The sequence below is a fragment of the Peromyscus maniculatus genome, chromosome 2, assembly GCF_049852395.1.
Source record: "Peromyscus maniculatus bairdii isolate BWxNUB_F1_BW_parent chromosome 2, HU_Pman_BW_mat_3.1, whole genome shotgun sequence".
Classification (NCBI taxonomy): domain Eukaryota; kingdom Metazoa; phylum Chordata; class Mammalia; order Rodentia; family Cricetidae; genus Peromyscus; species Peromyscus maniculatus.
Window position 1 is genome coordinate 100,185,236 of NC_134853.1, and position 144,179 is coordinate 100,329,414.

Here is a 144,179-nt window from a genome sequence, read left to right on the forward strand (position 1 = left end):
CGGAATCCCAGTCCATTGAATACTATCACCCACATTAGAATGTATTATCTATGTCAGTTAATGAAGAAAATACATTACAGACATACTCAGAGATTTGTTCTCATTATTACTTTAAATTGTAACTATGTTGACAATCAAAAGTAATCATCAACAACTTTATACTCTATCACATTACTTTTAAATGTTAATATGTTTCTTCATTTCATTTTTCTGTACACTCATTGTTACTGTATAATGCAAAATGCATTCATTCTAAAGTCAAACAATTCCATATTCCTTAACAAATTTAATCATATTTAGAAGTTCAAAGTCCACTTCTCCTCTGTAACTCTCACCTGAGATCTTCTTTAATATTAAAAAGGATTTACATGCATCTAATGTACAATGGAATAAAATAAACATGTACATTCTAAGAGAGAAGAAGAGGGCACTTCAAGGAACTTTCCAACCAATGCAAGACCCAAACCTGGCAACACAAACAACAAATCCTGCATCTCCATACCTAGCATGATAGAATTGTTTGTACTACAGATGCCTTAGCTACCCAATTCCTCCGGTTATACAATACACATTGTCTCCCATTTGAGTTGGCTCCACTCCTTGTCTGTAGTTTCCTTATCAATCATTCCATGGTCCTTGCATCTCCATCTCCAAAGTTATGAAGACTCCATTAAACCCTAGACTTCACCTGCAGAGACTCAGAGGGCAACCTCATGGTGCCTCCTTATAGGAATTCTGACACTAATATGTGTCTGTGTTGAATGGAGTTTAGGGACTGTGCTTGGCTCTTGTTTTTTGTTTTTTTTTTTTCTTTTACGCTTTCTTCTTTAGGGGCCCAACTCTTATCTCCTAAATAAATACATGGAGACTTATTCTTTTTTTTTTTTTATAAATACCCAGAATTAGCTTAGCTTATTTCTAGCCAGCTTTTCTTAAATTATCCCATCTGCCTTTTACCTCTGGGCTTTTACTTTTCTATATACCTTTTCTATACTTCTTATTCCATGGCTTGCTGTGTAGCTGTGTATCTGGTTCCTGGAGTTCTCTCTCCTTTTCTTGCTCCCTGAATTTCTCCTCCCATTTATTATCTCTGCCTGCCAGCCCCATCTATCCTTTCTCCTGCCTAGCTATTGTCCATTCAGCTCTTTATTAGACCAATCATGTTTTTTAGACAGGCAAAGTAACATAGATCCGCAGAATTAAACAAATGCAACGTAAAAGAATACAACACATCTTTGCATCATTAACCAAATGTTCCATAGCACAAATACATGTAACACATCTTCAAATAATACTCCACAACAGTGTTAGATAATTTTTTGTTAACTTGACACAACTTGAATTCATCTGAAAGGAGGAAATCTCATTTGAGGGCAAGATTCCATAAAATTGTACTGTAAGCAAGACAGTAAGTAGCAACCTTCCATGGCCTCTTTATCAGCTCTGCCTCCAGGTCCCTGCCCTGCTTGAGTTCCTGTCCTGATTTCATGTGATGATAACCTGCGGTGGGGAAGCCTAAGTCCAATAAACTCATTTCTCTCCAACTTGATTTGTGGTTATGGTGTTTGTTTCATCAAAGCTACAGAAATCCTAACTAAGACGAGTCAGAACCAAGATTGTGAATATTGCTGTGACAGACCTGACCATGTTATTTTGGGGAGCATTGTGGAAGGACTTTGAAGCTTAGTGCAAGAAAAGCTACTAAGTGTTCCATGCTTGGTGAGCTGTTCTGTAGGAGCTTGGGAGATAAGTATGTTAAGGGCAGTGCAGAGGATGCAGGTCTAGCTTATCAAGTTACAGAGGTAAGTGTAAACACTATGGGAGCAATGTGTTATTTTTAGTTAAGATTCTGTGATTCTAGTTAGCTGGAGCTGAAGAATCAGCTATGATTTACAAGATATCAAAACTATTAAAGTAAAACATTTGCTTTGCTAAGATATTTGATATTGGTTGGCTGGAGCTGAAATTAGCTATGTCTAAGAGGAGGCAAACATCATTGAGGTGTGTAGATATAACCAATCATCTTATTAAAATAAGAAACACAGAGCCAATGTAAAAGAGAAAGCCGAGAGGTCAGAGCTCAGAGCTAAAATCTTACCTCCTGCAGTGCTCCTAGCTTCCCCCAGAGAGAGCTTCTTCCTGTGTGTCTATCTTTAAATAGTCTTTCTGTTCTGCCTTCTCATTGGTTACAAACCCAACCACATGACTGCCTCATCACTGCCTGTAAGTACTGCCCTCCAGGTCTTAAAGGCATATGTCTCCAATACTGGCTGTATCCCTGAACACACAGAAATCTACCTAGCTCTTCTAACCACCACGCTCTTGCTATGGCTCTAATAGCTCTGACCCCAGGGAAACTTTATTTATTAACATACAATGAAAATCATATTTCAGTACAAATAAAATATCACCATATTTCCCCTTTTCTATTTTAATAAAAAGAAAAAAGGCAAAAGGTTATAACTAACAAAAGAAAAACTATATACAAAAATACAATAACTATATACAATATATACAAGTAACAAATACCTAAACAAGGTCTAGTCCATTTGTATTTGACAAATCAGAGAAAATAATTCCCTTATCTATCCTATTTTAGTAAGTCCAAAATGTATCTAATTCACTTTTTATCCTAATTAATCTTCAACTATAACTAACTAATCTTCAACTCCCTCAGAGACCCAAGAAGGAAATAATATTAGCTAACAAAAATAAAAACAGGAAGTGCACAAAAGCAACTTCCAAAAATTTTGTGAGTTGACAGAAACAGCCAGCTGCCTGGACAGTCACCTGAGGTTTCTCCACAGTGTTGGGACATCATCTTCAGCCTATAGGCTTATCGTATCTGACAGACTCATTTGTGAAGTAGGTTGTACACAAGGTCAACAGTTCAACCTCACATTGGGTGAGAGCAGTCTATGTACCAGAAACACCTGAATTCCACTAGTGTCATGTCATGATTCAGGATTTTAAGTTCTGGAAATTGTTGACGGTTTTTGAATTGAGCTGTCCATTCTTCTTGGCTGTGTATATATGGCTTCATGTCAGCATCCCCTTCTACTCCACATCCCTCTATTAAATGCCAGTCTACTATTGAGAGGCGTGAGCTTTCAGTTGCTGTTCCATTGCACAACAGAAGACATCGGCCCACTGCCTGTTCAGCTGCCTTCAAAGAAAAGGGCACTGTACCTTTTCCAGATTATGAAGGCCACTTCAGGGATGGTGCCATATTGTCCTGGCCTCAGAAGATGCCTTTTGATAAAGCCATAACCACACTTGTTTTGGCAGGAATCAGTAGTCCTTTGTTTCGTGTTCTGTCTGTCCATTTTTTCCTGTTGATACGAGGATACTTTGTTGTCCAGTGGCTAACTTTTGCCACAATGAAAATTAACTCCATATGCAGTTTCTTCAATGTCCATATTTTCTCTGAAGTACATTGGTACTGCCAGGAGCCGACATGTCTCAAAAAAGAAAAATTTCTAAGTTATTAAAACATTTTAAATGCCATATTCAGTAGATCTCTGAAGGGTTTGAAGATGACCTGTCTAAAATATATCTGCTCAATTTTTAAAACATATCTAATATGACTGCAATTTCTATTGTAATGTCTAACTACTAACTTTCACTTCTTTATATCCTAATAGTTGGTAATAATGTAAAGTATTTAAAACTAGTAATTGTCTTTTTCTTTTCTTTTCTTTTTTTTCTTTTTTTTTAAACAAGAAACTTAAATCTAATCTCCTTTGCTTAGCCTTTTTCCTAACCCTTGACAACAACTTGTAACCAACCTCCCTAAATAATGAAAATTATCCCAGACCCAAAACCCATTAAAAAGACCAAAAAAACCCACCTGCCCCACACCACCTCTTTGGGAATGTGGGCGTCATATTCTTAAAATTGCTTCCTGCTGGGTATGGGTGAAGTTATCTTTATCCTGAAAGAAAAATTTTAGGTTAATTGTCAAATTCTAGGAAAGGTAACTATATCCTTCATTATTATCCAGTCTGTGTATAATGCCAAAGTTCAGGGTTTATCTCAAGTCCTTATTCAAGTAGTCTTTGAGACTGGATCATCTCAGCTAGTCATCTCAAAATTGCTCTGAGCACCTTGTAGTTCAAAGCTGATCTTTAGATGATGTTTGTCAGCTTAGTGATATTATTATTGTCCACGTGGAATTGTTGTTGTTGTGTGGCGCCATCTTCTTCCTGGAGACTTCAGTTGATGGTAGGCCTGTCCGTGATTTCCTTCAGAAAACTGATAAGAGACTCGAACACAAAGACATATATATGCAGCTAATTAAAGCCTTTTTTTTTCTAGAATTAGTTAGTACTCTATATGACCAAAAATTTTTCTTTATGTTTTCTCTTGAATTTTCTATTCTCTCTGTTTCATCATCCTGACCAGAATGAATTATTCCAATAGGCATTTGGTTATTTATTCGCTCTGAGCAGGGATTTCCTCTACAGCTGCAGGAAAGGTTTGAACTGGTTTTGCTATGGGGGCCTGCATGAGGCCCCTCCGGGAGTTTCCCAAAAACTGAGGCAAAGGATTACCCTGTCTGTCCTTTGTTGATCTACATTCGTTGGTCCAGTGTTTTCCCTTACCACACCTTCTGCATACTCCAGAAGGAAAGGGTATTCTGTTGCCATTGTTCCTTGAAGAAACATTGCTTCTAGGAATGACCTGTTTACAGTCCCTTTTCAAATGTCCTTGCTTTCCATATCCAAAACATCTAACACTCCTCAAACCTTTTGAAATTACTTCTCCTACCCACGTATCATCATGCTCATCAGGCTCAACATTGTTTCTCTAATCCAATCTTCCAAAGGTACAGATCTTGCCTTTAACAGCCTGATTATTCTTTTGCATGCTGCATTCGCATTCTCAAAGGCCAAAGATTCAATTATTGCCTTACTAGCTTCTGATTCTGAGACCATTCTCTTTACTGCTGAAGCCATTCTTTGTAAAAAATCTGTGAAAGATTCTTTTGGGCCTTGAATAACTTTTGTAAATGACTCGGGATTTTTTCCCGGTTCCTCAACTCTGTCCCGTTCATTCAAGGCTGCCATTCGACATAAAATTAGGGTTTGGACATCATATAAACATTGTGTTTGTACCAAAGCATATTGGCCTTCTCCAATAAGCTGATCCTGACAAACTTGTATTCCTTTATCCCTCCATTGTTTTTCTATGTTTTTAGCTTCATCCTTAAACCACGTTAGAAATTGAAGTCTTTGGCTGGGTTCCAGAACAGCTTGTGCCAGATCCCGCCAGTCCTGTGGTACAATCCTATTATATGTTGACCAAGAGTTTAACATTTGCTTTACATATGGGGAATGCATGCCATAAGATACTATTGCCTCCTTAAACCTTTTAAAATCCAACAGTTCAATTGGAGCCCAGATATTTTGTGTAATCATTTGATCAGGCAACTGCTGTATGGTTACAGGATAAATTAAGGGTGACTGTGTGAAAACAGGCTTTCTTTCTGTAACCTTATGATCCAAACTTGATCCAACTTCACTGTTAATTTCTTCTGTCTGAATTTTTACAGGTTTAACAAGTTTTTCTAAAGCTGTCATCCTGGCACTTAAATCGACTATCTTTTTAAATAGTAAAATGAGGATAAGCATGGTGATAAACTGCATAATTCCAATAATACTAATCTTCTCATATAGTTGTTCCATTGTCAGACTGCCTAAAATTTCAAACAAAACCCAATTTTCTTCCAATGTACACATAAAACCCATTTTTTTAAAATGTGGAAAAAATTTGTCTTTTAAATAGTTTCCTTTATGACTTACCAAATCTGTGTAGAACAGTAGAAATCCAAGCGAATTTCAAAACAGCCACCTAGTGTCCGAGGTGTGAATCCAGAGAGAGAGGGAGAGAGGGAGGGAGGGAGAGAGAGAGAGAGAGAGAGAGAGAGAGAGAGAGAGAGAGAGAGAGAGAAAGCAAAAGCAAAAGCGAAAGTGAAAGCGAAGGGGTAGCCGGCTAAAGCTTAAAGCCAGCCACTTGTTCCCTCTTGAGCCGAGTCAAGGCTTGGCTTTACAGGCAGGGGCCCTGTTTGGCTGGGCAGGCCTCAGTTGTTTGTAGCACTGGCTTTAAGCAAGCAGCTCACAGTTAGTCCGGCCTGAGGCCAAGCAGACCTGGGCCAGGGCTAGGGAGCAGGCTGCTCGGACTAGGGAGCCGGCCCCAAGCAGTTTTTAATGGATTATTGTCACGTTGGGTGCCAGATGTAGATGTAACCAATCATCTTATTAAAATAAAAAACACAGAGCCAATGTAAAAGAGAAAGCCGAGAGGTCAGAGCTCAGAGCTAAAATCTTACCTCCTGCAGTGCTCCTAGCTTTCCCGAGAGAGAGCTTCTTCCTATGTGTCTGTCTTTAAATAGTCTTTTTGTTCTGCCTTCTCATTGGTTGTAAACCCAACCACATGACTGCCTCGTCACTGCCTGTAAGTACCGCCCTCCAGGTCTTAAAGGCATATGTCTCCAATACTGGCTGTATCCCTGAACACACAGAAATCTACCTAGCTCTTCTAACCACCACACTCTTGCTATGGCTCTAATAGCTCTGACCCCAGGGAAACTTTATTTATTAACATACAATTAAAATCATATTTCAGTACAAATAAAATATCACCATAGAGGTGAAATCTTCTGAAGAGTGTTTTCTGTGAGTCAACCCACAGACACTATATTTTAGAGGTGGCAAAGGTTGAACTTCATGCTTATAGTTGAACTTGGTAGTATAAGAACCATGTAGTACTGGTTCTGAAGGCATGAAGGAGTCATAGAGAGCAGCTGAGGTGTGGCACTGTGAGAGGCTAGAGAGGCCACTGGTGATGGTGCAGCCTCAATGGCAGTTGAAGGCCCAGGACTGAAGGGGTCATTCAGGGAAGCTCAAGCTTGGCATGATGGAAAGAGTCTATGAAAGGCTATTGGTGAAAGTTCAGCCCAGGTGCAGCAGATGACCTCAGAATTTTGGAGATGTCAGTATCCTGAGACAACCACCAAGAACAGCTGGAGTCTAGAAAACAAGCTGTGCATACTGCAGAGGGCTAACCCAGGGAAGTGACCCAAGCCCCTTGGAAGAGCCCAAAAGATCATGAGTGAATCCTAGAGAATTGGGCATTGAGTTATTTACAATGTTTGAGTTTGTTTTTGCTTTGTCCGGATTGTGACTATGCCCTTGTTCTTACCAATTGAAATGATAAAGTATTTAATTTAGTTTTGATTTTACAAAAGCCCACAGTTGAGAGACTGAATGTTTAAAGAGATTTTAGGCTTTACAAGAGATTTCATATCTCTATAGACATAGAATTTTAAATTGTTTGAATTTGTAAAGACTGTGGGACTTTTTTAGTGTTTGTAAATGTTAGATATTGTGATGTCAATATTAATGTGTAATCTTGAGGATAAACAAGGAAGGAAAGGTTGTAGCTTTGCAGTGATTTGTTTGTATGTCAAACGGACAAGGGATCAACTGTACTGGATAATTTTATGCCAACTTGGCATAAGCTAAAGTCATCTGAGAGGTAGGAATCTCATTTAAGAAAATATTTCCATAAGATGGGGCTGTAAGTAACCCAGCAAGCAATACCCTCCATGGCCTCTGAACCTCCAGTTTCCTGCCTTGCTTCAGTTCTTGTCCTGACTCTCTTTGATGATAAACTGATGTGGAAGCATAAGTTGAATAAACTTTCTTCAACAACTTGCTTTTTGGTCATTCTTTTTCACTGAAGTAGTAGAAAGTCTAAGACAAGCAGCCTCTTGCAAATCCCCACAACCTCCTCCATCTCCCAATTTTTATTCCTGTAGGAGCAGTACCATATGGAAAATACTGCTAATGTCTGCTCCCAGCCTGATCTATAGCATGGCCCTCTTGGATAAAATTTGCAGCAGTCTCTCTCATGCTGATCCAGAGTAAACACTTCCCTAGACAGTTGATGTTTGAGCATGCATCTCTTTCATGGGTGTTTTCAAGTCAACTTTCCTTTCTTTTGAATATATTTGCAGGTTTACAAGGTAGAACCTTCAAAGTGTGGTCTTACCTTGTAGGAACCTTTCCCACTGTCCTAATGTAGATCCCAAGGTTAGTCTCTAACAGCATTAGTTTTTCTTATCAATTAAAGATGTTTTGTCCTTTGCACTGTCTTTAAGAAAGTTTAAATTTTTTTCAATCAACTCTCCCTGATGTTTTTCACATTTCCTTCTCTTGTGATTCCACATTCTGCTCCCTATCACAGTAGTCCTAAATAAAACAATAAATTGTAACCCAAAGACAGTCCTTTCCTATACTCAAACCTCCTGCACCAATTAAACTAGTATATTATCTCTAAATTCAAGTTCATTTAGGTTCTAAGAAATAAGAACATGGTCAGAATGCAGCCAGACTCTTTGTTCAAACATCATGTGTATTCCATTTCCTCCTCTCAGTCTGAGTTCCATTCTTCAGTGTTGGGTTTCAAAGCCTGAACAAACCAATAAGGTGCCTATTTAACATATCAAAGCAGACCTGATCTCCAGGTTCTCCCAGCATCCCTCAGTCCCTACCTGTTTTGCAATATGGCTGGTATACTCCACCTTATACCATGTACTCTCCAGTCTATGAGCTGGGCTACCATTCTCCTAGAGTCTCTTCCCCATATATCCAGGCATTTTGGTTACCTGCCCCTTTTATACCTTTGGCCTCTTGGTTGCTTCATCACCCTCTCTCTCCACAGTCCACCTCAGTCTGCTCATGTCTATGCTGGACTTCTTCATGTGTTCCTGCCTCTACCTATGGTCTTCCTTTTATTTATAATTCCTCCACCCCTCCACCGTACCTAGGAAGAGTCCTTTCCTTTCCTTTCCTTTCCTTTCCTTTCCTTTCCTTTCCTTTCCTTTCCTTTCCTTTCCTTTCCTTTCCTTTCCTTCCTTCCCTTCCCTTCCCTTCCCTTCCCTTCCCTTCCCTTCCCTTTCCTTTCCTTTCCTTTCCTTTCCTTTCCTTTCCTTTCTTTTCTTTCCTTTTTATTTCTTTCTTTTATTCTCTCTCTCTCTCTCTCTCTCTCTCTCTCTCTCTCTCTCTCTCTCTCTCTCTTCATTCATCTGGTGCTGAAAACCAGGAGTGGCTTAAATGAGTTTCTTAACTCAACTCAGCCACTTTGAACCAAGCTACTGAACTGACTCTCCTAAGGTATGAGTGGATCATTTGTTTCTGCTGGGTTTGCCACCCACCAGATTTGATTCTAGTGACTGCCTCTTCAGCTGCTTCTTCTCTCCAACTTATCTAACCATCCATCTCTCTTCACCTACTCAGTAAGTGCCTAATCTCCACACTACACATTTTTGAGCTAACCACCAAATAGGCATCTCCCTACAATGCCCTTTTGGGCCACCTGCAATGTGGCAATCTCCCCGCTATGCCCTTCATGACCCCCACCATATGAGAAATTCTACTTACTAAGACTTGTCCAGCTGATTTCTTTTCTACCTGCTCTAACCACTTGTCTCTCCTCTTCTACTGGGTAAATGTAACAATAGAGCTCCCTGCTTTGTCTGTTTTTACTACAAAAGCCACACCAGTGTGCCAGGAAGATTCCTCTCAGCCTAACAGACCCCCATCACATGGAAAATGATGCCTCTCCTTCTGCAATTTGGGACATTTCTCTCTGACAAGTTTCTCAGTTTATTTGGCAATTCCCTAGATTGAAATTCTTGTTATCAGAACACTTAACCCATTTGCTCCCTCATGACTCCTCTCAGCTCCTTCCTGGAACTTCTTCACCTCCTCCTAGGACCTGCCTACCAAGTTCCATTGCTTCTCTACATGCTCCTTGGTCTGTGACCCTTTTTTGTTTCCTTTCTCCTTGAGGCTACCTGTGTTACCTTTCCTTGTGCCCTCCTGGATATGTGTGTGGAGAGTTACCTTGCCTCCTCCTAGGAGCTGCCTGCTAAGTCCCATAGCTTCTCTATTCCCTCATAGCTTCTTTAATATTGGAACTCTGCCTTGGGTGGAGTTTCTGCTTGTTCTTCCTTGTCCTTTATGGCTACACTATTCTCTGTCTCTTAGCTGCCTAATCCTCCCTATGACATACTTCTTTTTGAGACTCTTCCTCCCTTTTTCCTTGGACTCAATTCTTGTCTCAGACACAAGACCTTTTTTAATGCCTTGCTATCTTATTGAAAATGGTTTGGCTTCAATATAAATAGATGACCAAAAATGTCACACTGGACTTCCAAATTATCACAGATTGTAACAGCTTCTGTCAATGCACAAGAAAATTATCCCAAAGTCTTTTATATTTAAGGTTCTACAATATTCCTCTCTTAAATCTTTCATCACTATGATTTCTCTTTGCTCTGAGCTCAATAAATCTTTTAAGACTACTGTGTAAATGGTCTTTCATTCTGATTGATTCATGAATTCACTGGCTATGGTTAAAGAATCTGTAAAATCAACAACAAAAATTGGATTTAATACTTATAATGAAAGGCTTATAGTTAAAATCTATAAATGGATCTAGGTGGTGTTGGCATACACCTTTAATCCCAGCTCTTATGAGGCAGAGGCAGGCTTATCTCTGTGAGTTTGAGGCCAGCCTGGTTCACAGAGTGAGTTCTGGGACATCTAGAACACAGAAAAATCCAGTATTGGAAAAAACAAAACAAAACAAATAAACAAGACAAAACAAAAGAAAAAAATTGTACATGGGTATTTATGTGATTCAATTCTTGTCTAGAATATACTGTATATGTAACTTAGATTCAACTCTTGCTTTAAAAATATATCTACTAGGAAAACAAGATATTTTAAATATCAACCATGTGCTTTTCCTCTATCTTGGCTGATAAACTCATCAAGATGTAAGCAGCCTCATAACTGGCAGGCATATTTACTGAGATTAAAGAGGACATGCCATGTGACTTACCACTATCTTAAGACGACCATGTTGCATAGAACAACATTTGTAAAACTTCTTAGTCCTAATGAGCTCTCCATTTATCATTGTATCCCATATTAGACTAAGGAAGCAAAAACAAGTCTCTAAAATACTATGGATTTGTATGGATTTTCCTGTGATGTTAAAAATTTAAGGTTATATTTTCCTCAAAATACCACTCAAATTAACAAAAGCTGATTTAAGATGTATGTCTAATACTTATGTCTTTGTTAGCCGTTCAATGCCAAGCTTCTAGAAGTTCAGATAAGTAAAAACATACATATGATGAATAAGGAATATTTGATAAATAAGTTTTATAAATATGTAACATCTACTCATGTTCACAGTAATCATGTTAAGTACTAATATAATTGATTATAGAAATAAGATGCATTTAGCCTCCTGTATATGTTTTCAGTTAATCCTAAAACATGTAACAAAACAGAGGTGAAATTTATTTAGTTTAGAGACACTTAATAAATAGGTGGTCTTCAAACTACTCAGAGATCTGCTTAATATGACATTTAAGATATTTAATAAAAAAGCTTCCCATTATATAGAGAAGTTCCAACTCCTGGCATTACCCCTAAAATATCCTCTAAAGATGATGGGAGACAGAAGAACACTATGTGGAACTTTTTTTATATATGGCAAAGCCAGCTACTAGGTAAAACGTTGTCCTTCACCTTACCCACTCCCAGGACCCTGTAAAAACTGCTGACAAGCAGAATGCTGGAGAGTTGATTGCCCCACTTTGCCATGACAACATAAGCCAATCCCTCAGTTTCTCATTCCATAGGAAAGTCTACTGGATCCTCTGGACCTGAAGGCTAACATTTCCCCGGGGTGTCTGCAACCAACAAAATCAAGACTACAACAGAGGAACCTATGGTGATTGTCCAGGTAGCCGATAAGTCTGTCATTTTAGTAGATTTGGAAGTCAATACATTTGCTTACTTTTATGGGATTTATCTTCCTCAGATTCCTGATGGTGTTGCTGACTAGGCTAATGATAGCTTTGTCACTTTAACAGGAACAACCAAGGCTTCATCTGCCTTCTCAGTTCTCTTCATATGTAAAAACCATCAGGCTTCAAGCTTCACTTTCCTATGCCTCCAATTGAGAAAGACAAACAGTTTACCTTCTACAAGACTCTAAAAGAGATAAACTCACAAAATGTGTTTTAAAGTACACTTTACACTGATTGCTGTCAGTAAACATTCACCTGTGTCTCATGGTAAATAATTGGACTGTAAAAGGTGATTTAAGGCATATAAAAATTAAAAAAAAATGGTTCACATTAATTTCCATTGCTATGCTATTGCTATATGAAGACTTCAAAAGTTCAGAAATTTTAACAATCAACAAAGTTCTGATAAGCTACTAACACAGCTCTGGTAAAGTCCTGCTACCATGATCATAGTTCCAAGCTCCTTTGATTATCTTCTAAGAATAGAATTAAAAAATGCTTTTCATTGTGTTAAAAAATATCTATCCAATCTATAAACATGCAGTCTTCTGGGTAGAGGAAAGAGTACTGATGATTTTAACCAAAAAGCAGCTTTAGATTTCCAAGCTTATACTATGACTCAATACAGTAGTTTACTGCACTTTCTGCAATGTGAATTTCAGTACAGATTACAAACAGTGGTGATGCTAGCATATCTAAAACTTATCTCTTTTGGTAAACTTAAAAAAAATCTTGTAACCTTCAGTGACTCCACTTACATTCATCTCTCATGGGGCAAATGGACTCCCGATAAGTACTGTCATCCAACAGTCTGTTTCCCCATGTGCCTGTTCCTGGAGAATCGCTTCTCCTTTCTTGATCTTGGGATCCTCTCCCCCAACTCCAAGTCCAGGGGCATAAAACTTTCAAATGTACATGTAAGAAAAAAAATTCCATCTAAACTCCTTAAATTTACCTTCTGTCCCCAAAATAATCTGTTTCAGCAGATTTCCAATCTGCTCCAACTGCTGTCTGTATGACCCTTTCTCCATATGGTCCTGCAGAGCCAGGACAGTTGAATGAAATAGTCTGCTCTTTCTGGACTTAGCCAACTTTCTAGCTTTTGAGTCTCCAACAATGATGACCCAATTTCAGCAGGAAATAATCATAGATGACTACATTACCCTCTGTTATTTATTGTCATCAAAAAGGCTGGGATGTTTAGTCTCAAACCCAGGACAAATGGCTGAGGTGCCTATTTATTATATCAAAATAGATCTTGGCTACAGGTTCTCTCATCATCCCTCTGTTACTACCTGTTACAGGGTATGGCTGGCATATCCCACCTTCTATTCTGTACTCACAAGCCTAGGAACTGGGTGCCTTTTCCCTAGAGGCTCTTCCCCATATAATTCAGACATTTTGGTTACCTGTCCTTTTTGTACAATTGGCCTCTTGGATGTTGCACCTGGTTCCCTTTTGATCCCTTTCCTGTCCCTCTCTCTAAACATGGTCCAGCTCAGTCTGCTCATGTCTACTTTGGACTCTCCTAGATGTCCCTGCCTCTACCTATGTTCTCCCTTTTATATATAATAAAGTTTCTCCTCCATCATACTTAGGGGCAGTGATGTCTTTCTTTTCCTTTTTCCTTTCCTTTCCTTTCCTTTCCTTTCCTTTCCTTTCCTTTCCTTTCCTTTCCTTTCCTTTCCTTTCCTTTCCTTTCCTTTCCTTTCCTTTCCTTTCCTTTCCTTTCCTTTCCTTTCCTTTCCTTTCCTTTCCTTCTTCTTCTTCTTCTTCTTCTTCTTCTTCTTCTTCTTCTTCTTCTTCTTCTTCTTCTTCTTCTTTCTTCTTCCCTCTCTCTCTATATATATGTCTCCCTCTTTCTCTCTCTCTGTCTCTCTTTTCCTTCATCAAATCAGAAGCCATGCTTCCCATTTTTATTCAGTATCTTTACTTTCTTAGCTTCTACAACACTGATATATTTGACCTTGATTACACCATGAAAATTTTTTCTAAACCCAAATTTGAAAACTCTCCCACATTCTTCCCTATAAATCAATTCAATGGGATTAAACACTGCATGTTCAAGTTTGTCACAGCAACAGATCAACTTCTAATTACCAATTTTCTTCATTAGATACTTTTTTGTTGCTGTTATGAAGCACTTGACAAAAACAACTCAAGGAAATAAAGGTTTACTTTTTCTAAAGTTTTGAAAGAATACATTCCACCATGGTGGAAAAATACATAGGGCAGCTGCTCACACTGCATCTGCTGTCAGGAAGCAGAGAATGGTGACTATTGCTTCTTAGTTCCGTTTGGCATTTTTATTCAGTTTAGTTTCCATCCATGGAATGATATGTTCACATTTAGTGTTAGTTTTCCCATCACAGTTAACCTAATGTGAATAAGTTGACATGCCCAGGATTTTGTTTCCTTGATGATATTTAAATCTTATCAAGCTGAAAAATCATGAGTAAGTATTATAAAACTTTTCTTTCCTCAAATTGCTTTTTTTCTGGCATTTTTCCCAAGAGTAATGAGAAAAATAGCTAATATATACATTATCATCAATAAATACTATGAGCTAAAAATGAAGTCAAATTATGAACCAAAGTTTACTGCAGTGATCATTGAATGTATGAAAGCCATGCCTCCAGTCAAAGATATTTGGGAGCCTGAGGGAGAAATATCAGAAGTTCAAGAAGTGTCAGCAACAGACTGAAAGACCGACCTGGATAGTTCACCAAATTCCTGTTTAAAATTTAAAAATAATGAAGTTTTAGATGTGTGGTTCAGTTGGAGGACACTTGACCATCATGCCTGATACCTTAGGATCAATCTTCGTTATTGAAAACAAAACTAAAGAAAGAGCAAATGAAAGAAATTATTAAATATTGACATGTGAATAAACTTGATATTGTATAGTGGTAAGTAATTTGATCAAATGAAAAAATATTAAAAAATCATTTCTCTGTCTCTCTGTGTCTCTTTCTTCTACTCCCTCCTTTCTCCTCATGATTATGGAAACTGGGAAAGGACTATGTGTTAACAGAATCATTTCACATTGGTGGTATATTTGGAAAGCTGACATAACTGAACAGCAATTTTTGCTCACTGATGCATCACCAACCAATGACCTAAATTAGGCAGCCCTTGTTGCAACTAATTAGATACATGACATTAAAGAAAGTCTAAAGAAATTCAAACCCTAAGATACTGAGAAGAAATCAGAAAGTGTTACCTTAATCTTTTTTAAAACTATACTTGCTTTGCTTAAATATGGATTATCATATTTTGGATGTGACACTTTTTGGCATAAGATATACCACTAACAAATTTTTGAAATAGATATATATTTTTATCAATAAACTTTGGAGAATTCCTTTAAAAATTGTAAGAACATAAAAAAGAACACTATTCCTTGAGGTTTTATGAAGCATCCTTAGTATTACTTGTCCCTGTCTCTTTCATCTTCTGTATTGATATCTCACCCTTCTCAATCCCAGTTGATGATTCTCATTCATTACTCCATTTCCTCCTTCATATCACCTGTATCCTTGTATTACTCTTCTAACAAAACCTCCATTACCAAGTGTTTACTCCATGTTGTACACCTGTGTCTCAAGGTTTGGAACAAGGAACCACTGATAAGAGAAAGCAGGCATTGTTTGTCTTGGGACCCTTTCTGATTGTCTAGTACAGAGTGTTCAACCTTGAAATCATAAGCATACCAACAAGCAAAACAGACTCACTGGGCAGTGGTGGCACATGCCTTCAATCCCAGCACTTGGGAGACAGAGGCAGGTGGATTTTTGAGAGTTTGAGGCCAGCCTGGTCTACAGAGCGAGATCCAGGAAAGGTGCAAAGCTACACAGAGAACCCCTGTCTTGAAAAAACAAAAAAGAAAAACAGACTCAGAAGACTCTGTGTATGTGTGTGTATGTATAAATGTATATATGTATATATGTGTATATATATATATATATATATATATATATATATATATATATATACATTTAAATGGGTGGGTAACCATGGGAGATTTTTGAAGAAGAGTATCTGGGAGGGGCTTGATGAAAAAAAGGATGGGTAAAAGTGATGTAATTCTGTTTTAATTAAAAACATATTTTAAAAGAATGATTAAAAAGGCAAGAAAAGAAAAGGAAATAAAAAACAGATCCTCTATATTCTTTTTCTTTTTCTAGAATAGTAGTAATTTTGGAGTAAATAGTGGTATATTACAACATTCATAGCATTTGCCGCTGAGAGCCACAATTGGAACCATTGACAATAGAAATGCATAATTGATCTTCTGATTAAAGTTTATAATTAAGTTGATAATAATATATATTAAATAAAATTAACATATTAGAATGTAACCTATTATGTGGATGTATGACACAAATATATAATCAATATAAAATGAACATCAGTGTGTTTTACATCATCATTTTTATGACTGATAAAAAATGAACTTTATTGTTAATATTGTATCGTGTTTTTACTAATGGATATAAATCAAGTGTATTTTATTTCTATGGTAGCTTACAATTAAATAAAGTACATAATCCTCCATTAAAATACAATGTAATAAATTTTAACTCAGTGCACATTATATCATGGTCTTTAGTCACTTATGTGTGGATATTCGCCATAAAGCAAAGGATAACCATGCTCCAATCCACAGACCCAAAGAAGCTAAGTAACAAAAAGGCTCAAAAAGGGACACAGAAGTCTCACTGTGAAGGGGAAATAAAAGAGAGATCACAGGTGGATGGGGGAGGGGTCTGGATGGAGGGTGAACATGGGAATAGGAAGGATCAGGTGGTGAGAAGCTGGAGGGAAAGAGTCCTGGGAAAGACAACAGGCATCAGTGCCACCTCTAGGATGAGCTAGAAACCTAGTGCAATTGAAACTCCCAGCAATCTCTGAGGGTAATCCCTTGCTAAGACTCCTAGCAATTGGAGATATGGAGCCCGAACTGGCCATCTCCTATAACAGGCAATATTTCCAGTAGAAGGATTAGGACCCCAAACCAGCCACATAACCTTTGACTTACAATTTGTCTTGCCTACCACAAAAAGGTGACATAGACATTCTGGGAGTGGCCAACCAATGACTGGTCTAGTTTGAGACTCATATGATGAGAGGGAGTTCATCCATGACACTGTTTGAAAGGCCAGGATCCAGAGGATGAACACTCCAGAGATCTAGGATAAAACCAAAAGATTAGCAAAAAAAAGTCAATGAAATGATTCCTAATGATATTCTGCTATGCTCAAGATAACTGTCTACCCTGATTCTCATCAGAGAGACTTCACCCAGCAACTATTGGAAACATACAAAGACCCAAGGCCAAATATTAGGAAAACATCAGGGAATCCTGTGGAAGAGGGGGGGGGAGGATTATGGGACCCTGAGGGGCCAAGGACACCACAAGTAAAACCACAGAATCAACTAACCTGGGCTCACAGGGGCTCACAGAGACTGAACCAACAATCAGGGAGCCTGCATGGAACTGACCTTCTTCATACATGTTACAGTTATATAATTTGGTCTTCTTGTAGAACTCCTAACAGTGTGTGCAGGGGCTGTCTCTGACTCTGTTACCTGATTTGGGGACCCTTTCCTCCTACTGGGTTACATATTCCAGGCATAATAGGAGAGGAGGTGCCTAGTCTTACTGCAACTTGATATGCCATACTAGTTGATTTACATAGGAGGCCTGCTCTTTCCAGAAGAGAAAGGAGGAGTGGATTGGGAGGGAAGGGGAGATTGGGAGAGGGACTACAAGGAGAGAAGGGAGAAAAGAGGAATGTGATCCATCTTGTAAAATAAATAAATTGATTAATTAATTAATAAAAAAAAACAAAAAAACCAAGATCATTTGTATCCTTATATTCACTGGGAAATGAAAAAAATGAGTTGAGCTTTAATCAGGGACAGGGAGGGAAATAAATATAGAAGAAAGATGGTAAAAGTAAAGGTAAGGCTGTCTAAAAGAGTCATAAAGAATAACAATATTAAAGATCTACCTTAAAATGTTCTTTAATATATGTCTGTGTATATATACACATGTACTAATATATAGTACATAATATATAATATAATAATGTATATAATATATTTTTTTCTTATCTAGGATTGCAATGCTTCCTTCAGGAGCTGAAAACCATTAAAGAAAATTCCCAAATTCAGGCATAAGAAGCTCTTCTTGGAATTGTTTTTCAGGGTTGTTGAAGAAACTGTCAAAACATGACAACCTATTGCTATTGCCCTTGGTTTTCCTCCAGAGGTGGAATCTAAGGTACTATTGCTGAAGATACCATGAACTTCAGACACAAGGCTCAGAGACCCTTGAGATGGAAGTTACTCAAAACCTACTCTCCAAGAACTACTTTCATGGTTTCAGAAGGCATCATTCAAGTTTCCAAATGAGGGAATTGATCAATAGTCCTTCACAGCTATAACACCTATGAACCACAACAATGAGCAACATGGTATGATAACCCTAGTGGCTTAGCAGTAGCACACATATCTTAGTGGTAACCAACAGCTTTATAATTGTACTTAAAACCCACTCAACAAGAAAAAAAATCCACTCTTGGTCTTGACATCAAAACCAATGAACCAGGCTAGCAAAGGCATGGATCTTGTAGGAGAACCCACAACCGCCACTGTATTAATCCAACACACTCTCTAATTGCATTCTCAATATTTGTCCTAATAATCAAAAATAAATGTAGCCATCACCACTCATCACAGACACTTCTCTTTGTGGAAGACAGAGATCATTGCAGAAAATCAGAACCAATCAAAATGTAGAGATGTGAAGTCAAGTGCCAATGCACACATATACAAAACAACTCCCTCAGTTAAGGCTCAGGATCTGTGTGGAAGAGGAAGAGAAAAGAGTGTAAGAGCTGGAAGATTATGGAGTTTATTTTCAGATTGTGTTTCGGATCCTTTGAAGACAAAATTCACCTTAATGTCATAGAAAGGCAAGCAGAAATAACATACTACTTTTGAGCCACTGTGTTTTTCTCAGTTGGATAACAATTTATGGGAAGATGAGTAGGTTGGATTTGCTATGTCAATCATCAACACTAACACATTGAATGTGAATGCATATACAATGTTGAAAGTTTCACATTGTAAGAAAAAGGGAGGAAAGTTATTTTTATTAGTTATAAGTAGGAAATTAATATTTTTGAAAAGTAGTTAAGCCTAATATAACACTGTTTTAAATATTTTATTTTATTTTTATAATGACAATTTTATATATTTATAAACAATATTTAATCATTTCATCTCCCTGTTTTCTTTTCTCATCTCCTCCATATTTCCCATAGAATTAATTCTTGTCACCAAAAAACAGTTCTATTATCAATGCTTTCTTTTTGTTTGAGCTCAATGTGTTTAATTTTATTATGATTTGATTCAAGATAAGATAAGCATGCCACATGCCATCTTTCTTCCTATCCACCAGTGGTTTCTATAGATTCATTTGCCTTAATTCAATATAGTTTGTAGTCAGCCACAGATTCTGTTATTTTTGATAAACTCTGAATGCTGAAGTCTATTCATGTATAAATGTTTAAATCTATTGTATCTTGATGGTAAATCTATCTCTTTCTCTCTCTCTCTCTCTCATTAAGTCTTTGAGACTATTTTATAATAACCTTGGATCATGTTCACTCATTCACATGAGATCTCCAAGATCCACTCTTCTCTACCCAACCAAGTTGGTGTTCTCTGTCTTCTTTGCTTATTTTTTTCACTCATTGAGTCTAATTTGTGCTACCAATATATTCTTGAATATATGGCCTACCAATGGAACATGGTCTATCTACTGTGACAGATTTCTTTAAAAAAAAGAAAAGAAAAAAGAAAGGAAAAGAAAAAATGACTTCTTTTCTTCTAAAAGCTATCAGTTGCCAGTAACTTCTTGACCAAGATTAAGATTAGATGTCTACTTATCCTTAGCATGCTGGTGGTTTGGTCTTGCTTGAGTTTAGTGGGGCTTGTGAATTTTGTTGCAGGCACTGTAAATTTATATATGCAGCTATTGCTCGAATCTTAAAATGGTCTTATAATAAAAATCCAGGACCTAGATATTGAAGTAAATTCTGAAAGATCAGAGAAATAAAGGAACAAGCCACTGCCAAGTCTCACCTCAACAATTCCAAGAATCCTCTGACTGAAATCCTCCGAGTCCTCACCCAAAAGGCTTCAGCTGAAAGAGCCTCTAGCTGAAAGGGACGCTTCTGCTGAAAAGCCTTTAGTTCCTGTCTCTTCACACCTTATATACCTTTCTCTGCCCAGCCATCATTCCTAGGATTAAGGTGTGCGTGCTTCCCAGTACTGGGATTAAAGTGTGCCTCCACAGCCTGGCTCTGTTTCTCTCGTAGGCTGAATTAATCTCATATAGTCCAGGGTGCCTTTGAACTCAGACATCCAGACTGATTTATGCCTCCCAAGTGCTAGGATTAAAGTTGTGTACCACCACTGCCTGGCATCTATGTTTAATCTAGTAGCTTGTTCTGTTCTCTGATCTTCAGGCAGATTTCATTAGGGTATACAATATATCACCAAATGCAGCAGCCATGAAGCATCAGGAGGATATTGTTTCTTCATGTTCATTCACCACATTAGTCTTTTACACTGTTTCCACTTCTTGTTCCTCAATGATCCCTGTTTCCTGGGAAGAGGAAATGCAATTTAGATGTCCAATTATAGCTGAGCATTCTTCAATCTCTTATTCTATATGCCTTAACAGTTTTGGATTTTGTAGTAATCACTATTAGTTGCAGAAAAAGCTTCTCTAATGAGGATTGAGAGTGACATTAATTTATGGATATAATGATATGCAATTAGGAGTGGGTTTGGTACTATGTCTATTTAGCAGATTGATTAGTAGTAGGTTATCCTCTAGGGCCTTTGACCTATTACAGGTTCTTGGCCTGGAAACTATAATAGATATGTGTCTTATCTTGGGGAGTGGAACTGAACTCTAATTGTTGATTACTCCAATATTTATATCAATATTGCACCAGTATACTAGTCTTGCCAGGTAGTCATTATTTCACTTTTCAAAGATTGATAAACTAATTATTTATTTTCTCCTCCCATAGTTAGCACTGAAATTTCCAGCAGCATGAAAGCTAGCCTATATATTCCAAGTCAATATCACCTTGATATTTTCATATGTTGTGACTCAAGTATATTGTGAATTCAGGAATAGGTTTTTATCAAGTTCTGTAATGTCTAGTAGACTGTGGGATTTATTGGCAACAGCTCCAAAAACAGTTAATAAATTCCTGTCACTAGAATTTTTGTTAGCCTATGGTGTAGATAGGGGCACTCTCATTCTGTTTAGCTTAGGTCCATTCTCTCTCTCTCTCTCTCTCTCTCTCTCTCTCTCTCTCTCTCTCTCTATCTCTCTCTCTCTCTCTCTCTCTCTCTGCATGTGTGTGCATTCACACATATGTATGCATACTAAATTTCAACAGTAGTATGTAGATCTTTAGTGTATTTATATCTTTACCTATTTTGCCTCTGCCTTGCTCTTTTTCACCCTACCTTAATTTAATCCCTCCTGTTTCATTTGTTCCATTTAACTTTTATATAACTGCTCACTATGCCATTTCTTCAGAAATATTAATTGTATTTTAGGTGTATGAGTATTTTACCTGTATGAATTTTTGTGTACCATGTGAAACCTAGGTACCTGAGGAGGTCAGGAGAAGGCATCGGAGTATAAGATACTTCCAAGCTAAGATGTGAGCATAATTAACAATGTCCTTGCCCACTAAGGGGATAATAAATGTCTTAACCACTGAAAATTTTCTTGAACATCAGATATTACTGCTCTCTATCACCAATTGCATGGAAGCACCTCTACCAAAGCCTTTTACTCCTGGGTATTTCATGCAACACAGATATTTGAAGATTCAATCACAAATGAAAGAAAACATTCAGCATTTTTGTGTCTATGCTATCTAGCTCAGAATGACTATTTCAAGCTCCATCCATTAACATATAACTTTCATAATTTTACTTTTCTTAATAGCTGGATAATAGTTTACTCTGTGAATATACCATTTTTTATTATCCATCATTTCATGGATGTAAAGTATTTTTTCATTTTCTAGCTATTTTAAATACAGTAACAAAGATAATCAATGAACAGATAATCTGTCGTGTAAGATATTAAGTCCTTTGTATATATGCCCAAGGGTATTATAGCTGGATAATGGGAAGAATTAGTTTTACATTTTGAGGAATTTTCACATGGGTTTTCTTAGTGGCTGTACCAGTTTGCAACCCAACCAGCAGTAAATAAGTCTCCTTTTTAGCCTATATTCATGTTATCTTCTGTGTTGAATTTTTGCAAACTTAGCCATTCTGACTAGTAGTCTTGGTTTGATTGAGCAGGTCCCCATAGGCTCATATGTTTAAGTACTGTTTTCCCTGTTGGTGAAAGTGTTTGGGGAGGATTAGGAGGGGTGGAAGTTGCTGGAATAGCTGTGTAGATGGATTTTTCTTTGGACTACCAGCTCACAAAAAAATGACATAGTGATTTATTACTAAGTACAAAAGCTTGGCCCATAGTTTAGGCTTGTACCACTAGCTCTTTTAACTTATATTAACCCATTTCTCTTCATCGACATGTTGCCACATGACTGGTGGCTTTTACCTCTCTTCCTGCATAACTGCTTCCTTTGCATCTATCTGTCTGACAACTCCACCTTCTTCTTCCCAGCATTCTTTCTGCCCCCAAATCCCTGCCTAGTTATTGATCATTTAGCTTTCTATTAAACCAATCCCAGTGACATATCTTCACACAGTTTACAGAAAGATTATTCCATAACTGATCTGTCACTAATGGAGGAGGGATTTGAGTTTTCAAAGCCCCCTATGATTTCCAATGTTTTTTTTTTCTCTTTTCATCATGGGTTGTAGATCAAGATGTGCTCTTTTAGCTGTTCCTTAGATCCACCATCATGATCTCTAACATTCTGATCTGTAAACCAAATTAAACTTTTCCTATCATAAGTTGTTCTGGTCAAGATGTTTTTTTTTTCATGGATATAGATATGTAAGTAATGCAGAAGTTGCTACCAGTGAGTAGGCTACTGGAGTGACAGAACTTACAAAGTTGATTTTTACAGGAGCATGTCAGTCTTGGGGACTTTTGACTAGAAAAGTCATTGAATGCTGTAAGTCAGGCTTAATGGGCCATTCTAGTAAGAACTTGCAGAAAAGTAGTGCTCAGAGTAGTGCTATGGAAGTCCAAAATTCAAGATGTTTCACAGGGGAAAAATATTTGGAACAGGGAAGAGTTTATTCTCATCACATTTTGGGAAAGCAGGTGCATCTTTTCCACTCCATGCTAAGAATATCCCTGAGGCTAAATTGGAAAGTAATAGACTAATTTTCTTGGCAGAGCAGATTTTAAGAAAGCTCAATAGTCACTCTGTCATGTGGCAACTAGTAACCACTGCTATACAGGTCTATAATGTGAAAGAGTAAATGGGGCACAAAGAATTACAACATTTAAAGAGAAAAATAGCATCAGTAATTTTAATGTTGGAGCTAAGAATTATACTAAAAGAGACTAGAGAAGAATGAGGAAAATAAGGAGAGAGGTAAACTCAGAGCAAAACCCCACCCAAAATAAAACTCTATCTTGTAAAAATAAAAAGTGTGATAAATTTTATGCTTTGAGAAATCAGCAAGAGAAACAACAACAAAAATCAAGGCTGCTATGAATGTGATTAAAGGATGCCATGATTCACACAAGTTGATAGTCAAGCATAGTAGTACTATTCACACAGTTCTGGTCTTAGTGACATGAAGGTTACCTGAGTATAGAGGCTGTATAGTCTTCTTTCAATGTTAGTAAGATCCAATGTGGCCAGACATGTGGCAGAGGCTCAAAGGCATGGAGGTCCTGAAAATCCATTTTATGAAGATGTGAAAGTGAAGGCCAGATTTTGTAAAAGTCTCCAAGCTCAGAACTTGTCTGACAAGGAGAGCTTCATAAATGAACTGTCCAAAGTATATATATATATATATATATATATATATATATATATATATATATATATATATATATTCAGCAAAGATGGAAACTAAGCAATTTAATCCCCTTGATATAAGTCATAGAGCTATTGGAATACTGTGTTTTGGTCTGTCTTTAGTCCAGCATTTCCTCATTAATCACCCATTCCTACCCTGTGGAATATATTCACTGCATCTTGTTATGTTGGAAGTATGTAATTTGATTTCTAAATGCATAGGTTATGATTAAGATATTGCAGTGAGTCTCAGAAAAAATGGTACTTTTAAATATTGTTAAGACTAAAAGACTATGGGAACTTTTAAAATTGGACTAAAGGCATTTGGCATCATCATATGGGCATAAACTTATGAGGGCAGGGTTGATGACCTCAATATGTTCATTTACTTCAATATTTCTTTCCCAATTGGTGGAATGGTGGAACTGTTCAGGAAGGATTAAAACCTATGGATATTGGAAGAGTCGTGTCACTACAGGTAAGCTCAAAGGTTTCAAAACTCTCCTGCAATTTCCACTGTGCTCTCTCTTCCTTTCCCCTCCCCCTTCTCTTTGCCTCCAGCAAATATCTACCCCCATAAACAGTGCCAACAACAAGAAAGCCAGTGTTCAAATTGTGAGCTTTTGAAGGACATTTCTCATTCAAACCACCACAGATACTATTATGCATCAACATGTTACATGTAAAAATATGTTCCCTACTGGAGTTATGTGACCTAAAATTATCAGTTATTTAGATTTCTGTGTTCATAAATTATTATGAAATTTTTCCAAGTTCAGTCATATAGATTGAATCAATATCTCTGAAATGTTCCTTGATACCCTGTTACTTCTCTCTACTATAAATTTATTTTCCATGATAAGTTATATTATTGTAAATATATTTTATTGATTTATGTATACAAATAAATTTCTCAAAGCAGAAAAGTATGCCTTTACATAGTAATAAACTACAAACAGTAATAAACCATTTGTAAAATTGCAATATCAAAAGTATTGTCACATCACAGAACATTGAATATATTAGAATGTCATTTATTTTATACTTTCATCATTAAACACTAGGTCTTTGTAGTTGGAGTTTTCATATATCTACCTGGCTCCTGCAGCCGCTCAAACCCAAGTAAACACACAGAGACTTATATTACTTATAAACTGTATGGCCAGGGCAGGCTTCTTGCTATCTAGCTCTTATATATTAAATTAACCCATTTCTATAAATCCATACCTTGCCACATGGCTCATGGATTACCAGCATCTTCACATCATACTTCTATTATGGCAGCTGCAGCTGGCAGTGTCTCCTCACTTAGCCTTCTACTTTCCAGAATTCTCCTCTCTCCTTTGCCCACCTATACTATACTTACTGCCTGGCTACTGGCCAATCAGCGTTTTATTTATCAATCAATCAGAGCAACACATTCACAGGATAGAGAAAGATATCCCTAGCACTTCCCCATTTTTTTTCAAAAAGGAAGTTTTTAACTTTAACATAGTAAAATTACATATAACAAAACAATTATTAAGCAAGAATTATAGTTATAATATCTATTCTATTTGTATTTGGCAAAATTAAAGAAGATATCCTATCTATCCTGTATGTATGAGTCTAAGTTTTCATATCTAACTTATCTTTTGTCATAACTAAGGAAATTATAACTATCTAGTCTTCAACTACATCAAAGACCTCAGAAGGATATACTATTACCTAAGAAATGGGAGAAGGATGCAAGCAGCTTTTGGGAGTCTTGTGAGAGTAGACAGAGACAGCTGGCAGTCTGGACAGTCATCCAAAGTTCCTCTATAAAGTTGGAGCATCTGTCTTTACCCCACAGGCCAAGAGTCTCTCAGTCACTTTTCTCTGTGTTCTGTAGAATGTTTTGCAGTTTCCTCTGTGAAGCAGGAACCTGAAGGATCATTTCACCAAGTAAAGTTCAGTGGTCACCTTCCTATGGATCCTACATGTCCAGTCACTCAAGTAGTCCAAGCAAGAACAGTTTCTTGCCCAAATGGCTATTTTTGCCAAGAAGAAGATAAATTCCATATAGATTTGTCTTCGATACCCAGCTTCGTCTCTGAAGTAAATCAGTGCTACCAGGAACAGACATGTCTCACTGTACAGAAAGTCAAATTTTAAAAAAAAATTTAAATGACAAATTCTGTAGGTCTTTGAAGTGTTTGAAGACTACCTATCTGTCTGAAACATATCTATATATATCTATATATATTTATATATAGAAAACTAAATTAACATGACTATAAGTTTGATTATCATAAAAGACTAATCATTAATATGTATTTCTTAATTGTCTATTACAATCTAAATGAGTTACATAAATATAATCCTTCAAACAAGATTAGAAATATATATACAGTATAACAAAATTAAGTTTAAACTTATATCAATAAACTAATACCCTTAGCAATGTAAAACATTTCTAAACAAGTTGTTGCTCTTTAAAAGTAGGTTTATTAATCTACCCTTTCATCCTATTATATTTATACTATTTCCTTTTCTTATTTGGAAAGAGATTGCATTTACAATCAACCTGTTTTAAATAAAAATATTGGTTTTTCTCTGTCCCATACTAGAGGGCTCTTCTGAACTGGGACAAAAGAATCCAGAAGAATATCTCACCTTTTTTTTTTTTTTCAGCAATATGCTTAGATTTAGAGAAGGAGTGAGGCAATTCTACCTCCAAAGCCAGCTTGGTATATTTGGGAATTTGGGCAAAGCTTCTCATACTACTTCCTGCTGGATGAGAGCAATATATTCTCATGGGACACAAAGAAAATTTTAGGATTATGTGGTAGTCCTTGAGGCTGTATTGTCTGAGCCAGTTGCCTTGAAACTCTTCTGGATATTGGGTCATCTGGGCCATGGTGTCATCAGAGACCTTTCAAGGGGTCTTGGCTCGTCAGTCCTGATGTATCTTAATCTGGAACAAATCCATAGCCTCTGGCTTTCTGTGGAAACAAAAGCAGAGCCTCTTTTCCAAAGCAACATATCCTTAGATCCAAATTTTGAAGTCAAGGTACCTTTAAAATATACATATTGGTTTAACTCTCTGCTTTTACAATCAAATGTCTCTCTGCAGTTAAAAATATCAAAGACAACACAATCCAAATTCTCTGTGTGATATCCATCTTTAAGTGGTTTAGTTTTTATATTACTTTTACTTTCTCTGTAAAGACTCTATTTTTTAAAACTATTTCTTTATATAACTGTATATATTTCTTTTTGTCTCTCTTACAAGCCTACATGCACTTTTACACATGTTGTAAACTATTCCATCCGAACCTGTCTTATCATGAACCTCTTGCTCTAAACCCAGCATTTCTAGGACTCAAAAGGCAGATGTGGCTTCTGACTCTGCCCACTTCAGCTTTCTGACATGGCAGAACTATGTTTACTGCCAGCTTTGGACGAATGATTCTCACTGTGGACTCTGGGAGGCAGTGCCTTTATCTATGCCTTTATCAAAGTAGCCCAGAAACTTTTTTTTTAACTAGCAATAACTATATCCACCACATAGCATAGTACACAACTTAGAAACACCTCTGTGTAAGATGCTGTAGGTCATGGCTGCATGCCATGAACCTGCCATAGAGTAGCCCAAGCCCACATATTGCAGTGTCTTGCTGCCTGCATGTGACATAAAGCAGTAAATTAGGTGGAAACTTGAGCCATTGGGTGCCATTTGTAGTTGGAGTTTTCCTGTGTCCACCAGGTTCTGCAGGCACTCGGACCCAAGTAAACACACAGAGACTTATATTACTTATAAACTGTATGGCCAAGGCAGGCTTCTTGCTATTTAGTTCTTATGTCTTAAATTAACCAGTTTCCATAAATCTGTACCTTGCCACATGGCTCATGGATTACCAGTATCTTTACATCATACGTCTCATGGTGGAGGCAGCTGGCAGTATCTCCTCACTCAGCCTTACATTTCCCAGAATTCCTATCTCTCCATATCCTGCCTATACTATACTTCCTGCCTAGCTACTGGCCAATCAGCATTTTATTTATCAGTCAATCAGAGCAAGACATCTCCAGCAGGTTTTCATCTTCAGAGTATTATAAACTGATTAAAAAGTCATTTATTCATGGTATTTGTAAGTAAAAAATATCAGAACATCAGTTAAATATATGCATTTATTGAGTAATCATAAAGGAGGGTAATTATTTCTAACAGTTGGGCATACCATTATAGATTGGCAAATATTGTATTCTTAATTTTTAATTACAGTACAATTATTTCACTTCAATTTTCACTCTTTAAATTATATTGTTGCATTTTTTTATTGTATTGTTCCCACTAGAAGCATCAGTTGAAATGATTTGGAATTATACCATCAGAACAACTGAAATATGACTGCATTCAAATTTCTTTAACAATTACCAAGACCTAAATACAATTGTATTCATTAACATGAATAGGTGGGAAAATCATAAACTAAACAATATATTCCCTGGTGTTCATAATTTCAGATCAAACACTGCACAGCAGGAAGCCAAGAAAAATGATTTGACATCTACTCTCAAAGATAATCCTTTAGAAATTTCTAAGAGAAAAGACTAACATGGAATTAGAAACTAGACTTTAAAAATTCACAATTTAGAAATTTATATACTCAACACAATACCTATCAAAATTTCAATACAATTCTTTAAAGATCTTGAAAAGACAATATGTAGCTTCACATGGAAGAACAAAAATCCCAGGAGAGCCAAAACAATCCTGAACAACAAAAAAGTTTCTGGAGGTATCACCATCTCTCATTTCAAGCTGTACTACAGAGCTACAATAATAAAAAGTGCATGGTATTGTCATAAAAATAGACAGGTTGTCAATAGTTTTAAATGAAAGACATAGACTGGTCTAACTAGATATTTCCATATAGAAGAATGCAAATAGATCCATATTTATCATACTACACAAAACTCAAGTCCAGTTGGATGAAAGTCCTCAGCATTAAACACACTGCAGCTGATAGAAGAAAAAGTAGGGAGTAGTCTTGAACACATTAGCACAGGAGACAACTTACTTAGCAGAACACCAATAGCTCAGGCACTATGATTGGCAATTAATAAATGGGACATCACAAAACTGAACAGCTCCTGTAAGACAAAGGACACTGTCAATAGTACAAAATGGCAGCATATAGAATGGAAAAAGATTTTTAACATCCAGTAGAGGGCTAACATCCATAATATATAAAGCACTCAAGAAATTATATATAAAATGAATTAAAAATGGGATACAGATCTAAAAAGAGAATTCTCTTTTTTTTATTTTATTTTACAATACCATTCAGTTCTACATAACAGCTACAGATCCCCTTGTTTTCCCCCTTCCTGCCCCCGTCCCCTTCCCCCCACCCCACCCCCCATTCCCACCTCCTCAATGGAGGAATCTCAAACAGCTGAAGAATACTTAAGGAAATGTACAAAATCCTTAGCTTTTAAGAAATGCAAATCAAACTACTTTGAGATTCTTACACCGTCAGAATGGCTAAGATCAATAACTCAATTGACAGCTCATGCTGGCAAGTATGTGGAGCAAGGGGAACACTTTTTCATTGTTAGTGGGAGTGTAAATTTGTACAGCCACTAAGGAAACCAATATGGTGTTTCCTCATAAAATTGGGAATTGATCTATCTCAGGATCCATCTATACCATTGTTGGACATATACCTAAAAGAAGCTCTATCCTTCCACAAGGACACTAGCTCAACTGTGTTCATAGTGACTCTATGCATAATAGCCAGAAACTGGAAAAAACTAGATGTCTCTCAAACAAAGAATGGCTAAGGAAAATGTGGTATATTTATACAATGGAATTCTACTCCACTATTAAAAAATTGACATAATGAAATTTATAGGCAAATGGATGTAACTAGAAAAAATTATCCTGAACAAGGTAACCTAGACACAGAAAGACACACGTAATATGTATTCATTTATAAGTGTATATTACCTGTTAAGTAAATGATAACCATGCTATAATCCACTGACCCGGAGAGGCTAAATAACTTGGAGGGCTCTAGGCAAGGATGCATGGATCTCCCATAGAAGGGAAATAGAATAGATTTTGTGGGTGAAATGGGGGCAGATATGAATGGGATCAGGAAAGATCAGGTGGGAAATGGAGGCACAGTGGGAGAATGTATGGAGATGACTGGAATTGGGAGCAATGTGGAAAACTAATGCAGTAGAAACTTCTTGGACTCCATGCGGGTGATGCTAGAGGGGCCTCCTGGTAATGGAGGATAGTGGGGATGAACAGGCTATCTTCTGTAACTGTACAAAGCTTCCAGTGGTAGGACTGGAACACCAACCCAGACAAAAAAACCTTTGATCTACAACCTGTCCTGCCTACAATATGTGCTTGAGCAATGGTGGCACAGAATTTGCAGGAGTGGCCAACCAATGACCAGTCTAATGTGAGGCATAAACCACAAGAAGGAATCCATGTCAGATACTTCCTGGATATCCTGGAATGGGATGCTGAATGGCTCAGTGACCTACCGTAAACCCAAGCATTACTAACAAAATAAGTAGGTGATTAAGTAATAAGTAAATATCAATGAAATGATTCCTAATGGTGTTTTGCTATACTCATAGATCGGTGTCTACCCCAATCATCATAAGAGGATTCTTCCAGCAGTGATAGGAACAGATACAATGTATACATTATATAGGGATTGGGGGACCCACTCAGAGAGGGGGAGGAAGGGTTGTAGGAGTCAGAAGAGTATAGGACATCAGGAGAACATGGATCACAGAGTAAACTAAGCAGGGCTCACAGGGGCTCACAGAGGTTGAAGTGACAATCACAGAGTCCTCATGGGTCTCTGCTAGGTCCTCTGTATATACATTCTGGTTGTTTAGATTGAAGTTTCTGTGGGAATCCTAAAAGTTGAAATGGGGATGTGTTTAATACTCTTGGAAGCTTTTTCCTCCTATTGGTTTGCCTTGTCCATCCTTATATGAGGGTTTGTGTCTATTCTTGTTGCATCTTGTTATGCTGTGATTGTTTGATATCCCTGGGAGGCCTGCTTTTTTCTGAAGGGGAACTGGAAGAGTAGATGTGGAGGAGGAGACAACTGGGTGCAGTGGAGGGAAAGGAGGCTGCTGTTTAGATGCATTGTATGAGAGAAGAACAAATATTAAAAATTACAGTTTAATTTGTATTCTGATATTTTTATATGTTCACATTTATTTTCTTTTTCTTTTCCCTTTTTTTTGAAGGAGGATAGACATCTCTTATAGAAAGAGTTAAAAGGAAATGACTACATAATATAATCTGCTGTAATAATAGAGAACTCTGAGGTGTTACAAGAGAATAGAGCTTTAAGGGGTGACACTGACTAAATCTCATTGTCCCAGGGTCTGAATAACAAGAATGAGAAAACTGAGATGAGAAAAGGGCTAGTGGAAATGTGTGCAATAAAAATGAAATACACAGGATATCAACATGGAAATCAAACTTGTAATAAACAAATATCCCTTGCAATGTAAGCTTTGCCATTCAGATATCAAAAGCTTTTATACCAATGGGAAGTTGTTTGAATGGAATGAAAGCAACTTCCAAATAGAGAGTGTTGTTCAATTGAAAATTTTATATGTTCCTTTGATTCCTCTCACAAAAGTAATGTGGTGCAAAGAAACACCAAATTCCCATTTCACCCCAGGCTATGCCTGGAGAGTAAACTCCTGGTAGGAAAGCAAACAAGTTTCAAATGATATCAGAGAAATATGCAGGGAAAATGTCCACTCTAAATTTCTAGTTGTTCTTGTTTAATTAGATGCTGGTAACAGCAACAACAATAGTATATTGGGCATGGAAAAAGAATGTTAAGGCAATAAAAACAAAACAGATACACTGCTGGATTGCAGATAAAAGACAAGCCACAGAATGTGTGCATTTTAATCAGCTTGATCACAGTTCTGATGAATGTACTGCAGGGATTGCTCTCTTCTCTCTTTTCACAGTGAGTGAAGAGTAACAAGAGGAACAGTTTTGATTCTCATGCTCTCTGACAGATGAGTCTTATGGGATTATTATTGAGATTCATTAGGGCAGAATTATAAGGGTTGTATTTCACTTGACAGCTTAGCTAATGAACTGATTTGGAACTGCATGGGACCTGAATCATGTGTACATGAGAAGAGTATTTTCATTCATCAACATATAGATAACAATGGGTTCACTTTCCTCTAAAAGTAACTCTGACACATGCACACATATATGCACACGCACACACACACACACACACACACACACACACACACACACTAATTTTTCTGGAATTAAAGTAAGATAGAGATTTCAGATGCATTCTTATCATTTAACCAGGCAACATCCCACACTTCAGAATTATAAAGTATATTAAGAAGAAAAGATCCAGGTGGTGGTGGTACACGCTTTTAATCCCAGCACTTGGGAAGTAGAGGAAGTGGATCTCTGTGAGTTCGAGGCCAGCCTGGTCTGCAGAGGGAGTTACAGGTCAGCCAAAGCTACACAGAGGAACTCTGTCTTGAAACCCCGCCCCCGAAAAAAAAGAACAACAAAAAATAGAGAAGGAAAATATCTCATGCAATGCATACTTTCTAATGACCTAACTTGTAGAATTGAGTCTTCAACAAAGTCCTCAGCATTTAGCACAAGAATTCATTCCAGTGTGATATCACACACCAATGCTTATCTAAATACTAGATTTATAGCATATCACATTAACCTCCATTGTGTACACAATGGAAGTGAAAGCTAATTTAAACTAGAATTTTAAAAAGTGTGAAATTGTATATTTATAATGCACATGTAATATTTTAATATGATTAATACATATTCCAACAAGGTGCATTTTAATGGCTATCCTCCCCTTCTTCTGTGATCCACTCAATTTTTGTTTCAGCAGATGAAATTATTAAGGAATTCTCTAAACACCTATAAGTCATAAAGAGTCTCTCTGATAATTTGTCAAGACATTTTCTATATCCCCTTGTTTCAGACAAATTGATCTTAATTTTTAAATATTCCAGCCATTAATATCAAAGTCTTTGCCCTGTTGATCTCTCTGGCAGGATTCCCTTGTCTCCTTCAATAGAGGATCACTTGTCATTCAGGCCCTTGATTAAATATCTCCTCCACATAGACCTGACAACCAAATATAATACTGCTTCTTTTACTATCATCTCTTAAACCACCATAAAGTTTTCTTACAGACTTGACTGCTAGCTGAAATTATTTTATGCATCCATTCATTTTTACCTCAATATAAACTCCCATACTTGAAGAAGAAAATAATAAATTTGTTTTATACTTTTCTGAAGTCCTACACATCTGAAAAGTAGCAGACTTTCAGGTTTCATTTAAAATGTTTAAAACACAAGTCAAAAGCAAAAATAAATAATATGCCCAAAATTCTAGAGAAAACTCAGAACTATATCAGCTTCAAGCAGTCTACTATATATGCTGCTGAATAATATTTATATACCCCCCAAACTCATATATTTACATCCTCTTCTGGTAGTGATAGACTAGGAAATGGGGCCCTTGGACATTTAAGTTATGAGAGTTCTAGTTCAATGATTAGAATTATTCATTTGTGAAAGAGCCTTTTGAGATATTCTCATCACCCATGTGAGATAATAAAGAATAAAAGGTTGTCTGGGGTGGTTTATTTCCAGTCTCTAAACTAGCTGGATACTTGACCTTAGTCCTTCAGGTTTTAAGGGTCATGAGAAGTAATCTTTTGCTTTTCATAAAGCACCCTGAGGTTTTGGGTATTTAGCTTAGATGTAGAGCTGGGTCCAGTCCTCAGCTCCAAAGGAAAAAAAGAAAACAAAAGCACCCTGGGAAGGCTAAAACCATACACAGAGTTAGAATTTTAGAAGGAAAAGTAGAAGACATCAAGGCAGAAAAAGCATTTCAGAAGTGGCAATCATATATTTAACAAAAAGACTATTTGAAAGGCTGAACAAGCTATACAACTGTCTTGCTTATGCAGAGGGCATAGTCCAGTCCCATGGAGACTCCACAGCTGTTGGTCTAAAGTTTATGAATTTCCACTAGTTTGGTTTGGTTGTCTCTGTAGGTTTCCCCATCATGATCTTGATGCCCATTGCTCAAAGTATCCCTCTTTTCTCTCTTCAACTGGACTTCTGGAGTTCAGCCTGGTGCTTTGCTGTGGATCTCTGCATTTGCTTCCATCAGTTACTGGATGAAGGCTCTATGATGATAGTTGGGGCACTCATTGATCTGATTATTGGGGTAAGCCAGTTCAGGTATCCTCTGCTATTGCTATAGTCTAAGTTGGGGCCATCCTTGTAGATTCCTGGAGATCTCTCCATCCAGCCTCTCCACATCACCATGAGGGCTCCCTCCATCATGGTATGTCCCTCACTGCTCCCCCACTCCATTCTCCAACTTAACCATCCTGTTCCCTCATGTTCTCTTTCCCCACCCTCTACCCTCCATTGCCCCACTTCATACCCAAGTAATGATCAATTATACCACAAGGACACATGCTCAACTATTTTCATAGCAACATTATTCATAATAGTCTGCTGTGGATATCATTCTATATAAATAAAACACTGATGGCCAGTGACCAGGCAGGAAGTAGGTGGCCAGACAGGAAGTAGGTGGGACAAGGAGAGAGGAGAATTCTGGGAAGCGAAAGGCTGAGGGAGAGACACTGCAGCCACTGCCAGAACAAGCAGCATGTGAAGACTCCAGGAAGCCACCAGCCACGTGGCAAGGTATAGATTTATAGAAATGGGTTAATTTAAGATATAAGAACAGTTAGCAAGAAGCCTGCCACGGCCATACAGTTTGTAAGTAATATAAGTGTCTGAGTGATTATTTTATACGTGGATTGTGGGACTGTGGGGCTTGGGGAACCTGGAGAGAAGCCCTCCAGCAACAAATGGTGCCCAATGGCTCGAGTTTCCACCTTAAACCTGAGAATATTTAATAACCAATTCTAAACAGAGCCAAAACCAGGTTCCTGCTTCTTGTCTCATACGGGCAGCTAGACGCTGCAAAACGCAGGTTTAAATACTGGCGGGTTCCTAGCGTTTGCGTTTGACCGGCAATATGGCGGGAATGAGGCGTCTGCCAGCGGCATATTACGCTGTGTGGTAGATTTAGTCTTTACTAATATTAAAAAAAAAAAAAAAAAAAAAAAAGAGGTGTCTGGGCTACATGCTGCTTTGATAAAAGCTTAGACCCACTATTTCTGAGACTTGATGACTCCCAGAGCTGGCAGAAAATGTCCCACTGCCATGTTGGGAAGCTGAAGTGGGCAGAGCCAGCAGCCACACCGCCATTTCAGTCTTAGAATGGTGCAGTTTAAATCAATAGGCTCAAGGTAATATAAAAAATAAGCCACGTAAAGATGGCTACCACACAGAGAATCCGGATTATGTTCTCTTTGATATTCGTAACTGAAGAAAAACATTTGATTACAAAAGCTGTTGAGTTATGCCAAAATGTATATTTTAAAGTTACCTTGACTTCAAAATTTGGATTTAAGGATATATTGCTTTGGAAAAGAGGTTCTGCTTTTGTTTCCACAGAAAGTCAGAGGCTGTGGATTTGTTCCTGATTAAGATACATCAGTTTTCACCAGCCAAGACCCCCTGAAAGGTGTCCGATGACACCATGGCCCAGATTATCCAACATCCAGAGCAGTTTCAAGGCAACTGGTTCACACAATACAGCCTCACGGACTACCTTATAGGCCTAAAATTTTCTTTGCGTCCCCATAAGATACAGCGCCCCCCTCCAGCAGGAAGTAGTAAGAGATGCTACGCCCAAATTCCCAAATATACCAAGCTGGCTTTAGAGGTGGAATTGGCTCACTCCCCCTCTAAACCCAGACATATTGCTTTAAAAAAAAATGGTTAAGAGATTCTTGTGTCCCAAATCAGAAGAGCCCTCTGGTATGGGACAGAGAAAAACCAATATTTTTATTTAAAACAGGTTGATTATAAATGTGAACTCTTTCTAAAAAAGAAAAAGGGGATATGATTAGATATATAGGAGGATATGGAGATGATAAGATAAAAGGGTAGATTAATGAACCTACTTTTAAAGAAAAACTTGTTTAAAATGTTTTACATTGGTATAGATTTTAGTTTATGTTTAAAATGTTTTACATTGGTATAAATTTTAGTTTATTGATACAAACTTGAAGTTAATTTTGTTATACTGTATATATATATATATATATATATATATATATTTCTATTCTTGTTTGAGGTATTATGTTTATGTAGCTCATTTAAAATTGTAATGGATAATTAAAAAATAGATTAATAATTAGTTATCTATGATAATCATATTTGTAGCCATGTTAGTTAAGTCTTCTAGGTATACATAGATATATTTCAGATAGACAGGTAATCTTCAAACACTTCATAGACCTAGAGAATATGGCATTTAAATAATTTAAAATTCTGTTGATGTGAGACACAATTGCTCCTGGCTGCACCAATTGATCCCGAGAGAATGTTGGGCTTCTAAGACATTTCCCTTTGGAAGTTTGTCTTTTTGGCACAAAATGGCCTACTGGGCAAAGAACTGCCCTTGCCTTGATGGCTGACAGTACAAATGCAATGCTGTCCTTTCTGGACAAGCAGGACAAAAGGAAAGCGACCACTGTACTCTGACAAGACAGGGTAGGATGGTCTTTCAGAAATCCTGCTTCTGAAAATGGTCTGTCAGATTCTCTAGGCCTGTAGCCAATTTGAATACACCAACAATGCTGAAAAACATTAGGTGACTGTCCAGGCTGCCAGCTGTCTTGGTCTACTTTTGCAAGATTCCCGAAAGTTGCTTGCATCCATCTACCATTTCTCAGGTACCATTATGTTCCTTCTCAGGTCTTTGATGTGGTTAAAAACTAGATAGTTGTAATTTCCTCAGTTATGATAAAAGATAATTTAGATATAAAACCTTAAACTCACAAATATAACATAGATAGGACATCCTCATTAGTATTGTAACTGTAATTCTTGCTTGATAATTGTTTTGTAATATGTAATTTTACCATTTTAAAGTTAAAACCTTCCTTTTTAAAAAAAGAAGAAAAGGGGAAGTGCTGTGGATATTGCTCTATATATCAATAAAACACTGATGGCCAGTGACCAGGCAGGAAGTAGGTTGCCAGGCAGGAAGTAGGTGGGACAAGGAGGCAGGAGAATTCTGGGAAGTGGAAGGCTGAGGAGAGACACTGCAGCCACCGCCATGACAAGCCGTATGTGAAGACGCTGGTAAGCCACCAGCCACGTGGCAAGGTATAGATTTATAGAAATGGGTTAATTTAAGATAAAAGAACAGTTAGCAAGAAGCCTGCCACGGCCATACAGTTTATAAGTGATATAAGCGTCTGAGTGATTATTTTATAAGTGGATTGTGGCACTGTGGGGCTTGGGGAACCTGGAGAGAAGCCCTCCAGCAACATAGTAATATGCCATTATGATTCATTTTATTGCTGTTTCTTTAGCAGAATAATAGTAGTAGGCTTTTCCCTAGATCCATGACCTATTTAGTCTCAGGATCTTGGCCACTTTTGCAGTATCAGGTATGGGTTCGATCTCATTGAATGGTTTTAAATTCAATTAAGAAAATGGTTAATTAGTCCCCAAACATCTGTAGGAGTAATGGCTGAGAAACACTTTTAAATGTTTAATATCCTTAACCATCAGGGAAATGCAAATTAAAGCTAGTTTGAGATTTCATCTGGCCCCAGAATGCCCAAAATCAATAAAACAAATGGAACCTGGGAATAGATATACCTCGTGATCTAACTATATCCCTCTTGGGTATATAACTGATGGTCTCTACATCTTACTACAGAGATACTTGTTCTATGTTCATGTCCACTATTTATAATTAACATAAATTTGTACTTGTCTAGATGTCTGTCAATTGATGAATGGAATTAAAATTGTGTTACAGAATGAAATATTATTTAACTTAAGAAAAATTAAATTATGAAATTTGAAAGTAAAAGTAATGGAGCTAGAAACATTCATCCTGATGGAGGTAACCTAGAACATAAAAGACAAATATTATTTATCTGTCTGTTCTTATATGTGGTTGTTAGTTTTTAAGCTACAATATTAGTGTTTCAATAAAAGAAGAGATAAAGGTTAGATATCTAGTATGGGATGAGGACAAGAGAAAGGGATTTTCCAAAATATGGGGAAAAAATAGAGTGTTTTAGAATAATAAAGTGGAAACTAGGATAAGAGGATTAACTGGAGAGTGGGATAGGACAGCAGGGTAATGAGGAAACACAAAGGGAGAGACAGCTAATGGTAAAGACCTTTTGAAAAGCTATTTGAAAACCTAGTGCTATAGAAGCTTACACACATACACACACACACACACACACACACACAAACATACATACACAAACACACACACACATATATATATACATAACACGTATATATGCACACACACACACACACACACATATATATATGTATACATAACACATATATATGCATACACACACACACACACACACACACACACACACACACACACACCCCAAAGGAATTTAAATGGAATCACCACATAACAAGGGAGACAGGCCCAAACATGACATCTCATACTCCAAGTAAAACATCCAGTGCCAGGGATGCATTACATATCATTGTGTCACTGGCTAAAGGAGTCATAGGAAACCCTGAACCATCTTGGGCTATTGCCAAGTTTTTGGCTACCATCCATAAGCTTACAATAAGCCATTATTCATGAAGATAACAACTTAATAGTGCCATCGGACATGGAGAAATCAAGTTGGTATCCAAGAAGAAACTATTGAGTAGCTAACATTGATGGTACTGCCTGGTATTTAGCATACTACCGGAAAAGAAAAGTAATCATCAATTTCAACCAGCAACAAACACTGTCATCTATAAAATAGACCTGTCCATAAGGAAGGATAGTGTTTTTTTGTTTGTTTGTTTGTTTGGGTTTTTTTTGTTTGTTTTTTGTTTTTTCGAGACAGGGTTTCTTTGTGTAGCTTTGCGCCTTTCCTGGAACTCACTTGGTAGCCCAGGCTGGCCTCGAACTCACAGAGATCTGCCTGGCTCTGCCTCCCGAGTGCTGGGATTAAAGGCGTGCGCCACCACCGCTCGGCTCCAGGAAGGATAGTGATTTTTGATAGAATAGTGCTAGAGAAACCGGAAATCCATGTGAAAAATATAATTTGACCTATACCATACATATTGTGTAAGAATTAAAACATATCAATTATTTACTTTAATATTAGACTTTGAAGTCTAAAAACTCTAAAACAAAAACATGCCATATTTGATTAGAAAAATGTAGCTTATTTTTAAATCTCAAACTCAAACCAATATATAGTATGAAAAATAATTTAAATAAAAATTTAATGAATTTGAAATAGAAAAATAGTTTAATTTCTTCAACTTTTAATCTAGCAACTCCTAGAGTGCTCTAAATCAAGTTAAAAAATGACAAACTGAAGAAACTGAATAATATTCATAATGTACAATTATTTCTCCAAATGCAGCAATACAAGAAGATAACCAATGTATAATGCATGAGAAAAACATATATTTGATCAGACAAATACATGTTTGTAAATAGCTTAGGAAAACATGCTCAAATTGTTACTTCTTTGGTTAATTAAAAAATTACAACCAATTTTATGAGTTTGGGTATACTTAGTTATGGACAAAAGGTGTGTGACTGGAAATCTTATGCATTCTTGACAGATATGTTGAATGCCATAATTGTAAATAATTTTAGCAATTTGTTTTGAAATGTTTAAATATTCCTCATATATCAGCTAGCAATTCTAATTTTAAGTATTTATCCATGAGAAATGAAAAAAATACCAATGTAATAATCTTGTGAATTTATAGTAAAGTAACATTTATAGTAACAACCTATGGCATGTGAGAGATCTCCCATACAGGAATAACTACTATCCATCAATGACAGAATGAATGAACAAAATCTGGACTAAAACATGGCTGTGTTCTCACAGAAAACAGTTGATAGTAATTGGTGGGTATGAAAATAATTGTGTTGGAAAAAATAATCCAAACCAAAAGAATGTATTATATAACATCGATTTGTGTATAATTCACAAATATGCAAATAAATATAGCAAACGGTAGATGGGAGACAGAAGAAAGAGATCGCAAAGGGTACTTCATAGCTGGTTTCATAGACTTATAATCATTATGGTTTCATATCCTGAGCACCTGAGGAAAGTTATGTAATACTGGAACAGGTGCTAAGAATGAACAAATTTAACTATGAGGAAAGTAATTTTCTAACCTGACCAGGACAAATTCTCAGCTAATCCTCTCGAGAAATATATACTATAGGTTGAGAGAAATATATACTATAGGTTGGTTATTGTTCCTATCCATGACTATCATTACCTTCTGTCCATTGCTGAGGTCTAGGGGTTGAACGTATGTAATTGTGTATTTCTGCCTATTATAGGAGCCTAGGTTAATGTGAAGGGACAGTGTAGGCTGTGAGGCACAACGTTGCCATGAAAACTGTTTATATGATAGTTTCACCATCTATGGCCTGGCTGCACCACAGCATATTTACTAATTCCTAAGTACCTAATTCCATATTTAGGGATTAGGATTCCTTGCGATGTCCAAGATCCCAGAGTTGGAAAGGTGAATCTTCAAGAAGAGCAGATTTATTTCACATTTTAGGCCAGAATTCTATGGTCTCACTTTGCTTTCATTCCTGAAAATTTCAGGGAGTCCTTTGAATTGGTTTGTAATTTTCATCTGTTCAGTTTCTAGGTTGTGGCAAGATCTTCTTGAGTGAATTCCTTTGTATAATGTGGATAATAGAAGAAGTATGCTTTCAAACCATTGAAATGCAAGTTAGTAATGCTTATGTCAGTAAGAACAGCTTATGAATCTATCAAACACATAACCAAGAAACAATCACTCCCCATATTGTACATTAGTAAAAAAATAGTGAGTTGATAAGATTAGATTGTGTTTATATCAGAACACATATAGGGTCATATTGCTGATTATTTTAATACCTTAAAGGGGATTCTTTTGGCTGCAAACTGGTTACATCAAAATGAGGGAACTAGGAAAACAAGGAGAAAATATTCATTGTTTCTTTGAAAAGAATAACAAAAGGTCATTATATTTCTGATCATCTACAACACTAAGCCCTTGCAGTTTATTCCACTGACCTATTTAAAAGGATGCATAAATTAACATAGAACCGTTACATTTATTTGAATTGTTATATTTTCTGCTGTGAAGACTTGTCTTCAGGTTCAGAGGTTGGAATATTCACTTTACAGCATAAGACCAAAGTTATCTGGACATTACTATTGTTGCAGAGAAACTTTCTTTCTACATAGATTAGAGGGTGAGATGTTAAACTGAAACAGCCATAAAAAAGAAGAAACATTTAATTATGTCTACAGACATGGCAGTATAGCCAAGTTTGAAAATAATAACGACGTATACATGTGAATTATTATTTTCCATCTAAGCAGTATGTCAATGTAAAGCAGTGTAACATTTATTTTAATTTTCATCTCTGGTTGTATATATATTGTCTGTATAAAATTCATCAAAAAGAAGTAGTAAATGTCATAATTCTGATAATCACCATGAGACACATTAAAATAATACAACATATGATCATTGTGCAGCAAATTCATAGATACATTCACATAAAATTTACACAATTATATTTATTGAATTTTGCATTGAAAATAGATTTTTATACATTATATTCTGATTATCGTCTCCCTCCAAAAACACCTCCCTGATCCTCCCCACCTCCCTACCCACCCAAATCCACACCCTTTCTTTCAGTCTCCTTGTATAATACAAACAGGCATCTAAAATGGTGATTATGATGATAATTGTAAAGATAAGATAAAAACAAACCAGAATAAGACAAAAGGCAAACAACAGAAGAAAAAGAGCCAAAAATAGTGCAAGAAGCCCATGATGCAGAGACACAAGTTGAATGAATTGGACACATACACACACACCCATCTCTAACCCAGAAGCTATCTCCAGTTGACAAGCACTCACAAATGTAAAGTGAGTTTTCTACAGTGGAGTCTCACTAAATATACAAAGCACACTTCTGGGACAGGCCCCATGCCTAGCAGCAGTTGGTTAACACAAAATGAACTCAAAGGCATTTTTGGAGGCTCTTCATCTTACAAAAAGCTTATTTTTTGCAAGTATATTAAAAGGGTAATAGGACAATGAAACTACAATGGTATTTAGGTTTAAAATATCTTATGGTGAAAACATTCACAAGTAATACATACACATAATATTGACTTTCAAAATCATTCAGGAATGTGTGTGAGAAATATTAAGTAATATATAACACAAGTTAGACACATCAGAATCTTCCACACTTACAGAGTTTTGTATTGGGACAGAAATGAGTAGGCATGAAAAGTCAACAGAGATAACATGTAAATCCAAACTGAAGACTTATTAATGATGCTGGCTTAGTGTCTTACCCAAAAGGAAAATTGAAAAACAGAAAAAGGAAAACCAAAAAACTTACATAATAAATAGAGGTTCATTTTTCTGAAGAATAAGAATATATTTTCAAAGGGACATTTATAGCCTGCTCAGTCTGTGCAATGTAACTTGTAAGTGTGTTTTCAGAGCTGACCTTTTTTATTGGATAACCAGTTGATGTGCTCTTCCCTGGGGAAGACCATTTCTCACACTCTTACCATTTATCAATTGCCTCTAAGTCTCTGTGTAAGGTTGAGGCCTTGTGGAATTTCCCCTGTCCACTTTGACATGTCTGTTGTCGTAGTCCTTGTTCAGCTAATATTTAGGCAGTCATGTTGGTGCGAGTTTATGGGTATAGCTTCTAATACTAACACGAGACAAAGTCTGGCAGCAAACCCCCTGAACTTCTGTCTCTTAAAATCTTTTTACTCCCCTCTTCTTCAGTGTTCTTGAAGCTTAAGTACAGGAGTTGTTCTGGAGATATCTCTCCTGGGTCTGTCCTCCACAACACTGCATTTTGATTGGTTTTGGTTTTCTGTAATCTCTCTCTCTCTCTCTCTCTCTCTCTCTCTCTCTCTCTCTCTCTCTCTCTCTCTGTCTGCCTCTGTCTCTCTGTCTCTCTTTTTCTCTCCCCACAAACACATAATGAATACAGAGGACATTTATGGTACCCTGCATAAATATTTCCAAAGTTATGTTCTCTCTCTCTCTCTCTCTCTCTCTCTCTCTCTCTCTCTCTCTCTCTCTCTCTCTCACACACACACACACACACACACACACACACACACTTTCTCACTAATTTCTGAAGCAGATTTCTAAATATTTCTTCTTCATTCACTCAAACAGAAGGTAGTGGAGAGTATTCAAAAGTCCAAACTGGACTGCTGTGAAGTCTTTAAGGATGGTTATTGCAGTCTCTTTGCTTAGGGCTCATAACTTCAATATTTCACTAGATCTTAAAATAGATCAAAGTGAAAATCAGTGAAGCTCATCCAAATGTCAGAATTGGTTGAACTTGTAGTTAACATGAGAAAATGAACAGAGCTACATGATGTTATCACCAGGATATCAATTTAAATACTGCTTATGACTGCATACAAGATCAGATGGATATGAGCAAGGCTAAAATCATCTAATATGAACACCTTTTATAATTATAAATCCACATGCAAAGAACTCACATAGGTATAAAATTTTATAAATCCAATAATTCCTATCCATGAATATTATATGTGTACTCAACAACATAAAACTAAAATCTCACTACACTTTTCATGTAAATTGAAAATATTAACTTGATTTCATATCCACAAGAGTGGCTCTTCCCATGATAAAGCAGCGGGACTGATTATTAATGTGCTGTGAGATGATCTAAATCTATAATAATTCTGTTTGTCTATTAAATCACATGGTCACTTCAAGGAGTCTATGGGGCATGATTTTCCTGCCAGAAAGTGCCTTTTAAATACCAGATTAATGAAATTGGGGAAAAGGGCCAAACAGACATTTCCCCAAATGAGATTATTTAAGGCATATTTACTTAGATAATAAATGCTTGATTTCAGGTTTTCATACCTTTTGGTAATCTGAAATTAGGACAACAAATGCAGAATAAAAATGATCATCAAGTGATTTCTCAACAAATATTTCCCATGGAAAATAATTAAACACTGATTACTGCATTACACTTAAGAAGCTGTGATATTCAAAACATATTAATAGAAAAGAATGTATTTCTGAATATTAATCTCAAAATATAATATTAACATGCTGTTTTATAGTACAATAATAATTTTCCTTTAATATGACAAAAGTTATGAACCAAAAGTGGTAAGTATTATTGAAAAGAATTGGATGGATTAGCATAGTAATCTTAAAGGCAAAATGATACATATAACAACTGTATTAAATTACTGATACTTAAGCTTTACTGAAGACAAAATAAAAAAATCCCACCACATTAATTAATGAAGTTCCAGGACAAAGTGAATATGAGATAAAATCCTACACAGAAATTAGACATATGCAGCCCTACTAGGCAGCTTCCTTAAATAGTGAATTAGAGCATAGTATTCAACCATTTATTTTTTGGGGTGTTTCAACACTTCATTTTCAAATTAATAATTAATAGCATGTGACCTATACTTTGGACAAAAGTAAAAACCAACAAACAAAACAAAAACAAAAAAAAAAGAAAGAAAAAAGAAAGAAAAAGCAACACAGACAAACCAGTGATTTATTATTTGTGTATACAGAGAGAACAACACAAGCCCCACAGAGGTCTGGGCTCAATACAATAAACTCCCTGGGGCTGCTGGCAGTTGATGTAGCTTGGGTTTTCACATGTGAATCTTCCAGTGTCTTAGTGTACATATTAAATACTTTATTGTTTCTGAACATTGGGGCATCTGTCCCTTCTAAGTTTTTCCCATATCAATAACGAATATCTTTATAGATTGTCTTTGTTAACACATGTTAAAAGATCAACACTTTTCAGGAACAGCATTTTGAAACGTATGGCTTCTTTGTATGGCAAACACTTTCCACATATCAGATCATCAACAAAATTATTTTTATGGGGAAAGGAGGTAAAATCATGATCTCATGTTTATAGAATTGTTTACACATTAGAAGTGTGCACAAATAAGGAAATGGTCACTACTATCATTTTAAAAATTATCACTATCATTACTTCACTCATTGAAGACTTGAGATGGTACACAAGTGTAAAGATCTCTCCAATAATGGCAAGTACATGCTTTTGTTCATTTGAAGCTTAATTTGAAGACATAAGAAGCTCAGCAGGGATGCTTGTAACCAGAGCCCTCATTGATGGCAAGTTCCAAAGACACTGCTATTATATTCTAATTGAAGAAGTCGAGTAACCTAGATTTTTGAAAGGCTTAATAGTATACTGAAAAAGCTTTTGTTTTTTATATATCCTTTAAAATTTGTGTGCTTTTTTTATAGAAACATAATTGAGAAGGTTCTTCTTCCTTATAGTGTGTGTTCCTTGACCTTGTTATGGCCGATGGGGCCCAGATTTCTGAGATGTCACTGAGCAGGTTGGCAGCAGTAGACAAACTGCTTTCATTACCACGGGCTGTTTTCTCTTGTGAGTCTTATGCAATTATTTTACTGTCCTTATTGCAGTCACTTTGTTATTTGAACCATTTTCCTTAGAAGTCACATTGTTTCCTTGAGTTTCTTGTTCTGGCCAGAATCTCAAGGCTCACTTTAACCTAGAAGTCATTCTTAGGGGTCTGAGATACAAATTCCTCTCAAAATCAATTTGAAACTGGTAAAAATATCTAGTGTAGGATTTGTAATAAATATTACTTTGAATCAAAAGTAACCACCCCTGAAGCGCAAAAACTAACATTCTCTAAGCAGTCCGCACTTGGTAGTTCTTAAATAAACACTGTCCACTCAGTTTTGAGAGGCATATTGTCCATGCTTCAAAAGAGCAAATCATCTTGTGTCAGGAACATGAAAGAAAAACTTCTGTCCAGAAACATCTTTTCATAAATGTTGGTATATGTACAATGCACCCTGCTAGTTTTGTAATAAAGCATGGTTATTTTCCAAGCATTTTACAATCTGAAATGGTGACCTGGTTTTTCTCTTGTTCAAGAACACTGTCTAAGCTGAGGCAAATATTGACAACATTTTTTGTATGTGTGTATATGATTTTTACCTTAAATCTGAGAGAGTCATAAATTTATTTGTGTATGTTCACTTATTTTTTCCATAGAGGTAATTTTGTTAATATCCTAATATAAAGAAAGCACTATCCACACAGAAAGCAGGGAATCTTTAGACTATTTCTGAGAAAGGAGAGAACTATTGAGTTTCTAAGGTACACAAGTAATAGGAATCCATTAGGATATCATGTACTTGTTTGGGAAGAATTAATTCTGGACAGAATTTCTAATGACCAAAACCACTCAGTCACAAGCTCCTCTGGGAGATAAATTACTCCCAAGCCCATTTGCCCTCTCTTAGCACTTATCTAATTGTGACTTGAAATCATATTCACATTTTTGTTATTTTGTACCTGCATTTCAACAAATTGGTCTCTTCCACATTGACCCCAAATTCAAACACACATTCTTTGATGGAAAGTATTAATAAGTGTGAGTTATAAGTAATTGTGCAGATTTTTAATTCTCTGTCTCTAGATTCACCTTTTTAAAAGTAAAATAATCACTTCATATTTTACCATTACCACCCCCATCTAATGTTGCTTCTAATGCAGGTGGTTCTCTAATTCCCTTATCAGAAATGTCTATTTTCTAAATAATATCAAAAAATGACACTCTCTTTAGCCCAGAAAAATGAAACAGTTGTTTGCTGTAAACTATTTTTCTTTCTTTCATTTTTTGTTTTTGGTTCATTGTCTAGGAAAAAAATTACATGAAGATAATGGTAAAGAAACTATAGCTATGATCCATATTCCTACTACTCCAAACTTCACCTCATTTAAAAAATCTTGCTGTTGGAAAGCAGGCACACATGATGTACTTAGGCTAGGCTCTCTTCATCCTTTTCCAGTTTTCTCTTGCCAATAGAAAATGCTATGAAATGTTCCACAAATTTTTTCAAACCCTCAATTTTTAGACTAGGTGAGTATTCATAAGCAATATGTGAAGTTAATTTATGTTGTCCTAGTTTTTCCTATGAATAATAGTGTTTTATTGGAACTACTCTACATTTTCATAGCATCATTTTACTGTTTTACATAGACCCATATGCCTGAAAATTCTAGTTCATCCAGTAAATCCTTACATGATGTTCTTTTGTTTGCATACTTTAAGTAATGCATATTTTAAATAGCTTTCTGGATTCTAGTATTAAAAAGTTTTTGAAATAACCACAATTTTGTTTGTTTCCTTTAAACACTTGAAAGAGGTTTGGAGCTTTATGGTGAGTGAATTTCCCACACATTTCAGTGCATTAATATTCTATATTTTATGGGTATCTTTATATAATATACAACATACTCTTATCTGCTTCATTTATTTTGAAAGATTAAAAAATATACATTAGATCAGCATTCAATCAATTTACAATACAAAATCAAATCTTTGATTTAGCACTAATTTCTTCTACTGTAGACGGCCAAAAAAGGTATTATCTTAAACAGAATCCATGACATAAAACCTTTTTTAGAACACTTCACAATTTTGTCACGATTTTTCTTTTCCTTCCTTTGTTCCTTCCTCTCTCCCTCCCTCCCTCCCTCCCTCCCTCCCTCCCTCCCTCCCTCCCTCCCTCTCTCCCTCCCTCCCTCCCTCCCTTACTTACTTCCTTTTGTTTGATTATTAGAGAAAGGGTGTTATGGATTCCACATTGGCCTCAAACTCATCATGTTGTCCAGCATGACTGGAAGCTCCAGAGCTGCCCAAAGACATGAATTACAAAGGTGAGCTAACACCTATCTTTGTGACACCAATTTAATGAATTAATTAAACAAATGTTTCTCAGAAATAATTTATAAATAAAATAATTTACAAATTTTTATTTTTATACTGAAGTATATATATACATATACATATATATATATATATATATATATATACATATATATACTCAACTCCCTAAGGCTTTTACATAGTGCCAGAAACAGTATCATCAAAATGAGTTTCACTCCTGTTATCAATGAAAGAAGAAATTCATTGCAAGACCAATCAATTTAAGACCAAAAAAAATGCAGCTACTGTAAATCTAAATCTAATATAATATTTCATTTGAAAAGAAAAAACCTCTATGATTCAAACTCCAAATGCCCTATTCTTAGAGGATGGTCCTGTCTTTTGGATCTTTAAACTCTTAGACACCCACAAAGAAAATTGCTTATTTCCCTACTTTTCATATCTATATCATATTAATTCACTTAACTGGGCAGATTATTTTCAAAACACCTAAACAATTTTTAATATTCCATGCAAATTCTAGATCATTCCTAGAAACATAGTACAAGGTCATTGTGCAATAGCAAGAGGAATGAATGCTGTATGGAGTGTAATACATTCAGAACACTGAGGTGTTGCTTAGAATAGAGGCAAATATACTTTTCAAAGTTTACACATCTAAGTAAAGCTACCCAAGTCTCAAAATAATTGCTAAACTTCAATTGTCTGTATTTCACACACCAGTTTTGATGTTGAAAATGTCATTTATAAAATTACTTATATTGTGATGGCTCAGAGTCTAAAGACTTTTGTAATCCTACCAGACGTGCTGTTTCATTCTAGAGACTTCTTCACTTGTGCTGTGACATATGTATGCTTACACGTACAGCCACATACACACATACACACACACACAAATAAAGAAATGTAATGAAAACATATTTATATCTGTAATTACAGATCTGTGTTTTCAATTTACAAACCAGAATCAAATTTCCAAAATGGCTTTCATTTACGAATTATGAATCTGGTATCAATAATATACTCAAATTATATGTATATGTCCCATGCTGGTGAACACAGGGTAGTTTTGTAGGTGGTTATGTGAAAAGTATTGGCAAATGATAATGATAAGATATATAATGTGCATATAATTATTGCTGGTTAAAAGAGAGAGATCTGTGTGATTATATTAGAAGGAATGGAAGAATGGAAGCCTCGAGTGAAGGTACAAGCAAGTACATAAGTATGCATACATGTCTAGGGCATGTGTGTGAGAGAGAGGGTTTATATGAATGGACAGAAATGAGGAGAGAGGCAGAGAACTGTAAACACAAAAGCGGGTGGCAGCATTTGTTGTTCAGGAATTCCCAGTAACACGTGTACTGGAGAGTGATCATGCATAAAAGATGGAAGAAAACAGTGTGATTTTACTAAATTGGAGGCTGCGGATTAGTTATATGAGACTCTGAGGCAGAAGCTCTACATAATCTAAACCAGTGGTTCAAAATCTTTCAATTCTCACATTGCTACCATAGCTTTCAAATGCATCCTATTTTCAGCCTTGTGTTTGTGTACACTGATGTCTAGAAATTTTTGATATGCTCAAATATTTTGTCTTAAATTTCTGTTTTTCAAATTTTCTTAAGAAAGCGTAATGACTTTATATATGTTAAGAATTGTTTATGACACAAACTAAACTTTCTAGAAATAAATAGAATATGAACAAAATTAGAAATAAGAGGAAAAAAGAGAACTCAACAATATTTCATTATCAGCCCAACCTCATATTCACTGAGATTTATATTTTTATCTATAATTATTATATTTTCATTAAATACATTCTTAAATATGCAATATTCTATCCTTAAGTGTGTTTTACCACTAATATGACAAAAAATTATATCACATGAGGGAGTGTTTAGAAGTTTCGATGAGCCAAATTCTTTTTTTTTTTTTTTTTTTTTTTTTTTGAGACAGGGCTTCTCTGTGTAGCTTTTGAGCCTTTCCTGGATCTCACTCTGTAGACCAGGCTGGCCTTGAAGTCACAAAGATCCACATGCCTCTGCCTCCCAAGTGCTGGGATTAAAGGTATGAGCCATCACCGCCTGGCTTTTTTTTTTTTTTCTATGAGCCAAATTCTAGTATAACACAAATGTTAAACCATCTTATCAATAAGAAAACTCAGGAGCCAAATATGGGGGTCATAGCTGAGAGACAGATCTGGTAAGCCACATCCAACCTTACCTTGCCAGCTTCTCATCCAATCCTGTTTCCACAAACCTTCAGCCTGAAAACTTCTGAGTCCTCACCTAAATGGATCTCAGCTGTACTGCTGCTAAAAGCTTAAAAGTTTAAAAAGCCTGTAGTTCCTGGTCCTCATGCCTTATATACCTTTCTGCTTTCTGCCATCACTTCCTGGGATTAAAGGTGTGTGTCACCACGCCTGGCTGTTTCCAGTGTGGCCTTGAACTCACAGAGATCCTGATGGATCTCTGCCTCCAGAATGCTAGGAATAAATGTGTGTGCTACTACTGCCCAAACTCTTTGTTTATCATAGTGGCTGTTCTGTTCCCTGACCCCCAGATAAGTTTATTGGGGTGCACAATATATCAACCACATTTCAGTTTGAGGAAACAGGATCAGCTGAGAAGTTGGCAAGGTGAGTTTGGATGTGGCTAGTTCTGTCTCTCTGGTCTCTCAGCTATCATCCCAATATTTGGTTCCTGAGGATTTTTGTTTGGTTGGTTTTTGTTTGTTTGTTTGTTTGTTTGTTTTTGTTTTGTTTTTCGAAGACAGGGTTTCTCTGTGTAGCTTTGTGCCTTTCCTGGAACTCACCCTGTAGACCAGGCTGGCCTTGAACTCACAGAGATCCACCTGCCTCTGCCTCCGGAGTGCTGGGATTAAAGGCATGCGCCACCACCTCCCGGCCTGAGTTTTTTTTTTTTTTTTTTTTTTTTTTTATTGATAATACCGGTTAGTCATGCTACATCTGGCGCCCAATGTTCGTGGTAGGAATTCTCAAAAAAAGCTGCTTGCCTGTGGCCTTGTGGGCCCCAGCTCAGGCCCCAGCTGCACCCATTAGGATTTGCTGAAGGATGCAGAAGCTGGAAGATCCAGAGTTTGAGGCCAGCTTGGGAGATTTGCTGATGAGAAGCTGTGCATGTGCCAGGCAACACAAAAATGGTGGCAGTGGGACCATGGAGGTGGTGGCTGCTGCTCTGCATTGCTAGCTACTTCTCTTAATGTTGGTGGCAGCAGCAATGCTGCTGCTAGGGATGAATGGCTCACCACTGCTTATTCAGAGAACAAGTGCCAGGGACAGCTACCAAGTGAGTTCCAGGAAAGACACAAAGCTACACAGAGAAACCCTGTTTTGAAAAACAAAAAAAAAGAAAGAAAGAAAGAAAGAAAGAAAGAAAGAAAGAAAGAAAGAAAGAAAGAAAGAAAGAAAGAAAGAAAGAAAGAAAAAGAAAGCATCAGCAAAGGTCCGTTTGGAGAAGTTTGGCAAGTCAAGTGGCCAGGAGAAGTTGCTGTGAAGATATTCTCTTCTAGAGAAGAACATTCCTAGTTCCCAGAGGCAGTTTTACTAGACTGTGATGTTATGCAGTGAAAATATCCTAGGATTTATAGCAGCAGACAAAAAAGACAATGGCACATGGACTCAGCTGTGGCTGGTGTCGTATTAGCATGAGCATGAATTCCTTTTTGATAACACTCTGTCCATTGCAATCTGTTTTGCCCATCTTCACATGGAGATTGTTGGTACAAAGTAAAGCCAGCTATTGCTCACAGAAATTTAAAATTAAAGAAGAAGAATGGACTCTGTTATATTGCAAACTTGAAACTGCCTGTGAGACACCATTCTGCTGCAGACACACTTATTGCTCCAAACCACAGAGAAAACACACACACACACACACACACACACACACACACACACACACACACAAACATTCTGCAAGGACCTGTGACCACAGCTAACAGTGACTTTGAAATCTCTAAAAACATGACAGCATCCCACAATGATAATTCTGTATGTGTGGTGGTATTCTAATTGTACTGAAATGTGATTTTGATTGTATGTTAATAAATAAAGTTGCCCAGGGGTCAGAGCTATTAGAGCCATAGCAAGAGTGTGGTGGTGGTGGTGGTGGTGGTGGTGGTGGTGGTGGTGGTGGCACATACCTTTAATCCCAGCACTCGGTAGAAGAGCTAGGTAGATCTCTGTGTTTTCAGGGATACAGCCAGCATTGGAGACATATGCCTTTAAGACCTGGGGGGCTGTACATACAGGCAGTGATGAGGCACTCACGTGTTTGGGTTTACAACCAATGAGAAGGCAGAACAAAAAGACTGAAAAAACATACACAGAGGAAGTAGCTCTCTTTCGGAGAGCTAGGACTACCGCAGGAGGAAGAGTGAGATTTTAGCTCTGAGCTCTGACCTCTTGGCTTTCTCTTTTACATTGGTTCTGTGTTTCTTATTTAATAAGACGGTTGGTTACATCTACATGTATGAACTAGGATAAAGCCATTAAGCTGATTAACATCACAGAAAGATCTGCTTCAGACTACAAACTACTCAGGGCAATTGAGATGGCTAGCTAAGATGATCCAGATTCACAGGCCACTTAAGCAAGGATTTGAGAAAATCCCTGCATTTTCCCATTATGCAAGAGACTGGAAAACAAACGAGAGTGTTACCTCTCCAAGGACTTGACAGTTAACCCAAAATTTTATTTTCAAGATCCCCTAAAGATGTCTTCACCCCCAGACAGAAGGAAGTAATTAAAGAAACAATGCCCACCCTCCCAAGAGGTGGGGTGGGTGGTTTTTGGTCATTTCAATGGGTGATGGATAATTGTCATTGTTTAGGATGGTTGGTTATAAATTGTTGTTAATGGTCAGGAAAGAAGCTAACCAAAGGAGATTTAAGGTTCTTGTTTGAAAAAAAAAGAGGATATAGATAAGAGGTAGATTATTAAATCAACTCTAAAAAGAAAAAGGGGAAGATATAAAAATGATAAAAGGTGGAGTATTGAATTTACTATGAAAAGAAAAAAGAATATGGATATGATAAAATAAAAAGGTAGATTATTGAATCTACTTTTAAAAAGGAACTACTTGTTTTAAATACATTACATTGGATTTGATTTTTCTATATTGCATATAAATTTTGTATTGGACTCACCAAAATAGGATAAATAATGAAATTTTTTTGTCTGAATTGCTAAAATGTTAATGGACTGGATATTGTTAATGTACATAATGGAGATTATTGTCTGAATCTGTCAAATTTTAATGGATTAGACATTGTTAATGTAGTTCTTGACTGTATATATTGTATATGCTTATTGTATATACTTTTTCTTATATTATTTATAACTTTTATTTTAAACAAAAAGGGAACTATCATTGATATATTATGCACCCCAATAAACTTATCTGGGGGTCAGAGAACAGAACAGCCACTATGTTAAACATAGAAGTTGGTCAATAGTATCATACATCTTTAATCCTAGCATTCTGGAGGCAGAGATTCATCAGGATCTCTGTGAGTTCAAGGTCACCCTGGAAATAGCCAGGCATGGTAATACACACCTTTAATCCCAAGAAGTGATGGCATGAAGTAGAAAGGTATATAAGGCATGAGGACCAGGAACTAGAGGCTTTTTAAGCTTTTATTCTTTTAAATTTAGCAGCAGTTCAGCTGAGATCCGTTTGGGTGAGGACTCAGAAGCTTTCAGGCTGAAGGTTCATGGAAAGGATAAGATAAGATGGCGAGGTAAGGTTGGATGTGGCTTGTTCTGTATCTCTGATGACCCCCAAATTTGACTTCTGAGTTTTTTTTTTTTTTATTGATAAGACCATTTAAGATTTCTGGGACATACAGGCCCAGTGGCAGCCTGCAGAGGTAGACAGGCATGACAGTGGCGACAAGCAGAGGCAGGTAGGACTGCGGAGGTGGCCGGCAGAGACATACAGGCCCTGCAGCAGCCCTCAGAGTTAGACAGGCCCAGTGGCAGAGACAAGCAGACACAGGTAGGCCCACATTGGCGGCTGGCAGAGAAAGACTGGCCCGGCAGAGGCAGGCAGGACAGGAGCATGGCAGGCAGGCACAGCAGGCAGTGGCCGAAACACAGTCGCAATAAGGACCAGAAACAGAGCTATTACCCGCTGAAGAGCTAGTGAAAACAAACTCTCAATCAAAATCTTGGAACAGGGACACCTCTAACCCCAACACCCGGGGAAGAAGCTATCTCTGTGGGACGGAACCAGAACGAATCTGAACACTCCATCTGAGGCCAACCCAGGGACCAGCTGCTGTTCCTGTGAAACCCAACAACTTGGAGGTGTTGGTGAGACTACCCCGTTCAGCTGAAATCCATCTGAGAGAGGATTCAGATCCCTACAGTTTGAAGTCTGAAGAAACAAGATCAGCTGAGGAGTTGATGAATGAAGAAAAAGTAACCTGGGAACACAGAAAAAGGCGCTGCTCAGCCACCAAACCAGATCACCAGCATCATAAGTATATACTTCACTGAGATCAGCTGCTCCTGAAGAAACAGCCCAATAGCACCAATTTAACCAAGAACTCCTACTGAACCAAGACTAAAAATTAGAACAAGAGAGGCACTCTCAGACACAGACAGCACCTGCACCGAGCAGAGGAACAGATGAGTAGACGCCAGTGCAAAAATACAGGCAACAACATAAAGACCTATATGGCAACATCAGAACCTAGTGACTCTACACCTGCAAGACCTGAACATACCAAGACACAAGAAACAGAAGAAATCAATCCTAAAAATGACTTTAAGAAGATGATAGAGGCCCTTAAAGAAGAAATAAAACATTCCCTTAAAGAGAAAATAAAAACTTCCCTTAAAGAGGAAATGAAAAACTCCCTTAAAGAGGAAATAAAAACTTCCCTTAAAGAGGAAATGAAAAACTCCATTAAAGAGGAAATAAATAACTCCCTTAAAGAAATGGAAGAAAAAACAAACAAAAAATGGGAAGATATCAAAGAAAGCCAGGAAAAAGCAATTAAACAGATGAAAGAAACATTCCAAGATCTGAAAAATGAATTTGAGACAATAAAGAAAACACATGCTTAGGGAATGCTGGAAATAGAAATCCTGACTAAACAAACAGGAACTGCAGAACCAAGCATAACCAACCAATTGCAAGAGATGGAACAGAGAGTCTCTGACACTGAAGACACAATAGAGAAAATAGATTTGTCAGTCAAAGAAAACACTAAAGACAAAAAAGTCATAACACAAAACGTCCAAGAAATTTGGGACACCATGAAAAGACCAAACCTAAGAATAATAGGAATAGAAGAAGGAGAAGAATACCAACTCAAAGGCACAGAAAATATATTAAACAAAATCATAGAAGAAAACTTTCCTAACCTAAAGAAAGAAACACCTATGAAGATACAAGAAGTTTGCAGAACACCGAATAGGCTGGATCAAAAAAAAAAAAAAAAAAAGAAAAAAGAAAAAGTCCCATTGCCACATAATAATCAAAACACTAAACACACAGAACAAAGAAAAAATATTACGAGCCGCAAAGGAAAAAGACCAAGTAACATATAAAGGCAGACCCATCAGAATAACACCAGACTTCTCAATAGATACTATGAAAGCTAGAAGATTATGGACAAATCTTATGAAGACACTAAGAGACCACGGATGCCAACCCAGACTATTATACCCAGCAAAACTCTCAATCACCATAGGCAGAGTACACAAAATATTCCAGGATAAAACCAGATTTAATCAATACCTGTCCACAAACCCAGCCCTACAGAAAGCACTAGAAGGGAAAATCCAACCCAAAGAAGCTAAACACATCCATGAAAAATCAAGCAATAGATAATCCTACACCAACATACACCAAAGAAGGACAACACAACACAACCACAAAAATAACAGGAATTAACAATCACTGGTCATTAATATCCATCAATATCAATGGTCTCAACTCACCTATAAAAAGGCACAGGCTAACAGAATGGGTAAGAAAACATGACCCATGCATCTGCTGCATACAAAAAACACACCTTAACTTCAAAGACAGACACTACCTCCATGTAAAGAGCTGGGAAAAGACTTTCCAAGCAAATGGACCTAAGGAACAAGCTGGTGTACCTATCCTAATATCTAATAAAATAGACTTCAAACTAAAATCAATCAAAAGAGATCAGGATGGACATTACATATTTATCACGGGAAAAATCCACCAAGATGAAGTCTCGATTCTAAACATTTATGCTCCAAATACAAAAGCACCCACATTCATAAAAGAAACACTACTAAAGTTTAAAATGCACATCAAACCCCACATATTAGTAGTGGGAGATTTTAACACACCACTCTCACCAAAAGACAGATCTACCAGACTGAAACTTAACAAAGAAATAAAGGACCTAACAGATGTTTTGACACAAATGGACTTAATAGATATCTACAGAACATTCCATTCTAACACAAAAGAATATACCTTCTTCTCAGCCCCATGGAACCTTCTCAAAATTTGACCACATGCTTGGCCACAAAACAAATCTCAACAGATACAAAAAAATTGGAATGACCTCCTGTATCTTATCAGACCACCATGCCTTAAAGTTAGACATCAACAACAACAAAAAATATAGAAAACTCAGAAACTGAATAATGTCCACCTGAAACATCAATGGGTCAAGGAAGAAATAAAGAAAAAAATTAAAGATTTCATAGAATTCAATGAAAATGAAAGTACAACATACCCAAACTTATGGGACACAATGAAAGCAGTGCTAAGAAGAAAATTCATAGCTCTAAATGCATACATAAAGAAGATGGAGCAATCTCATACCAATGAATTAACAGCATGGCTGAAAGCTCTAGAACAAAAAGAACCAAACTCACCCAGGAGAAATAGATGCCAGGAAATAATCAAATTGAGGGCTGAAATCAACGAAATAGAAAACAGGAGAACAATACAAAAAAATCAATGAAACAAAGAGTTGGTTCTTTGAAAAAATCAACAAGATAGAAAAACCCCTAGCCAAATTAACCAAAAGGCAAAAAGAGAGCACCCAAATTAACAAAATCAGAAATGAAAAGGGAGACATAACAACAGACAATGAGGAAATCCAGAGAATCATGAGATCATACTTCAAAAACCTTTACTCCACAAAATGGAAAGCCAGGAAGAAATAGACAATTTTCTGGATAAATACCACATAACAAAATTAAATCAAGACTAGATAAACCATTTAAATAGACCAATAACCCCTAAAGAAATAGAAATAGTCATCAAAAGACTCCCAACCAAAAAAAAAAAAAACACCCAGGACCAGATGGTTTCAGTGCAGAATTCTACCAGACTTTCAAAAGAAGAACTAATACCAATTCTCTTCAAAGTGTTCCACACAATAGAAACAGAAGGAACACTACCAAACTCTTTGTATGAGGCTACAATTACCCTGATACCCAAACCACACAAAGATGCAACAAAGAAAGAGATCTACAGACCAATCTCCCTCATGAACATTGATGCAAAAATACTCAACAAAATATTGGCAAACCAAATCCAAGAATACATCAAAACAATTATCCATCACGACCAAGTAGGATTCATCCCAGGGATGCAAGGATGGTTCAACATATGAAAATCAGTCAATGTAATACACCATGTAAACAAACTGAAAAAAAAAATCCACATGATCATCTCCTTAAATGCTGAAAAAGCCTTTGACAAAATGCAACACCCCTTCATGATAAAGGTCTTAGAAAGATCAGGAATACAAGGAACATTTATAAACATAATAAAAACAATTTATAGCAAGCCAACAGCAAACATCTAATTAAGCATAATTATAATTTTTATAGTCATACCTTGGATATTGATGAGAAAGATAGAATTCTTAAATGTGTGTGTGTATGTATGTATGTATGTATGTGTAAACTTTTTGATTATAGATGGTGAAAAATGGGAGAATCAAAGAATGTCCTCAAACAAATTCTGTCTGATAGACAATGGGACAGTGGTAGTGATGGGGAACATGTGATACTGGTGACTACAATGTTGAGGGACGACATTAAATTTTAAATTGCTACTGGACACAGCAGTCAGTCCTTGTTGTACTTTTCTTGGGCATAATCCAGTTCACTGCACAAAAAAATTATTTTCATCTCTCCTTTCTGTTAAGTTTGAAGGCAAGTGAAAGTTTGAAATTCTTGCCCATTAATATTTGAACTTTTTCTTTCTTCTTTCAAACTGTTAAAACTGCCCTTTTACTTGCTCATAGCATAGTAGGAATCCAGTTGAAAATTTTGATTCCAGATAGATGTGACTTTTGCTTTCTACATATATGCATTAACAGGTAAATCGAGACTCACATCAAAACAGTGCTACAGCTTTTATCTCTGGGAAGTGTTTCCAGATTCATTCTCAGCTAAAGGTGTTCCAGTGGCTCACCAGGCCAAAACCTTCAATTTTCCAGATCTGAAATTCTGACATGTGGCATCTCACAGATTTTGATCATTTATTTACTGTGGATGAAAGGTAAGTGAGTAAAATATGAAATCTTTTGGGAGAGAGTTGACTATACTCTGTCACTTTGAAATTTGAGCTTTCTAAAATTTAAGTTGTTAGTTATAGAGTTTTAAATGTAACTTTCAGGAAAATTGCTATCCTCTCTATATGGGGATTAGACACATGGTGAATGATTACTTGTGAATGACTACAATTAAATAAATGAAAGAATGTTATAATGTTACAGAATTTCTTAACCAGACAGAATTAAAAATCAAAAGTAAAATAATTAATACTTTTTACACAAGAATAAATTTAATAATGTCTAAGTTTGTCCTATTTGTAATTTATTTGTTTCTGTAGTACATAAAAGTTCATTAATCTATTTCAAAAGCTATTTATTACTTTAGCACAATAAATGTTTAATGAATTTAACATTATCATAGCTCTCTCTCTCTCTATATATATATATATACATATATACATATATATATAATGGATGCACATATACATATATAATATATGTGGTAGTATATAGAGTATAGTATATATAGTTGTATATATATTATATATGTATGATGTTTTAAGTGGACTTTTCTGTCCCACAAGCCAGCTTGCAAATAATCATGGAGACTTCTTATTAAGTATAAAAGATTGGCTGATTACTTAAGCTTGCTTCTAACTAGGTCTTATAACTTAAATTAACCCATTTCTATTAATTTACTTACTGCCTTGTGACTTTCTTACCTCTATCCTATTCTGTGTGTCCTACTTGTTCCATGTCTGGATGGATTCTCCCTACTCTCCTGGAAACTCTGTCCTTCTCCATGCCTGTGTATCTCTCTTCCAGTCCTTAAATCTCACCTAATTTTTTCCTGCCTATCTATGGCCATTTACTTCTTTATTAAACCAATGAAAGCAACACATATTCATAGTATATAAAAATATTATTCTACATTTTCCCCTTTTGTCTAAAAAGGAAGATTTTAATGTTAACATAGGAAAACAATACACAACAATAAAAGTTATCAAGTAAGAATTACAGTTACAATATCCAGTCCATTTGTATTTGGCAAATTAAGAGAATACACTCTGTTACCTATCTTACTTTTGTCAGTCTAAAGTTTCATATCTAATTTACCTGTTATCATAATTAAGGAACACTGTAAGTCTGATTATTTAGTCTTTAATTCCATCAAAGTCTCCAGAAAGATGTATCTTACCTAATGGCAAAGATATTGGCTGCCTAGACAGTAAACCAAAGTTTCATTGCAATGTTGGTGCATACATCTTTGGTCTATATGCCTAGTATATCTAACAGACATTTCTGAGAAGCACGGAACTTTGAAGAACTGACCTAGCTTGTTTTGACAAAGTTTGTCAGTCCCCTTTTTTGTGTGTGTTCTGTTGTCTAATTTGAACACTATGCTGTCAGCCTTTGAAGCAAGGACAGTTTATTGACTAAACGGCTAGCTTTTGCTCCAAAGAAATTAAAATCTATAGGGAGGTTATTTAATGATCATCTTCTTCTCTGAAAAAGATTGGTGCTTTCAGGAGCAGACATATCTCAGTGTCATGAAAAGCCTCAGATTATTAAACATCGTAAATGCCATATTCTGTAGGTCTTTGAATTGTTTGAAGACCATCTATCTATCTAAATATATATGTTTAACCTTGAAATATACCTAATATGACAAGTTTCATTATTATAGATGACTATTAACATACATTTCTTTATTATAGGTTACAGTTTTAAATGCGCTGCATATGAACAATACCCTAAACAAAACAGAAACATACACAAAGTATAACAAAAATAACTTTAAGTTTGTATCAATAAACCAAAATCCATACCAATGTAAAATATTTTGTGATTAATAGTTGTTTTATGGATTAAAATAGATTCAATAATTTACATTTTTCATTTCTATATCCTCCCATTTTCTTAAAAATCCTTTAATCTAATTCTTTTGTTCAGTATTTTTTAACCATGACCAAAAACAACTTGTAACTAACCCTCACTACCCCGTAAATGATGACAAACATCTATAATGCATCTTTTCAGAATGGGGGCATTGTTCTCTTTATATTGCTTCTTCTAGCTTGGTGGCACTGGCATCTTTGGGGAAACTTTCAGAATATCAGGATAATGTTTAAGTTTTGGCTGGAATAGTCTTTGAGGCTCAATTATCTTGACCAGCAGCCTTGAATCTGTTCTGGATGCATAACGCTGAGGAAATTGCAACAAAGGTGCTTTGAAAAGTTAGATCCCCTAGGCCACCCATTTTTATTGGTGTCTGGCCCTCTTGCTCTGAAAACACATAAACTTTTAAAGGTAACATACATATCTGCTTTAATACAAGTACAGACTGTGTATTGTACACAATTACCAAAGACAATTTTTTGCTTTTATGTTTGAGTTTGTAAAATATACATTATATGTCTTGTAGTTCTTCTTTTTTATTTCTTTATGTCTGTAGCCAGACTTTTAATTGTACTAGATAAAAACTGATCATCTTTAACCTTGAATTAGCCCACAACCTTTCATCCCCAAAGCAACACATTATTTTGATTGCCATTTTGAAGTCAAGACATTTTTAAAATATGTAAATAGGTTTATTCCAGCAGCCTTTATAATCAAATATCTTATAGCAGCTAGCATTTATTTATCAATGAACAAAAAATTCAAAGACAACACAATAACATACAGGATCCAGACTCCCCATGTATTTTCCATCTTTAAGTGACTTTTTTCTTTTATATTACTTGACTCCTTTTTAAAAGACTTTACTATTTTTAAACTATGTTTCTATTACTCTTTATACCTTTTCTCCTTTCCTTCTCAAGCCTATGTACATTTTTAAACACAATGTAACCTGTTTAAAGGTTTCTTTCATCTAGATCTGTCTTTATTGAGCATCTGTTGAGTATTTTGATCTCATGAGATGCATCTTAAACTACTATGTCAAGCATCAGCATGACTTAGCTTATTGCATGGCACTAGTCATGGCAGCTGGCAGCTTACTCCATTCTGTAGGTAGCTCCCAGGAGAAGTGTCTCTGTACTGAGTCTGGCATGGCATTGTGAGACTAGGAAGTCACATTTGGGTTTATTTTTGTGTGTTTGGAACCTTTTCTCAAGCTTTCTCAGGTTTTAGATGGATATTTGTGGCTGGACTTTGAGTGCCATTTGTAGGTAGATTTTTTTTTTGTTGGTACTGCCAACTCTACCATAAATGCACAGAGATTTCTTATTAATTATAAATAATTGGCTGATAGCTTAGGCTTGCTGCTAGTTAACTCTTACAACTTAAATTAAGTTATATTTCTTATATGTACTGTACCAAGTGGTGGTACCTTTTTCCAGCAGAGCATGTTCACCTCCTGTTTCTTCTGCATCTGATTGGTGACTCTGCTCTCCTTTTCCCCAGCATTTTCTCAGTTTGGCTCTGCCACACAACCTCTTCCTAACAAGCTATTAACCAAACAGCTCTTTATTAACAATGAGAGCAACACATCTTCACAGTGTATAAAAGGATTATTCCATAGCATTTACCCCTTTTTGTCTAATTTAAAAGGAAGGTTTTAACTTTAACATAGTAAAATTATATATAACAAAAACAGTTACCAAGTAGAAATTACAGCTACAATATCCAGTGCCTTTGTTTTTGGCAAATTTGGAGAAAATTTTCTAAATGTGTTATTTATTTTCTTGATGTTTAGTTTCTTGAATTCTTCATATATTCTAGATACAAACCATCTGTCAGATGAATATTTGGTAAAGTTTTTTCTCATTCTTTAGGCTGCTTCTTTACTTGAATGGTGGTTTCTTTCATTTTACAGAAACCTTTAATTTTATGTGGTCCAATGTGCCAATTGTCTTAATATCTATGCTACTAGAAAGCAGTTTCCTATCTATTTAAGTTCACAAACTTAAAATACAAATGGCTGAGAAACATCTAATAAAATGTATAGCATCTTTAAGCCTTCAAGGAAACAAAAATCAAAACGAATTTGGGAGTTCATCTTACCATATTCAAAACGGCCATGATAACAAGAACAACAACAAAGAAAAGAATGACAATTGTTGCTGGCAAGGATGTGGGAAAAGAGGAACACACATTTACTGCTGGTGACAGTATAAATTGCATTGGTTCTAAATTTAAAAAATGACTAAAGTTGAATATTTTCTTCTGTGGAATTCATATTTTCTTTGGAATTAGAATTAGAATTACAAAGAAACTTTCCCAACAAAGGTTTCCAGTACCAATTTTGATTTTTGTTTGTTTGTTTATGGAATACTGATAGACTTACAGATCTTGAAAAAAAGTCTTTTGATAAAGAATTCCTTCTGGAAAATATTCCAATAAAGGAGAATCAAATGAATTAGTTTTAAGCTTAAGTTTCTAAAATTAAAAAAAGAATCAAACATTTTGCTAATTTCATGAGAAATGATTAGATAATCAGAGTTCATGTTATAAATAGACTAAATCTCTTCTTTTTCTTTCCTTTTATTTTTTCTTTCTGTTTTGAGGCATAGTCTCAATATGCAGCACTGATTGACCCAGAATTCTCTATGTCAACTATGCAGGCTGTCTCCAAACTCACAGAGCTCCACCTGCACTGACTGTAGTGTTGGACCAAAGGTTTGTGAAACCATGCCCTGAAGATGTAGATATCATAATGCAGACATATTACCCCTCATTTGTGATTTCACTGCACACTATCTGTCTGCACATGGTGATTTACTTCCAAAGTAATAGTGTGAAAGAGAGAAGTAATAATCATCACTAGAAAACAAGAGAACAAAACTTTACCAAGGTAATCAGTCAGCATCCACAGTGTAAATACTATTGAAAAAGGATTTCCTTAACAGGATATATTGATAATGGCTATGCATTAATATGATTGTCAGCTCAAAAGCCCGCTACTCTTGTTTACAGATGAAAGTAATCAGATATATTCAAGTAGAAGAGCATATTAATACTCACAAATTATTTGCAATATATATGATGAAAAGCAGGATATTAGTAGAAAGAATAGTCTTTGGTATGTGGAAATGTCATAATAACTGCTCTAGATTTTTTGTAAATACAAAATATCTCTGAAACAAACTCAATTAAATAGTGGGAAAGCTGCTACATTTAAACTACATGTGAATGAATACGAAGTTAAAATCAAATTCAATTTATTAAACATAGAGCAATATAACCCAGTTACATTAATGTTATAGAAGTTTAATTATCCAAAATTGTTTTTAAAAGATCATTCATTCTAATAACAATCTTGTTGCAAAGACCAATGTGATAACTGTTGAATTAGAAATGGAAGATATTTATCCAAAGGACTCTGAAGGAGATTCTGACAAAACTGAAGGGATACCTGTTAGGTTAGAAGTGGTAAATATTTATCAAAAAGACATTGACGGGATTGGTGGAAAGAAAGAGAGACCTGTATCGAAAATGGAAAGTGTTTACCAAAAGGATGCTGAGGATGTCCTTAGAAATGCTGACACAGGCCCATTTCTGTTAGACATGAAAGAAACACACCACAAGACAGTACAAATAAAATATCACCACACAGTCTTACTTAGGGATTTCTAAAATCAGTTAAAATTTAAATTAAGAAAATGTCTAGACATAAAATACAAGAGTTCTGGCAGATAAAAAATAATAGGGCAAACAAAATAATTTCAAGTAAAATATTTTAATAATTTAACAATGGAACAAACAGCCACAAAGAATTGACAGTAAAGACTTTTGAACTGATAGATCATATGAGTAAAATAATACTTTATGGGTTTTTATGACCACATATCTATAGTACAGATAAATGTACTATCAATTCCTTTACTAGTCACAAAAAATTTTCCATTTATACACATTCTGTTTTCAGAGTTATCTATATAACATAATAATACAAAGTTAAAATTTGTAACAGAATAATAAAATGCTTTTAAAGATAGTGTAAATAGAATAGAATTTGCTTGTACACACGTACAACACACACACACACACACACACACACACACACACATATTCTTTTTTGAAATTGCATGGTATAGTTTTTTTGTACACTTGGCAAGAGAGAACATCAGTTGAGAAAATGCTCCCGGCTGATTGACCTGCGTGACTTTTTCTTGATTGATATGTGTAAGCACATCTTACCATAGGAGGACAGTGCTACCCCTTGGTATGTGGTCACAAGTTGTGTAAGAAAATAGCCAGAGCAAGCCAGTAAGTAGTGTTCCTCCATGCTCTCTGCTTCAGTAGTCCCCTCCAAGGAGTTCTTGCCCTGACTTTCCTCAGTGTTAAGAGTGTGACCTGAGAGTTTTAAACTGAAATAAACCCCTTTCTCCCCACATTGTATGGTATTTTATCATAGTAATAGAAACACTATGACATAAATCCATACCTGTAATTATTCTGTACTATGTAGACATAGTTGAAAAGTCCAGGGGCTTTCCAACATTGAATGTTTTTTAATTTATAACAAAATTTGTTAAACACACATTTCAAAAGTTCTTTCCATGGTGTAAAGCAAAACAGATTATGATGCCATTTATCTGTGGGTGAACCTGATGAATAAAATGTATGACAGGCTCTCTGATACCTATAAAAATGAATTCAATTTCTCGATATGTTTATAGAATCCTAGTTCTTCAGGGAATACCAAAACCTATTAAATAATCACGGATGGCAAAGGACCTTGAAATGGTAAGCAAATTACATGAAAAAATGATGTAACTTATGCTGCTTCCTACTCAAAAACATTAAACTTATAGATTTTTTATTTAATATAAATGACATTTATAGTATGAAGCTGGGAAGATAATTAGATGTTTCATTGAAACAGCATTTACAAGTTTATCTAGTTAAATTAAATCAATATTCTTCATGAAGTAAAATGAAGACCTGCATGCATGTCCCCGACTGTCTGAGAACATCAAAATTTGCTTGGAGTTCTTCTTAATTGTTCAGCTAGATATATTTCTCAAAAAAAGAAGGAACATACCAGTTTATCACTTTGAAGATAATGAGCTCAGTATTGCATCCTGGCTGCAGGGCCAATGCTGTGGTCCTCACACTATACCTTTTCCTGTTTTAGTGAGTTCCTAGGACATTTCTTAGACAGTGTTTAGTTCAGGAAATATTTTTAGAATTTATTATGTTATTTTAATTACTTTACCTCTTTTTAATCTTTTAGAATTTCATACAACGTATATTGACTATATTCTTCTCTTCGGTTCCTCCCGATCCATTCCCTCTTCCATATGTATAGAACTTCTGTCCTACTTTTTTTTTTTTTTTTAAAGAACATCAAGTGGTTTGTGCTGCTATATATTCTTAGATGTGTGGACTTCATTGGAGGGTGGTCAGCCTACTGAAAGCCACACTTTAAGAAAACTGGCTTTCCTTCAACAGATAGCTTTCAACTGCCAATTGTTCTTTAGTCAGGGAGTGGGACTTCAAGCCCATCTCTTCTCCTCAGGATGGAATTTTATGAGGCTTAAGCCTGTGGAAGTCTTGTGCATGCTGCCTCAGTTACTATGAATTCATATATGCAGGTGCACTGCTATGTCCCAGAAACATTGATTCTTAGTAGTCATCAGCAGTCTGTGGCTCTGACACACTTTCCTCCTCCTCCTCGTCTGCAATGATCCGTAAGCCAGGAGGAAGACAGGGGAATACAGCACTATCAATGAAGGGGGTGTGACACCTGACCACAGTGTATATTTAATAGCTTCATCAAAATCCATTCCAGTAATAATGGAAGGGAAATACTTGGTTTTGATAGTTATGTTGACAGGGTGTCCTTGTTTCAACAAGGAGTTTAATGTGGCTGAAAAACTTCCGGAGGCTAAACTGAAGGTTGGTTTTTCTCCTGTATCAGCCTACAAGTCAGGCTTTCTTGATTTCAGTTAACCTAATTAGTGGTTTAATCAGGAACTAACACTTATTCTGTTTATGTTGCTCTTTTCACTGTCTTTGTTTTTTCACGTGCTTAATCTCTAATGTAGACATGATTGCTGCCATGAAACAAAGTATTCAGTATTCATTCAAAGTAGATAAGGAATGAAAATATGCCACCTAGACTTTTTTCTGGCTTTAGGCCAGAAGTAGATGGTTTGCTCATCTCCAGCTTCCAGATAGGCAGATAAAGAATGCTTTCTCTTTTACCCTATGTGCAGAATACAGACGTGGGATAAATAAATAAATCATAGTGATTTTGTTGTATTAAACAAATGTGTAAGCCAAAGTATCCAATGTAGATTATTGAATTAATACCTTTTGAGACCTATTTAGGTATTAATATAAAGCTGTTCTTTCTAAGGTAGACAAATAAGCTAATGAATTATAAATATCAGCTGGGTGGAAAATGAAAGGGCCATCTGTCACTCTGAAAGGAAGTTCCCCTTCAAGTGGTTATGTCCTATAAATATGACTCCAATTGCAAGACAAAAATGTACATTGTAGTTATTGTATTATGAAATATATTAAGATTTTTCTCTTATTCCCTAACTTGCACCATTTGAAAGGAGATATAGACCCCCTTTATGACTCTAAATGTTTATTCATTTTGTGTCTGAATCTCTCTGCCTTGTATATCAGTTCTTCACTTGTTTTAGAAAGTTAGCATTTGCCCAACTAGTCCAAGATTAAAATCTTAAATATGAAACAGATTTTAGGTATATATTAAGTGCTTTTTAAGTGTCCAGCACTTGGTATTTAAAAGAATGGTTTTTGATGTTTAGTATAAAAAGGAGATAAAATTAAAGGTCATTTTAGTATAATTGTACAAAAGTAAACTTAATTTTCTATTATCTAACATTTTGTATTGCAGTATTTTTAAATGTATTCTTCAGGAATCAAATTAAGAAGGATTTCACAGATCAGAAGTGATGTGCCTAGTAGCAATAAGCTATTTTTTCCATAAAAATATATTAAGAAAATTACAAAATAAGTGGAAAGAAATGTTATTAATATTTAGTATTAGTATTAATATCTAATGTGAAAAGAATTTATTTACTTGAATAACAGCAATATAATTATACCAATTGGAAACAGCTGTGATATTAAATTCATAAGTATACCATTATTTGTTTATTTTGTCAAAAGAAAGCAAAATACCATATTTACAAATTAACTTATTGGTAGTTTTCACTGTCCATGAAGAAAGTAAGGTACAGAACAAAGTGTGCACATCTTTCTCCCTCACCTCAATTTAGGGCAGAAAATTTAAAATTAAATTTACCACAATTTTGTCAAGAAATTCTAAAAGAAATGAAACACTAAATAGAATTTGTTAACCAGGCAAGAAATAAAAAAAAAATTGAAGCTTTTATATTAATATGATACCCTGAAAAAAATAATAAAAAAATTAAAAGATTCATCTTAATTTTCAATCTAGAATATTCTGTCTGATGTGATCAGTAATATATGCAATCAACTCCTGCTGCCTGATTGGCCTCTTCTGCTGTGAGGCACAACATGAAAAGGTCCTCTGAAATTTTCATCCAGCTGATATAAACCCAAATACTCATCCAAAGTAACTTTGATCAAGTGCACAAGAGAAAGAAGCTATTTCTTTCCCAGCCAATGGATAATGAGGTGAGTGCACCCTTTTTATGATGTTCTAGGTCTTTTTGCCAAGCCTGTTGTATCTCCTCTTGACTGCTAAAACCTGAAGCACACCTGAAACTCAAACACAAGGCAGAGTGAGATATGCATTTTTCCATGTAAAATGGAAGGATTTGGTGAAAACACACACACACACACACACACACACACACACACACACACACACACCAATGAAAAGTTGATGTGATTCATGAGCTAGTGGCAAGATGCTCAATCTGTTTAAACCGAGGAATTTTTCATAGCTAAAACACTGGCTTTCAGGATTTCAATGAATTAGTTTTACTTATACCTAACCAAATAATTTTGAATAAGAAATTAAAATTCAATTTAAAAGCATTTATTATTTTAAATTTAATAAATAATTCATTAAGATTAATATTTTATATAACATTTGGTTATATTTTTGAAAGAAAAATATAGTGAGAATTGAAGTAGAGCCTAACATTTTTTGTCTATTTATTCAGAGGTTCAATTTTTATATTTTCTTTTCCATTCAATCCATCCTCTCATGTTGCTGTGATTTAATATGCAACATATGTACATATACATATATATTAGAGAACAATCTAAAGCATTATTTGGCTTCTCTCCTGTTCTAAAATAATTGTGTCTTTTTTACACAGTAAAACAAAACTAAAAATTTTATGCAAAGCTTTTTACAGAAGTGACTAACAAGACAAAAGCAACAGAAAACTGAGTTCTTTTGATGGTTAGTGACAGAAAGTGAGAAGCAGAAAAGAAAAAAAGATAATATTTACATGTAATATTACAAAGGAAAATAGCCATGTAACAGAAAGGTGCATTTAACATAATAACATCTATACATGACTATATTAGAACCATATTAGACATTATCTTTTATGTGACAATAGTGTATAATAAAAGTACAAACAGGGAAGATTATTCTAATGGAACTTGATGAGTAGGGTATCTGAGACCCAGAATGACAAGCACAGTGTTGTTCTCTATGTGTGAATACTAGCCTTAAATATTTAGATACATGTGTAAGTTACAGTTCTTTGCTTGTTAATTTTGGTCAACTTGACATAAACTCCAGTCAGGGAGGAGACAACCTTGTTTGCATTGTCAAATTGTGCTGTAGGCATGTCTGTGAGAAATGTTTCTTGGTTAATGATTGATGTGGGAACGCCCAGACCACTTTGGGCAGTGCCACCCCTAATCAGGCAGACTTTATCTGAATTAACAAAGGCAGCTGAGCAAACTATGGAATACCAGGAAGTAAGCAGCTTTCCTCCATGGCTGCTGCTCAGATTCCTGCCTTCAGTTAATACCTTGGCTTCCCTCAATGGTAGACTCTATCCTCCTAGAGGTATAGATCTTTCTTTTCCCAAGTTGCTTTTGGGCATGGCATTTCACCACAGCAGAGAAAACTAAGTAAAACAAGAATTCAGAAGACCTAAAAGGAACCATGAGATGGGGGTTTGGTTGGGTAATAAAATTCAGGTGGTATTCAGGGAAGGGAAAAGAATATAATAGGAAGAATTAAGTGGGGTGGTGAAGACTGTCCCCCATCTAAGAGCTAAAGTTGTTTGAAAATGCTATATGGAAGCATACTAATATAAATATACATATGGAGTTACTCCATTGTGGGAGAATAATTCTACTTCCAGACAAAAGAGGCTATCAAGCACAAAGCCCTGTGCTTGGTATAAGTTAACTCTTTTCAAGTTGTTGGTTTGTGGATTCTCATAACTCACCCAAACATTATAGGCTATTGGCATTTCTCTTGGTTCCTTTCCAGAACTCAATCATAAGCCATTATTCCTGAAGATGTCACATCCTTGAATCTGAGGGCATGAAGTTAAACTGATACTGACCTAAGAATTTAATCCTTACTGGCTACTTTTCATAATGCTTTGTTTACTACCATGAGACAAAAGTAATCAAAAGTCTTACAAGGCTATGAACACTGCAGGCTTCACTAACAACTGGCTTCTTAAGATATACTGGCTTGTGCAATAGGAGCACCAATATTAGGGGAGTAAACAACTACTTTCCTGTTGAATTTAAAGACCAACCCACTGATAGTACTCACCTGGGTCAGAAGCTCCTGACTAGCAAGGTCATAGGCTCTAAGAGAAAACCAGCTACTAATCATTTTGCTGAATGGATAGAGTAATATTCTGCCCCCAAGTTCTCGTTGTTATACACCCTGATTAGTGAATCTCTCAATTCACTCCAGATACATTTGTTTCTGTACCAGTGACTGGTACAGTGACCAAAGATACAAGATTATAGAGCTGTCAGTTCTAAATGTGACATCTCCATCATATTTCTGCCTTCCAAGTTTCGGGAATGATTTTGGAAGAGTTGGTAGGAATATTATAAGAGTCAGAAAGGGTACTCTTACTTTTGCATTCTAGAGCTGGACAGATGTTCCCATCCTCCTGAGATTTCCTAGATTACACCCAATAGAATAACTATTAGGGTTCTGCCACAGTTGTTTGAAATGTGAAAAGCAACAAAGCACTGATGACACAAACAGGGAGCCTTCCTCCATGTTTTCTGCTTTCTTTTATTAAATTTGTTATTTGGACAAATTCATACTGGTATATCGTACATTCTGTTTAATATCATCCTCATTCTCTTTTATCCCCTTCCCTGAGCTTGACCTTAAGTCATTTTCGTAATTTCTTCTATTTCTGTTTTGTTTTGTAACCAATGAGTTTAATCATGGCTTTTTATGTTACTAATATGCATCTGAGCATAGTTTGCTGCTATTTGTTGGCAAACAGCAAGCTCATTAGTGAGTACACTACTGCAAACAATGCCTGACCTTCCAATAGAATCCCCCAATAGCTCATAGTTCAGCAGGAAAGGGTAAGGAGGCTACATGGATCTCTCCCCAGTCTATGATTGACTCTCAAGAGACCCGGTCTTTTGAGACCTATTTCTGGCAGTCACTAATGTTAATCATGGGTGCATTGGCAGTGTCATGCCTATATAGTAACGTTTCATTGCTCTTCTGACAATTTTCCATATCTGATACTCTTCCCACCCTTTCTTCTATATTGTTGCCTCAATCTTAATTGGGAGTGCATAAATGGATGTCTTGTTTAGGACTCAGCACTGAAATTGAATTTCCATCTTCTTGAGAAACATATGTCTCTGTGTTCATCACCTTTCATTGCATAGGACAGCATTTTTGATTAAGAATGAGAACATCACTTCTTTGAGTATAAATATAAGTCTTTAGAAGGCAGCTTGGTATACTATCAATTTAGCATTTTCTCTCCAGGGGCCTGGAGAGATTTTTAACTAGGTTTACAGTAGTATACACAGATTCTATTTTCTGATATAGACTTCAAAACCAACCATGCAATTTTGGTTCCTTTCTAAGATCTCTGGCGACTTTATGCCCAACAATTCATAAGGACATATCCCATGCCTTGCAGTGAGCTCTGAGTTTAATAATCCACTTTTATTAGGTGAAGTATTATTCAATCATTCAGATTATCAGCCTTCTAACTATCATACTTCATATTGGCTTCAGAAGTAGTAGATTCCCATATGGTCTTTTCTACCCCACCTCTTTGTAGTTAATCCTTCCACCCTACCCCCAACCTTCTCCATTCTATAACTAATTAATGATCCTATCTCTAATTAAGTTCAACCCCCAAATATTCACACTCTTTGTTTCCTATCACCTATGTTATGTCCTTTGAGGCAATCTCTCTTCTCTAGTTCCCTGGATTCTATAGGTACTCTGAACTAAACACACAGAGCTAATGATTTAGAACTAAAATCAACTTGTGAGGGAGAACATGCAGCATTTGTCTTTGTGGGCCCGAGTTACCTTAATTAGTGTAATGTTTGCCAATTACAGCCATTTACCTACAAACTTCATAATTTTATTTTTCTTTCTACTTGAAGAACCCTGTTTTTATATGCATTACATTTTCTTTAACCATTCAAGTGTTGAAAGATATTGTGATGGTTTGAAAGAAAATAGCCCCCAAAGGGAGTGGTACCATTAGGAGGTGTGGCCTTGTTGGAGTAGGTGTGGTCTTGCTGGAGGAATTGTGTCATTATTGAGACAGGCTTTGAGGTCTCCCTATGTTTAAGCCATGCCAGTGTCTCAGACAACTTTCTATTGCCTGTGTGTTATTGTGTATGAACTCTTAGCTCTTTCTCTAACACCATGTCTGTTTGATTGCTATCTTGCTTCCTGCCATGATGATAATGGATTAAATCCCGAACTGTAAGCCAGCCACTGGAATAAATGTTTTCCTTTATAAGAGTTGCTGTGGCTATGGTGTCTCACATTATCTTCACAGCAATAGAAACCTTAACTAAGACAGATGTCTATGCAAATCCCCTTCTGTAGCTATTACAAACACCCCCGAAGTGTTAATCACTATGATAGATACCGACACAGGTGTACACCACTGACACTTCTCGAGATTGCTTGCATAGTAGCAGTGAATGACAGGTAATGGTCTCCAAAATCTGATCCACCTGCAAACATCAGTTCACAGATGTCACACCTCAGGGTAATTCTCTGTTTGCAGTCACAGAGAGAGGAAAGCAGGCTCCTTCCCCTTGTGTACTTCCCTACCTGAGCCAACTTCTTGCTGCCTGGATCATGAGCACCTGGTTCTCTGCCTTCAAATCTCCCTTCCTTGGCCTACCCTCACTCAGAACTTTGGGCAGACTGAACTGAGGGTATCCAACCTGTGGATAAGTTTGGATCCCAGTCTCGAAAGTAGCTTAGTTTTCCACAATAGATTCTTAAGTTGGTGACTGGCTACTCATGCCTAAGTCATGCAGTGTGACAAAATGGGATTTTTCTCTGCTGCTGACCTGTGGCTGTCGCATTAACACCAGCAACTGGATTTGCATATCGTAAGAGTCATTGGTGTGCTCTCAGGGTAGGACTGATCATCTTTCTTCTAGTTTATTAACTTGGAAGCAGCTTTGAGCCCTACCTCCTACCACACATATTCCCTAGGTTGCTGTACATTGAAGCTGACGTGTTTCACTTGGTTCACTATATGGTAGCACATATTTTTGATGTTAAAATTCCCTTTAAACTCCTTCACAGATATTCAAAGCTTTACCTCTTTCTCTACTTGGGAGCAGGTTTTTCATCCCTTTACTGGGACTCATAGTACCAGCCTCGAGCCTCTACTACACCTCCTTACAAAAAGTTACAGAACCTATTTTTTTAAATGAGCCTTACTGATAACTACCAACTTTACATTACAGAATATAAGTCATAGAGACTGAAGAAGAGTAAATATCACTAACACCCTTGTATATTCAAGAGGGAATGGCATACACTCTTAAAAAAACAAATGATTGAGTTATAAAGGTAGCAGAGAGTTGAAGGTTGTTAATTAGATTTATCCTGAAGCTGGAGCTAAAAATGAGAATATCATATGAATTCTGATAATATGCAAATATTTCAAGGAATATGCATTTAAAAAGTTAATATGAAAATGCTTTAAAATTGATTTTAAAGTTGATTGTTTTGGAAAAGGAGGTTATCCATAAGCTCTTCAACTTTTTTAAAGATTCATTCAACTAAATGCAATTGACTCATTAATTAAATAATATTCCATAGAAACAATTCCAAGTCTAGGAATAATTCAATTGCTAAGAAATATAATTCTTTCTCTGAACTTAATATTTGAAGAAGAAAACTAAGAATTTGGTAGGAGCATATGCTCATGACTGATGCTTGTTTGGCAGACAAGGTTCTATCTACAATTGCCAGCACTACATAAAAAATATCAAAAATCATTTTGGTAAAAATTATCATATCATATTGAGAAAATCCAAATCATACCTGTTTACTGGATGTTCTGAATCAGAGACTGGACTCCTAAATATCATCCATAAAATATACTTGTGTCATGTTTTAAAGCAATCAAACATGTTCATATGTCTTTATTCTGTAAGAGTAATCATAATTCTAAATTTGTTGAGATTTAAGATGAATAAATAATCTACTTTGCAGTGTTTCATTCTGTGTAGTGTTCTGTGAAATCCAATTCACAGTATGCCACCAACAAATGAAGATCCCTTTTACCTGGCAACAGCAATTTTTTTAAATGGTTGTTCATTGAGTGAATTCAGGAACACAACTTGTGGGATACATTCAGAAGGAATTAAAATGTCAGTTTTGGATGAGTAAGTGATTAAGGGAAATTAATTACTCCTAGTGATAGCCAATACCATGGTTATACATAATCAGTTCCCCCATTTAAAATGCATACTCAAAAAATAAATTACCTAAAGAGGAATTTTATTTCATATTGTGTCACTGTATTTTAGATGATTCTCCTGTAATTCCTATTGTCCTGTAATAAAGACAAAAGCTCTCTCTATGTTCTCTGAGAAGCAATGATATGAGGATTAATCATGCTTTTAAATGAATGTATAATTGCCTATTCAGAATGCTGCCAATTTCACAAGGGAATTCAGGAAAAACAAAGTTAGAAATAATTAACAAATTTACACTATTGATTTCTCTATTAGAATACTTATCAAAACACTTAAAAATAAAAAAAAAAGTTTTACCAATTTAATTTTTAGAGACATTAAATTACTTTACTGTTTTATCCAGGAATCTTCATCCTGTACTAAGTAGACAAAGTTCATTAACACATGTGGTTTGCTAACTTTTGTCTGAGTTGGTCAGTTGAGTGAATTCCTATTTCTATCATCTATCTATTTGGTTTTGTTTCTTGTGTATTGGTTTGATCACATTCCTGTTTGCTCCCTTAGGTAGTGAAACACTTGCAAAGCTCCTGTCTGGAGAGGAAACACTTTCCCAGGTCTTGCTAAAGAGGCAATAGTTTGACATGAGAGGAGTTTTGTTCTCTGCCTATTGAACCTTGGCCTTTCCAATACTAGAGATTTGACAAGACTCTTAAACCTGTGGTAACCCCTGATTGATTCTATTATGGGTATTTGTGTCCCTTAAGCATTGGGCTGAAACTGCTATTTCATTTCCCATAGACCCTGGATACAAACCAGACAGTCATTCCATTAGAGAAAATGGAGCAAATTTTAATTTTATAACTACATTTAAACTATTCTGTAGTGTGTGCCCTCATGATATTTGACTATGCTGACCTAAATTTTTAATGACTTCCTTTTCATGAGCTCTCCTTATGTAGGTTCTAGTTTAGAAAGAACTATACTACTAATGGAAGAGAATTCTTCATTTGCTTGATGTCACTCTAATACTCTCCATCAATACTTTATTGAGATTCAGATACTATGTATTTACCATCTCATGTAATACTGAAACTAACTTATTGATGAAATTACTGTCATAATACTATAGAGGACAATACCAAACTTTGAAAAAAATCTTTTGAATTTTAATGTAAGTGAGAACTACAATGTACTCAAAACAGTGAATTATAGAGATCTTATTAATTCTACTGATATTGCAATTTCCTTAATCTGAAAGGATTTCCTATAATTCACATTTTATTATGTATTTACTAATGTGGTAATATACATAGGTGAGACCTTTAAAAATTGATATAGTCCTGTGGGTCCTATCTTCATATTATAATAAAATATGATCAAAGGAATTATCCTAGAGGCCACTTTTGAATTTCAGTCCCTCCATCATATGAAGGCATAGTGCCCATGGCCTTGAGAGGAAGGAGTATTAAAGGTTCTTTCTGTAAATCAAAAGATAGGCCTATAGACTGAACTATTCAGACTTTGACTTTGAACATTCAGAGCCTAAGAGCTTTTCATTTCTACTTTTTCTTCCTGAGCTTGATAAGACTTTTAAACCATTTGTTTATTTATTATATATGCATACAGTGTTTTGGGGTCAAATCCACTCCACTCCCTCATCTGTGATTTTTCTCCTAGTCTCTTACCACTTTCAGTCCCAATTTGTGTACTATATCTGCTTAATTTTTTAAATACCTACTAAGTCTGTTTAGTGTTGTCTGTATGCATATGGTTGTGTAACCTACCGGACCATGGTGGCCTCTCACGGCCCACATCCTCAAAGATACTTGTGGTGATATCGTGTCCCCAATATATCATGCACCTTAATAAACTTATCTGGCATCAGAAAACAAAACAGCCGCTAAATAGACATAGAAGCCAAAAAATGGTGGCACACACACACCTTTAATCCTATCACTTGGGAGGTAGAGATCCATCCAGATCTCTGTGAGTTCAAAGCCACACTGGAAACAGCCAGGCATGGTGACATATGCCTTTAATCCCAGGAAGTGATAGCAGGAAGCAGAAAGGTATGTAAGGGATGAAAACCAGGAACTACAGTCTGTTAAGCTTTTAGGATTTCAGCAGCATTTCAACTGAGATCCACTGAGATGAAGACACAGAGGCTTCCAGTTTGAGGAAATGAGATCAACTGAGAAATTGTCAAGGTGAGGTTAGCTGTGACTGGTTCTGTTTCTCTGATCTTTCAGCATTCACCCCAATACCTGGCTCCAGGTTTGTTTTTTATTAATAAGACCTTCTAACAATTCATGATACAGATACTGTATCTGCTTTCCCAGTAGCCATCAATTGCCAGTGGGTTCTCAGATGGGGTGGCTTTTAATTATGTTCTCATTCTACCCTGGGTAATTTCTGCTATTTCCCCACATCCTTGATTTCTAGTCAGCTCTCCTGAACTGCATTTGTTCTCCACGAACTTTCAGTGCAGCTCTGATATAGGTTTGACAACCTAGGATCAGTGCTGGGATCTGAGACAGAATGGATCACCATGCTTTCGTCTGGCACAATTTAATTACAAGACCTTGAAACATTGTTTTATCTTTCAGCAAGCATAATTTTCTTATTAAGTAAAAGTGGAGCCTATAGCCATATGTCAATTTTTTACAAGGATTAAATAAAAGACTATATACACAGTGGATTCCATGTGTCACACAAGACCTGTAGTAAACCCTAATTCTTTTTTTTTAATTATATAACAAAGTTGTCATTTCTGTTTTAATCAGTTACAAGAAAGGTTTGACCAGCTTTCTGTAGGTAAGTCTGAAAGCCATCACCTACCCGAGACTGCAGATCAATCTTGTATGGTTTTTAAAATAGTTTTAGTAATTTCATGTTATATCATATTTCCTCCTATATCAATCCCACATCTCTACTCATCTCTCCAACTTCATGTCCTCTTTTTCATACATGAGTAGCATATTCTTTCTCTCTCTGTCTCTCTCTGTCTTTGTCTCTCTCTGTGTCTCTGTATCTGTCTCTGTCTCTCTCATAGATGAATTTCATCTTACACTCCGTGTGTGTGTGTGTGTGTGTGTGTGTGTATGTGTGTGTGTGTGTGTGTGTGTGTGTGTGTGTGTTCATCTGTGTGCCTAAAGGGGTGAAAAGAGAGTATCCAATATTCTGAAGCTAGTGTTCCTGACTCCTGTGAACTATCTAAAGTGGGTGTCAGAAGTTAAACTTGGATCCTCTGTTAACACAATATGCTCTAACTGTGGAACCACCACACTGTAATTGGAAGGTTTCCTGTGTCCTGCCTGGCACCCACAGTTGTGTGGCCTGCTTATGAAATAATCACACAGTGGCTTAATATTAATTATAACTGCTTGGCCATTTGCTCAGGCTTATTACCGACTAACTCTTACGCTTAAATTAATCCATAATTCTTATCTATGTTCAGTCACGTGGCTTGGTACCTTTTTTCAGTTCTGCCTTCACATCTTGCTTCCTCTATGTCTGGCTGGTGACTCTTGATTCTGCTTTTCCTCTTCCCAGTATTCCTCTAGTCTGCTCACCCTGCCTATACTTCCTGCCTGGCTACTGGCCAATCAGTGTTTTACTAAACCAGTGTACAAAAGCATTATCCCAGAGCATTTCCCCTTTTCTGTCTAAACAAAGGAAGGTTTTAACTTTAACATAGGAAAATTACATATAATAGAACAGTTATCAAGCAAGAATTACAGTGACAATATTAATCTATTTGTATTTGACAAAATTAAGGAAAATATCTAGCCTATATTTGTGAATCTAAAGTTCCATATCTACCTTTTATCATAACCAAGAAAAACCATAATTATAACTATCTAGTCTTCAACTACATTAAAGACCCCAGAAGGATATAATATTATCTAAGTAAACACGAAGAGCATTGTAAACAACTTCCAAAAAATCTAGAATGACAGAGACAGCTGCCTGCATAGACAGTCATTCAAAGTTCCTCTGTAACACTGAGGCATTCATCTTCAGCCCAAAGACCTAGTCTCTCAGTCATTTTTTTTCCCTCTGTGTCCTGTAAAATGTCCGGCAGTTTCTTCTGTGAAGCAGGAACGTGAAGGACCATTTCTCCTTGCAAATTTCAGTGGTCATCTTACTACAGGTCCTGCATGTATGCAAGAACAGTTTCTTGCCAAAATGGCTACTTTTGCAAAGAAGAAGATAAACTCCATATGGAGTATCTTTGATGCCCATCTTTCTCTCTGAAGTAAATCAGTGCTGCCAGGAGCAGACATGTCTCATTGTCCAGGAAAGTCTAAGTTTTTAAAACATTTTAAATGCCATATTCTGTAAGTCTTTGAAATGTTTGAAGATTACCTACCTAAGTGAATTATATCTATGTATATCTAGAAAACTTAACATGACTATAAGTTTGACTATCATAGAAGACTAACTATTAGTCTGTATTTCTTAATTATCCATTACAATTTAAATGAGCTGTACAAACATAATATCTTAAACAAGAGTAAATATATATATATATATATATATATATATATATATATATATATGTGTGTGTGTGTGTGTGTGTGTGTGTGTGTGTGTACTGTATAACAAAATTTACTTTAAATTTATATCAATAAACTAAAATCTATACCAATGTAAAACATTTTAAACAATTTGTTCTTTAAAAGTAGGTTCAACAATCCAATAATATTCTAAAATATATCCTATATTTCCATATCATATCCCACTTTCTTCTTTCAGAAAGACATTGACTATGACCAATAACAATTTGTAACCAACAACCTAAACAAAGACAAACATGCATAATCCATTTTTTGGGGAATGTGGGTGTCGTTTTCTAGGCTACTTCCTGCTGATAAAAGGTACTGTATTCTTATGGAGACACACACACACACACACACAAATTTAGGATTATGGTCAAGTCCTGACTGGAGTAGTCTGTGAGGCTGCATTGTCTGAGCCAGTTGCCTGGAAACCATTCTCGATGTTGGATGATCTGGGCCATGGTGGCACTGGAGACCTTTCAGGGTTCTTGGCTGGTCAAACCATATTAGCCTAGAAATAATCTGTGGGATGACTCATCCCTAACAGGCTTGAGAGCCAGAAGGCCCAAACAAGTAAAAAAGATACTGAGAGCCAACCTGGGTCTGCCTCATGGTCTTAGCAACAGCAACTGAAACATGATCTGGAGATGACCTGGACCAATGAGAGACAGCTATGTCACACCAGCAGATGCATATTCATCAGACCTCCCCAAAGGGTGGGCTGGAGGGTATATAAAACTTGCCTCTTCCTGAATAAACTGAGCTTGTTATTTGGACATTCTCCCAGAGTCTGTGTGGTTTGACTCTGCGCCTACTTGGCCCCCACCCCCAAAAGGAACAACAGCAAGGACCCTGCTACATCTGGCGCTGAAAGGCGGGAAATTTGGTACTTGAACAGGGTCTGTTTGTCTCCCTTTACTCATGTGTGGCGCTGGTTGAGAAGCCCCCTTGAGCGGTACATTTCGGTGAATAGGCCCCTCTACGCTGGTTTTGTAAATTCGGTCCTTTCAGCAGGTAAATGCTGGGACCACCACTTTCTTCTTTCTGTTTTTCTTGTTTGGGAATCTGTCTGTACAGTAGAATGACACATAGTTTTGTTCAGGCTCGCCTGGTATTTCCATATAAGGACTGGTCCCTCAGGAAACAACAGCCACCATTGAGTATTTTTACTTGTGTATGTGTATGTATGTGTGTGTTTATAAATGCATGTGTGTGCTTGTGGGTTGTGATGCCTGGAGAGATGGATCAGTAGTTAATAGTACTTGAACCATAGATGTTTTCAGAGAACATGTGGGAACATGATCTTTGGATGAGAGCTCTGTTCCTTGCTAGAAAAAGTATAGTGGCCCCAGGAGTAACTCTCCAATTGTTTGTTATGCCCATTTTGTTGACTAAAATTGCTGGCCTAAAGTAATCCTCTACTGAGGCCCACAATAAGCACTACTAGAAACAATGTAACACCAGCTTTTGTATTGCCTTCATTCCATCCATGACTGTTATTTCCTCTGCCTCTGCTGGCAAGGAGAGGCACGAGAATAGATGTAAAGTGAAGGAAAGGGATGGAAAGAGAGAAGAAATGATTGCAGCAGCATCTAAGCCTATACCGGCAGCCTTTCTCTTTGTTCCACCCATGCCTCGAGTGGCTACCACCTTACTGCAGTATCCACAGAGTGATTTGACTGGATGTCTGCCTGCCGAGCCAGCTGCTCCACGTACCTCCCAGCCAATTCCACCTATGGTGCCACACATGCCCACCATGGCATTTCCAGTTAATGTAGGCCCCAATGGGGCCAACCAGCCATGGATGCCTACCACTCGTGCAAACCTGTCTTTGGTCCGTAAGGCTGCTAATGAATCAGGTCCCGACTCGACGTATTTTGAGCAAACCCTACAAAGATGGACAATACATTTACAGACTTATTATGACTGGTACCATTTGATGAAGGCTGTTTTGGAGCCTCCGGTCTTCCTTAATTGGCGAGCTGCCTATGATGACCAGGCTGAGGCTGAGGCTCAGGTCTTTTTAATATACAGTACAACATTGTTGTTTCTCTCAAGATGCTCACGGGCTGAGGACCATATGTTAACCCTGTCACACAAGCCCAAATTGGACAGCAAACTTGTTTACTTGCCTTGGGAGACACCATTGCCCTTGGTGCATTGAAGGGATCCCATCACCCTTCAGTGACGACAACACTCTGTTCCCTTATTAACCTGGGGGAGAAGATATGCTTGCATTTTCCCCAGAATACCACCACACCAATATGGGTACCCTCCAGATATGTGAGTCCAGCAACAGACCAAGAGACTTTGGACAAAGAAGAAGCTTCAGAGGGGTAATGTATGATTTGCCCTGCTACTGTGGTATTAAAAAAGGTCATGTCATCACGGGCATGTGACCATAGATATTAAGCAATTGCCTCACCCCCTAGAAGGGTGATTATACACCACCAAAAAGACTTCAATCGGCATGATAAAAATGACTGGGGTCCCATCCATGTCCTTGAGATTGAAAATTTTGACTAATCCTTCTCTTGTTCAAATATCTTCTGCAACAGGTTCACCAACAGAAGGCGGCCACAACGGTGACCCTACAGGTTTTATTGGCTCTCAGACAGCTAGATCAAAGTACTCCTGGAGAGATGATGCCTGTATGGCTTACTGAAGGCTCCTGCCTAAAGCCTAACACCCAGACCACTCTCCAGGATTGATGCTCTTCCAGGGCAGGCAGTCAATGACAGATATGAGCTTGTTTGGCAAGCCAATCTAAGACAGGCACAGTCCATTATGCTGAGCTCTCCTGAGGTGGGGTCAACAAGGTTAGGGCAATGCACCCTAGCTCCCACTGAGCATGTCCTATAAATAATAAAAAGGGGCGGATATGTGGGATGATTCATCCCTAACAGGCTTGAGATCCAGAAGGCCCAAACAAGTAAAAAAGATACTTTCTGAGAGCCAGCCTGTGTCTGCCTGATGGTCTTAGCAACAGCAACTGAAACATGATCTGGAGATGGCCTGGACCAATGAGAGGCAGCCATGTCACACCAGCTAATGCATATTCATCAGACCTCCCCAAAGGTTGTGTAGAGGATATATAAGGCTTACCTCTTCCTGAATAAACTGAGCTTGTTGTTTGGACATTCTCCCAGAGTCTGTGTGGTTTGACTCTGTGCTTACCTGGCCCCCACCCCCAAAGGGAACAACAGCAAGGACCCTGCCACAATAATCCACAGGTTTTCATCTTCTGTGGAAACAAAAAACTTCTTTTCTAAAGCAATGTATCCTTAGACATAAATTTTGAAATTGAGATACCTTTAAAATATGCATATTGATTTAACTCAGCAGTTTTTACAATCAAATGTCTCTGCAGTTAAAAATCCCAAAGAAAACACAATCCAAATTCTCTGTGTAACATCCATCTTTATGCGGCTTATTTTTTATATTACCTTTACTGTCTCTTTAAAAAGTTTATTTTTTTAACTTTCTAATTCTTTATATAACTTTATATTTCTTTTCCTCTGTCTTCCAAGCCTATGTACATTTTTACATATACTGTAAACCATTTAGAGGTTTATTTCATCTGCATCTGTTTTATTGTGAATTTATTGCTTTAAACTTCAGTGGCTAGTACTAAAGCAACAGCCTTGGCTGCTGACTCCACCCATCTCAGCTTTTTTAACATGGTGGAGATAATTCACTGCCAGTTCTGAGAGCCATGCTGTCTGGGAGGCAGTGAACCTCTGCTTCTATCAAAGCAGTGTGTAGCCCAGAAATCTCTCTCTCTCTCTCTCTCTCTCTCTCTCTCTCTCTCTCTCTCTCTCTCTCTCTCTCTCTCTCTCTCTGGTCTCTATTAGTAAAGGCCAAATCCACCACACAGCATACTGTGAAGCTTGGGGATGCCTCTGTGTACTGCTGCAGGTTCAACATGGTGGAACTACATTTACCACCAGCTTTGGGGGAACCATGCTCAATGTCGGACTCTGGGAGACAGTGGGTCTATGCCTCCATCCAGCAGAGTGTAGCCACAAAAGCTAAATCTGTCATGCAGTTTACTGTGTGGCTTGGAGACGCCACTGTGTACCACATTGGAAATCTGCCATGCTGCACTCAAACCCACGTACCACTGCGAACCTTCCATACTGTAGCTCACCGCTTGCTGAGAGACACAACTAGGAAGCTATTTTTAGCTCTGTTTTAGAATTTTTTTTAAGCTTTCTCATATTTTAGACGGAAACTCTTGCCCCACATTTTGGTGCCACTATACCAACTCTTACCCACCCCAAAAATACAAAACAATTTTAAAGATCATTTTATATATATATATGTGTGTGTGTGTGTGTGTGTATTAAATAATCTCAGGTATTTTGTTTCAGCAACAGAAATAGACTAGAAGAGAGCTCATTACAGTCTCTTTCCAAGCTACCACCACTCTGCAGATATGTCCGAAATTCTTTAAAAGTTCTGTTCAGACAAAGTTCTAAATGGGATGTCTCTATCAAATCCTTCCCCGTACAGCTCAGGAACTTTACAGAAGGAGAGGGAGAAGGAGTGGAGGAAAATGAGGAGATGGAGGATACCAGGAGAGTAAGGCCCTCTACAACAACTGTGCAAAGTTCATCTGAACTCACAGAGACTGAAATTACAATCACAGGGCATGCACCAGGTCTTCTGTGTATACATTATAGCTTTAAGTTTCATACTTTTATGGGACTCCTGAATGCATGAAACAGCAAATCTCTGATTTTTGTGCCTTCTTAGGGACTCTTAGTTTTCTGTTGACTCTGCTTGCCCAACTTCAATCTGATGGTTTTTGTTTTATCTTATTGTACTTTGTTTTGTTATGTTCTGTGGTTATCTCTTTGAAGTCTGTTCTTTTTAATGAGAAACAGATGGGGAGTGGAGCTGGATGGTAAAGGAGTTGGGGAAGAAATGAGAGTAGAAGGAGGAGAAACTGTATTCAGATTATGTTGTATGAGAAAAATATCTATGTTTAATAATAGGTGGAAAAGTTCTGTTCATGTCTTTAGAGATGGTTTAATGGGTATGAGCACCTGCTGTTTACGCATCCACTTAAGAATTGTGTGGTCATGAATTCCAGTAACTTCAGTGCTGAGTTGGAGACAGAAGGATAACTGATGCTTGTTGACTATCAGCCAATCGACCAGTTTATTGAGAGATCCGTTCTCAAAATATTAAGACAAAGCATAAGAGAGTAGATTCCAAACATTCTCCTCTGGCCTCCATGAGAGGGCACACAGGAGTGTACAACTGCTTACACATACACGTCCAATATACATAGACCAATATACACACTCAGGCACACCAAAAGAAAATAAACCAAAACAGTTTTATTTTTATGTTATTTATATGTTGACTTCTCTTTAGATATTAGAGATACGCTGATGTTTCCAGACATTTTTGTTTGGGGGTCTTATACAATCATTATACTCAGCTGTATAATCTGTAGTTAGAGAGATATGAGGCATAAGATAATGCTGCTCATGAGCAAATGACATGACCAAGGTAACACAGGGTTGGGCATGGTGGAAGGATTTCTGCACTGGTTAGTGACAGGATAGACAAGAAGATCTGCCAAGCTATGAGTGATCATTTGGGTTAATTATATAAGGAATGATTTATGTTCCCTATAATAAATGGATTCATTAACAATAATTTAAGAATAGTTATAAAATATACAAAAGTAATTAAATGTAGATCAGTTCAACTTTTAGTCAAGGGTTAATATACTAGGTTCTGATGTCTTATAAATATTTGTACAAAATGGTACCTGCCATTATACAAATGACTAGGAAGGGGAATTGGTAAGATACATGAAACTAAAATTGCAAACTAAGGTGAAAGCATCACAGTGATGGTATGTAGTGCACAAATGGAATCTATCTCAGAGGGTATTTATCTTACCTGTTGTCTGGCCTTTCCAAGAATTTGGTCTAGCGTAAGAATCAGCATGGAAAACAGGAGACAGTAGCAAAATAACATGATGATTTTAGTAGAGGTTAAAAAGCTTAGCAAATAAGAATGTAAAAAATAAGCCTTTGTGGTGGGTGGAATAGCATGGTAGGCTGAAAAAAGAATCACAAAGTCTCTCTTAACTGTGCATAAAGATTATTGAATTTTTCCTCTATAAATTGAATGTCCGTGTGAATGCTTGTTCAGTGTCTTTGTTCTGTACTAGACTATAAAATCAAACATTGCAATGGCTATGTCTTATTGTCCCCTGAGTAGCACAATTCATGAAACACAGCATGGATGAGGTTTTGGGAGACGACCAAAGAAAGGAAGAAAAATACACAGTGTGTAGCACTTTGGAAATGGCCAGTGATTGCCAGTCACAGGAGAACCGCGGTGTGTGGAAATGTCTGGAAAATTGGACTAGGAGTATTGTAAGAATGAGTTGAGCTAGAGTGGAGATGACCAGTAATCTACACTCAGAACTCAATGTTGGAATGTTGGACAGAAGTATGGCAAGTCTGGAGGACAGAATAAATGAGAGAGCCATAGCAGAGAACTTCTCAGAGCTTTGCAGAGTAGAAGGAGAAGCAATGAGATTTAGTACAAAAATAAACCTGAATTTCCAATTTCAAATATGAATAGGAAGAATAACTTTGAGAGGAAAGGATTCAGTTTAAGAACAAAAATCAAAAGGGAGTGCTAATCTACTTAGCTTAAAACTACCAAGGTTCCTATCAGAAGTGTCTCTATTAAATGTATTTTGTCTATAATTATGCTGTTGGTGGTAAAATAATTAATTAAACTTGTTTGATATACACATACACACAAATATATAGATACATAAACATAAATATAAATGTACATATATTGTGAAATATCCTTTTACAAATGTGGCTACTTTTAAAACTAAATAGCATTTTGCTTGGAAAAGTGATTTCATGGATTCTAACTTCTGTGGTTAATGCTAATTCTAATAACCTGGGATTTACATGCTTTGAAAATGGCTTATGTCTTAATTATACTAGTACTAGGAGTATCTTTGAAAATCTCTCTAAACATATGATCTAAAAGTAGTAAAGAGACTTTTGATCCTCCCTTATGATATATACTTGTGTGATTTTGTTGTTGTTTGATTTTTAACTTTCTCAGGGGAATACTATAAATCCATTCCTCATTTCTTTTGCCTATAATTTTTTTGAAGGAAAACTCTACCTTGTATAGTATATTTGAAGGACTTTCCTCTCTGGTAATGAGGTCATGAGGCCTACAAGACAGAATTAATAGCACAGCACAGATGTTTCCCGCTAAGCTCTGGATAAAATGCGGAGGAAAGACAGATTCAATGGCTCAATCTCTCTTCAAATTTTGTGCTTCTCAATGGCCAATTGAGGATTATAATAGTGTTTGCTTTCACATCTCATATAACCAAAACTTCCAAGATAAGTTTTAGAGTTCAGAAATTGTTTCATATTCACTTTTATTCCTACATAGAGAAGGAGGAGAATATCTCTAAAGGTGCTTGGAAAATGATGTGTGATATCTTGATGAATGAAAGGGAAAATTAAAAAAAAAACAATAATATACAAATGACAAGTAAACCTAGAAGAAATATTTTAAGGCATTTTGGGAAGAGTTGAGAAAAGACACTGTGATAGAATATAATAACAAAAATACTTGATTCTAAAAGTACAAATAGAGTACCTTGTATGAAATTAATTAAGAAATGGCATAGATATCTACAAAAAATGGGCAGTGGGAAATCACTGAATCTTTCATACATTATATAAAATGCATAGAAAGTGAATATTGATTGATAAGAAAGACTCAGATCATGACATTGATTTTATACTGATCTGGTCTAAAGCTGATGATACATCATAAATATTCCTGACATTATGAATGTTAACAAATTTGAAATCTAGGTTATCTAAATCTAGGAACTCTAACATCATAATATATTGCATATAGTTTTCTACAGTACTTACCAGCCTATTTATACTATGTTAAATATACTTCCATAGTATTTATAAAACATTATATTTTAGGACAAAATAACATTATAATATCTTATAAATACATGAAGTTAATGAAGGAAATTATGTTTTTAAATTTTCAATTTATATAGGCATATAACTCAGCCTATTCCTCTGTTTAAGAAATAACATTTTGAGATTGTTCTGTCTACATACTATCGACATGTATTTTTTATTTTATTTTATTATTATTTTTTAATTTAGTTGTTTTCTTTTTATTTTATAATTTAATTTTACATATCAGCCATGGATTCCCCTGTACTCTCTCCTCCTACCCCCCCACCCTCCCCTCAGCCCATCCCCCATTCCCATCTCCATCAGGGCAAGGACTTCCCTGGGGATTCAGCTCAGCCTGGTAGATTCAGTCCAGGCAGGTCCAGTCCCCTCCTCCCTTCACCCAGGCTGAGAAAAGTGACCCTGCATAGGCCCCAGGTTCCAAACAGTCAGCTTATGCACTAAGGACAGGTCCTGGTCCTGCTGCCTGGGTGCCTCCCAAACAGTTCAAGCTAATCAACTGTCTCACTTATCCAGAGGGACTGATTCAGTTGGGGGCTCCTCAGCTATTGGTTCATAGTTCATGTGTTTCCACTAGTTTGGTTATTTGTCCCTGTGCTTTTTCTAATCATGGTCTCAACAATTCTCTCTCATACAGTCCCTCCTCTTTCTTGCAGATTGGGCTTCCTGAGCCAAGTGGATCAAAGACCTCGACATGTATTCTTAATACATGGTGCTAAGCACTATGCCAAACTCTGTAAATGCAACCACTGTCCACCGTAATTTAAATAAAGTCATAATAAAGCAAGTTTATATGCAGTATTCATGATGCTAATGAAGTGTGTGACCTGATCTACACATATAATAGAAGCCATAGGGAAACTTTAGTTCCTCTAAAGTCAGAAACCTTAGTTCAAGATTCTAAGGAACCATTTATAATTTAAAATAGTGAGAGGAATTTATGATTTGTACCCAAATACTCTTTTCTCCCTGATTTTGATATGTGCCTAATGTATTATGACAAGATTAAAGAAGACAGAAGATGGGGAGATGAAGGTGAGAAAGCCCAACTTGCTAACATTGTACAAGACATCTCTTCTGTCCTAAGGTCTTATACTAATGTTTGAAAAGTTTGTTCTTGTTTTGTTTTTCTTTGCTTTTTAAAATTTTATTTATTTATTTATTTATTTATTTATTTTGTTTTGTTTTTTTAGACAGGGTTTCTCTGTGTAGCTTTGCGCCTTTCCTGGAACTCACTTGGTAGCCCAGGCTGGCTTTGAACTCACAGAAATCCACCTGCCTCCCGAGTGCTGGGATTAAAGGCCTGCACCACCACCGTCCGGCTTTTCTTTGCTTTTTATACTGTACACTTACTCATCCTTCTGAACTAGACTCTCAGCAGTGAAAGTTTGTTTTCTTGATTTGCAATGACAACAGTGAAATGTCTCATTCCTTTCTTTAGGCTATTGCTTACATCTCTGCATGTCTCACTTTGATGATCACAACCCTTCTAGAACAGAAACAACCCTCCAACAAATTACCACATGCCCACCTGGAGTGTTAGCCAAACTTTATATATATATATATATAATTTCTGACAAAGAGGCAGAGTTCTAAATTAATACAAATTGAAAACTCTTAATAACTATTTACTTATTTTTCTATGTATTTATCTGTTATTTACTCACTTTTGGTTTTTGAGATAGTCTTATCTGCTAAGGCTAGTCTCTTATTCTGTGTATCTAAGCTAGCTTCGAACTCCAGGTCCTACTATGCCTATGTCCCAAGTGCTGAGATTGCATGTGTGGGCCACTTCACCCCACTAACATTCTTTTACTAATATACTAGCTGAGATTTAACGTTGTAATTATGACATTTCCATGGAATTAAAAAATAAAATAATGTCCAGATAAGACAAATGTAATCCATAGTTTAAAATGGGGAGATTAAATAAGGAAGGGAGGGAAGAGAGATGGAAGAAAGGGAGTACCAAGAGGGACAGCTCACCCTCAGGGCCTTTTGAGGGTCCATATAAAAACCAGTTAATGTGCAGCTTCTTAACATATTTACTCATATGATAAAAAAAAAAAACTAAATGGAATCATCAAATAAAGGGGAAGACAAAACCCCCAATTAGGCATTTCTTACCAGAACTAGGAATATGTTACATCTAATTAATTTGTTGGCCAAAGAGCCCCCATGGAAAACCCCAAACAAATCAAGCTGTTGTCAGGTTTATTGGTTGGTCTCCAAAAACTCATAGTAAACCACTCTTGCTGAAGATAACACTTGCATATCTCATTGAACACATCAAAGGTCTAGCTGGTTTCCTACCTGGAGTCTTCACCCCTACTTACTAATGATACTGGAAGGGACTCTTCTTACAACCAGAGGAGAAAGTTAAACACCAAAACCAAGTACAAATCATTCGATCTATAGTGGAAACTGTCTGTATGACACACTGTGCAAGAGTGTCACAAAATTTATGGGAATAACCAACCATTATCTGACTGGATTCAAAGCCTACTCCATGATGGATTGCATGCCTAAAACTGCTCCAGGGGCCAAGAACCTGGGATTCAATAGACCATGTACCTGGTGGAAAAGCAAACACCATTTTTTGGCTAAAGAAACATATTAATAAAATGACCTAATGACCTTGTTTTTTACCCATAGATCAGTGTATTACTCAGCCATTATCAGAGAAGCTTCTTCCTCCAGCCGATGGGAATTACCACAAAAACTTACAAATGGACAATGTACAGAGCATAAGAGATCTTGGAACACTCAGTCCTAAATGGGATAACTTCATCATACCTCTCCCTTTGGGAGAAGATACATCAGAAAAATTTCTAGAGCCAAAGGAGATTAGTGACATCACAGAAACGTTACAGTCTAGATACAACAGGATTTACACTAATAGAATTCACAAGAAATATAGCAGCATGCACAGGTCCAAGCAGGATGGAATTCCAGCTCCAAGAAGGAAAGTAGACACAACCTACTATCACCAACCAAAAAGCTATTTCCAAGTCTCTCTCTCTCTCTCTCTCTCTCTCTCTCTCTCTCTCTCTCTCTCTCTCTCTCTCTCTCTCTCTCACACACACACACACACACACACACACACACACACACACACACACAGGCTTTCTCCATTGGAATCTCACTGGGCATACAACCGACATTTAAGTTCAGGCAGCATACTCAGCAGTAGATAGCCAACACATACCGAACTGAATAGTACTTTGTTTTATTTTTCTTAATCTCATATTGCTCTGGTTGAGCAAATTTTAACTTACTGGTATTTTGTATATTTTGGTTTCTTGGTGCTTTTAGAGTGTGAGTGTGTGTGTGTGTGGTATATGTGTCTGCAAGTATGTGTTTCTTCTGCTTTATCTTTGTTTTTGTTGTTATTTGTTTATTTTGTTTTCTGGTAGATTTTTTTCCTATTTGTTTTATTAAAAAAAGAGAGAGTGAAAGAAGGTGAGGAGTTGGAAGAGTAGAGATGTGGGGAGGATCTGGGAGGAGACAAGATAGAGGAAATTATTATCAGAACATCAGAATATATTAATAAAAATATTTTCAACGTTAAAAGATATTAATACTAAGCCAAGTGTCCCTGCATAAGTTCCTGGTTTCAAACAGCCAACTCATGGAATGAGCACAGGACTTGGTCCCACTGCCTAGATGCCTCCCAAACTGATCAAGCCAATCAACTGTCTCACCTATTCAGAGGGCCTGATCCAGCTGGGAGCCCCTCAGCCTTTCGTTCATAGTTCATGTGTTTCCATTCATTTGGCTATTTTTTTTCAATAATTGAGTAAAACTGAAATTTATTATATGCCACAGTCGTCCTAGGGACCTCCATGCTATATATATAGCCTCTATGGTTCTATGGGTTGTGGTCTGATTGTTCATTTTATATCTAGAATCCACCAATGAGTGAGTACATACCATAACTGTCTTTCTGGGTTTGGGTTACCTCACTCAGTATGATTTTTTTCTAGTTCCATCCATTTACCTGCAAATTTCATGCTTTCATTGTTTTTCTCTGCTGAGTAGTACTCCATTGTGTATATGTACCACATTTTTTTCATCCATTCTTCCTGGACTGAGTCTACCAAGTTGATCACAGTCCTCGGGGGAGGACTTGTCCTGGAGGAGGTGGGAATGGAGGGTGGGCTGGGGGTAAGGGGAGGGCGTGGGAGGGGGGAGAATAGGGGAACCCATGGCTGATATGTAGAACTGAATGGTATTGTAAAATAAAAAATATATATCACAAAAAAAAGACTGTACTCAATAGGTTTTTTTGTTTTTAAATAAAAACGCTCCAGAATATTTTGAATGGTAAAAAAAAAAGATATTAATACAGTGGAATTTATCTTGTATTATCTTTCCCTAAAAGCCCAGTGATTCTATTACTTCTACAATGTATTATCTACCATCATATTGCAGTTGATCTAATGGTATATTTATATCATGATATAAGAATAATTATGTAATCAATATAATAATGGTATAAATAATAATCTAATGAGAAATATATGTTATTTTACATATTACTTTGTAGTCAAATATTATATCTAAGGAGTGAGGTAACGTACAGACAAGGTAAAAAAATTGTGATAAATAAAAAAATATGATGAAAATTCACATAAACAGAGTTTAGAGTTACAGAAAATGACTAAGAGGAATAAAAGCAATCACCTTTTTGACTATGTTAAATGCTGCTGTAATGGTGTTCTTGGTTGTCAATTTGACTATATCCAAAATGACTAAAACCCACTAAACTGGGCACACCTGTGAGGATTTTTTTCTTGTTAAAATCATTTGAGGTGGAAAGATCCACCCTAAATCTGGGCCATACCTTCTGGTGGCTTTTGTATATAAAGGTCATGAAAGAAGGAAGGCTTCTTCACCTTATTGTCCTCACTCTCCCTGGGAAATTCATTCCTTTACTGGTATTAGAGCCTATTTCTTTGGAATTCTAACATATTGAAGACCACCTGAGAGTTTCTGCTTTGATGGGATCGCTACATAGGTAGTAATTGGAATCGCTACATATGTAGCATGTCAGGAGATTTTTATTGTGGAAGGAGTTCAATACAAAAGACAAAGCAGGGTCAAACAACACTGAGAATGTTTGAAAATGCTTTTAGGAGTTATTACTTTATATTTATCTAAAATTAATACTTAGAAGTGTGTAGGTGAGGTGATTATGATGAAATGCTCCTCATGTACTCATGTATTTACAAGCTTGGGATAATAAGTTGGGGTGTGGTTTTGGTTTTCATTTATTCTAGGAAGGGTTAGGAGGTGCTACCCTGTTAGAGGAGATGTGTCACTGGAGATGTGTCACTGGAGATGGGCTTTGAAGTTTTAAAAGTTCATGCCAGGCTCAGTCTCACTCCATCTTCCTCTTGTCTTCAGATCAGGATTTGAGCTCTCCGCTAAGGCCCCTCCCTGCATTATGCCTGCATGGCTGCTGTCATGATCTTCTCTGTGATCGTGGGCTATACTTCCTAAACTCTCAGCAAACCTCTGAAGATATACTTTCTTCTATAAGTTGTTTGGTCATCGTGTCTCTTCACAGCAATAGAACTGTAACTAAGAGGCATGATGTTTTGATAGTTTTTTTTTTTTCTGTCTCACTCTTCAAGCACTGAACACATAATCACTTCTTAGGTCCTGGGATCTAGCTTTCATAGTATCAGAAGGTACCATGCAGGCTACAAGGAAAGGTAGCAACCAATAGTCCTACTAAGTTCTGATGCTATGAACTACAACAATCACTAGCCTGGCAAATTATCTCTAAAGGTGCAATAGTGGCTTCAGTAATTTGCCAGCAACTAACGGTTGTAAAATTGACCTGAATGATAACTCAACAACAGGAACATCATGCTGGCACTGGAAAATTGGATAATTTCTTGGGGTGAATGTGTTCACAGATGTTGAAAATGTATCTCTTTCCTAGCCAGGATATTCCCAAACTGCATTCTAAAGCATATTCTTATACTCACACAAAAACATAACTATCATAATCATCAAATCATCAAATAAGTTCCCTCTGCAGAGTACAGAGACCTTTACAAAAAAAATGCACAACTCATGAAAATGCAGAAATGAACTAACTGTAGGATATCCGGTCCCAATACATATAACTATAACACAGCTTGTATAACTAAGACTCAGTGATCATTGCACAAGTGAGAGGGTCAAGATCAAAAGATTGTTAAAGCCAGAGGACCAGAAAATCGGTTGTCCAATTTTATCTCTTAGAAGTGACAGAAACTAGAGCCATGATACCTCAATAATATGTCTGTTTAATAAACCCAAACAATGACAATATCAGTAGACAGTCAATAAGTCAATAGTGGAAATGAAAATTCTCATGGTTCTCCACCCCTAGACAAAGAACTACAGTTGACTAAAGATCCTTGAGATAGGAAGAATTTGTCTTTCCCAGGGATGAGCTGCCCACTTGCTTATCCAATACCAAGTGATCAGCCCTAAAATCATATACACACAGACACACAGGAAACACTAAATGAACTCAGTAATATATATATGTATATATATATATATATATATGTTATATATATATAAAACAATAATAGTGCCATGTGGTATTGGCACACAACTTTATTCCCATATTACCATCACATGGAAGGCAGAAGCAGATGGATCTCTCATTTCAAGGCCAGCCTGGTCAACAGAGTGAGTTCCAGCATAGCCAGGGCCACACAGAGAAACTCTGTCTTAAAAAAAACAATCAGCCGGGCGGTGGTGGCGCACGCCTTTAATCCCAGCACTCGGGAGGCAGAGCCAGGTGGATCTCTGTGAGTTCGAGGCCAGCCTGGGCTACCAAGTGAGTTCCAGGAAAGGCGCAAAGCTACACAGAGAAACCCTGTCTCGAAAAACCAAAAAAAAAAAAAAACAAAAAAAAAAAAACAATCAAACAGTAATAATAATTAAAGTAAATGAGGCCATGAATTTGGGAATGATTGGGAAGGGCTACCCTAGTAATAGCTAAGGGTAACAAAAGGAAGGGTGACTGATATACTTACATGGTAAATAGAACTGGAAAAATTTAAAAAGGAGTTCCAACCCTCTACTCTCCTGGGCATCTACACATTCACTAAACTGTCTATGATACAAACTACATCAAAGTTCAGATCAAGAATCTTCAGGGAGCTCATACACCTTTATTGGTGGAGAACAAGACTGCCGAATGGTAGTACTATAAGACTGCAGCTAACAGGTCGAGCTCCAGGAGTCCAGTCAAAGAGACAGAAGAGACATTCTATGAGCAAGGGGCATCAAGATCATGTGGGGAAACCTACAGAGATAACCAAACCAAACTAGTGGGAACTCATTAACTGTGGACCAATAGGTGTGGAGTCTCCATGGGACTGGAATAGGCCCTCTGCATAGGCGAGAGAGTTATGCAGCTTGATCTGCTTAAGGGGCCCCCTGGCAGTGGGATCAAGATCCATACCTAGGACATAAATGGGCCTTTTTGGAGCACACTGCCTATGGTGGGACAACTTACACCTCCTTGGTGCAGGGAGAAGAGCTTGCATCTGTCCCAACTGAGTGTGTCAGGTTCTGCTTACTCCCCATGGAAGGCCTTGCCTCAGAGGAGGTGGGAATGGGTGTTGAGATGGGGGAGAAGGCTGGAGTGTGGGAGGAGGGAGGGGAGGGGATCTATGGTTGGTATGTAAAATGAATAGATAATTTCTTAATAAAAATACTTAAAAAAATAAGATGCAACTAAAACAATATTGCTAACAGGGCTTCTTGTGAGGTCAGTGGAAACTCCAGGCAAAGGCTCCCACCTTACTGGCCATCACAGAATACTGCTAAACCTAAAGAAGCTTTAAGAAAGGAACTGAAAACTATACAACCCAACTAAGTACAGTTATGATGGATGCAAAACAGAAATTGTTGGTCTAAATGTCCCTGGAGTAATATCACAAATACACTTCAGTGGGCTTGAAGCATAATTGTAAGTTTCAGCTCCCCATAATGTACAGAAACATCACAAGGGAAGAAATAATTCAAAACCTTTCTTACCAGGGAGGAAAGAGCAGAATGAGGCAATCCTTTAAATAGAATGTGCTTATTTTACACTTTTTGTTGTTTACTGAAAATTATTTTTTCATTAAATATTCAGTTTTTGCATAAACATCTTGCAGTGGTTTTGCTTTAGCTTTTATAATGCTTTCCTAGGTTGTTTCATTTCTCTGATGCTTATTCACCTATTCTATTCTCCTATATTTTTCTTCCTGAATAAAATCCACATCCTCTCTCATTCATCCCTATTTCTATTCCTCTTTCCATTTTCTCTATTGTCTTCACTTTTTATTTCTTAGCTACTACTTTCCAAAATATTAAAATATCTTAACTCTCTGGATCAGTGTTGGCCATCCCAAATATTTTTTTGCCAGATATTCTCTCCATTGACATGATACTGACCTCTATTCTTATCCAACCCATACCCTTTCCAGTCTTAATCTTAATAAAAATATTAGTATATACCACACTACCCTGGTTTGTTTATCCTCCAATAGTTATTGAAGTTCAATGGACACCTGATTAAATTGTCCGGTGTGATTTTTGTGTGGTGGGCTAATCTAGTAGTTGTAATTGCTTCTCAGGCAATATTCCACTCTGGCTAATAAAAATGAACTTCATAGGAAATACAAGGGCCAAGAGGTTAACTTCAGAACTATGCATCTCAACTCTACCACCAACTTGACCTACTTGAATATTGCAAGTAAGTCAACTGAAATAGCACAAGTGTAAAAAAATTCAGTCAATGAAATAACCCCAGATGTGTTTGTCTCAATGCAGTAATTAAAAAAGCATGAAAAGATTAAAGTCGTATCATCTAATCCCAAAACACCAATTACTCAGTAATAATTCCCAGTGAGAATGATTTAAGTAAAATCCCAGAGAAGGAATTAAAAAAATATGACTATGTTAATCTTTAATGAAATAAAAGAGGATATAAATAAACTTCTAAGTGAATTAAAAGAGAATAAAAATATAAAGCTGAATTAAATAAGAAAGCCCATGCAAGAATAAATAATAGTTCAATAAAAAGAAAGAAATACTGAAAAACAAAATAAAACTGAAACTTTGGTGTTTTTGGTTTTGGTTTTTTGTTTTTTTGAGACAGAGTTTCTCTATGTAGCTTTGCGCCTTTCCTGGGACTCAGTTGGTAGCCCAGGCTGGCCTCGAACTCACAGAGATCCTCCTGCCTCTGCCTCCCGAGTGCTGGAATTAAAGGCGTGCGCCACCACCGCCCAGCTAAACTGAAACTTTATAAATGAAAACTTATTAACTCTAAAGACCCAATAGATAGTCTCAAAGTAGAATGGATTAAATGGGAGGGACAATGTTGAATATGGAAGACAAGACTGGTAAATTAGAGCATTTAAAAACTGACAAATTTAAAACTGTAATAGAATAAGAACAGCATATGTGAGTTCCATGGAACACCATTAACACATTAAGATCATAAATGATTGAGCCCATCAGAAGGAGAAACATTTCAGGATGAAAGCATGAAAATATATTTATAGCAACCAGAGTGGAAAGTAGAGAAAAGAATGAATACTCAGACTCAGGAGACACAAAGAAACCAGAGACAAGTACAGAGAACACCCTTACATATATTACACTTAAAAACCAAAACAAAAGAAAAAAACTAAATAAAATAGAAAGTGATATTAGAGGATTAAGTTTTATACAAAGACAAAATATCAGAATCACTGCAGACTTTTACCCATAAGACTTAAAACCCAGAAAAATATGGATAAATGCATTCCAAGTACTGAACAATAAGTGTCAACCAAGATTATTGTATCCAGCAAAACTATCTATCATAACCGAGGGAAAAATAAGTTTCTATGAAAAGAACAGGATAAAAGAATTTATAATCACTAAACCAACACTACAGAAGTTACTCAAAGAAGTCTGTTAGAGTAAATAGAAATAATTATTCAGGAGGCTACAAGAAATAATAAGCCATACTCTAAATATAGTTAAGGAATTAGAATACATGGGATACTACAAAATCAGTAACATGACAGGAAACTTTAACTGCTTTATTAAAATAAATTCGAGCAATCTCAAATTAATAAGTTAATAATATTCCAAGAGTTTGGAAAGAGAACAAATCAAACTATAAGTCAATATAACAAAACAGTAGTGAAGATTAGGGCTGAATTAATGAAATACAAACAACAACAAAAATATCACATATAAAGGGAACACAGTATAGAAACCCTTAGCCAAACTAAGCAAAAGAAACTGGGAAGTTACACATTAATACATTAAAGATTAAACTACATTCATTATCACAGCGATAGAAAATACTTAGGATATCTGTTACTATCATAGTCCACCAATTTGAAAAACTAGGTTAACTTATATTCTATAACAACTATAATCCAAACTGAGATAAACACTGTGGTGGTTTGAATAAGAATGGCCCCCATAGACACATGTGTTTGAATGCTTGATTATCAGAAGGCAGCACCATTAGGAGATGTGATCTGTTTGGAGAAAATGTGTCACTGGGTGTGGGCTTTGAGTTTTCAGATGTTTAAGCATGGCACAGAGTATCTCTCTTCTGCTGCCTGCTGATCCAGATGTAGATTTTTTTTGCTCCTTTTCTAGTACTATGCCTGCCTGAGTGCTGCCATGCTTCCTAAGGTGATGATAATGGACTCAACCTCTGAACCTGTAAGCCTGCCACAATTAAATGATTTCCTTATAAGAGTTGCCATGGTCATGCTGACTCTTCATAGCTATAAACCCCTAAATATGATAAATACCTTATTCAGGCCATAAATAAGTAATAACTTTGAAGCAATATTAAAACTTTCCTAACTAAAAGCAGTCAAGTTCTAGACAGATTCACTATATAATCCAAACAGACCATTCTATAGGAACTATAAAAATAGAGAAAAAGCCAATATTTCTTGGATATCAAAGCCAGACAAAGACATAGGAAGATTGCTGATTAATAACTTTGGTGAATAGAAATGGTAAAATAATACTTTTCCTAGAAAAAATACATGCAAGCAGAATTTCAAGAACAAAGCAAAAACCACCCACCACGATCAAATCAGCTGCATTCCAAAGATTCAATGATGCATCAACATATGTGTCTTGATAATCATATGCTTTCTCTTCTGAAGTACATTAATGATAAAACACTAAAGAAACTAGAATTTAAAGACCCTATCATAGCACAATAAAGGTTATGTGTGATAAAAACTATTGCCAAAATTATATTGAATTCCCACTGTAATCAAGAACACAGACAAACATGTTATGGACTCACTCATAAGTGAATATTAGATGTAAAGCAAAAGATAAACAGGTTACATTTCAGAGCACCAGAGAAGCTAGGTAAAGAGGAGGACCCTAAGAGGTCCAGGAAAGGGAAAGGGTTAAGATCTTCTGATGGGGGTAGGAACATGAGGGTTTGAGGTGGGGGAGGAGGAGGAGGGAGAGAGAGGGAGAGCAATGAAAGAGATAGCTTGACAGAGTGAACCACTATGGGATCAGGGAGAAATCTGGTGTTAAGGAAATCCCCAGAAACTTACAAGGGTGTCCCCAGCTGAGTTATCTGTCTTTTGACAAAATATTAATCAATGAAAAGACACCCTCCTGATGGGGATCTCATTCTGTATGCTGTGAATATGTGTTGCTCTTCAAAAGTAGATTCAATAATCTATCCCTTTTTTCTATCATATCTATATTATCACCATTTTTTAAAGAATGAAATTGCATTTATAATCAACCCCCTTTAAATAAAAATAAACATTTACAAACAATATTTTGGGAATTTGGGTGTAGCTTCTCATACTACTTCCTGCTGTTTGGGACACTGGTAATCTTATGGGGATCCTGAGAAAATTAAAAATTATGGTCAAGTTCTGAAGGGAGTAGTCTGTGAGGTTGCATTGTCTGAGCCACTTGCCTTGAAGCTGATCTGGATGTTGGAACATCTGGAGACCTCTCAGTGGGTCTTTGTTGATCAAATCACGTGAGCCTGGAGGCAATGCATAGGTTCTCATCTTCTGTGGAAACAAAAGCAGAACCTCTTTTCCAAAGTAACATATCCTTAGACATAGATTTTGAAATCAAGATAGCTTTAAAATATACGTATTGATTTAACTCAGCAGCTTTTATGATCAAATATCTCTCTGTAGTTAAAAATCCCAAAGACAATATAATCCAGACACTCTGTGTGATTGTCATCTTTACGTGGCTTATTTTTATATTACTTTTACTTTTTCTTTAAAGACTTTATATTTTAAAACTATTTCTTTATATAACTGTCTATATTCATTTTCTTTTCTCTTCTAAGCCTAAGTAAATTTTCACACACATTAACAGTTTAAAATTTTATTTCATCAAAATTTGCCTTATTGTGAATCTATAATCTTTCTCTGACCAGGAGAGATTTTAAATTGTTAAACTGCATGTCTAGTACAAAAAGTGGCAGCTGTGGCTGCTGACAACACCCACCTCATCTTCCCAATGTGGCAGTGGTGTGTTTACAGCTAGCCCTGGATGCCATGCTCTCTACTGACTGTGGGAGACAGTAGGTCGATACCTCCGCCCAGCAGGATGTAACCCAGAAACCTCTTCTTTTTCTTCTTCTCCTTCTCCTCCTTTTCCTTCTTCTTCCCCTTCTGCTTCTCCTCCTCCTCATCCTCTTTCTTCCTCTCCTCCTCCTCCTTCATTTTATTTGTATTAGCAAAAGCTAAATCTGTCATACAGCATACTGAGCGGCTTGAGATGCCTCTGTGTACTGACAGGAATCCTCCATGCTGTGTTTCAACCCACATACTGCAAACCTTCCATATTGTAGCTCAAGTCTGCATGCCATGGTGTCTCTGTACCTTGGCCTCTCTATATCTCGACCTGCATGAGACATGGAGTGGAAAGCTGGTTTTGACGCCATTATTGTGTGTTTAGAAGCCCCTTTTAAACTCATTTAGGCCCTATGGAAATTTGAAAGCCCCACTATGTTGAAGTTAAAGCCTTCCTTTTAAATAGAAAGAAAAGGGGAAATGATGGGTATGTGGTTCTGTATGCTGTGAATATAGGTTGTTCTGATTGGTTGATAAATAAAGCTGTTTGGCCAATGGTAAGAGAGAATAAGGTTAGGCAGCACATTCCAACTAGAGAGAGAGAAAGGAGAAAGGCAGAGCGGAGGTGACGCTGCCAGCCACAGCCAGGAAGCAAGATGTAAAGGTACCAGTAAGCCATGAGCCATGTGGCAAATTATAGATTTATAAAAATAGGTTAATTTTAGATGCAAGAGCTAGTTAGTAAGAAACCTGAGCCATTAGGCAATACAATTCATAATTAATATAAGCCTCTGTGTATTTATTTGGGTCTGAATGGCTGCAGACCAGGCAGGACACAGGAAAGCTTACAACTACATCTTCCTAATTGAATAATGCTAGTACAGAGTGGGAATTCACATACAAAAGAATGAGTTCAATTTCTACCTCTCACTGCATAAAACCAATCACAAGCCAATAAAATATTTTAACTAAGCCTAAGATTTAAACTCCAAAACTGATAGAACTAAAAGCAGAGGAAATACTTCAAAATTTTGGCAAAGGCAAGAACTTTCTGAATAGGACTCTGATCAATCAGGGACTAAATGCCAAGAATTGACAAATGGTATTTAATGAAATTAAAAGGCTTTGCATGACAATTTGAACTATTAAGTGAGGAGAGAGCTTTTTGAATGGAAAATATCTTTGTTTAAATGAATATCTGAATAATATTAGAGTTAAAAAATATTTAAACAAAAAATCCCAATCAACCAATAAATATGCTAATAAAATGAATACATTTCAAATGATGAAATACAATGGCCAATGAATGTGAAAAGCTGTTCGACATTAGCAGTATTAGAAAAATGCAATTAGAAACTGTTTTGAAATTTAATCTCATCTTAGTTTCAATGTGTAATTAAGAAAATAAAGAACAATATGCTAGTACAGAAACATACAAATGGAAACTCTTACATACTAGTTTAAAGTATTTCAGGCACTAAGAAAGTCAGTATGGATAAAAACAAAAACAAAACCCACCTAATTAAACTAGATATTCTATATGACTCCATTATACAGCTTCCAGGTACTTACCCCAAATCTTTAAATGAATGTATCACAGGGATATATTCACATCACTTTCTGTTGTACTACTACTCACATGCAAGGTAATCATCCAAACTTGGGTTTCAACAAAAGAGTCATGGGTAAAGAAAATGTGGTTTATACAGACCATAGGGATTTTCAGCCTTAAAGATGAGTGAAATTACATCATTTGCAGGACAATGGATACAACTGTAGATAATCATCCTAAGTAAGGTAGGCTAGTTCTAGAAAAGAAATATCACATTTTCTCTAATTTGTGGGCCAAAGATTTTATAGATAACTAAAATCATATATACATAGAATGTATACATTTTCACATTTCACATGTATATATGTGTATATGTAATCATAAATATATGTGTATACAGATGACATGAATATGTGAATGAAAGTGTGGATGCATGTGACAAAGGCAACCAAAAGGAGGAGTTGAAGGAAAATGTGAGAATACTGATGTATGGTGGTAATAGTCTGGGAAACATTAGGGATACATGAAAATGGCCTTATATAACTGTTTAATTTTAAAATGCTTATTTTTATCACTATATTTTTTAATTTTCTGGGAATAAAGTATAAGCAGGGGAAACCCTGCCCTCAATTACATACCTATACTTAATTTTAGTAAATATCCACATACAGTAAATTTGTGTGGTTGAAATAGCATTGAATGCCATCCACCTGGATATTAGCAAATGTGGATAGATGTTATTGGATGTCCTGCCCTATAATCCTATAATGGTCAGATTATGTCATTTATGTAAGTGGACTATTAAGAATACACAGGCTATATATATATATATATATATATATATATATATATATATATATATATATAAAATTTGCTAGGACAGTACTTGCATCAACATGCATCTCAATGTGGATTTCCTTATTCCTCCCTGATTTATGCTTTATCTCACATCATACTACAGTTTGTGCTGGAGGTTAAACTTATGACAAAGAAATTTCCTGAAGTGAAATGATATATCCCTTCAAGAAAATAAAGTGTCATTTTTGTTCAAATACCAAAAGAGGAGAGATGAATTTAGCAATTGGAATTGTGTGAGAGCTGTGTTGAGATAGAGGTCAAAAGAGGATCCACTGCAGAGAGAGTTAATAAGAATACCCTGATTGAAAGTAGACTCAGGTGGTGGATGACTTAGAGAGGATTAAACACGAGGTAGTTGAAACTTGGGACATAATCTTTAACTGTTGGTGCTTTACTTTCTTCAACTGTAAAACAGAACTGTTGAAAGTTTGCTATTTTAATAAACCTAATGGGTTTCTGGAGTGATTAAATGTGATTATATTTGCAAAGTTTGTAAAAATATTTTCTTGATTATTAGGAACTCAAAGTGAGTGTGCATTTAACAACAACTGAAAATACATTAAAATTGTATAATAAATTAATATAAATATAATATGAAAACAGGGGATAGTATCTTTGCCTAGATTGCAATGAGTAGTTGTTACAACACTCATCTTTGGTATGTGGGCCATGTGTTGTAATAGGATATGCTGGAAGCAGGCATGGGCCCTTCCATCTCCTGAAGACTCTCAGGAGTCCCTCAGTTGTAATGCTTTGTTAGTTACCTTAAACACACCAAGGAGTCAATGTAGGCTATCACAACACCATTGTGGTTGCCAATGTGTATGTATGTAGTTTAAGTAAAGTAATTTTTCCCAGGACAGTTCAGTTCAGAACACTGACGAACATTTACTTACCTGACACAACTTAGAGGAATAAGCTGACTGTAAAAGGTCTTTCAAGGAATAAGTCATTAGCTATGATATATGACAGGTGTACAGTGCTAATATTTTCCTTCCTGGATACAAAGCTGTTACTACAGATTCCATAGTGGACTCATGTTCATACCTGTCATAGTCAAAAGTGTAGCATAGAATTTGGTTGATAGAGGTGATGTATTTATTGCCTTTTTATACATGAAGTTGCCTCAAATGAACTCCATCATTTTTACATGTGCTCACTGTGTCTGTTGTTGGCTGACACTCAGCAGCAGGCCCCACATTGGAAAACATTAAAATTTTCCTCAAGGGTACAAAGGAAGGAACATTGTATGTAAACCTTGCTTAAGAACACAGTAGTCAATTGGTATTTCGAAGTCAATTTATCAAGGGAAACTGGTTCTGCTTTCTTCTCAAGAAAATAAATTTTTATTTTCTGGAAAAACTTGGAATTTACTTCATTCCAATATAATTTATTGGAGATGGTTTGAAAACTTAGTTGTTAGACCTAACCTTCAAGAGAAAGGGCTATAAGCATTTTTATTTTCTCAAATTAAATTGTTCCTTAGCAAAAGACTTACACTGTACTTCAGAGTATCACCATTATCTAGCTAGTGTTTTCTCCACTTATCAAATTCACTTCTAGTTTCAGGAATTATTTCTCACAAATCAAATTATGACTCCTTGGGTAGAAATCACCCAAACTGCACTTCTCTTGTTTAGATCTGGAAGGGGGAAAGTAACTATTCAAACACATCTGATTTACAATTTCAGAAAGATGAAAAGGTGCCTGCAAGATGGCTCAGTGAATAAACATTCCATGCCTCAAATCCACGTGGTAAAGGAGAGAATCAATCCTAGCAAATTATTCTCTGATGTTGAACATGTGTTCTATGGCATATGTGAATGGACACAGAGAGAGAGAGAGAGAGAGAGAGAGAGAGAGAGAGAGAGAGAGAGAGAGAGAGAGAGAGAGAAACACACACATAGACAATGTAAAAATAAGAATTAACAGTGTTTCAAAATCTTGAGAAAACATGAAATCACTGTTAGGCACTCTGATAATAATCCTGCCCCACTTTATCCATAAGATATGTTACTTTACAGTTCCATGTTGCTCTGTCAGTAGATCCAGATAGATTCACAGTAATAGAATTAAGTTAATAGCAATGTTGGTTTGAATAATGAACAAGACAGGGAAGAAGGCCATAGGGGAGAATAATTGAGCTATATTTCTTAGTAGCGAAATATCAATTAAATATAGACACATTTTCCTTTATAAACTACCATACTGGTTAGCTACTTTTGGGAACAATAATTTAAAATCAGTCAGCCATTTAGTACTGATAGAACTTTGAATTAGTGCAGTGCATTTTCTGTCAAAATTCTTTGATGAATACAATCTTTTTATGTTGATAGAACTCTATTATTTTCTCTTAATGAAGTGGTTTTAAACTTTTGTCACTTATCTCATGTTAATAAAATTGCTGTGCCTTGGCTGGGGAGATAGCTTAGGAATACAGTGTTTGACAATATATACAATGCCACAGGTTTAACTCCAGCACTGCAAAAAAAAAAATAGTACAAAAAATTAATTGTCTTACCTATATTGTGGCAATATTTGCTACTCCACAACTGGTACTGGTTGTTTCCTCTTTCTTCATAATAATGTAACTAATATCTTTAGTGTTACAAATGGCTTTTTGACAAACAAAATTATATACCATGCATCAATGGTTTTAGTGGGCATTTTATTCAAGAAAAATAAGGCTTCCTTGGCATGAATGGCATGTAGAAAATGCTGAATTGTCTTATGTAATAAACTCAGTGAAGTTTAAAGCCTCAGCTGTAGCAAAAGGGAGAAAGTGAATAAGAAAATTAAGAAGCAAAAGAGGAAAGCAGTGGGGAGGAGAGAGGTGGGGGAAAGAGATGAATATTATATAATAGGCTACATGATGCGTTTACATTGCATTTTTTCTACTCCTTAAACAGAAATTGTCCATAGAGAATAATTTCGAACTGAGGTTCAGATCAGGAGTACTTTGTCCAGCTTTAGGAACATGCAGTGTATATAGTGAAAATGCCAGGGAGATGACATTCCATCATTGAGAATGAAAAGAGAGAGCAATGTATATACTGAGGATGAGGGATGGTGGCATGTGGTCCCCAAGAGTGAAAAAGACACTCAAGGTTATTGTTATTCTCACAATATTTTATAACCATTAGAAGCACTTATTCATTGTTATTTCTTTTTCATTTGGTATTTAGCACTAGTAAGATGTGTGCAGTCATATATTGTATCTTTATAAAAACCACAATTTAGAAAATACCTCAATATTAAAGTACTTAAATCATGTAAGAAAGTATTGTGTTATTGATTGATTGCAACAATAGTCCTAAATGTACCTATGTTAGTTAATAATGTGAGGAAACTAAAATATCACCAGTGAAAGAGCCTCATGTAAATAATGTGTTTAATCTAATGGTCAACTATAAAAATTGCTCGTTATTCTTCCTGGAAGAACATTAGGAAATGTTCAGATGTGTTCGCGAGGGGCTATGGATGGGTTATGGCACTATCTGATCAATTTCAACACTTTAAAGAATTTTCCTGGCTTTTCAGTAGAATGCATTTCTTCTGCCACAATCAGCAGGAAAGCGAAATAAAATTAAATCTACTAAAACATTTGTGTCTCACATCAAAACACTTTCTTATTATCACCTACTATTTATTTCTTTGTGTGAGAGAAGAGAATCAATTCCATGTTACAAAGAACGAAGCCTTTGGTTTATTACACATAACTTAGGAGCTAGCAAGAGGCCAGAATCAGAGGCCAGAATGTTGCAAATGCATGAAAATTTTACAGAACCAGTCCCTGCATTACAGAGTCCACTAATCTATGAAAACTTGTTTTATTTTAAAATTTAATTCAATTTTACATATCAGCCACGGATTTCCCTGTCCTCCCTCCTCCTCCCGCCCTGCCCCCTTCCCCAGCTCACCTCCCATTCCCATTTCCTCCAGGGCAAGGTCTTCCCTGGGGATTCAGTTCAGCCTAGTAGATTCAGTCTAGGCAGGTTCAATCCCCTCCTTCCTACACCCAGGCTGAGCAAAGTGTCCCTGCATAAGCCCCAGGTTCCAAACAGCCAGCTCATGCACTAAGGACAGGTCCTGGTCCTGCTGCCTGGGTGCCTCCCAAATAGTTCAAGCTAATCAACTGTCTTGCTTATCGAGAGGGCCTGATCCAGTTGGGGGCTCCTTAGCTATTGGTCCATAGTTCATGTGTTTCCACTAGTTTGGCTATTTGTTCTTGTGCTTTTTCCAATCATGGTCTCAACAATTGGGGAGTGGGAGATGCCAGCTGGATCAAAAAGAGAGAGGGAGAACAAGGAAAAAGAGACCATGATAAATGAAGACCCCATGGGAATAGGAAGAAGCCAAGTGCTAGAGAGGTCCCCAGAAATGCACAAAGATACCTCCACAATAGACTACTGGCAATGGTCGAGAGAAAGCCCAAATTGACCTACTCTGGTGATCAGATGGCCAAACACCCTAACTGTCAGGGTAGAACTCTCATCCAATGATTGATGGAAGCAGATGCAGAGATCCATGGCCAGCCCCCCCACCCCCCAGGTGGAGCTACGGGAGTCCAATCGGCGAGATAGAGGAGGAATTGTATGAGTGAGAATTGTTAAAACATTTCTTACCTGCATTATTGGGTGCTTCTTTTAAATATAAACTCAACTTGAATTTTAGAATTGAAGTCAATGAAAAACTAGATTCAGTTCATGCATTTGAACTTTAGAGCCGTTTTTTGTGAGTCAAATTGATTCCATAAATTTTTATTATTAATGCTTCATTCTTAATGCAATAGCACTTGTGATAATGAAATTATTGATGGTTGGTTTTTTAAATCTATTTCTATTATCTACTCAAAACCCACAGTGAGGAACAAGCTCACTTTTCATTTATTTTACATTAAAATTGGAGAAGTTATATCAACTGCCCAGTTTTCAAGGCTCCTCCTTGAAGGGTGATACTTTTGTTTTCCAATCACTGTTTCTCCATCCAGTGAGAAGTAGAAAGAGAAAACATGGAGGTTTGAATTGACATGCATTGCAGAGTCTGAGTCAGAATGTTTCTCTGTCTATCAGTTCAGGCAGAACATATAATTATTTTCACATCTTGAGGCTTGTTCTTTCTGCATTAGGTTTTCTTAATGCTCTGAGTCAGCAATGACAGGGAGTAAGAGAAGAAGGTAAAAACACATTTGGGGACTGTCATTTGCAGTCAGTTCTTTGAAACTAATTTTGGAATGACTTTCAAATTCCACAAAACATTTATCAGGCAATTCTCTTGATGCAGAAAACAGCTATTTCTCAGTTAAATTTGCCATGAGGATTTCTTGGCTCCTTGTTTTATTTTTGACAGGTTATTTTGAGGGTGTCATCAAGGCTGGGCAGGTAGGTGTAAAGCTACTGTCCTGAGAGGACATTTGATAATGGATTCTCCTTATTCAGTTCCCAGCACTACCAGGTAAGCAGTTATCTGGATTTAACTCAGGAAAGATACCCATGATGAAATGATTTTAGGACTTCTGTAAACTGAAAAGTGACTATTATTTGTATCTCATTATATCTCTTTTCTTCACAACATCACAGAGTTCAGTTTAGATCTTGCAGATATCTCACAATGTCTAATTAATGGAAGTAAGGATTAATGCTATAGAACTGAAGCTACTCTAGGTATTAGGGTGTATGAGAAACAGCTAAACGCACCAGGATGCTTCTGAAAACACAGCTTGATTATAGCCCTGCCAGGAACAGGTTCATCTAACACTAGTAGCCAAGTATGAACTTGGATGGCTTTAATCTCGCTCCATAGCAGGGCAGGAGTATAGCAAGGTGATTTCTTGTGTAGCCTGAAAGGAAGAACATACTGAAAAAGCACTATACATGTAAAGGTAAGCACTACAGATAACTGGGCTAGCTCTTCTAATGCTGTTACTAAAACTACACAGATGTCCATTGATGTCAAACAATGAATGAAGCACAGTGATAAATTTGGCATAACTCTCTCTGAAAATAAACCCTCAAAGCTTATTGTGAAACAAAATTTGTAAACTGTTGAGAATTACTGACTATTAAGCTAAATTGTAATTTTCCTTGCAACATTGGCAGGGGTTGAATTAGAAGTAATCATGGAGGATTTCAATTTTGCCTTTTGAAAACAAAATCTTTCTATGTTGTTTTCACGGTGATTACAAGGAACAATTTTATCAACCTGAATTCTCACTACTGTGGTTATGTTGGCATTTGACATAGCTCTTACCACAGAAGTTAGCCTACTATTTAGATCGATTCCCTACCATTCTATGCTTCAGCAATAGCTGTTCTGACTGTGGCATATATTCAGTACAATGACATTTTGTCCATGTCCACAGTGCCAAGTGTTTGGATGCATGTGGTCTCTGCTTACACATATTCTTCCCATCTTAAAAACAGTGGATTATTATTTATTTGTTATGACAGATATCTACCTAACATTCCCAGACACCAGAAAATTTCTATTCAAGCAACATATGCATCATGGCATTTTAAACAGTATTTTGTAAGGATGATAGTTATTCTTAGTGTTCTTTATATTGAAATGTCTTTTCTATGGGAGATGTAGACATGTGGCAAAAAATCCCTGGATTTAAGCCATTATCTCTGTAGTTCTGAGCTGCTATTGTGCTTCTGCCCTGGTGTCTTCTACATCTCCTTAATGACAAAATGCAAGACTTAAAGTATGTATTTTTTTCAATCATTAGTTTCCTTTCCATGCCACCTCCAGGCACAGTTGCCACTGTTACACATGCAGATGGATTAGGCTCAGCTGAGTTCCACTTGAAAATATAAACACTAGTGGTAGAAGACATGCTTCGGCAGAACTTTGGTAAAGTTACAAAACAAGAAAATGAGATACAGGATTGTTTTTACTAAATTATGAAAAAGCCATGTAGTATCCCTTGATACTATATAAATCATATATGTCAAAGTGAACTCAAACTCTGTGATTTGATTGAGCACTAAATAGCAGACAAAGAAATAGCTGTGGTTTAGCAGCACTGTTTCCACATAAGCAGCTCAATAGCTTTCCTTAGTCACAGAGGGAGATTCCATAACCCCTTTCTTGTGTTCTTGCTTCTAAAGGCAGAACCACATGACCAAAGTTGTCTAGCTCTACGGCTTCCTGGAGATGGAACATGGCCCCTTTCTTCAAATATATTTTTGCTAGCTTTCTGTTTTCAATAGTTTCCTTCATTGCCTAAGTTTGGCTATCCTGGTACTCACTCTGTAGATCAGAATGTCCTTTATCTCTGAGATGTATCTGCCTCTGCCTCCTGAGTACTGGCATTAAAGATACACACCGTCATGCCCACCCCAATCTTTTCTTTAATTCCTTTTCATTTTTATTTAATTCCTTTTCAGAAGTTGGAGGCTTAGCTGGGTGGGGTCTTGCTCTGAATTCACCATTCCCTTTATTCCACTTAGTATCTGGCTTTTCTTTAATTTATTTATACCTCCTTGCACTCCTTTTCTCCTCAAAATGTACATTGCCTTTTTTTCTTGCACAGCTTGCTCCACTTCATTTTTTTATCTTCATAAGTGTGACCACTAATAATCAAGCAACAAGTACGAGGCTGTCTGGGAATCATTTCTGCCAAAGCTGTTAGTCCACAACTCTTCAATTGAGCCTCAGATAATTCTTATGGACAGGAGCAGACGGAAGCCTTATTCTTCACCAAAATATAGCAAGACAGTCTCTAGGACACACATTAATAGTCTTCTCCTCTGAAAACTCTTTAGCTAGATTCCTGCAGTTAAAATCACCCTCAGCACCAGTCATCCAGGCCCCTACTAGTATGGCCCATTAAGCCCCATTTAAAATGGTCAATCACTTTCTAGTCCAAAGTCCCCAAGTGTCCTATATTCCTTCAGGTAAAAACATGATCGGGCCTATTTCAGCAATATCACAGTTCCTGATACCAATTTATTCCTTAGTTAGGGTTTTATTGCTATGACTAGACATCATTACCATGGTAACTCTTATAAAGGAAGTCTTTTAATTGGGGCTGGCTTACTGTTTCAGAGATTTAGTTCATTATTATCATGGCAGACATGCTGCTGGAGAGGTAGCTGAGAGTTCTATATGTAGGTCAGCAGGCAACATACAGAAAAAGTGACACTCAGTTTGAACATTGAGCCTATGGGGGCCATTTTCCTTCAAACTACCACACTTTCTTGGATTAAATGATCCAGTATTCTATCCTCTATGTGATCTTTTCTGGTGGCAAAGCTTTTTGTTCTTGTTGTTTTTATAACTAATCAATTGATTCGTTGGATTTTTGGATTTTTTCATTTCTAGTTCCATTTCAGATTTGAGTTTCTTCAGTATGGTTATATCATTATTGAACTGCTTTCAAATCCTCCATTGTCATCATTTCATTTAATCATTTTCATGTGTTTCCTTAGACTTGAATCAGAAGTTTATGTATTCTTTGATTTTGTTGAGCTGTTTATTCATTTCCTCTTTAAAATTCTTGAATTTTTTGAACATGTTTATAATTGTTTTTTCAAATGTTATTCCTGATATCCATGTAAGTTGTTCTCACTGGGGACCACTGCTGTAGAACTGATGACCTTAGTGAGTGAAATTTCATTTTGCAATGAGACATGTCTATTTGGAGTTAGGTTTTAGGTTGTGTTTTTGACATGAGTTTCTAGCTCACCTCTGTTGAGTATGAATTTGGTTTTGTATTTAATGTTGCCCTAACTTGTTTAGGTTGGGATCAGTTAGAAAGTGCATGAAGATCAATCTTTTTCATTCATTGTCGAGATATTAGTGGGGAAAATGTGATCATCATAAATCAGTGACCTTTAGGGGGTTTCATGGGTTATAATGGGAGTGTGTACAGGCAGTTGTGTAGACAAAGGCTTGTCTGAGTGAATACCAGAGTACTAAAGATCTTAGAACCTGTGCCCATCTACATAGGTGCATGTACAAGGTCTGTGTTATAGATCTCACCTGTACTTTGATTAGGAACTGTTAATTGACCTTTTGAATGTACAACGGAAAAGCAGATGAATGTGGACTAGCCTCTTTTGTTAAGCCCTTCACTTTACAAAAAAAAAAAAAAAGAAGTAAATCTATAAATAATTGCTTACAATAAAGCACTTTAATTCTGGTAGTAGTGAAAATACTAGCCATGGATGACCAATAGGATACAGCAATAGATGCGATGTTTTGATGTCAATGATCACTCCCCATGCATGGAACAATGAAGGAATTGAGGGAAACATTCAAATGACATTAAAATATTCAACTATTCCATGAATTAAAATGCTAATATTTTATCTCCTACATGTTAAACTTGCTTAGGTAAGTGTTTTTGGCCTTTCACCTCCAAACTATCATATACAGGCTTGGTTCTTTCTTGTCTTGGAACTGTGCTATTTTCTGAGTGCTTTCTTTCAGAATGAAGGTTGATTCACTAGAAAAGAATATGAAACAGCCATATTCACATGTTTAAAACATCTAACCAGGAACTGGCAGATTCTTTCTAATGATTTCTACTGATTTTACTCCCATAATATATATATATATATATATATATATATATATCTGTAAAGTAGACCAAAGAATGAATTCCTGCTACAAGTCTATAGTATAGAGTCTTGGGCTGCTGCTCAAATCTGAGTGTTTCTACAACACTTAAAAAATGATATGTGGCTTCTTATTCAATATATATAATGATTGATATGCTAATTGATAGGGAGATTAAAATAAAGGGGTTTGAAGATAAGTAGTTAACTTTAGTAGCAGTAAACTAGAAAATAATGGCATCTTTAACCTTACTGTGCATAGAAAAATGAATATTTTCAATCAACTATTTGTTTAAAATGCAGTGTCTAGATCTTACAAAGATCTCTCCAAAGGGCCTTTTTATCTGGTGACCTCTGAAGCAGCTCTTGAGGCCCAGCAGAAACTTGAAAGGAAGTGGGCACACTCACAGACTGAGGATAACGCTGCCAGGCAAAGATAAAACTGCATATAAGTTCACAAGCCGTGGACAGATCGGGCATCTCTTATTTGTAAAAATCAGTTTTCATTTCCACTTGCACTTGAACACTTTGTCTAACAAAAATCCATCTGATACTCAAGAGAGCATATGAAATGATGAGAAGAATTATAGAAAAAGGATAAGAAAGATTATGCTTTCAAAGAATTTCAAAATAATGTGAATGGCAGGGGCAACAAAAATATACTTGACCTGAATTGACAAATTTCCCCAGAGTCTTCCATCTACAGAATTTATGATGAACTTGGATGTTATCTATAGAGGTGACATATTTGACACTAGAGATCCAAGCAATACTATCCATGTTTCTGTCTCCATCATTTACAAGTTACTACATTCACCGATCAGTGTGGTTAGTATATTTAGTAATCTTTCCTTAGATTAGTTTGAGTTTTGCATAGATTTCCTTTTATATAATGCTTAATATTTGAAAAATTGTAACACCATTTGAGGTCATGCTAAAAAGTATCAGTTCTTAAAAATTAAACTCCCATCCTTTTCTCACCCAAGCTCTTTGAAATGTACTCACTAAGTTCATGTACCATCATTATACTAAATATCCTATAGGACAATGTCTAGTTACACTGTTCTCCAGAAAGAAGCATTTCAATGGCTCTCTGTTACCTAAGGACTATATTCCAAACCATCTTGTACAGTTGTTTTTATGATTCAAGACAAGCCTACATTTTAAGTCTGAGATCGGACCTCATTATCACTAGAATGTTTATGCTCCAGTGATACTAAAATATAACTTCAGGTAGAGAAGATTCTTTTGCATTCTATTAATATTGTGTCCAAATTTCTATTCTTATTAACATATATGTCAACATTTATTTCAAATTCCATTTACAAAAAACTATTTGGCATTCTGAATGAAATTTCAGTTTTACTGCCTAAGACACACTCACCATTGATTTGCTTGTGATCATGAGCTTTGATTCACCTATCATTCTCCCATACTGATTTTCAGCTTGCAGGATGTAGGACATACACTTGTTATCGCCTTCTTTTTGGAGTCCTAGTACCTGACACACTGAAAATGTACCTAGTAATTACTTGATATATATTTGTTGAATAACTTATGTATAGCATAGTTCTGCCCTCATGAAAGGAGTTGTCAAGAGGACAATATCCTTCAGCTTATACCCATTTTGCAGAACTGACTTTTGCCATCAAGATCTACCTAAGCCATGGGGCTGTAGCCAGGTATTTAGGGAAGAGGTTGTTATTTGAACCCTATTTCCAAAATGATATAATTAAACAGCCTTGTATGGACAAACCGATATTTTAGAAGTACAATGAACAAGATTCTTTGTACATAGTGAAAAATCACAAGATTTCTATGTTTGATAGTTTAAGAAAAAAAGGATGTAATGGAAGATACATCACAATATCCTGGTCATGATTTGTTGAAGATTATGTTTGCTATACTAAAACTCAGTAGAATGTTGTATGAGAAACATACTGATGTTTGTTCAAAGGCAGTAGTTTATTTTCTTTCCTTTGTATGAGATTCTATTTCATAGCAGAACAAGCTGACATGAAGATCATACAACATTGACAGTAAGGTAGATTATTTATAGGTAACCAATATATAAGCACTTTCCAAAGTTTTCTATGGTAATTCATTACATAAATGCACACTGGTGAATGCACATACCTCAATCTAAGGAAATATATCAAAGGTTGATATTGCTATTGATTGACTTCATGCCTCATCATTTTTCTTTTCTTTTTCTTTTTTTTTTGAAAAAATTCTAGTCCTATTATTAAGACCTATATCCTTATGACTTGATTACATTCCAATGGACTAATCTCCAAATACTACCATATTAGGCTACAGGGTTTCAATATTTGACTTAGTAGGTAAGGAGGACAGCCATTAATTTCATGGTATCAACAACTGGAATTAATACCTACCCTAGACAATAAAATAATTCAAAACTAATATTAAGACTGGGGAGATAGCTCAATCAATACAGTATTTGTTACCTATGCATGAGCTCCTGAACTCAATAGCCAAAGCTGAGCATGATGGTGCACACTTCAAAGCCCAGCACTATGGAACCAGAGACAGGTAGATTCCAGGGGCTTGCTTGTAAGCCAGTATAACCTACTGGAGCTACAGACAAGTAAGAAACCTGGTCTCTAAAACAATGTAGAAAACTTTTGATAAAAGATAAACAGATTTGACTTTTGACCTCCACACACATACACAAACAAACAAAAACCAACTAGCTACAAGCTATACACATGTACACCTTCCCAATTATGCATATGAAGGTATACTTCGTACACGAATTTATTCATATTAAATAAATTACATTTTGGAAGAGGGAGTAAATAATCTCTATGTTTGAGAATCTAAAAAACCACATTTAATTCAATAACCTCATTGGTTTAGATAAGCAAATCTATATCTTTTTTTAAATTTTAATTTAATTTATTTTACAATACAATTTAGTTCTACATATCAGCCACAGATTCCCTTGTTCTCCCCCCTCCTGCCCCTCTCCCCTTCCCCATAGCATAACCCCCATTCCCACCTCCTCCAGGGCAAAGCCTCCCCCAGGGACTGAGATCCATCTGGTAGACTCAGTCCAGGCAGGTCCAGTCCCCTTTTGCCAGGCCAAGCCAAGCGACCCTGCATAAGCCCCAGGTTTCAAACAGCCAACTCATGCAATGAGCACAGGACCTGGTCCCACTGCCGGAATGCATCCTAAACAGATAAGGCAATCAACTGTCTCACCCATTCAGAGGGCCTGATCCAGTTGGGGGACCCTCAGCCATTCCTTCATAGTTCATGTGTTTCCATTCATTTGGTTATTTGTCCCTGTGCTTTATCCAAACTTGGTCTCAACAATTCTTGCTCATATAAACCCTCCTTTTTCTCTGTAATTGGAATCCTGGGACTCCACCCAGGGCCTAGCCTTGGATGTCTGCATCCAGTTCCCTCAGTCATTGGATGGGGTTTCTAGCACAACAATTAGGGTGTTTGGCCATCCCATCACCAGAGTAGGTAAGTTTGGGATGTCTCTTGACCATTGTCAGCAGTCTATTGTGGGGGTATCTTTGTGGATTTCTGTGGGCCTCTCTAGCCCTTTGCTTTTTCCTATTCTCATGTGGTCTTCATTTACCATGGTCTCCTATTCCTTGTTCTCCCTCTCTGTTCTTAATCTAGCTGGGATCTCCTGCTCCCCCAAGCTCTCTTTCCGTCAACCCTTGCCCTTCATTATCCCCACTCATGTCCAGCCTGTTCGTGTAGATCTTATCCATTTCTCTGTCATTGGGCGATCCCCATGTCTTTCTTGGGGTCCTGTTTTCCAGGTAGCCTCCCTGGTGATGTGAGTAGCAGTCCAGTCATCCTTGTTCCACATCTAGTATCCTCCTATGAGTGAGTACATACCATGTTTGTCTTTCTGAGTCTGGGTTACCTCACTGGGGATGACTTTTTTCTAGATCCATTCATTTTCCTGCAAACCTCATGATGTCATTGTTTTTTCTCTGCTGAGTAGTATTCCACTGTGTATATGTACCACATTTAATTTATCCATTCTTCAGTTGAAGGGCATCTAGGTTGTTTCCAGGTTCTGGCTATTATGAGCAATGCTGACATGAACATATTTGAGCAAGTGCTCTTGTGGTATCATTGAACATTCCTTGGGTATATGCCCAAGAATGGTATAGCTGGATCTTGGGAGAGATTAATTCCCAATTTTCTAAGAAAGCACCATATTGATTTCCAAAGTGGTTGTACAAGCTTGCATTCCCACCAGCAGTGGAGGAGAGTTCCCCTAGGTCCACATCCTCTCCAGCATAAGGTGTATTCAGTGATTTTGATCTTAGCCATCCTGACAGGAGTAAGATGGTATCTCAGGGTTGTTTTGATTTGCATTTCCTTGATGATTAGGGATGTTGAGCAATTCCTTAAATGTCTTTTAGCCATTTGAGTTTCCTCTGTTGAGAATTCTCTGTTTAGTTCTATAGCCCATTTCTTATTTGGACTGTTGGGCATTTTGATGTCTAATTTCTTGAGTTCCTTATATATTCTGGATATCAGTCCTCTGTAAGATGTGGGGCTGGTGAAGACTTTTTCCCATTTTGTAGGCTGTCGCTTTGCCTTGTTGACCATATCCTTTGCTCTACAAAAGCTTCTCAGTTTCAAGAGGTCCCATTGATTGATTGTTTCTCTCAGTGTCTATGCTACTTGTGTTATATTTAGGAAGTGATCTCCTATGCCAATGCTTTCAAGACTACTTCCTACTTTCTCTTCTAGCAGGTTCAGTGTAGCTGGATTTATTTTGAGGTCTTTGATCCACTTGGACTTAAGTTTTGTGCACGGTGACAGATATGGATCTATTTGCAGCCTTCTACATGTTGATATCCAGTAATGCTAGCACCATTTGTTGAAGATGCTTTCTTTTTTCCATTGTACACTTTTGGCTTCTTTGTCAAAAATTATATGTTCATAGGTGTGTGGGTTAATGTCAGGGTCTTCAATTCGATTCCATTGGTCCACATTTCGGTTTTTATGCCAATACCAAGCTGTTTTAATTACTGTAGCTCTATAGTAGAGCTTGAAGTCAGGGATTGTGATGTCTCCAGAGGTTGTTTTATTGTACAGGATTCTTTTGGCTATCCTGGGTTTTTTGTTTTTCCTTATGAAGTTGAGTATTATTCTTTCCAGGTCTGTGAAGAATTGTGTTGGTATTTTGATGGGGATTGCATTGAATCTGTAGATTGCTTTTGGTAAAATTGCCATTTTTACTATGTTAGTCCTGCCTATCCATGAGCATGAGAAATCTTTCCATTTTCTGACATCTTTAATTTCTTTTTTCGGGGACTTGTCATATAGTTCCTTCACTTACTTGGTTAGTGTTACCCCAAGCAATTTTATGTCATTTGTGGCTATTGTAAAGGGTGATGTATCTCTGATTTCCTTCTCAACCTCTTTGTCAATTGTATATATGAGGGCTACTGATTTTTTTGAGTTGATCTTGTATCCTGCTATGTTGATGAAGGTGTTTATAACTGTATCAGTTCCTTGGTTGAATCTTTGGGGTCACTCTAGTATACTATCATATCATCTGCATATAGGGAAAGCTTGACTTCTTCCTTTCAAATTTTATCCCCTTAATCTCCTTATGTTGTCTTATTGCTCTGGCTAGAACTTCAAGTACTATATTGAATAAGTATGGGGAGAGTGGACAGCCTTGCCTCATTCCTGATTTTAGTGGAATTGCTTTGAGTTTCTCTCCATTTAATTTGATGTTGTCTGTTGGCTTGAAATAAATTGCCTTTATTATGTTTAGGTATGTTCCCTGTATTCGTGATCGCTCCAAGATCTTTATCATGAAGGGGTGTTGGATTTTGTAATGCCTTTTCTGCATCTAGTGAGATGATCATGTGTTTTTTTTTTTCTTTGAGTTTGTTTATATGGTGTATTACACTGACGGACTTTCATATGTTGAACCACCCTTGCATCACTGGGATGACGCCTACTTGATCATTGTGGATAATTGTTTTCATGTGTTCATTTTTGTCTGTTTGCCAGTATTTTATTGAGTATTTTTGCATCAGTGTTCATGAGGGAGATTGGTCTGTAGTTCTCTTTCTTTGTTGTATCCTTGTTTGGTTTGGGAATCAGGGTTATTGTAGCCTCATAGAAGGAGTTTGGTAATGTCCCTTCTGTTTCTATCGTGTGGAACAATTTAGAGAGTATTGGTATTAACTCTTCTTTGAAGATCTGGTAGAATTCTGAGCTGAAACCATCTGGTCCTGGGCTTTTTTTGGTTGGGAGAATTTTAATGACTGTTTCTATTTCCTTAGGGGTTATTAGACTATTTAAATAGTTTATCTGGTCTTGATTTAACTTAGGTATGTGGTACCTATCCAGAAAATTATCCATTTATTTTAGGTTTTCCAGTTTTGTTGAGTAGAGGTTTTTGAAATATGACCTGATGATTCACTGGACTTCCTCAATGTCTGTTGTTATGTCTCACTTTTCATTTCTGATTTTGTTGATTTGGATTCTCTCTCTCTGTCTTTTGGTTAGTTTGGATAAGGACTTATCTATCTTGTTGATTTTCTTAAAGAACCAACTCTCTGTTTCATTACTTTTTTGTATTGTTCTCTTAGTTTCTATTTTATTGATTTCAGCTCTCACTTTGATAATTTCTTGGCATCTATTCTTCCTGGGAGACTTTACTTCTTCTTGTTCTAGAGCTTCCAGGTGTGCTGTTAAGTCACTAGTGTGAGATTTCTCCAACTTCTTCATGTGGGCATTTAGTGCTATGAATTTCCCTCTTACCACTGCTTTCATAGTGACCCATAAGTTTGGATATGTGGTTTCTTCATTTTCATTGATCTCTAGAGAGTCTTTAATTTCTTTTTTTATTTCTTCCTTAACCCATTGGTGATTCATTTGAGCATTGTTCAGTTTCCATGAGATTGTAGGTTTTCTGTAGTTTTTCTTGTTGTTGAAATCTAACTTTAAACCATGGTGGTCTGATAGAACACAGGAGGTAATTCAAATTGTTTTGTATCTGTTGAAATTTTCTTTGTGGCCAAGTATGTGGTCGATTTTAGAGAAGGTTCCATGGGGTGCTGAGAAGAAGTTATATTCTTTTTTGTTAGGATGGAATGTTCTGTAGATATTGATTAAGTCCATTTGAGTCATGACATCAGTTAAGTCCTTTATTTCTTTGTTAAGTTTCGATTTAGGTGATCTGTCCAGTGGTGAAAGTGGGATGTTGAAGTCTCCCATTATTAATGTGTGGGGTTTTATATGTGGTTTAAGCTTTTGTAATGTTTCTTTTACATATGTGGGTGCCCTTGTGTTTGGGGCATAAATGTTCAGAATTGAAACTTCATCTTAGTGGATCTTTCCTGTGGTGAGGATGGAATGCCCTTCTTGATCTCTTTTGACTGGTTTTAGTTTGAAGTCTATTTTGCTGGATATCAGGGTGGCTACACCTGCTTGTTTCTTAAGATCATTTGATTGGAAAGTCTTTTTCCAGCCTTTTATTCTTAGGTAGTGTCTGTCTTTGAATTTGAGATGTGTTTCGTGTATGCAGCAGAAACATGGGTCCTGCTTTCATATCCATTCTCTAAGGCTATGTCTTTTTATAGGTGAATTAAGTCTATTGATATTAAGGGATATTAATGACCAGTGATTGTTCATTCCTGTTATTTTTTTGGTGGTAGAGTGTGTGTATTTCTCTTCTTTGGGGTTTATTGCTGTGGTTTTATCTATTGCTTGTATTTTCGAGGGTGTATCTGATATCCTTAGGATGGAATTTTCCTTCTAGTGCTTTCTGTAGGGCTGGGTTTGTGGGTAAGTATTGTTTACATCTGGCTTTGTCCTGGAATGTCTTGTTCACTCCGTCTATGATGATTGAAAGTTTTGCTGGGTATATTAATCTAGGGTGGCATCCATCGTCTTTTAGTGTCTGCATTACACCTGTCCAGGTCCTTCTGGCTTTCAAAGTATCCATTGAAAAATCCGGTGTTATTCTGATGGGTTTGCCTTTATAAGTCACTTGGCCTTTTTCCTTAGCTGCTCTTAATATTCTTTCTTTATTCTGTACGTTCAGTTGTTTAATTATTATGTGGCAAGGGGACTTTTTTTGAGGTTCTAGTCTGTTTGGTGTTCTATAGGCTTCTTGTATCTTCATAGGCATTTCCTCATTTCCTTCTTTAAGTTGGGAAAGTTTTCTTTTATGATCTTGTTGAATATATTTTCTATGCCTTTGAGTTGGTATTCTTCTCCTTCTTCTATCCCTATAATTCATAGGTTTGGTCTTTTCATAGTGTCCCAAATTTCTTGGACATTTTGGTTCATGACTTTGTTGACTTTAGTGTTTTCTTTGACTGATGAATCTATTTCTTCTACCATATCTTCAATGCCAGAGATCCTCTCCTCCATCTCTTGCATTCTGTTGGTTATACTTGCATCTGAAGTTCCTGATCGTTTATTCAGATTTTCTATTTCCAGCATTCCCTCTGCTTGTGTCTTCTTCATTATTCCTATTTCTCTTTTCAGGTCTTGGACTGTTTCCTTCATTTGTTTCATTGCTTTTTCATGATTTTCTTTCAGCACTTTATTGTTTTCTTCCAGGGCTTTATTGCTTTCTTCTACTTCATTTGTCCTTTCCTCTAGTTTTTTATAGCATTCTTCCCATTTTTTTTTGTCTTTTCCTGTATATAAGCCTCTACCTTCTTCATGATGTTATTCATTAAGGCTGTTTTTTTCTGCTTCTTCCAATTTTTGATGTTCAGGTCTAGATGTTGGAGGCGAGCTAGGTTCTGGTGATACTGTATTGCTCTTCGTTTTGTTGTATGTACTTCTGCCTTGATATCTGCCCATCTCCTTGTGGTTTGTTCTTGGTCTTATCAGTGCACTTGTTTCAGACAGAACTGACAGGTTCAGGAAGTCTCTCTCTCTTGTCCAGATGGGAGCTCTCTTGTCCAAATGGGAACTCTAGGGCAGGATGGGCGCTCTTGTCCAGGAGGGAGGTCCAGGGAAGGAAGTGTGTGTGGGGGGGTCTTGTCCAGGAGGAAAGTCTGGGGCAGGATGGGAGCTGGGGGCCGGTCTCTAAGTCTGGGGAAGTGGCTGGGGTCTCTCTTGTCTAGAAGGGAATTCTGGGTGCAGGATGGGAGCTGGGGGCAGGTCTCTAAGTCTCAGGAAGTCGCTGGGGTCTCAGGGGTATTGGCATGGGGGCAGGGATTGAAGATTGCAGGTTCTGCCAGGGGTCTTGGAGAAGGGGAGTCTTCTGGATAGGGCTAAAAGGGAAACTGCCTAGTGGCCAGAACCTGGGGCCAAGTTGGGCAGGTCTTCCCTGGAGTGGCTGGTGTCCAGGGATGGGGTCTAGGCTGTGCCTGGACACTTACCTCTGGTCCAGAAGGGAAGTTGAGAGCCACAAATCTATATCTTTAATACAGCACAATTGTTATAATGCAGGCACATTCATAACTCAAGATAAATCTTATAATGCTCATGATTTTTGTTATTAGTAAATATTTTAGGAACTTTTCTGAATATTTATTCAATTGTAAAGAAATATTTTTAATAGTTAACTTTTATTAATCTATACTATGCAAGATTATATGTTTCATTGTGACATTTACATACATGTACATAGGATATTTTGATTTTCCAAAAGCCCAATATCATATTCTTCATTCTTTTACCCAATCTGAAGTCTAAGATTGCTGGATTTTATCTCGTCTTTGTTTTCTAGTGGATGTTACAATCCATTGTTTTTGGACCCTTCTACCTGCTCCTGCAAACATAGTCCTGGGCTTTGCTTCTGCCTTTAAGAGAAGCAGATTGAGATTTTGATAGTCTAATCCTCTATCTTTCATCTACTCATTTCTTATTGTTATTGGTTTAGAGATGTGTTCACCTAAGAAATGGGGAGAGGGGCATTTTAATGCATTTAAAAGAGAGAGAATCACAGGTTTCCCCCATAAAGAAAAGACACTCTGATCATCTACTCATCTGCTGATTATTCCTAAAATGTAGAACTCTCTTTTCTGCTAGTCATCTATTATTCATCACTTATATATTAATAGTGTATCAGGAAAATTGAAAATAGTGAAACAATTTACTGTGACATAGGTGGTCAAAGGTTATCTATAATGTGCCAAATATTAGCATTACTAAAGATGAAAGGAATAAGAAGAGACAAACAGGAAAACAACTACTGGGAAAATGCAAATGGGTTTGGATGAAAAATGAAGCACACATAGTCTTTTCTCATCATTAGTCTCTTTTCTACATCTCTTAGAACAGAAATTCCAAAAGTATGTTGAATTGGCATGAGAAAATTAGCATGTCTTTCATCTCAGATTAGCTTAACATTAACTAGTTATCTGAGCATTCCTCATTTACTATTTATCACAAACTCCAATGAATGCAAATCTAGTACTCACTGGTTTCTTTAAAAAGGAAAGTTCTGATTACTTTCATTTCAGCAATAAAGTATATTATACAGGTGGTGAACATTTTTAGCTCAGAAGTTATAGGAATACACCTGGACTATAGGGTTTCAACATTTTCTGATTCTGCAGCCAGTAATCATCTATATGCATCTGCAAGGACATTTGTACACTAAACAGGGAATTAGTAATACAGCATGGAGACAGATACTCTGCAAGCTCAGCTCTTGCTTTATGGCATTGTTCTGTCAACTGCAATGTCACAACACATGCTAGAATTATTATATGAATACTGGTTACATGTGTCACCTAAAAGGAATTTACTGAGGACTGCTAACATGTCTCAGCAGGTCAATGTACTTGCTGACAGATCTGACTTGTGGCCAAACTTCAATACCTGAGTTCAATCCTGAGTCGGAGAAAATTGAGTCTTAAATTGTTCTCTAAGTTCCACGAACGTGCCTGAGTAGATACATAAATAACATCTTCACATATACACTCACTCTACCACATACTATTACATAAATAAATGACATTAAATAATTTAAAATTAATATTTATCTCATTCAATTATTTACAGTTGTCATCTTTTTAAGATCAGAGAACTCGTTGCCAGTGACCCCTCAGACTGCCCAAGCCACACAACTATCACCCACATTCAGAGGTCCTAGTTCAGTCCCATGAAGGTTCCCCAGCTGTCAGTCCAAAGTCAGTGAGCTCCAAATAGTTAGGGTCAGCTGTGTCTGTGGCTTTCTCCATCTTGATCTTGACCCCTTTGCTCATATAATCCCTCTTCTTTCCCTTTGACTAGACTCCAGGCCAGAATTTATCCCTAGTGCATGAACTGGCTTTTTGGAACCCATTCCCTATGAAGGGATACCTTGTTCAACCTCTATACAGGGGGAAGGAGCTTAGTCCTGCCTCAACTTGGTATGCCAAACTTTGTGGACTCTCCATGGGAGGCCTTACCCTCTCTGAGGAGTGATGAGGAGTGGGTTGGGGTGAAGGTGGATGGCAAACAGGAGGAGGGAAAGGAGGGATAACTATGGTTGGTATGTAAAATGGGAAAAAATATCTTGGTATGACATAAGAAGCATCCTTGCAGAGATTAAGCAATTTGGTTAAAGAGAAGAACCATTATGCATATTATACATGGCATCATAGCAATGGATCTCTGGCAAGTTTGTCAATGCCCTGCACAAGAAGAGCTGTATGTACCAGATGTGTATGTAAATATGTCTTGACATCTTTCATGGCTTTCCTGGCACCTTTACCCTAAACAATGATTGATTAAAGAGGATATTAATTTTTCTTTTTTCTTTTATATTTTTTTTGCTTTTATAGTCTTGAATTATACTTCTAGTCTTTGCTAATAGTTAAAACTCTGATAGAAATCTAACTACTAGATTCATATTTTTGAATTATAATCAACATACAAAAATATAAATGAAGTTCTTCCCCTATGAAGTGTCACTGTTGATGTTATTGGTTTAAACATGCTCTTACATCATATCTAGAGAAATAAGTGGGTGAGATGACAATGACAGCGAGGTCTATGAGGATAAATAGGACACTGAAGATGATGGTGCTGATGGCAGAAATAATGATGTCAATGCTGATGGTGATGATGGTGATGAGATAACAGAGATGATGATGGTGATGGCTTCAGGAATGAGTGACAGAGAGGATAATGGAGATGATAGTAAGTGGAAGTAGTTTTCCTTGTAAAAAGCACTTCAATACATATGTTTATTGTCTTTGCTAAAGAAGTGTTATGAAGTTATTTTGTACCACTGCACATTTAAAGATGAAATAACAGATTAATTAAATGACAAGTGATTTTCTGAGAACATATCAATGACTGATCTTGGTTGTCTAGTCCCAATTCTCATTTAGTGCACTGCCATATACTGATTATATTTCTTGGAAGATGTGCACAAACAGTCATCAGGAATTACACAGTTGAGTCCCTTTATTCCAAGATTCTCTGTCTCTAGTTTCCACTAATTATAAGTTGAAGGTATTCTTTGTATAGACTGTACTATTTCACCTAAATTATTCTCATTTTTAAAAAATATATTCCCTACACAGTATACTATAAAAACTGTTCAGGGAGCTCTTACCTTATCTTAGGATTTACAGGTAAAGCTAGAGGTTGTCTGAAGTGTATAAGATGGGTTATGTGCAAATACCTGGACATTTATATAAGGGAGTAGAGCTTCTACAGATTTTTATATCTAAGGGTGGTCTTTCACCTAACCCATGTGATACTCAATTATAACTGTATTCTTTTATATTAGTGAACATCGTTCCTCAAGGAAGCACTTTAACCCAGTGTAAGACTCACCTCTGAATGAAGGGGAACTATTTAAATAGAAAAAAAAATCTTCCATTCATAGTAGCAGAATTTCATTGGAGACAGCTGGTATCAATGAACAGGCACATGGTAAATGTATTCAGCCCTGAAATAGCCTCTGAATCTACTCAACAAACTTATAAAACAGCTCGCAGCTCAGGCCACACTTTAGAAGCCGCTGAGGGTGCAATCCTGCTGCCCTTGCATTTCTTTTATGCTCACACAGCTCCTATTAACATTGCTCAAAGTTCAAGATACCAGGAAATAAGGGCATTTTCCCCCTGCTTCCTCAATTCTCAATGGCTTTGCAGTCATGGATATTTAGCCACACTTTCTCAATAAAAACAGGCAGTTTTAAAAACAAAAAAATACCAGCCAGAAACCTGAAGGAAAGTCTTGCTGGCTACAGGAAATTTCTGTCTGCTGAGCCATGTGACACACGGTTCTCATTGAGCACCAGCTGCTTGAAACCTCCTCAGGGCTCTAGGCTGTGGGAAGAAGACTCCCATCAGGTATGTGTATATCTGATTGGCTGCATGACATCAACAACTTTTAGCCCAGCAGCTTTTGTTTTTGTGTTCACCAGATGCAATTAGCAGTCTCAGAAGGAAGCAGTGCACAGCCTGCTACAACAGGTCAGAAATCTGCCCATTAGTAATCATAGGCTTCAGACTTCATAAATGTATGCCCTGTAAACATTACTACTCTTCTTTACTTTTATAAAATTATTCCATTAAAGCTGAGATCACCTTTCCTTACAATTAAAAAAAAAACTCACAAGAATGTTTGGCAAATAGCAATTAAAGGAGCCTAGGATATTAACATAAGTTGATGACTTTAGGTTAAGAACCCCTCAAGCTTCTCTGCATTCTCAGCTTTTTTGAGAAGATAATCCGTATACTGGTTATCCTTGTATTACCTAATGTATGAAATAAACTCACATTGATACTTAAAAAACACAGATAGAATATCACCATTTGAAAAAAAAATAATAACTATGCCTACCATACAAAGGAGTTCCTCTTCATTATTAATGTTAATTGGAGTTTCGCATTTGAGAAATGAATGCCTGAATGAAACATAATTGAGCAGAATATTTAGTTACTTTTTTAGTAAGTAAATATCAAAGTATTACTGGCTTAAACATAAATTCTGTTTTTAAAAGAGATACCCAGAATGATCTTTCTATCTCTTTGACAGTCAAAAATAAAAACCAAGAAAAAACCTGGAGCTGAATTACCAGCAGTATGGAGTGTGAGCCCATCTTTCCAGCATTTCCGAAGGAACTGCTGGTTTACTTCCCTGGCCTCTTGTGTTGTGGATCATTTGAAAGCAGTGTAACATATGTTGTGGCTAATCATTCATAAGCCTCGGGTAAAATGGTGCTGTCATGATAATTAACGATTTTACCTACTCTGAATATTTTCAGTATTAATAACTAACATGTTTTGTTTTTATTGAGGATGTGGATTGGGGTTTCTGTCTGGTTTTGTGTCAAGGAAAAAAAAACAGTGCGTCTTTGCTACTGCCATGAGAGCCTTACTCATGCTTCCAGAGTTTTGGTCTATCTTCAAAGGAAAGGAAGTTGGCACAAGGTACTTTCTTCCTTGGTCCTGAATCACAACATTTAAATGTTTTTCCAAGTATGTATCAAGAGTCTCATTACATGTCTGGTAGTGAAGGAATCTTTTCTGTTTATAAACAAATCCTCGCCATTGACCTTACATGTGTTCATATAATGCCTTAAAGGAAGTTATGCCTTCAGCATATACTTAAATATATATGTTCATTAATATCTTTGAGACACTTTCTTCCTTTAGGTTTATCTTCAGCATAATAAAAAATCAAATTTCATTATAGAGTCAATAAAATGTATTTTCCCAGATGAATCTGAACTTTGTTTTGAGAGATTATTAAATGTTTCCCATTTTAAACTAAATGTATAATGTATGTTGACTATATACCCCCACAGTAACACTATTTTATCTTTTCTTGCCCTTCTCTTCCAGTTGGTACCATTGTTTCCTAGAGAGTTTTACTTTAAATAATTGTGTGATTTTATATATCTAAATAAAAGCTAAGTACCATAAAAAAGAAAACATGATATTGACTTTCTGATAGAATGAATACCTGTAATATACAAAGATCTAAAAACAATTATACAAAAAGAAATCACACACCCCCACCAATATATTGATCAGCTATGTGAACAGTTTTCAAACAATGAAAAATAAAGGGTAAATATACATATGAAAATGTTAAACTCTACTAGATGATGGGGGAAATGTCATTTTGCATGCTGTGAAAATGTGTTGTTCTGATTAGTTGATAAATAAAGCTGTTTATCCAATGGTGAGGCCGAATAGGGTTAGATGGGACATTCTAACTAGAGAGGAGGAAGTTGAAAGGCAGAACAGAGGAGACACTGCCAGCTGCCACCATGAGAAGCAAGATGTAAAGATACTGGAAAGTCACAAGCCACACGGCAAAGTATAGATTTATAGAAATGGGTTAATTTAAGAGGTAAGATCTAGCTTGTGAGAAGCCTGAGTCAATAGGCCATACAGTTTGTAATTAATATAAGCCACTGTGTGTTTATTTGAGTCTGAGCAGCTGCAGGACCGTGAGGCCACAGGAGTACGGTGGGCAGAGGAAATCTCTGAGTTATAACTAGCTATCACAGAAATAAAAATCAATACAAATGAAAATTAAAATCAACCTTACCTCACCAAAAATAGAGGTATTAAGAAATCAAATAACAAGTGTTGATAAGGTATGGACCAAAGTGAACTTTTATCCACTACTGGTTGGTATATGAACAAGTCCAACTATATGGAAGTCAATATGAAGGTTTTGGGAAAAGCAGGAGTAGAGACAAAATAAAACTAAAACCTGTCCTTGCCCGGTGACACACACATATAATCCCAGTAGCTTGGAGGCAGAGAAAAGTGGACCTCTGTGAGATTGGGTCAGCCAGGTCACAACAAGTTCCAGTCCAGCTACAACTTACCACATTTCTGAGTATTTGCCCATAGGTTCCTATGTTGACAAATTACATAGCTAGTTATGTGTTAATGTTACTGTGACTCTATTCACAATAACAAGATTGTAGAATTAGCTTAGGATCCAAAATTGGAGGAACAAATAAAGAATATGTCCTTTATGTATACAATGAATAATAAAGGCAACATTCATTGGAAAGAGGGATGCAACTGGAGATCATGATGTAAAGTGAGCAGATGGATGTTCTTAATGGGCACATTAATTATCAGTACAGGAAAAGTGATATGAGAACTCACAGGTCTAATATGTACTTCTAAGCCCTTCATAGAAAATAAATGAGTCTATAAACATATAAAAAGAATTTGGTGTTTTATCTGTTTTTTCATTTTGGCTTTGGGGAAGGCTGTTAAAATTTTTCTTTTGATTATATATTTTCAATGTAAAGCAACAGTGTATTAAACTTATCTAAACATTTTTAGCTAAAATATATGTGGGGTTAGTGGTTTTTGTCTCAATATTTGCATCATGTGGATCAATCTCAAAGAGACATCTTCTAAATAATATAAAATGGCTTACCCCAGTTGATTTGAGTAAAACCATCATACATTTACAAACACAGGCAGCATCATGTTTCCTTTTTCTATTGAGCAGAAATTAGCACATTGTAGAGACATGTATAAGAACAATAGTTTCTATAAACTATTTTCTATTTATTGAACTTTTGCTTGCATAAATATTTAGTGATTTATTTCTTCATACAGAATTATGATGTAAAACTTTGTTCCACAGGCAGTATTAAAGTTATTTCTGCCTAAATAATAAGTATCCCCCAAATTTCTCTTGTCCAGTACAAAATGGCAACTAATGAACGTAAGGCTAGAAGTGAGTAATTGTTTTATTGAAATTACTTTGCTGAGAGAGGAAATTATATATTTCCTAGGCAAGCAATTGAATGATTAAAATAAGCATATAGTAATATACTTGCATGCACAAATTAATTAATAAATCCAGTACTATTGAATGATATTTCTGTATTTTTAAAGAACACTTAAAGACTATACTTTTAGCATATTTCAGGTAATTGACAAGACAAAGTTTTCTTAACTATAGACTTCATGTTGTATTTTAAACACCTAGAATTATACTTAGCAGTGTAGTCCTCTGCTAGATAGTTTTTAATATCAACTTGACATAGTCGAGGATCATTAGAGAAGAGGGAATTTAATTTGAGAAAATGCCCCCGCTCTACCGAGCTGAGAGAAGCCTGTGGGACATTTCCTTGATTAATTATTGATGTAGAAGAGGCTATCTCACAGGGGGCAGTGGTAACACTGGCTGAGTTTTCTTAGGTGGCATAAAAGACAGCAGCCTGTGCAAGCCTTGAGGAGAAAGCCACCAAGCAGTATTCTTCCATGACATCTGCTTCAGTTCCTTCCTCAAGTTCCTGCTGGAATGAATCCTCTCAGTGATGGATTGTGATCTGAGGGTTGCAAGATGAATTCAATCCTTTTCTCATAAATTTGCTTTTCATCAGGGTGTTTTTAATCACAGAAAAAGAAACCCTAATGAAGACAGTGCTCTTTGACAAGAATTTATTTATTCCCAGTACTTCAAAGTCTCTCACAAACACGAGTCTGCTCCCTGATACTGTACGTTTGATGTTTGCTTTAGAAACTCCTCATACACTATGGATTTGACTATGTTTGTATTTATTATGTAACTTACAATAATGTTTCTAGATTTTTTTCCATGTTGTTTGAAAATGGCAGCATTCTCCCTTCCCCACCCTCCTCCTTTCTCATGGCTTGGGAATGTTTCATGTGGATATAACAAATGTCATGCTTTCCTTAGCCATTTGATGAACACACAGTTTATGGTGAATAAGCATTGGGTCACAGATACGTCTTTGAGTTTAATTTATTTAAAATTCCAAGTCAAATATATATTTTCCAACGTATTTAGAAAAGGGATTGCTGAGTTGCATAGTGTTTCTATTCTTAATATTTTGATGAAATTCTGTACAGTTTTGTACACTTACTCTACTCTCCATCAGTGTGCTTTTGCACTAGAAACATATAAATTTTCTATTTTTACAAGTGCATGTGAGTGTGTTACTCAAGGTAGAGCCTATTACCTCACACATACTCAACAGTAAACTATATCCTCAGGCTTCTGCATATGTCTGCAATATGTATTTATGGTCTTCTTGACAATGGTTACCATTAAAGCTGTGATGTTATATCTCATTGTGTTTTATCTTCATTTCCCCTATACTTAGTAATAAGAATATTTTTCCTAGAAATTTTTTTATGGAAATAATGTCCTTGTTGGTCTGAGGAACATATAAAAAGAGCCAATTTCTTCCTTGTCATTGGGTTTTCTTTGTTTCTGTTTTCTCTTCTGAGCATCAGGCTGCAGGATCTAGCTGCATACATATCTGTATATAATCACTAATTATCACTGATAGTACTTAGTTGATTCCATGTGACTTGGTATTCTAAATACCCAGGTCACTGAAACAGTATGTCAGTTATGAAGGAGCTTGGGAAATTTATCACAATTTTACAATTTTACTTCTGTGACACTGTAAGTTATGTAGACAGAATAGAACAGAAAATCACAGCATGGATTACACAAAACCCGTTTGCATATATAGGAAAGTATAATTTATCAAAAAAGGTAGCAAAAAATTAATATATCTCTCAAGATATTTTCTTCAACAAAATATATCACCATATCAAAGCAAGTTGATACTATAAGTCATTTCTGGTCTTGTCTTATTTCATTGGAAATGTATTAAAAAATCAGCTTACAATTTGACATACAATATAAACCATTTAACAATAGGATTTGGCATTTATTTTCAGACTGAATGTGCCATTTATGAAACTATCCATACAAAGGTGGTATATCTACTTTTAGAAAATATATCATACATTTCCTCTCAGTTATTCCATTGGCACTCTGTTGGTTATAATGAGTGATGTGGAACAATACTTTTGTTCATCTTCATGTAGTCACATGACACATGCTTGTGTGTCTGCTTTAATGCTTTATTTTTACACTTTCAAATTACTAAAGAGAGGCTTGGGGCTACCTAGGTAGCTCATGCAGAGTGTCATCTCAAAACCTGACAGTGATAAAGACTTCTAAACATTCCCAGTGCCTTTATAGAACTTGATTAAAGCATTTTATCTGTCAGCATGGCTTGTGGTATATTTCTCTTTTGTTGTGAGGAGAGTGCAGGTACATTCAGAGGAGAATGTGATTAAGGAAGTGACAGATACACATCAATCCACATAATTGATTCTATTTCCTCCTCATTTGATGTGAAATATAACTTTCAAGAGGATGAAACTTGTGGTTTTATTTTTATTTTAAAAGACTTGTATGTCCTTCAAGTTTATAAAAACATCGATAGTTATAAGACTAATAAGCAACTGCTTATAATCATTTTGTAGATCATTTTTATTAATTTTTTCATTTTACATACCAACCCCTGTTCCCCATCCCTCCTCTTCTCCCACTTACCCTACCTCCCCTCCATACCACCCACCATCACCTCCTCATAGGGGATAAGGCCTCTCTTGGGCAGTCAACACAGGCTGGTATACCAAGTTAGGGCAGGACCAAATCCCTCGCCCTGAATCAAGGCTGAATAAGGCATTGCACCATAGGGAATGGGCTCTACAAAGCCAATTCATGTACCTGGGATAAGTCCTGTTCTCATTGGCGGGGAACCCACAAACACATCAAGTTACCCCAACTGTCACCCACATTCAGAGGGCCTAGTGTGGTCCCATACAGGCTCCCTAGCTGTCAGTCCAGAGTCCATGATCTCCCAATAGCTTGGATCAGCTACCTCTGTGGTTTTTCCAATAATGGTCTTGACACCCTTTGCTCCTATAATCCCTCCTCCCTCTCTTCAACTGAACTCCAGAAGCTTAGCTAAATGCTTGGCTGTGGGTCTTTTCATTAGCTTTCATCAGTCACTGAATGCATTTTCTATGATGAAAATTAGGTATGGAAGTATCGCAGAAAATTTGAAATCAACCTATCTCAACACCCAGTTATACCATACTTGAGAACATATCCAAAAGTTGCTCAATCACACCACAAGAACATAGACTCAACTATGTTCATAGCAGCATTATTTGTAATAGCCAGAACCCGGAAACACCCTAGATGACCCTCAACTGAAGAATAGATAAATAAAATGTAGTACAGTTATACAACTAAGTATGAAGCAACAGGGGAAAAAAATCATCCTAAGTTAGGTAACCCAGACCCAGAAAGACAAACACTCTATGTACTCACTCATAAGTGAATATTAGACACAAAGCTAAAGATAAACAGGCTACAATCCACAATCCTAGAGAAGCTAGGTAAAGAGGAAGACCCTAAGAGGGACATGCATGGACTGACCCAGGAAGGAGAAAGATTTAAGATTTCCTGATTAAACTGGGAGGGGATCAAGGGGAAGTGATGGAGGGTGGGAACATGGGGTTCTAGATGGCTGACTTGCAGGTGTGATGGGAAAGGAGTGCAATGTAAGAGATCTCTTGACAGAGGAAACTGTTAAGAGGTTAGGGAGAAATCTGGAAATAGGGAAATCCCCAGAAACTTAGCTGGATGTCCCCAGCTAAGCCTCAGCAATGGTGGACATGTGCTTGAACTAGCTTTCCGTTGTACTCAAATTGGTGTCTACCCTACTTGCTTACAATCTTTTAAAAATTGTTATGTATGCTTCTTCTACATTCCAGTTAAGTAATTCCATTACTAGGATGATGCTTACAAACATAAGCATATCTTGCAAAGGGAGTATTATTAATGAAGAAATTAATGGATGTTCTTGAAACAAAATAGATTAAACTTTACATCACACATATAGACACACACGGACACACACACACACACAAATGTACTAGAAATTCGGAGAAAATGAGAAGTTTTATTATATAATGGCTACTTTTTATATTTTAAATACACATTAGGAAGACTTCTTTCAAAAACATATGAGGTTAATTGAATTTTCATGAACATAACTTAGGTCAGATCTTAATGTATCTTATAAGAATATAATATTTTAGTTTAAAGTCAGAATATAGTGAAATAAAATACTAAACAAAATTTCACAAAGCAACATTTTTAGCCTAATATGATCCATAATGAAAATGTCAATGCAATTATGTACCAATATTTACATTGTTATAAAAAAAAGGTAAGCAGTCTGATTTTATTATATTAGAACCATATTCAAGTCTGAATCTTTTCTAGCAACAATGTTAATATTTTAATACCTTTTAAGTAATTCTACTGCTATATTAACACTAGTTTTTGACTGTCTATTATATCATTTCTTCTCTTTCTTGAACTCAGTTCCTCCCATGTATCACTTTCTCTCTTTCAAATTTATAACCTCTTTATCTTTCATTATTTACATATATAGATGCAAAAATTTTTCTATCTATCTATCTATCTATCTATCTATCTATCTATCTATCTATCTATCTGTAGATAGTAAACCCTTGATATAAAATTTAAGTCCTCACTATTTTCAGTGTAGAATGTCACATTTAGACATTGACACTATTGTGCTTATGTAATAGATGGCTGAATAATTGCTCTTAAATAAAACAGCCTTTTCTCCACTATATATTTCTTCCACTCTTTTTTTTTTTTGACTAACACAGGATAAAATACATCAGAATATCAGCAATAGGCTGGTGGTGGTGGCGCACAACTTTAATCCCAAAACTTGGTTGGCAGAGCAAACAAGATCTCTGTGAGTTTGAGACCAGCATGGTCTACAGTGGGAGATCCAGGACAGGCACCAAAACAACACAGAGAAACCCTGTCTCAAAAATTCCCTTCCCCTAAAAAAAGTATCAGCCATTAATAATGAAAATTGGTGAGTAGGTTCAAATGATAATAATAACATTGGATATGAAAAATATAACTGTTTATTGTAACAAATTACACGGAAATTTAGAGACTCATAAACACATAATTAAAAATCTGTAGTCAACAAAACTGTAAATATCTTTAAATATATATGACTCATAGAGGGTTAAATTAAGATAAGATTAGCAATTTAAAGGAAAAAAGAACCTATTTTTCAATAAAAAGGAAAATAATAATAGTAATATTAATAATAAAAGAAAAGAAAATGCAAATAAAGACCTAGATTTATTTTGAAAATAGCTTTTACCCTTGATACCTTAGAAAGGATTTCAGAGTCCTGAAAGTATGCTTTGAAAACCAACACCATAGTATAAAAAGCACACAATCATGAGTGCAGCTTTCTCCATTGTGATTTTTAGAAGCTATTTCCTTTCTCAGTTTCAGCATTTTACACATTAACATAGTGTTTAGAATGACAAGATGTTCAGAATCTTGCTGGGGTTGGCATCCTGTGCTCTCTATCCCCTGTATTTTTGTTTTAATGGAATGGACTTGATCTTCTTCCTCTTCCTTCTGCTTCTCCTCTTCTGTTTTCCTCCCCTCATTCCTAACCTTTCTGAGTCTGGTGGTGGTTTGTGTGAGAATTTACTCCATAGGCTCAGTATTTTAATACTAGGTCCCGAGTTGGTATCAGTGTTCAGCAAGTCTATAGAACAACTAGAAGGTGCAGTCTTGCTAGGCAGTATGTCACTTGGCCAAGTGTAAGAGTTTAAAGCCTTGCCTTTCTTCCACTTCTGTCTTTGATTCTTTGTGTAGCTGTGATGTGATCTCTCCATATCCTTCTCTAAGGTGCTATTACCATGCATAATCCGCTGTTATAAACTCTGCTTCTGTAATTGTAAGCCTAAATAAAGACTTTCTTTAAAAATAATTTTACAAAAGCAAAACAAAACAAGGAAACAGAGACAGACATACATAACTCCTAGTGACATAGAAGCTCTAATTAAACCTCTACTCTGTCCCCTTCAAAAATATTACAGAGCAGATGAATTCAGCAGAATCCAACCAGACCTTGAAATACAAATAATGCTAATATTTTGTAACCTGTATTGCAGAAACACAGTGAAGGAGAATTTTCAACTTATTTTTATGGAGCAACTTTTTATGATATAAAATCCACACAAAGATTCAACAAAAAATTATGAACCATATGGCTTACAAACGTAGAGACAAGTATGTGCAAGAAAATACTTGGAAATTGAATTACAAAACATATCCAAAAGTTTACCCACCATGATCAAATTTGGTTTCATATAGTTGATGGAGGGATGGTTTAACATGCATAAATAAAAAATTGTACTACAGCAAATAGACTAAAATATAAAAAAAAAACATGGTTATATTCTAGATGTTTAAAGGCCTTGGAAAACATCAAAAATCCATTAATGAAGAAGCCAAGGACAGATTAGTGATTAAAAACAATTTATCTCAACACAATAAAGAAAACCTACAGCAAGCACATAGATAATATCATTCTAAATGGGGACAAATTCAAAGCATTCCTACTAAAATCAGGCACAACACAGTGATGTCCACTGTCTCCATATTTATTCAGTAAAGTACCTGAAGTCTGAGCTACAGCAATAAGACAACTGACTTAGATAAAGTTGCTACAGTAGGAAAGGAAGAGGTTAAGGCATCCTTATATGGAGATAGTATGATTTTATAGAAAAAATGATATAAAAATGCCACCATGAAAACTCTATACAAATGACAAACATCAGAGAAAAATGAAGGAAATGAGTACCCTTCACAACAGGAATGAAACAACGGTACCACAGAGTATATAAATAGTCAAGTGAAAGACTTGTATAATAAAAGAAAAACATTAAAATATTAACAGCAGAAGATGGAAACTCACCAGGGTCATGAATACACAGAATTATTGTGAAAATTACCAAAATCAATATGCAGATTCAATGTAATCATCATCAGCATTCTAACACAATTCATCACAGGAATTGGGAAAAAGTCTTAATTTTCATATGGAAGTACACACAGACAAAAACACATATACATGCACAGAAATAAACATATAGCTAAAATAATTGTGAATATAAAGAGAACTGCTGTAGGTATCACCATCCCAGATTTCAGTTATATTTCAGAGTTATAATAATAAATATAATATAGCATTAGCATATAAAGATAATTATATTTATCAATGAAACAGAACTGAAAACCTAGGCATATGTTCACACCTATAGACACCTAATTTTTGACAAAGAAGTAAAAAATTTTCACTATAGAGAAGACAACATCTTTAAAAACTAGGATTGGTAAAACTGGATAGCTGCATGTAGAATAATGAAAATGGATCTATATTTATCAAACTAATAAAACCTCCACTGCAAAAATATATTATAGTGTTATAAATGGGTAAAGGAAAAACTAGAATAGGAGGATTAAGTGGAAAAGTATGGGAGGGCTGATGGGTAAAGGAAAGAATGTGGGAAGGAATAACTAACAATAAAGGCTTTTGAAAAGCTGTGTGGAAACCTACTATTGTAGAAACCTCATGAAAGCACACACACACACACACACACACACACACACACACACACACAATCCTATATGGGCAATATGTAGAGAGTGACAGACTATGGGGCACTCAGTCCTAAATGAGAAGTCTTTATCAAAGCTCATCTTCTCATGCAGAAGAGGGCACAGAAAGATGGTATGGAGCAGAGGTGACAAAGCCCCAACAAGGACAAGAAGTGGGCACAAAGTTCTACCCTTAAAATATCAATTTGAAGTTGAGGCCTTTTGGGAAAGGGAAAAATCAGTCTCTACAGAGGAGTGACACTGGGGATAGCAACCGTACTCCAGGTCAGGTCACATGCCTAGAACTAATCAGTCATGCAAAAGGCGTGATTCTGTCTGTCTGTCTGTCTGTCTCTGTGTGTGTGTGTGTGTGTGTGCATGTGTGTGTGCATGTGTGTGTCTATGTGTGCATTTGTTTGTGCATGTGTTCATGTGTTATTTTATATTTTTTTTGTAATTTTTGTCATCTAATTGTTTTGCTTTGAGTTTTTCCTAACAGAGAGAAAGAACATGAAGATGGATGGGAAGGGAAGTGAGGAACATTTCAGGTGAGTTAGAAGAAGGGAAAAGTAAAAACAAAATATATGAAGAAAATAGTAATATTATAGAAACGTGGAGAAAATATTCACAAAATATTCATTTTAATTTATAATTCTGTACTTATTTTAGTAGGTATACAAAATAGCTGGTTAAATAAAAGCGGTAGACGTGCCCAGCGGCGGCAGCCGACAGGGATATTCAGGCCCGGAGGCAGCCGGCAGAGACATTCAGGCCCAGCGGCGGCCCACAGAGGTAGACAGGCCCGGCGGTAGAGACAAGCAGACGCAGGTAGGCCTGCGGCAGCGGCCCGTGAAGGTAGACGGGCCCAGCAGCAGCCCGCTGATGTAGACGTGCCCGGCGGCAGCGGCCGACAGGGACATACAGGCCCGGCGGCGGACCGCAGAGGTAAACAGGCCCAGGGACGGAGAGAAGCAGACGCAGCTTGGAACAGGGACGCCCCTAACCACAACATCTGGGGAAGAAGCTATCTCCGTGGGTGAGAACCAGAACGAATCTGAACACTCCGTCTGAGGACAACCCAGGGCCCAGCTGCTGTGAAACCCAACAACTTGGAGGTGTTGGTGAGACTACCCTGCTCAGCTGAAACCCATCTGGGAGAGGATTTAGATGCTTACAGTTTAAAGTCTGAAGAAACAAGATCAGCTGAGGAGTTGACAAATGAACAAAAAGTGACCTGAGAACACAGAAGAAGGTGCTACCCAGACACCAAACCAGATCACCAGAATCATAAGTATATAATTCACCGATCGAAATCAGCTGCCCCTGAAGAAATAGCCCAATAGCACCAATTTAACCAAGAACCACTACTAAACCAAGACTAAAAATTAGAACAAGAGAGGCACTCTCAGACACAGACACCACCTGCACCTCAAAGAGGAAGAGATGAGTAGACGCCAGTGCAAAAATACAGGCAACAACATAAAGACCTATATGGCAACATCAGAACCTAGTGATTCTACACCTGCAAGACCTAAACATACCATGACAGAAGAAACAGAAGAAATCAACCCTAAAAATGACATTAAGAAGATGATAGAGGCCCTTAAAGAAGAAATAAAACATTCCCTCAATGAGGAAATAAAAACTTTCCTTAAAGAGGAATTGAAAAACTACCTTAAAGAGGAAATAAAAACTTTCCTTAAAGAGGAAATAAAAAACTCCCTTAAAGAGGAAATAAAAACTTCCCTTAAAGAGGAAATGAAAAACTCCATTAAAGAGGAAATAAAAAAACTCCCTTAAAGAAATGGAAGAAAAAACGAACAAAAAATGGGAAGAAATCAAAGAAAGCCAAGAAAAAGCAATTAAACAGATGAAAGAAACATTCCAAGATCTGAAAAATGAATTTGAGACAATAAAGAAAACACATGCTGAGGGAATGCTGGAAATAGAAATCCTGACAAAACGAACAGGAACTACAGAAACAAGCATAACCAACCGATTGCAAGAGATGGAACAGAGAATCTCTGACACTGAAGACACGATAGAGAAAATAGATTCGTCAGTCAAAGAAAACAATAAAGACAAAAAAGTCCTAACACAAAACGTCCAGGAAATTTGGGACACCATGAAAAGACCAAACCTAAGAATAATAGGGATAGAAGAAGGAGAAGAATACCAACTCAAAGGCACAGAAAATATATTCAACAAAATCATAGAAGAAAACTTTCCTAACCTAAAGAAAGAAATACCTATGAAGATACAAGAAGCTTACCGAACACCGAATAGGCTGGATCCAAAAAAAAAGTCCCCTCGCCACATAATAATCAAAACACTAAACACACAGAATAAAGAAAAAATATTAAGAGCTGCAAAGGAAAAGGACCAAGTAACATATAAAGGCAAACCCATCAGAATAACACCAGACTACTCAATAGAGACTATGAAAGCTAGAAGATCATGGACAAACCTCATGCAGACACTAAGAGACCATGGATGCCAACCCAGACTATTATACCCAGCAAAACTCTTAATCACCATAGGCGGAGTAAACAAAATATTCCAGGATAAAACCAGATTTAATCAATACCTGTCCACAAACCCAGCCCTACAGAAAGCACTAGAAGGGAAAATTCAACCCAAAGAAGCTAAACACATCCATGAAAAATCAAGCAATAGATAATCCTACACCAACATACACCACAGAAGGACAACACAACACAACCACAAAAATAACAGGAATTAACAATCACTGGTCATTAATATCCATCAATATCAATGGTCTCAACTCACCTATAAAAAGACACAGGCTAACAGAATGGATTAGAAAACAGGACCCATCCATATGCTGCATACAAGAAACACACCTTAACTCCAAAGACAGACACTACCTCCGAGTAAAGGGCTGGGAAAAGGTTTTCCAAGCAAATGGACCTAAGAAACAAGCTGGTGTAGCTATCCTAATATCTAATAAAATAGACTTCAAACTAAAATCAATCAAAAGAGACCAGGATGGACATTACATATTCATCACAGGAAAAATCCACCAAGATGAAGTCTCGATTCTAAATATTTATGCTCCAAATACAAAAGCACCCACATTCATAAAAGAAACACTACTAAAGTTTAAAATGCACATCAAACCCCACACATTAGTAGTGGGAGACTTTAACACACCACTCTCACCAAAAGATAGATCTACCAGACTGAAACTTAACAAATGAATTAACAGCACAACTGAAAGGTCTAGAACAAAAAGAAACAAACTCACCCAGGAGAAATAGACGCCAGGAAATAATCAAATTGATGGCTGAAATCAACGAAATAGAAAACAAGAGAACAATACAAAAAATCAATGAAACAAAGAGTTGGTTCTTTGAAAAAATCAACAAGATAGACAAACCACTAGCCAAATTAACCAAAAAGCAAAGAGAGAACACCCAAATTCACAAAATCAGAAATGAAAAGGGAGACATAACAACAGACAATGAGGAAATCCAGAGAATCATCAGATCATACTTCAAAAACCTGTACGCCACAAAAATGGAAAACCAGGAAGAAATGGACAATTTTCTGGATAAATACCAAATACCACAATTAAATCAAGACCAGATAAACCATTTAAATAGACCAATAACCCCTAAAGAAATAGAAACAGTCATCAAAAGTCTCCCAACTAAAAAAAGCCCAGGACCAGATGGTTTCAGTGCAGAATTCTACCAGACTTTCAAAGAAGAACTAATACCAATCCTCTTCAAAGTGTTCCACACAATAGAAACAGAAGGAACACTACCAAACTCGTTTTATGAGGCTACAATTACCCTGATACCCAAACCACACAAAGATGCAACAAAGAAAGAGAACTACAGACCAATCTCCCTCATGAACATTGATGCAAAAATACTCAACAAAATATTGGCAAACCTAACCCAAGAATACATCAAAACAATCATCCATCACGACCAAGTAGGATTCATCCCAGGGATGCAAGGATGGTTCAACATACGGAAATCAGTCAATGTAATATACCATATAAACAAACTGAAAGAAAAAAACCACATGATCATCTCCCTAGATGCTGAAAAAGCCTTTGACAAAATCCAACACCCCTTCATGATAAAGGTCTTAGAAAGAATAGGAATACAAGGAACATTTCTAAACATAATAAAAGCAATTTATAGCAAGCCAACAGCAAACATCAAATTAAATGGAGAGAAACTCAAAGCAATACCACTAAATTCAGGAACAAGACAAGGCTATCCACTCTCCCCATATTTATTCAACATAGTACTAGAAGTTCTAGCTAGAGCAATAAGACAACAAAAGGAGATCAAAGGGATACAAATTGGCAAGGAAGAAGTCAAACTTTCACTATTTGCAGATGATATAATAGTATACATAAGTGACCCCAAAACTCTACCAGGGAACTTCTACAGCTGATAAACTCCTTCAGTAAAGTGGCAGGATACAAGATCAACTCAAAAAAATCAGTAGCCCTCCTATACACAAATGATAAAAGGGCTGAGAAAGAAGTCAGAGAAACATCACCCTTTACAATAGCCACAAATAATATAAAATACCTTGGGATAACACTAACTAAACAAGTGAAAGACCTTTTTGATAGGAAATTTAAATCTCTAAAGAAAGAAATTGAAGAAGATATCAGAAAATGGAAGGATCTCCCATGCTCATGGATAGGTAGGATTAACATAGTAAAAATGGCAATCTTACCAAAAGCAATCTACAGATTCAATGCAATCCCCATCAAAATCCCAACACAATTCTTCACAGACTTGGAAAGAAAAATACTCAACTTTATATGGAAAAACAAAAGACCCAGGATAGCTAAAAGAATCCTATACGATAAAGCAACCCTTGGAGGCATTACCATCCCGGACCTCAAACTCTACTATAGAGCTATAGTAATAAAAACAGCTTGGTACTGGTATAAAAACCGACATACGGACCAATGGAATCGAATTGAAGACCCTGACATTAATCCATGCACATATGAACACCTGGTTTTTGACAAAGGAGCCAAAACTATACAATGGAACAAAGAAAGTATCTTCAACAAATGGTGCTAGCATAACTGGATGTCAATATGTAAAAGATTACAAATAGATCCATATCTGTCACCATGCACAAAACTCAAGTCCAAGTGGATCAAAGACCTAAACATAAATCCAGTTACACTAAACTTAATAGAAAAGAAGATAGGAAGCACTCTTGAACTCATTGGCACTGGAGACCATTTCCTAAATAAAACACCGACAGCACAGACCCTGAGCACAACCATTAATAAATGGGACCTCTCAAAACTGAGAAGCTTTTGCAGGGCAAAAGACACAGTCAATAAGACAAAAAGACAGCCAACAAAATAGGAAAAGATCTTCACCTACCCCACATCTGACAGAGGATTGATCTCCACAATATATAAAGAACTCAAGAAACCAGACATCAAAGCACTGAACAGTCCAATTAAAAAATGGGCTAAAGAGCTAAACAGAGAATTCACAAAATAAGAACTACAAATGGCTGAAAGACATTTAAAGAAATGCTCAACATCCTTAATCATCAGAGAAATGCAAATCAAAACGACTCTGAGATACCACCTTACACCTGTTAGAATGGCTAAGATCAAAAACACCAATGACAACCAATGTTGGAGAGGATGTGGAGCAAAGGGAACACTCCTCCACTGTTGGTGGGAATGTAAACTTGTACAACCACTGTGGAAATCAGTATGGTCGTTTCTCAGAAAATTAGGAATCGAACTACCTCAAGACCCAGCCATCCCACTCTTGGGCATATACCCAAAGAATGCTGATACATACCATAAAGATACATGCTCAGCTATGTTCATAGCAGCACTATTTGTAATAGCCAGAACCTGGAAACGACCTAGATGCCCATCAACGGAAGAATGGATGAAAAAAATGTGGTACATATACACAATGGAGTACTACTCAGCAGAGAAAAACAATGAAAGCATGAAATTTGCAGGCAAATGGATGGAACTAGAAAAAATCATCCTGAGTGAGGTAACCCAAACCCAGAAAGACAGTTATGGTATGTACTCACTCATTGGTGGATTCTAGATATAAAATGAACAATCAGACCACAACCCATAGAACAATAGAGGCTATATATATAGCATGGAGGTCCCTAGGACGACTGTGGCATATAATAAATTTCAGTTTTACTCAATTATTGAAAAAAAATAGCCAAATGAATGGAAACACATGAACTATGAACCAAAGGCTGAGGGGCTCCCAGCTGGATCAGGCCCTCTGAATAGGTGAGACAGTTGATTGGCTTGATCAGTTTGGGAGGCATCTAGGCAGTGGGACCAAGTCCTGTGCTCATTCCATGAGTTGGCTGTTTGAAACCAGGAACTTATGCAGGGACACTTGGCTTAGTCTGGGAGGAAGGGACTGGACCTCCCTGGACTGAGTCTATCAAGTTGATCACAGTCCTCGGGGGAGGACTTGTCCTGGAGGAGGTGGGAATGGAGGGTGGGCTGGGGGTAAGGGGAGGGCGTGGGAGGGGGGAGAATAGGGGAACCCATGGCTGATATGTAGAACTGAATGGTATTGTAAAATAAAAAATATATATCACAAAAAAAATAAAGATTGCAAAACAAAACAAAACCAAAAAAAAGACAAAAAAAAAAAAAGCATAGACTCAGTGAGGCATGTCTTAATATTACTATTTGTGACCTTAGAAGTATATTTCTTAACACATTACCCAAAACACCTTTTAATTATAATGTAATAAAACAATCCATAATTGCCACTTGTTGGTTTTGAAAACAGTTTGCAATTATCTTTAATAGTAATGAATTCCTTTCAAGATAATACATACAACAAATAAAAATAAGAAGATATGCAAATTAGTTTTTGAGTCTGAAACTGATGAGAAAGGAGACGTTTACCTAACAGTATGATTAAATAATTCCCAAGTAACAGATACTTTTAAGAAAATTTCAGCTGGGTGGTGGTGCTGCACGCCTTTAATCCCAGCACTCAGGAGGCAGAGGCAGGCAGATCTCTGTGAGTTCGAGGCCAGCCTGGTCTAAAAGTCTACAAATCAAGTTTCAGGAAAGGCACAAAGCTACACAGAGAAACCCTGTCTGGAAAAAAAAGTTTCATGTCAACTTCTACACTGTGCTCTATTTAATTTTAGCTTTTAAATATTTTATTTTGAAAAATAGGCATAATTTCAATTTGAAAATTTTGTATTTTAAGAATCCAGCATGATTTTGTTGCTGATTGATTTTTATTCATTCTTTTTCATCAAAACTTGAGTAATTTAGTGTTCTGCATGAACTTTTCAAATGTTTTTTATGCTGAAAACCACTTTGAAATGATTGAAATAATTACTTTTTCTATTCATGTAACTATAACTAGATGGTGAAGTCATTCAATGTCTGAAATATTTTACTTGTATCATTATTAGATTACTAATAGAAATTTTCCTTTAATAATGAAGAAATGAAAGGAACATGAACTTTATAAAGTAGAATATACATTTTTGAAGGTGAGTCTGGGTTACAATATTCTTGAGACTTTAAGCATATTCATATTAAGTATCTTATTTTTTATTAATTCAGAATGCCTTACAGCCGTATCTAATTTTGAGTAATAAAAAAGTTGAAATGCCAAGTCTAAAGCTAAGGTCTACTTCCCTCTTCTGTAATGATTCATATTTAAGGCCAGAGCTTCAGATGATATAGCAGTAGTCATTTCACTACCAAGATAAAGGGTAGATTCAACTCACAGGAATTTTTTTTTTATCAGATTCAAGTATTTTACTTATCAGAGACACAGTAAAGTTTCTACTCTAAGAAACAAAGCAGAGCATCGTCAGACTTATTGGGGTACATGCTTAAATCCTAGCTACTCTAGAGGCTAAGCTGGAGACTGAGAAAAAGCTGCAAATGTAGCTTAGGGGTGGAATGTTGTGGAACAGATGAACAGATGAAAGACCCTGAGTTCAACTCTCAGTACTGCAAAATGAAAGAAACAAAAAGAAAAACTAAGTGCTGGACTTTGCTGACTCCCCATGGGAGACCAAACCTTTTTGGAGGAGGGGATTCAGGGTGGGCTGGGGATGAGGCTAGTGGAGAGCAAGAGGAGAGAGGATGGGAATCTGTGGTTGGTATGTGGAATGAATAAAAAATTTATTAATAAAAATTAATAAATAAATAAAATTTTTGTATTTATTAAGAGCCTTCATGCTTTATCAATACATTATTTATATAGACTTCATTTGGGAAGGCCATTATGTATAAATGCATTCTAAGGTACAAGTGAAGCTTTATCTTATATTACATGAATTGTCAAAAATACTTTGAGTATCTTCAAGAAAAATATTTCTTATTAATTTATGCAAATACTGGGTTTTGCATTGCAGTTATACATTCATTTTTTTAAGATTTATTTA